Raw genomic sequence first — 144,179 nt, 5'->3', positions numbered from 1 at the left:
TTAGGGGCACATAGCAAACTTACTCTAGCATATTCCTTGATTGCATCATGCATCTCTTCATGGCATCGTAAATCATTCATGCATCATATTCGTGCATTGCATTTGCATAAATCACTGCATTATCATACGCCTTCATTTAGCATGCTTTTGTTCTGCCAACTGCATATATTCTACTTCCATCATTCGCATGTCATTTTCACTTATGCATAATCCTTGCATTTTCCTCTACAAAAAAAAAACAAAAAAAAACAGAAAACAAAAAAAGAAAACTAAAAGAAAGTCACACCACGTTCTTAGTTACATGTGTTGGGTACCATGATAATGGCTATAAACCAAACATGTTGGGATTATACACTCATTTCTAAAAAAAAAGATTGAAAATCATGTGAATGTGGTACCTAATGCATGGTTAACTTGGAAAATGATGATTCTTTAGGAATCTCGATCTCATAATTACATTTGCCATGCATACCATGAGTATACCCTAGTCATTCATCTCTATGATAGGTTGCTGAAGTATTTCCAATCAAAATTTCTTTTCCTTGGATTATGGGGTTGAACCAAGAACATGTTTTTAAGGAAAGGTTCATCAAGTCAAGGTCAAGTATGGAAGTAACCAACTTGCAAAAGTCAAGGCAGAAGATGGATCAAGTTACATAACTTTTTGTCTACTGGTAACACATGATTGAGCTAAATAATTTACAGAAAAATAAGGACTATTGACATCCATGTTTTATTTCCAGTTTCACTTTGACAAGATGTGATGGACCATGTTGTTTTGATGAAAATCTAAATTGATTCAACCCTATGTCCTGTGTAAAATTTACGATACTTCAACAATGCATCATTCACATACATCTATGCTTTTCATTGGTTGCATTGCTCATTGCATTCTTTCCTTGAAATCAGAACTGTAATCATTGTTATCAAAAGGAAAGAACATGCTTTACGGTGCCCTTACCGAACACGTGCTAGAGCTAGAGTAATGGGTGAAGTAGACGAGGTGCAAGAGCAGATGAAGGCCGACATGGAGGCCATGAAAGAGCAAATGGCCACAATGATGGAGGCCATGATGAGCATGAAGAAGATAATGGAGGTCAATGCGGCTGCAGTTGCCGCTACTAGTGCCATTGCTGAGGTGGACCCGACTCCCCCATCTGGCCTCAACCAAATAAATCATCCAACCTTGGATATGGTAGGTCAGGGGGCAAAGAATTGGGAAGTATGGGTGGCCCCCACTTTGTCCAAGTTCAGAACAAGCATGCCTTCCCACCATATGGCTTGCCTCCTAACTATACACCACCCAATGTGGCGCACACTCCCGATGTGAATAACTCCACTCCCATAGTCATTGGGAGCCAACAACCTCAATCTGATCATGCACATGTCTCTCAACTCATGGGGGAGACACATGAAATACCCCACCACAATCTCTCCGACTTCGAGCCTTGCATTGGATATGCCACTGAGGGGCAAGCAGTTAGTGATGTACCCTTGCCAAACACTTTGGAGAACCCTCAGATTCGCTCACAACCATAACCCTTGCATTTTGTGGCGGGGAAAGTCCCTCTTGCTATGGCGGAAAAAGGGAAATTGGATCATATAGAGGAAAGGCTGAGAGCCATTGAAGAAGGCGGAGATCATGCTTTCGCTGACATGGCAGAGTTGTGCCTAGTGCCTGACATCATCATCCCTCCGAAGTTCAAGGTGCCGGATTTCGATAAATACAAGGGGACTACTTGCCCCACGAGTCACTTGAAGATGTACTACAGGAAAATGGGGGCATACGCAAAAGATGAAAAACTGTTGATGCATTTCTTCTAGGAAAGTCTTACTGGGGCGGCCGTCACCCGATACACTAATCTGGAACCTTCTCGAGTCCATTCTTGGAAGGACCTAATGGTTGCTTTCATTAGGCAGTATCAGTACAATTCTGATATGGCTCCGGATAGGATGCAACTATAGAACATGTGCAAGAAGGAGCATGAATCTTTCAAAGAATACGCCTAAAGGTGGAGGGATCTGGCAACTTAAGTAGCGCCCCCAATGATAGAGAACGAAATGATAACAATGATAGTAGACACATTAACAATGTTCTACTATGAAAAGATGGTGGATTACACACCTTCAAGCTTTGCCGATTTAGTTTTTGCTGGCGAAAGGATCGAAGTGGGTTTGAAAAGAGGCAAATTTAATCATCTTGCTTTGATGAATAAGAAGCCTGGGGCAAATAGAGAAAATGAGAATGAGGGAGGAACCCATGTTGTGACTGTCGTTCCTACATGACCAAATTTCTCACCAGCCCAACAATGTCATTACTCAGTCAATATCAGCCCTTCTCATTACCCACCACCCTATCAACCAAGAACGCCCAATCAACCACAAAAGCCACCCCTAAATCAGCCACAAGGCTCGCCTGTTGCACATCTAATACCAAACACCACTCTTAACATAAACCAAAACACCAACCAGGGAAGGAATTTTCCAGCAAAGAAGCCTGTAGAATTCACCCTAATTCGGGTGTCGTATGCTAACTTACTCTCATATCTACTCAATAATGCAATGGTAGCCATAACCCCAGCCAAGGTTCCTCAACCTCCATTTTTCTGAGGATACGACTCGAATACAACATGTGCTTATCATGGAGTAGTTTTGGGGCATTCCATTGAGCATTGTATGACCCTGAAGCATAAGGTGCAAAGTCTAATTGATTCGGGCTGGCTGAAATTTGAGGAGAATCGCTTGTGAATTCTGACATTGGCAGGCGACACCATGCATGGGGCAATTTGAAGGTTGTTGTTAGATGTCTTCAGTGACTCATTAGGATTTTCAAGTTTGTGCCATTATTGTAAAGCACAGTTACAATGCTAATAATATGGATAAATTTGATGTCCTTATCTCATTCTCTCACAATTACATCTTTGCTTATTTAACTTCCACTGGAATGTGAATGTAAGTCGTTGGTTTGTTTGCTCAAGTGACTTGCGCTCTTGAGTTGATCCCCAAGTTTGGTCAATCAGAAATTGCTCGTTCTATGTATTTGGTGAGGGTGCTGTAAACAATGAGTAAAGTAAAAAAGAAAACACATTGATTGACTGTGTTTCAAATAAAAAATACATACATTCATGTGACCTCATTTTATCATTCTTAAAAGTTGTCTTTTGAGAGAATAGTGAGTTATCATGAATAGGAGTCGTTTGACTTAATCTGTCAAATTGAAAATCCTTTAAATGTTTCTCGTCCTTGAAAATTCATTTTCGAGAACCTACACAGTTTCCTTCATTTTTCCTTGCTACAAGGTCATGACAAAAGATAGCAATAGATTCCTTAGAGTCCTACACTAGGGCAATGAGAGGCACCGTGCATGAGCCTCAAGCGAACCAAGGGGCTGATCAAAATTTCTTACCCGATAGGTCAAAAACCTGAAAGGGCGGCCTAAGCAAAAATTAGGGTTGAAAAAAAATAATAAAAAGAAAAAAACAATCAGGGGCGTGATATTAAGGTTTTGTCCCAAAATCCAAACTACAAAAAGATCTAAGTCAAGATTTGAAATGACACATGACCATGTTTCAACATCCCAAACACTAATTTATCCCTTGCTACCACCTGAGCCAAAGCATATTTATTTTCTAAAAACAACAAAAGAAAACAACAAAAGCAAAATAGGAACCCTGAGTAGGAACCACCGCTAAACTAGCGGGAAGAGCAATGCAAACAACACAGGCATGAAGTTGGGCAAAAATGAAAAGAAAAGAAAAATAAAATCCGCCAAAGGTGAGTGAAAAAAAGAGAGAGACAAAGATCTCCAGATTTTACAAGAAAGGAACAAAAGTGCAACAAAAGGATTAATGTATAAGACAAAATGAGTAGAGCCCAACCCAAAAGGTACAAGCAACGCTCTTAAGGTTCTTACTCAATATAACCCTTAAACACTCTTTGAGCCTCTTTGATCTTTTTTTTCATAGCCCTCTTCCCCCTGACCACGTTACAAGCCCAATAAAGCCGATGCGGATCAAGGAATGACTAATTTCACTTTTAAGTTGGGATTCTGTAATGAAACCCACACACGCTTGTGATTGTTAAAAAAATATATAGAAAAAAAAGAATCCTTAAGGTTTCACAGTTGCACATTTGAGAAGAAAACTCATTCGACCAGGAGCTTGGGGAAAATTTCAAAGACAATTATGATAGTGGGATACACCTGATATTAATTGCTCATGCAAAATTCCTTAGGATTCCTTTTGAATCCAAGGGTAGCCTTGGCTATGATAAATTCTTTAGGATCAACCCATGCCATTGAGTTTTAGTGGGATCGACAAACCCTTTGCATCACTCTATGACCTTAAATCAAGAATGTTCCACTTAGTCATATACCAAAGTGTAACGGTCCATTGTCATCCTTCAAGGGAGCGCACTATCGATCCCAAAGCCTTATGTTTTTCTTGTTGTGCCGAATAATCGAAGTTTTTAAAAGGGGAAAACCCTAGGATCAATATTTCGGTTGATTGATTAAAATGTCAAACAACTCCATTGTAGTCACTCCAAAATTGTAAAGTGACTAAAGAAAAAAATAGGATGAGGTTGCATGAGTTATCACATCTTTAAAAAAACAGTCATTCTGTGTTTTCCACAAAAAGAAAAAAAATCAAATCAAAATCACAAAAATAGGAAAGAATGTTATGAGCATTACACAATTTCCATGGTTCAAAACCTTTTGCATTATTAGCATTTCAAGATGAAGGTTGCATGCATCTGCATCCCAAAAATCATGTTCATAAGTACATTAGACTTATTTGTATATATCAATTTCCCAGATCCATTGTCCTATCTTTTGAGTTTAGGATGAAAGACCCTCTCAAAGAGTCAACCTCTCGCTTTCTCATATGGTTGAGCCCTTTGGTACTAGTACCTATTGGCTTGTTTCATAGGACTCAAAGTCCTCACCTTTATCTTTCATAGGACTCAAAGTCCTCATCTTTATCTTTGACAGGACTCGAAGTCCTCGCTTTTGTCTTTCATAGGACTCAAAGTCCTCTGTCATTTACTTTTCGAAGACTATCATAGTCTTTTGTCTTGCGGAGACAATCAAGGTCGTCCGCTCCTTTACTTGTTAAAGACTATCATAGTCTTTTGTCTTGCGGAGACAATAAGGTCATCCGCTCCTTTACATTTCAAAGACTGTCATAGTCTTTTGTCTTGTAGAGACAATCAAGGTCATCCACTCCTTTACTTTTCAAAGACTATCATAGTCTTTTGTCTTGCAGAGACAATCATGGTCATCTTCTCCTTTACTTTTGAAAGACTATCATAGTCTTTTGTCTTGTGGAGATAATCAAGGTCATCCGCTCCTTTACTTTTTGAAGACTATCATAGTCTTTTGTCTTACGGAGACAATCAAGGTCATCCACTCCTTTACTTTTCAAAGACTATCATAGTTTTTTGTCTTGCGGAGACAATCAAGGTCATCTGCTCCTTTACATTTCAAAAGACAACAATGTTTTCTGTCATTTATGCTTTGAAAAGGCGACAATGCCTTCATTTACATTTTGAAGACGACAATGTCTTCAGTCATTTATGCTTTCAAAAGGCAACAATGCCTTCATTTACATTTCGAAGACGACAATGTCTTTAGTCATTTATGCTTTGAAAAGGCGACAATGTCTTCATTTACATTTCGAAGATGATAATGTCTTCAATTATTTATGCTTTCAAAAGGCGATAATGCCTTCATTTACATTTCGAAGATGATAATATCTTCAATCATTTACGCTTTCAAAAGGCGACAATGCCTTCATTTACATTTCAAAAGATGACAATGTCTTCAGTCATATACGCTTTCAAAAGGCGACAATGCCTTCATTTAAGTTTCAAAAGACGAAAATGTCTTTAGTCATTTATGCTTTCAAAAGGCAACAATGCCTTCATTTACATTTCAAAGACGACAATGTCTTCATCTCAAGGACTTCAATGTCTTTTGTCCTTGTTTGTGCTTCACAGGACTTGACGTCCTCTATTTCTATGTCAAAAAAAAAAAGAGAACTTCAATGTCCTCATGTTTCCTCAGTTTCACCTCCTTGGTTTTCACCAGTTTCCCAGTGTTCGCCTTCTGGCAAGTGCACCGGATCGCACAAGTAGTATAAAATGGTAAGAACCGAGTATCGAACTCTCGGGGAACTTGTGTTATTTGATAAGCTATTTCAGCAAATAGATGTCTGGTGTGTGAAGATAAGTGTGAATATGAACAGGTGTATAAACTATCTAAGCAAAAAGAAAGAAAATCACGCGATAGAAATGATGTGTAAAAACAAGTAGAAACACGTTGGTCTTCCTAATAGGTACCTGATGCTGAAAAGATATTCTCTATCTAACAATGCTCATATGTTCTTATGGTGTCTCCTGAGATACTAAACCCCGATTCCTCATGATAGTTTAGCCTAATCCCGATCAAGCATCATCCACAAATTCTTCTTGTAGGACTAAACTCAATCAAGTCCACATTAAGACACACATACACAACTAACTTATCGCATCCCGATTCCTCGTGATAGTACGACAACTTAGCCCTTTACTATCAAGGACTTTAGAGTCAGACCAGTTTCCACTGTTGAGTGACCCTAACAAATCATGCATCTACGTGATCAAGGTAAAGGCATACTGGAGTGAAAAGCAGATAGCACAGAGAATACACAAAACATCATTAAATAGATAGAAATATATTTACATCAGGTACCTACAGGGAAGATCCAACAGAGGATTTAGCTTTCCATACCAGGAAGCCTTCTTTACAACCAAGAGAAGAACAAGATGAAAGATTGCAAAAATACAAGTGGTGAGGATGTCTCCTTCACCTCTAGGATCTCACAATCACTCACAAACTCATCTCAAGCTCTCAAACCGGCTCCTGCTTCAAGCTCTGGTCTCTACAGATCTTCACACAGCAAAATCTCTCAAAACTCTCTGGAACTTAGACCTTCCTCTCTCTAGAAACTCTAGACATGCAAAGCTCTGAATCCTAGTCCAAACTACCTTTCTAAAATTTGATTTCAAGCTTAAATAGATGTCCTTGTTCATGCTCGTGCGCTTAGCGCAATTATGGACCGCTTAGCGCACATTAGTAAAGTTTTGCTTAGCGCGTGCCTTTCTCGCTTAGCGGATGAACTGAAGCGGTGCGCTTAGTGAGATGAAGTGGCGCACTTAGCGAACCTGTACAACTCATCTTCTTCCAGAGTCTTCCTCATGCTTAGCCCATGAGTGGTGCGCTTAGCGGATGCTCGCTAAGCCAGCAGATTGGCTTAACGAGAAGGTGAAAAACAACACTTTTCAAAGCTTACCTAATTAACCTGAAATTGAGAGAAAATGATTATTAAACACACAAAATCGAAGTACTAAGTATTTATTACTTATACTTAACAGAAAATGCTTATAACATTACAAAATAACCATAAATTGGAAGAGTTTGATATAATTTACACAAGTTTTATACACAAAAGTTAGTCGTATTCACCGACTAATAACTCTCCCAAATTTATAGTTCTACTTGTCTTCAAGCAAAAAAAGAACAACTCACTTGTCCTCAAGTGACAATGACATGCAGTGACTATTGTCATACCCTAATTTCGTCTGGGGATTATAATTTGATGATATACAACCATTGATTGGCCGCTTCGAGATATTTGGCACCCTTTGTTGCACAATATGTGAAGTCCCGAGACGTGCCGAAAATCAAAAGGAAGCAGGCTTACGCGATCCGTGAAAATTCCGTAATGTGACGGAAATCGAAAGGAGGTGTTTTTTGCAATCCGTGAGTTTTCGTAACTTCTTCGAAAGCTAAAAAAGAGTAAATACATAATCCGTGAAGATTCGTAACCTTGCGGAAGGAAAATAAGTATCGTTACGAAATTCGTAAAGTTTCGTAACGTTACGGAAAAAGAATTATCAAAAAAAGGTAAAGGGGATGTATTTAGTAAAATAGGGGGTGCAAATAGTAATTTTCGAATTTGGACCATTCTAGAGGTTTCTTGGCAATTTCTTGCTTAAGGTTAAAGCAACCTAGCTCGCCTGGACGAGCTAGGTGGCCACCACACCCCCGTTTTGTTGAAAAATGGGATTTCGGGGCTTCCGGGACACCCGTAATGCTTCCGTAAAATTCCCATAATCCTAAATAAGCATATTTAACTTAATTCGGGTGAGAGGGAAGAGAAAACAAGAAGAAAATAAAGTCCTATATGCTTCCGTAAGGCTTCCGTAACTTTTCCGTAAATTACGAAAGAAGGGGGGTGAACTTATCAACATTGGGGGGGTGCATATAGCAATTTCTAAATTTTGAATTGGGCCTTCCAGAATGTTTTTTGAAGCCTGGACGAGCTGAGCTCGCCTGGGCGAGCTAGGCGGCAACCTCCTCCCCTTTTTTCCTATAAATAGGCTGAAGGGGCTGTTCTAAGGATCTAGGAGGTCCCTGGTGAGGTATTTCAGCTGTTTTGGGTGAAAAAAATTGTTTCCGTGAAGAAAATCCAAGCCGAGGTGCTTCTGTAACGCTTCCGAGAGGTTTGCATAAGCAAATCCGTGAAGGTTTTCCTCCGTTATTCACCGTTCTTCATCCGTTCTTCGTTCTTCAACGGGTAAGTACCTCAAACCGAGTTTTTCAATTCGTTCTATGTACCCGTGGTGGTCCCCATTTGTTTTGTGTATTTTTATTCTCGTTTTCATTCGCTTTCTACCCCTTTTTGACGTGCTTCAATCATTTATTTAAGTTGTTTCTCGCCTAATCTAAAAATAAAATAAATTTCCACCGATCATTTGAATTGTATCATTCGTTAATTTCTGTTAAAATGAATTCTGACCGTTCCGTTATGCCGTAACCACGTTGGAAATAAAAAAAAAGGTAAAATAATAATATAATAATAAAAAATATCTTTTAGTAAAATGAAGCACAAAAATCAATCGGACGTTTTCTCTTTGGGATTTCTCATTCTTAATTGAATTGACTAATAACTAAAGCGAAACTAAGGCTAAAATCAATTCGCCAAGTCAAGCTCGTCCACCAAAAAATCACTAAAAAAGGATTTGAAAGTTTTATCTCAGCTTTTTCTTACCAAGTTAAATGGATCATTTTTAAAGGCCCAACACCTTTAAATGATCACCTTTCAAGTAAAAGAATCGCTTGATTCACCTTTAAAGAAAGAACTACGTAAGTCTGATTTCCTCTCCAAAGGAGGGTACGTAGGAGCAAAAGCCCCGCTTTTGTTGACCTCAAAAAATAAAAAGAAATAAAAGTTAAGATAACACAATTTCCACAATTCTGAAAAATAGGTTGTTGTCCTTTGAGACAAACGTAAGAGGTGCTAATACCTTCCTCAAACGTAAATACAACTCCCGAACTTAGAATTTTCATTTCGACCGGTTTCCTTCGGTTTTTCCGACGTTTTCCACAAATAAACGTCGGTGGCGACTCCGCGCATCTTTCCTCCTTTGGAAAGCGTACCCGTGAGCCTCGCCTCGCTCGCCCGCAAAAGGGCACGTTGCGACAGTTGGCGACTCCACTGGGGACCTTTTGTGAGTTAGGCCTATTTTAAGGAATTGTGGAATTGTGAAACTTTGTGTGTGCATTTGTTGAACTGTGTAAAATGTAAATAACTGTTGTCTATTTCACATTCTTTACACTGCATTCTAAGCACCCACGGGTTTGAGTAAAAAAGGGGCCCTATACCCGGGTTCATGGGAATTTAAGGAGTGGAGGTGAATCTATCATCATGCTAGGTCTCTGACTTGCTTGATAATAGTGAAACCTCGTCTAGAGCTTTCTCTCTTTATAATGTGTTGTCGCTGGTATTCCATACCGCCACAATATTATTATCTTGAGTGATGATACCTCTAGAAAACAGCCGTGTGAGTTATGAATTGTTGGGGAGTAGTTATTAGAGACCCCTAGATATTGTCCTATAGGTCCCTAAAATAGGGGCACGGAGCAAAAACGCTCCGTGCCATTCGTCCTCATGCATTTTTTTGGTAAATAGCACTAGTTTATAGTTTTGCTAGTGATGTTTGGTTTCTTTAGAGTAATGCGTAACCTTTTTAATACTACGTTGAGGCGCCATCATGCCCAAAACGTAGCATTAAAGTTGGATCTCTGCAGTCTCGTATGTGTGAATTACCCATTTGTGTTGTTTTCTTTCCGTTTCATGCATGCGCATCTGCATCATACCGTCACACATGCGTTGTATGTGGGTCTCGTCTTTTGTCGTGGGAAGTCGGAAGATCCATATCGTCTTCTTAACTGCACACATGGGGCACTGCGCCCCCAAATGCGCAAGTAAGGAGAGATGATTTTCCGGGCTCTCATGTCCATAAATGCATTCATATCATGCACCACATAAACATCTCTTCAACATCATAATGAACATATCGTTCCTGCATTTGTCCGTTATCATTTTCCAGCATCACATTTTGCATGAGTCATTGTATCATCATGCTTATGCGTTCAACATACTTTTTGTTCTACATGTTTGCTCATACATGATCCTTGTATTTTCCTCTACAAAACAAAAACAAAAAAATGGGGAAGCATGAAAATTCATGATGCATTCTTAGTTGCATGTGTTAGGTACCATGAGCCAACCATGTTGGGATCATAAACCCATTTCTAAAATTAAAAAAAAAACACAAACAACAAAACAAAATGATTGAGCATGGTACCTAATGCGTGGTTAATTAAGAAAGGATGTCTCTTCGGGCATCTCAATCTCATAATTACATTTTCCATGCATAGCATTCTCGAGTCTTTCATCCCTATGAAATGTTGTTGAAGTATTGGCGATCAAAATTGCCATTCTCTGGGTTATGGGGTTGAACCAAGCTCGTGCTTTTACGAAAAGGTTCATCGAGTCAAGTTGAAGTATGGAAGTAACCATCTTGCAAAAAATTGGGGCAAAAGATGGATCGTGTTACATCATTGCTTCATCTACTGCCAAACACATTTAGGGCTGTCGATGTCCTTGTTACTTCCAGTTTCACCTTGACGAAGATGTCATGGACCATGTTGAAAATCTAAATTGATTCAACCCCATATCCTGTGTAAAAATTCATAATACTTCAACTGTGCATCATTCGCATACATCCATGTTGTTCATTGGTTGCATTGCTCATTGCATTCTTTCCTTGAAAAAAAAAAGAACTTAATCATTGTTATAAAAAAGAAAAAAAAAACATGCTTTACGGTGCCCTTACCGAACCCGTGACGGAGCTAGAGTAATGGGTAAAGCGGAGGAGGTACAAGAGTAGATGGAGGCCGACATGGAGGCCATGAAAGAGCAAATGGCCGCAATGATGGAGGCCATGATGAGCATGAAGAAGATAATGGAAGCCAATGCGGTTACAATTGCCGCTACTAGCAATGTTGCTAAGGTGAACCTGATGCCCCCATCTAGCCTCAACCAAATGAATCATCCAACCTCATATATGGTAGGCAAAGATTTGGGAAATACGGGCGGCCCCCATGATGTGCAAATTCAAAACGAGCACGCCTTCCCGCCATATGGTTTGCCTCTCAACTATACGCCACCCAATGTGGCGTACACTCCCAATAAGAATGTCAATAACGCCACTCCTATACTCGTTGAGAGCCAACAACCCCAAACTGATCATGCACATGTCTCTTAAACCGTGGGGGAGGCACATGAAATTCCCCATCACAATCTAGCCGACTTCGAGCCTTGGCTCGGATATGCCACTGAAGGGCAAGCAGTTGTTGGTGTACCCCTACAAAACCCTTTGGAGGGCCCTCAGTATCATCCCCAAACTACACCTCTTGCATTCCACAACAAGTGAAAACCCTCATGCTATGGCAGAAATGGGAAAGTTGGATCATCTAGAGGAAAGGCTCAGGGTCATTGAAGGAGGTGAAGATTATGCCTTTGCTAACCTAGAAGAGTTGTTCCCAGTACCCAATATCATCACCCCTCCCAAGTTCAAGGTGCTGGACTTTGACAAGTACAAGGGGACTACTTGCCCCAAGAACCATCTAAAGATGCATTATCGGGAGATGGGGGCATACGCAAAAGATGAGGAATTGCTGATACATTCCTTCCAAGAAAGTCTTACTGGGGTAGCTGTTACCTGGTACACTAACTTGGAACCTTCCCGGGTCCATTCTTGGAAGGACCCAGTGGTTGCCTTCGTTAGGCAGTGTCAGTATAATGTTTTCGGATAGGATGCAACTACAGAACATGTGCAAAAAGGGGGCACGAATCTTTCAAAAGAATACGCCCAAGGGTGGAGAGACCTGACAGCTCAAGTGGCACCTCAATGATGAAAAAAATGATGACAATGATAGTAGACACATTACCAGTATTCTAGTATGAAAAGATGGTGAGTTACACACCTTCAAGCTTCGCTGATTTGGTTTTCATCGACGAAAGGATCAAAGCAAGTATGAAAAGAGGCAAATCTGATCATCATGCTTTGATAAATGCAAAAAAAAATCTAGGGCAAATGAAGAGGGTGAGGATGAAGGAGAAGCCCGTGCTGTGACTGCCATTCCAATACAGCCAAGTTTCCCACCAACCCAACAATGTCATTACTCAGCCAATAACAAACCTTCTCCTTACCCACCGCCCAGTTATCCACAAAGGCCATCCCTAAAATCAACCACAAAGCCTACCTACCGCATTTCCAATGACAAACACCACCTTTAGCGTAAACCAAAACACCAACCAAGAAATGAATTTTGCAGCGAGAAAGCCTTAGAATTCACCCCAATTCCAGTGTCCTATGCTGACTTGCTCCCATATCTACTTGATAATTCAATGGTAGCCATAACCCTAACCAAGGTTCATCAACCTCCATTTCTCCGAGAATACGACTCGAACGCAACGTGTGCTTCTCATGGAGAAGCCCCGGGGCATTCCATTGAGCATTGTAGGGGCCTGAAGTGTAAGGTGCAAGGTCTAATTGATGCGGGCTGGCTGAAATTTGAGGAGAATCGTGTGTAAATCCTGACATTGACAAGAGATGCCACACATGGGGCAATTTTGAAAGCTGTTGTTAGATGTCTCTAATGACTCATCAGGATTTTCAAGTTTGTACCATTATTGTAAACCACAGTTACAATGTTAAATGAAATGGATAAAGTTGATATCTTTGTCCCTCGTCCTCTCACAAACGCATCTTTGCTTATTCAACTTTCACCGGAATGTGGGTGCAAGCCATTGGTCTGTTTGCTCAAGCGACCTGTGCTCCTGAGTTTGGACTTCCAAGACCGTTCAATCAGAGATTACTCGTCTTGCACGTTGGTGGGGCTGCCGTAAAACAACAAGTAAAGTTCAAAATAAATAAATTTCAAAATTAAAATTAAAATTAAAATTAAAATTAAAAAAAAAGGTTTAAAAAGAAAAAGAAAAAAAAGCATTTGATTGGCTGTGTTTTCAAGACGTTTATGTGACCTCATTTTATCATTCCGGAAAGTTTGTCTTTTTAGAGAGAAGTGAGTTATCAAGAATAGGATGTTGGACAAATGGCCTCAGTTAACTTAAGAAAAATAGGGGTTGAATTAAGATACGAAGACTATTCCCCAATTAAACTTTCACTCTCTCTTTTCGGATTAACAATGCACCCTTAAACATGAATTACTCAAAAGACAATTCAAAATAAACTTCTTTAAAGAAAAAGATAAATAGCAATAAATAAAAGAAGTTTAAGGGAAGAGAGGAATGCAAACTTGATTTATATTGGTTCGGCCACTTCCCGTGCCTACATCCAGTCCTCAAGCAACCCACTTGAGATTTTCCACTCTCTTTGTAAAACTCCTTTTACAAAGTCTGAACCACACAGGGACAACCCTTCCCTTGTGTTCAGGAATCCTCTACAACAAGAGACCCACGGTCTCTTAATCCCTTTTCAGAAATAAGAAGAAGAGAAGAAGAGATCTCTCTTAAAAGAGATAGCTTGTACAATGAAGATCAATCAAAATTCCTTATTGAATATGCAAGTGGTTGACCAAGGAATCTTTTTGAGAGGATAAAACATTTCAGTTCAGAAAAACTCTTAATCTTTTAAGAGGATAAAACTTTTTGGGCAATGAAAACTCCCTTTAAGTTCGTGTTTCCAAGTCACCTTTGATGGTCATTCATAAAAAATTTGAATAGGTGTGACTCTTGGCAATTATTTTCTGAAAATCCCCTCTGGTAATCAATTACACATTATAAATTTTGAATTCAAATTTCTAGTGACTGTGATAAACATTTTCAACTGCCGGTAATCGATTACCATAGAGAAAATCTCAATTTGAAATGATAGAATTCTTTGGTCAAACCTTTTGTATTTTCAATTTGGAAACTTCTTCCTAAAGATTCTAGAGATCAACTTGATCATATATCTTGATTTTCTTGGATTCTTGTCTTGAGTAAAACTTAGAAGCACTTGATCCTTTAGCATCATCAAGACATCAAAACATCTTGCTTCTACATAGGAGTCATTTGACTTAATCCATCAATTGAAAGATCCTTCAACTATTTCTCGTCCTTGGAAAATTCTTTTTGCAAGAATCAACTGCATCTTTCGTTCTTCCTCACTGCGAGGTTGTGAAAACAAGACAACAATTGGTACCTCTAAGCCCTACACTGGGGCAATGAAAGGCCCCATGCATAAACCTCAAACGAACCTAGGGGCAGATTAGAAGTTCTCACCCAATAGGTTCCTTGCTACAAGGTCATGACGAAAGACAACGATTGTACCTCAAAGCCTTACACTGGGGCAACGAAAGGCACCATGCAAAAACCTCAAGCGAACCTAGGGGCAGATTAGAAGTTTTCACCCAATAGGTTCCCAGCTACAAGGTCATGACAAAAGATAACAATTGGTACCTCAAAGCCTTACACTGGGGCAATGAGGGGCATCGTGCATGAGCCTCAAGTGAACATAAGGGCAGATCAAAAGTTCTCACCCGTCGATGTTTTTAAACAAGAAAAAAAAAATGGAGACAAGCCCTGGAATTTCAATAGATTGATTAAACGTCAAACGGCTCCATTGCCGTCACTCCAAAATGGTCAAGTGACTAAATCAAACAGAACATACACTCTAAGGGAGTTCCCGGAGAGATTTGCAAAAAGATAGGATGAGGTTGCATGAATTATTACTTTTTTCAAAAGGACAATCAATCTGTGTTTTCCAAAAAGATTAAATCAAAATCAAAATCACAAAATAGGGAAAGAATGTCATAAACATTGTACAACTTTCCATTGCATTACATTGTTTCATATGAGGTCAGCATTACCAAATTTCACGACAAAGGTTGCATGCGTCTGCATCCCTAAAAATCATGTTAACTTCATAGATTTCCTACATCTCGTGTCCAATCTTGTTGGATGACCAGCCCTCTCGATGGGCCGACCTCTTGTTTCTCATAAAGGTGGACCCTTGGGTACTAGTACCTATCACCTTTAGAGGACCATATGCCCTCGCCATCAGAGGACTGCACATCCTCGCTTGCAGAGGGCTGCACGCCCTCGCCTTTAGAGGGCTACGCGTCCTCATTTTCAGTGTGCTCCATATCCACACCTTAGAAGAATATAAGGTCATTTGCCCTTAGATGCTTAACCGAGACTTGCGCTCTCGGTTAAGGGGCCAGTTAGTTTCCTTTTATCAGTTCCTGGGCCACCCCCTGATATTGGAGGGCGACCAACTGTGTGAGCACATCCAGAAAGGGAGGCTATCACGCATCTAGTATGCATACTGGGGCAAGATTTCACCCGTGCCACTGCAAAAAGACGAGTGCGGATCATGTGCACCAACATGACCACTTTTACATGGATATGGATGACATTATTTAGCAACATTCTGCCCAGCGACCACAATGCCAATCTCCCCCTGCAGATGTATCAGTTGGTCTATGCTGTCATGACATAGGTAAGTATGCACATGGCTCAATTGATTTCTGATGTCATCTATTGTTTGCAGGGATCGTGCCCACAAGACGCCCAATGGACCCGAAGAAGTCCAACAGGGCCCTGGGGTTTCCAGCTTTGGTTACGGGCCTCTGTCAATCCTATAGGGTGCCCGTTCCCCCAGCGAGGTCATGCCATCGTGACATAGGTAAGTATACATATGGCTCAATTGATTTCTGATGTCATCTATTGTTTGCAGGGATCACCCCCACAAGACGCCCAATGGACCCGAAGAAGTCCAACAGGGCCCTGGGGTTTCCAGCTCTGGTTACGGGCCTCTGTAGTCCTACAGGGTGCCCGTTCCCCCCGACAAGGTCACGTCATCATGACATAGGTAAGTATGCACGTCGCTCAACTGATTTCTGATTTCATCTATTGTTTATAGGGATCGTGCCCGCAAGACACCCAGTGGACCTGAAGAAGTCCAACAGGGTCTTGGAGTTTTCAAGCTCTAATTACGGGTCTATGTCAGTTCTACGGAGTACCTGTCACCTCCAGCAAGGGCATCAGGCCCCCTACTAATCGAGCTTTCATCAAGAAGTACTGCATCCCCAGGCAGGCGCAGAGCGAAACACCACAGCAGCCTGGGGATGGCCAGCAGCGGGCAACAGACACACCGCCATCACCTCTAGAGTTCACCTCAGCTCATCCACAAAAAGGTTAGAGCGTTGCTTACGACCCATGGCCGACCAATAGGCAACCAAGTCCAGAGCCAAAGGTAAGCAAAGTACTAGGTTCGTGACCGACAAGCCATCAAGCGTCCAGCTCAAGACGTTAAAGAAGCGCTACTAGGAGGCAACCTAGTACCTTTTAAATCTCTGCTTGTTATTTGATCACCTTTGTTTCTCAAGTCATAGCAGGACACACCTAGTTGCTCATGATCCTAGGAATTTAAATAAAACAAGCACAAGCTCGGAAGGTAGTCATACCTCACAAAAGAAATATGTATATATGTATGTTTAGGTAGAAAGATACCTTGAATACTTCACAAAATGTATATATGTATGTTTAGGTAGCAAGATACCTTGGATATGCATGTATATAGCAAAATACCTCACAAAAATATACGTATGTTTAGGTAGCAAAATACCTCATGAAAAAAGAGAGCAAAAAGAGAGCGAGCAAGAAAAGAATAATATATATATATATATATATATATATATATAGAAAATAAAAATAATAAAGGTTGTCTAGCTAAAAAACAACATGCTTGAGAAAAGAGATAACTTCCAGCTTTTCTTTGAAAAATTCACTGGTCATAACCAGTTTTTGAAAAAATGTGTATACACCTGAAGGGTGAGTGCTGTGAAAATTTTCCCGAACGCCCAAAATGGACTCGGATGAATGCATGAATTGAAAAAAAAACATATTTTGGAAACACTAGGTTGACTTAAGTAGGGAAAATGAATCCTGAGCCCTAGTGTCACATGACCATAAAAACTTGATGCTTGAGTGTCCACATGGGTGCATGCGTGACCAGTTTTGCATAAAATTTCCTAATCATCATTGTTGCATGTGTATCATGGAAATAATGTAGGACATCCCCTTTATCCCCGAACCGCTGGCCAAACCCTGACATATATCATGACCAGCCGTTCTACAAGCCTTGAGCCAAAATCCCAACTTACCATAAACCTTGACCCAGGGTGAGAATGTCAATCCTTGCCCTCGGAAGAAAATGCAAAGAGAAGGAAAATTCGCAATCCAAGAAAGGGAGAAGACACAAAAAGAAAAGAAAATTCCCAAACCAAGAAAGGGAGGAGACACAAAAAAGAAAGAAAATTCCCAATAAAAGAGTGGGAGAAAGCAAAAAAAGAAAGAAAAATTCTCGATCAAGGATCGGAAGAAAACAAAAGAAATATGCAGAAAGGTTTTTGGACCAGACAATATCTGAACAATACAGAATTGTCACCAAGTAAACAAAAAAGAAAGGAAACCATGACCCAAAGTGGCCCTCTCCCTTTGATTGCCAACCAAAATCATGTGCGCTAGCGACTTTCTCGCCCCGCACTAAACAAAAACAGAAAAGGAAAAGGCAGAAACACTCAAAGCCAAATTTCCCACCAAGAAAAACAAACCATTCCCAAGAAAAAGTCCTATTGACCCATGATCATGCATGTAATCTTTGATTTGATAGGAAATGATTTGCAAAGTCATGACATATCTATGGTTCGGAATTAGGATAAAACACTTACCTGTGTGAGATTGATACACTTTGAGTGATTTTTTCCTATCTTTGTTGGACCCAGTGTTTCCTCTAAATGGTCGTTTAGAAATGAAATGCTAACATCCAAAATCTCATTTACGGTTATGAGAAAATTTCATCAGCATACTCTCCTTCCCCGATAGACACATTGTTTTTCATCCAAAAAGCATATGTTGGTCTGATCAGTTGGAAGTTTTGTCTCTTTACCAAAGCATGTTCGCATTTTGGTGAAGAAAACACCGAGACTATTTTTAGTCTCACAGTTGTCAAGAAATACATAGGTCTGAGTTCCTCATCACAAATTGAGGATACGTAGGAGCAAAAGCCCTACTTTTATCGACCACCCCACTTTTTGTTACCGTGTCCCAAGAGACCGGTGGAATGCGGAGCCACATGACCGTGGGATCCCCAGATTCATGTTCTTTTATGTTTCATCCTTTATCATTTACATGACTTGAGGGACTGACGTTTGTTTTTTGATGTCGTGATTGTCATTTGTTTTGTGCATATATTTTGTTTGGACTATTGCGTTAGTGCTTACTTCGTTGTTGTCAATAGTGTTTGTTGAAATTCCGGAACCGTGTAGAGTTTTTCATTTAGGAACGTCGTCCTAAAAATAAAATGAACCAAAAATCCTAATAAAAAGAAAGAATCGTGGTGAATAAAATGTCTACATATATAAAGGAAAAGAAAAAATGTTTTTGTATATATACATATATGTAAAAGGAAAATGTGTATAGAAGGTTTTTGTGTGTGTAAGTGATGCGTGGAGAGAAATTCTTGTGTGTGTGAGCAACGAATGTATATAAAGAAACTTTTGTATGAGCCATAGGTGTGCGTTGGAGAAAAATGAAAAAGATCTTTGAATGTAAATAGGGTTTGATCATGTGACGTAAAGAGAGAGAGTTCCAATGCGTATATAGAAAAAGTTTGTCATGTATAAAAGTGTAGATATACAAAGAAAAATTTCTTCATAGAGGACCATAGGTGTATAATTTTGTGAATATATAAAAATGAAACAAAAAGGAAAAAGAAAGAAAGACCGCGAAGGTCGACATGTTATAGTTAAGAAGTATAAATCATTCGTAAAGAGCAAACGTATCTTCTGGAAACAAGGGACTGACGCTAAGAGTTTATTTTCCGGAATAACCGAGATAAGAATGGATGAATTCATTGAACTGATGAAAGAACATACCTTGGAAACGTTGGGTTTGTTCGTGTAAATTCCCAACCGTAGTATCACAATGCCATAAACGGGATGCTTGAGTGCCCACCTGGCTGTAGCCATGACTTATTTTGCACGTTGTTTTCAAATCATCATTGTCACGCGTGCCTTATGGAATAATATGGAAGTTCAGCCCGAAATCGACACCTTGACACCCAAATTTGATTCGCCCCAGATATCAAGATTGGGTTCCCACGATAAAAGACCCCATTGAGACACAACCTTTGACTTTTTGAACCTTGGCCTGTAAAAAAGGAATCCTCATTCTTTCCCTCGAAGCAAAGGACAGCGGAATCTCCTTAAGGGAGAGTGAATAGAATGCTAAAACCCGATTTCCCAAAGAAAGGGATGGGGGAAGGAGAAGTAAAAAAAAAAAGAAGGAAGAAATGGAAAGAAAGAAAAAAGAAAAAGATGAAAATAAAGAAAAGAACAAAAGAAAGAAAAGGAAGGATTCCCGATCAAAGATCGAAAGGAAGTGAAAAGGGAAAAGAAGCAATTCTCGATCAATGAAAGAAAGAGGACAAAAATTCTTCAAGCCAGATAAATTTTCGGCAAGGTAGGTGACTGCCGGCAAAGGAAAACCCATTTTTTGGTGTCTCTTCCCTTCAGATTGCCATTCAAGGTCGTTCTCGACTGGCGATATCCCATCCCACCTGAACAAAGAGGAAAAGATCGAAACACTCAGCTTCCTCTCCAAAAAAACACTACCCTCGAGAAAATCCTATTGGTCCGTGATCGTACGTTTGATCTTTGATTCGATAGGAAGTCGTGTGCAAAATAGAGTCATGGTGCAGTTATGGTTTGGGAATAGGATAAAACACTTGCCTTGTGAGTTTTATACACTATGAGTGATTTATTTTCAGCTTAGCCCGATGTTTCCCCTGCATGTTCATTTAAAAGCTAAAAGTTGACGTCCTGCCCTTCATTCTCGGTTACAAGGAAGGTTACCCTTGGCACGAGTATATTGTTTCTCTAAGATATGGTGCTCTCACGAATGATTTATTTTTCTTTACAAAAAGCATGTTTGCCTTTCAGGTGGAAAAACTCGGTGGACCGTTCGGTCCTGCCAACCACTTTTTTCGGAGCCCCATGAATGTTATTGCCTAGCGCTGTTCATGTGTCCTCCACCTTCGAGTTTGGAGCTATGTTTCATGATTGCCTAAGTGCGGACCCTCAAGGCAATCCTCCATTCTCCCCCTTTTTTTCAGAGCCCCATGAATGTTATTGCCTAGCGCTGTTCATGTGTCCTCCACATTCGAGTTTGGAGCTATGTTTCATGATTGCCTAAGTGCGGACCCTCAAGGCAATCCTCCATTCTCCCACCTTTTTCGGAGCCCCATGAATGTCATTGCCTAGCGCTGTTCATGTGTCCTCCACCTTCGAGTTTGGAGCTATGCTTCATGATTGCCTAAGTGCGGACCCTAAAGGCAATCCTCCATTCTCCCCCTTTTTTTCGAAGCCCCATGAATGTTATTGCCTAGCGCTGTTCATGTGTCCTCCACCTTCGAGTTTGGAGCTATGTTTCATGATTGCCTAAGTGCGGACCCTCAAGGCAATCCTCCATTCTCCCCCTTTTTCGGAGCCCCATGAATGTTATTGCCTAGCGCTGTTCATGTGTCCTCCACCTTCGAGTTTGGAGCTATGTTTCATGATTGCCTAAGTGCGGACCCTCAAGGCAATCCTCCATTCTCCACCTTTGTCGGAGCCCCATGAATGTCATTGCCTAGCGCTGTTCATGTGTCCTCCATTATCAAGCGCGGAGCCTCTGGTGATTGGGAAATATGTTCTTCTATTGTTTTCTGGATCGGTTCCTTCGCCAAACATGTGTATATGTGTATATGTATATTATATTCGTTGTTCTTGTTGTTGTTTGTATTTTGTTTTGTGTTGTACAGCAAAAAAGAAGGAGTAGAGACGAGAATCGTCATCACGGAAAGGGCAGGATGGACGAAATCAATGTCTTATCTTTGCTTTCCTCTTATCTCCGATGAGAGGTAAGTAAAGAGGGGCAACTGTCATACCCTAATTTCGTCTGGGGATTATAATTTGATGATATACAACCATTGATTGGCCGCTTCGAGATATTTGGCACCCTTTGTTGCACAATATGTGAAGTCCCGAGACGTGCCGAAAATCAAAAGGAAGCAGGCTTACGCGATCCGTGAAAATTCCGCAATGTGACGAAAATCGAAAGGAGGTGTTTTTCGCAATTCGTGAGTTTTCGTAACTTCTTCGAAAGCTAAAAAAGAGTAAATACATAATCCGTGAAGATTCGTAACCTTGCGGAAGGAAAATAAGTATCGTTACGAAATTCGTAAAGTTTCATAACATTACGGAAAAAGAATTACCAAAAAAAGGTAAAGGGGGTGTATTTAGTAAAATGGGGGTGCAAATAGTCATTTTCGAATTTGGCCTTCTAGAGGTTTCTGGGCAATTTCTTGCTTAAGGTTGAAGCAACCTAGCTCGCCTGGGCGAGCTAGGTGGCCACCACACCCCTGTTTTGTTGAAAAATGGGATTTCGGGGCTTCCGGGACACCCGTAATGCTTCCGTAAAATTCCCATAATCCTAAATAAGCATATTTAACTTAATTCGGGTGAGAGGGAAGAGAAAAAAAGAAGAAAATAAAGTCCTATATGCTTCCGTAACTTTTCCGTAAATTACGAAAGAAGGGGGGTGAACTTATCAACATTGGGGGGGTGCATATAGCAATTTCGAAATTTTGAATTGGGCCTTCCAGAATGTTTTTTGAAGCCTGGAAGAGCTGAGTTCGCCTGGGCGAGCTGGGCGGCAACCTCCTCCCCTTTTTCCTATAAATAGGCTGAAGGGGCTGTTCTAAGGATCCAGGAGGTCCCTGGTGAGGTATTTTAGCTGTTTTTGGTGAAAAAAATTGTTTCCGTGAAGAAAATCCAAGCCGAGGTGCTTCTGTAACGCTTCCGATAGGTTTCCATAAGCAAATCCGTGAAGGTTATCCTCCGTTATTCATCGTTCTTCATCCGTTCTTCGTTCTTCAACGGGTAAGTACCTCAAACCGAGCTTTTCAATTCGTTCTATGTACCCGTGGTAGTCCCCATTTGTTTTGTGTATTTTTATTCTCGTTTTCATTCGCTTTCTACCCCTTTTTGACGTGCTTCAGTCATTTATTTAAGTTGTTTCTCGCCTAATCTAAAAATAAAATAAATTTCCACCGATCATTTGAATTGTATCATTCGTTAATTTCTGTTAAAATGAATTCCAACCGTTTGGTTGTGCCGTAACCACATTGGAAATGAAAAAAAAGGTAAAATAATAATATAATAATAAAAATTATCTTTTAGTAAAATGAAGCAAAAAAATCAGTCGGACATTTTCTCTTTGGGATTTCTCATTCTTAATTGAATTGACTAATAACTAAAGCGAAACTAAGGCTAAAATCAATTCGCCAAGTCAAGCTCGTCCACCAAAAAATCACTAAAAAAATATTTGAAAGTTTTATCTCAGCTTTTTCTTACCAAGTTAAATGGATCATTTTTAAAGGCCCAACACCTTTAAATGATCACCTTTCAAGTAAAAGAATCGCTTGATTCACCTTTAAAGAAAGAACTACGTAGGTCTGATTTCCTCTCCAAAGGAGGGTACGTAGGAACAAAAGCCCCGCTTTTGTCGACCTCAAAAAATAAAAAGAAATAAAAGTTAAGATAACACAATTTCCACAATTCTGAAAAATAGGCTGTTATCCTTTGAGACAAACGTAAGAGGTGCTAATACCTTCCTCAAACGTAAATACAACTCCCGAACTTAGAATTTTCATTTCGACTGGTTTCCTTCGGTTTTTCCGACGATTTCCACAAATAAACGTTGGTGGCGACTCCGCGCATCTTTCCTCCTTTGGAAAGCGCACCCGTGAGCCTCGCCTCGCTCGCTCGCAAAAGGGCACGTTGCGACAACTATGTACAAAGGTGTATGCAACAAAAGTTATTGATTGCATGATAAGAGAATGGAGTAAAATGCCCTCATCACTTGTCTTTCACAAGGTATGCAGTTATCCAAAGAGAAAAATAAAATGTAACCTGAACAATTAGATGGAGCTAATCATAAGACAGATATTAAGGAAAGTAGCTTAAACCACAGTCTCACGGCTACTGTTTCACTCAAGCACGAGTGTTTAAGCTATTCATTAATAACAACTAGCAAGAAGTCCAATCTTTGAATTTCATCTCTTGCCATAAAGTCAGAAATGTATAAACAGAATCAGAAGGACTTTCTCAGGCTTGTAGTGAGGCTTGGCAACAAAAATTCATTGGTTTTTCTAGGATTCAAAGGTTTAGATTCTAAGAGAGCACAAATCCTAGACTTATCCCAATGGTCTTTTTATTACAATTGGCTTTCTCACTATTTTTTCCTCTTAATTTGCTTTTGACCCTATTGCATCAGCACACTTTTCCTTTTTTTTTCTTTTTTTTTAACAGACAACTTGTGTGTTGTGTGTGCTGATGTTTTATCTCTTTCTTTGCATCCCAATTAGTTCCGCTCCCCCAACTTTGTGGTAAATTTGCCTTGAATCATATGCTCTCCTAGAATCAAAGCAAGGTATTAGGAGATAATTATTTAAGTTTAGGGTTCAATTTATGACAAAATCATTTAGCTTATAAAAGGAGCAAAGGATACAGTTATTTTGCAAGGTAAGCTATTTGGTCAAAAGGCTTGTGTATACATAAATCATGGCCTTCATCATGTTCTCATTTATACATTTCATTCCAAAATTCAGAGATTCATGCAAAGATTATTACTCACAGCTAGTTGTTCACTCACAGTTTAAGTTCACACTCTCACCAGTTTTGGTTCAAGCTTTTCTTTCTCAATCAATTTGTCTACTGACTAACAATTCTAAATGCAAGTTCACATTCTTGTTCTTTCTTTTTCTAACATACACACTTTCTCAAACTCATGAAAAGAAACACAAACTCCATCAAAATCATGCACTCAACTCAAAATAAAAGCATACAACCATGTTTCACAAAAAGATAAAACTATTTCACTACCATGTCATCAAATTCAAGTCAAACTGTTCAAAATGCTTCAAGATAAGCAAACTAACTACCTATAAATAAAACTAATAGTGTATGTAGACATAAAGGAAATATTGTACTGAAACCATAATTATAATAATAAACCAAAGACCAAAAAGTGTCATCAGGAAACAAAAATCCTGTGACTGGTCATGGGTGTCCTGTGTCTGAACATCCTCCTCATCTGTCAGATGCAATACTAGAGTAGCTGGAGGAGAAATGTCCATAGCCAGGACTGATGTAGTCGGGCCCTCTGGCAACTCTAGAAGAGGAGTGGAGGGGTCTACTGCGTGATGAGGTGAGGGTATATCCTCCCTTTGTGCAGAAGGCTCTGAAGTAGCCTTAAGGGATCGCTCAGGTGTGGCAGCAGCTACCTGTCTCACCTATTTCTCCTCTGCCTCTTCTCTTATAACAAATGGCTCTGGGATGGTGGCCTCAGATGACTCATCCTCCACATGCTGAGGTACCTGGGCTGTGGGACCTTCATCTTCCCTGTGAAGAGAAGGTTGGGTCCCGGGCCATGCTACCATCTCATTAAATTGCTTTACTGAAGGAAGAGTTTAGAGGTGCCATCATCTGTAAACTTTGTAGTCAAATGATATGTCCCTGATGAATGCTCTGAAGCATGGCTTCCAAGTGCTGAGAATCTATCTGAACTGGGACAGAAGGGGCTACTGAAGTGGATGCTGGAGTAGGAGCTGCAGAAGTAGAAGGAAGCTCTGCTAGCCTTGCCCTCGCCCCCCTAGCCCCTCGGATAGAAACTGTTAGATCCTCGGGGTTCCAACAGTTCTTCCTGATGTAGGCCAAGTTAATGACCGGGCTCAAGCGCTCAAAAGTGAGGCTATCAGAGACAACCCCTCTGGCTCTACATAATGCGGTGATTAGAGCAGGGAATCCAAGTCTAGAAGTATTAGACTGGGCTATAGAGGTCATCTGGCCAGAGATCAGCGCCCCTATGTTCATATCCAAGCGAGAGACTAGGCCAAAGATCAGCCTAGCTCAATCCACTGTCAAGTCAGAAGTGTATGATGTGGGGGCCAAGTTGGAGTATGAGAAGACACTCCACACCTGAGCTAATGTAGTCAGATCCTTCCTGAGAATCTTCCCAGGATGGCCTTCTGAGTTCAAGATGAACCCTCGGCCAGGTATGCATAAGGCAGTCTCTATCTCTCTGTAGTCTATAGGCAACCTGCAGTATCTAGAGTAAGCGGGTAAGGTCTCCCCTTCAGCTAATACCACAGGTGTCTCTAAGAATGTGTTCAGACTGTCAGCATCAATTTTCACCAAATGACCTCTGACTCTGGACTGCTTTGGTAGATGCTCCTCACAACTGTATAAATTTGCATAGAATTCTTTCACCAAAGCTAGGTCTATGCTCCCATCGACTAAATTGGTAAGGCATTTATGGAAATTATGCCTCTCCAATTCAGCCTTAAATTCATCTAGCTTAGAATGATATATCTCTACTTTCCTCTCTGGTAAAATGTTTCTCCCCAGAACATTATCTGTGTATCTGGTCCAAGCATCTAAGGAAGAGAATCTCCTTGTGTCATATTGCGTTGTGGGTCTTAAGCCAATACTTTTACGTTTCCTAGAAGCCATCTGCAAATAAAGAAACCAAGCAGTTGATCAGGACTCAATTTATTAAAAATCAAAACTGAAAAATAAAACTGAAAAAGACACTGGCCGCTTAGCGAGACATGGTCCGCTTAGCTGGCCTTAAAAAAAACACTACCGCTTAGCGACATGAGGAGCCGCTTAGCGGAAGTTGCAGAAATTTAGCTTCTGCAGAATTGACTTAGCTAGACAGTGCCCGCTAAGCTGAATATCTGCCACAAGATATACGCTAAGCTCCTTAAAGGCTGCGCATAGCGGCATCAACTCTTCAAAAATTTCACTAAGTATTGGGAGCTTAGTGAGAGAAGCTTGCTTAGCTCAAAGGATGCTGCAACAAATCGCACTTGGCCCAGGAAAGCTCAGCTTAGTGTGCGACTATCAACAAAAAATTGTCTAAGTTACCTAGGCTTAGCGATTCAGCCTCGCTTAGCCACAGGCATCTCAACAAGAGGATGAATGTTCATCCTTAAAAGTTGAACTTGCTTAGCGCGGTAGGCGCACTTAGCGAGTTCTTCTAAGAACGCCTATATACACAATGAGTACTGATGAACTCGCTTAGCGCAGCATGCTCGCTTAGCGAGTTCATCGGGTTTTCTAGAAAATGCAGAAAACGCAGTTCATTTTCTTGCACTTTTTAAGCCTCTAAAAGGCATATCAGACATGCAATGTGTGCATCATACTCAATACAGTATACAAGCATATATAGTCCTAATCTTAAATTAATTCTGACAAAACATAAAAACCCTAAAAATCTAAAACTACAGTTGAAGGCTTCTACCCTAAAGTTTAGACAAGAAAAAGAGAAAAAGAATCAAGGAACTTACTTGGATTGTTAATGCTTTTGGATTGGAAGTAGACAACGCAAAGAGAAAGCACGTATGCAAAATGCACAAATTTTTGGAGAGAGAGAGTGCAAAGAAGGAGTTTCCGAAATCTAGCGAGTGTGAGTGTAACTGCTGTTACATTCACTTAAGCAGTTTTCGACACTTTCGCTTAGCGGAAAGCTGCGCTAAGCGAGCCAGAGAGACGTTTAGTTTCTCAACAAGGCTCGCTTAGCGGACCCGGGCGCATAGCCGACGTTTCAAATTCAAAATCAGTTTTTTTTTTATTTCTTGCACACAGGCTTGGCTTAGCGTGAGGATAAGATCGCTTAGTGAGATTTGCAGATCCGAAAAGTTGCAACTCTCGCAAAGCCAGGCTCTGGATGGCTTAGCTAAAATGATGCATCTTAAGTACAGAGGAGCATGCGCTTAGCTGATAAAGACTTGCTTAGTGCTCACATTGCCGCAAGGAATTCAGCTTAGCTGCCATGACTGGCGCTTAGCTTCATGGACCTCAGTTATGGACGAAAGGAATTTAGCTTGGCGACAATAAGTCACGCTTAGCGATCAGGCTGCAGCTTAGCCGAATTCAGATCGACTTAAAGTTGTCTTAGCTCATCCTTGGCCAGCTTAGCGGACCAAATCAGCCTTAGATGCAAGGGTTGGGTGTTAAGTGCTTGAGACTCACGGTTTAGCACATGACCAAATATGTGTTTAGCGCGAGGCTCGCACTTAGCGAAAGGACTATTTTTTCAGAAGAAATTTTTTTTTCTAAGTTATATATCAGTCCTTTTCTCAACAAATTGAAACCCTTATGTTAAACATTCAAAGATAAGCTGATATACTCCAAAGTACAGATTAAAAAGCAAGTTCCACATGATATATGCATGAAAAACAAAAATAGCAGAAATTAAAACTGGGTTGCCTCCCAGGAAGCGCTTTTTTAACGTCATTAGCTTGACGCTTTTACCTCACTGGGTGATCTTATGTTTTGGTTCTTACTTTCAGAACCTCTTGACCTCCTTCCATTACCTGTAAGCAGACATTGTGTTCTGGAGCAGGCTTGTTTTCAACAAATAAAGCAAAATCAATTTTCTGATCTTCAAAACCTAGCTCCAGCTTCCTCTTCCCCATATCAACTATGCAGCTTGCGGTCAACATGAATGGCCTTATCAATATTACAGGGATGTCAGTATCTTCAGAGATATCCATTACCACAAAGTCTGCCGGGAAGATAAAATGTTTTACTCTGACCAACACATCTTCAATTACTCCATATGGCCTGGTAATGGAGCGGTCAGCTAATTGTAAAGTCATTCGAGTGGGCATTATTTCCAACTCTCCCAATCTTCTGCACATAGAGAGTGGCATCAAATTGATACTGGATCCCAGGTCAATAAGAGCTTTTCCAACATTGACTTCTCCAATTGAACAAGGAATAGTTACACTCCCAGGATCTTTATTCTTGGGTGGAAGGATCTTTTGGATCACAGCACTGCAGTTTCTTTCCATTATGATGTTTTCCTGATGAATATATTTATGCTTCCTTGTTAACATATCTTTCAAGAATTTAGAGTAGAGTGGCATCTGCTGCAAAGCTTCTCCGAAGGGCATGGTTATTTCCAGTTTCTTGAAAATGTCTAAAAATCTCGCCAGATGACGATCTTTTTCCTTCTTGGAAGGTACCACAGGATATGGTACTTGATCGAGGCCATACCCAAATCAAATAAACATTAAAAATGCAGTATTTAGGAAGTGATCCTAGGTCGTCTCCCAACGAGCAATGGTCAACCAAACATTCATAACAGATAGTAATAAAACAGTAACGAATTGGGGGGGGGGGTTGTTTATTTTTGTAATTTAAACAGCAAGCAAATTTTAATTAGAAAATAACATAATTAAAACATGTTGTTTCCTCTTGATTCACAAGCAAGGTTACGAGAATTTATCCTTTATCAGTTCAACCACTTAATCCAACCCTAAATTAAATTACAAGCGAAATTTAACATAAGGTTGTCATTATGTGATTAAGCAACACATACACCAATTAATCATCAACGAAACTGATCATTAAGCATGAACGTAAATTAAGCGTAGAGACAATTAATCAAGCACTAAGCATGCATGGATTAATAGCAACAAATACAAAGTAATTGGTGAAGAGGAAAAACTGATCAGAATTCAATAGTAATAATAAAATCTCAAAGAGAGTTGTGCTTGATCCTCAAGAGAAAACAACGCTGGAGACTTAGCCTTCCATTAATCAGTAGAAAACGAAATTGCAGATTGAAGCAGAAAATGAAATTTTATTGCTATGTGAATAGTAAAAACTGAAATTGCAAAACCTAAAATGATTATTTCTCCTAAAAATGAAAAAAGACTCCAAAACTAAAACCTTGGTGTTGTTATATAGGTTCTCAGCCCCCAAAGCTTACAAATCTGTTTTAAGTCTAAACCCGTTAATAAAATAAAATCTGGACAAGATAAGATAAGATTTGATAAAATAAAATCTAGATAAGATAAGATAAGATAAAATCTAGATGAAATAATATCTAGATTAGATAAAATCTGGATAAGATAAGATTTGGTAGAATAAAATTGTCTGCTCTCTTCAAGTCCAAGCCCAATTCCGGATTCAAGCCCAATTGCTTATAATTCTCCTGAAATTAAATTAAAAACAAAAAATTAGTCCAGTAGGCCCAAATGATAAAACTGCATAATTAATTTGATGATTAAGGCTAATCAGTAATTAAAATGGTGACAAAAAGGGTTAAGAAATAGGAGAAAATGATGACACATTAGTACTTCCACACCTTCATCCAAAGCTTTTTCACTTCTACTCTTCTTTGCATTCTTATTATTTTTTTCTTCTTTTTCATTTTTTTCATTTTCTATTTCTTTTTCTACTTCTTTTTCTTTTTCTTGGTCCTTCAATTCTTTATTCTTGACCATTATTTGTTCCTCTTTTTCTTGATTACTTTCACCTCTCACCTCATTTTTCTTGCAATCAGTACCTTTCTTGTCAGCAGTTTCCTTCTTATGCACAACACTATCCTCATCCTCAGCCTCCACAAACCTTTTACTCCTTGTCATTACAGCTTTGCATTCCTCCTTGGGATTTTGTTCTGTATTTGCCACAAAATTGTTGGATGACTTGTCAGCTATCTGCTTGGCCAGTTGTTCCACCTGGACCTCAAGGTTCTTCAGTGCTGACTCAGTGCTTTTATGGTTTGACATTGTTACCTGCATAAATTGAGTCAAGGTCTCCTCTAGCTTAGTAGTCCTCTGGAATATGTTAGGTCCTTGTTGGATTGGCCTATTTGAAGGCTCACTCTGGTCCTTGTTGAACTGGTTACTAGGGTGTGTCCTCCACTGTCCTTGTTGATTATAGGGACCCTGCTGGAAGCCTGAAAATCTTCCTTGAGTATACCCTTGTCGCTGTTGATTTCCCATATAATGAATTTCTTGAGTGTTTTCTTCAGTGGGAATACATTGGCCTATTTCATGAGCCTCACCACAGATGGTACAACCCGTAACCTACAAAATAGAAGAATGCGTAGGTTGAGCCATAGAAAACTTAGTTGGCAGCTTACCGAGTGTTTCTATTAAAATCTCAAGTTGCTTAGAAAGTAACTTGTCCTGTGCCAATAAAGCGTCATGTGATGATAGCTCTATCAAGCTTTTCTTCGTGGGTTGATGGGTTTTGTCTCGTAGAATGGCATGATCACTACCTGACATGTTCTCAATTAGCTCAGTTACTTCTTTTGGGGTCTTCAATTTTATCTTTCCCCCTGTAGAAGCATCTAACAGTTGCTTGGTTTGTGGTCTCAGCCCATCTATAAACATATTCAATTGGATTGGCTCGGAAAACCCATGAGTGGGAGTTCTTCTCAACAAGCCTCTGAACCTCTCCAATGCTTCACTCAAAGATTCATCAGGAAATTGATGAAATGAGGAGATTGCAGCTTTCCCTTCCGCAGTCTTGGACTCAGGGAAGTATTTCTTTAGGAACTTTTCAACAACTTCTTCCCAGGTTTTTAGACTGTTACCTTTGAATGAGTGGAGCCACCTCTTGGCTTCTCTTGCCAATGAGAATGAGAAAAGGTTGAGCCTAATGGCTTCGTTTGGTATACCGGCAATCTTAACAGTGTTGCATATTTCAATGAACGTTGCCAAGTGTGCATAGGGGTCTTCATTAGGTAATCCTTGAAATAAGTTCCCCTGTATTAAATGAATTAAGGAATGTGGGTAGTTGATGTTGTTAGCTTGCACTTCAGGACGTGCAATGCTGGTGAAAAATTGTGGTACTGAACTACTTGAATGGATGCAACTGTTCTATATTGCAGAAGTTTCCTTCTCCTCTTGGCTCTGTTCCTTCGCAATGTAGCCTCAATTTCTAAATCTAGAGGAACTAAATTTCTTGTGGGAGATCTATGCATATACAATACTAACAGAACAACGATTATCCAATTTAACAAGAAAAGACAAATAGGAATTAAGAACAAATATTCACAAAAACAATCAAAGAATAAAAAATAAAGAATAGACACCTAAAGACGAACAAACTTCCCAAATAAAAAGAAGTTTCCTGGCAACAGCGCCAAAAACTTTTTCGGCTTCCGGCAAGTGCACCGGATCGCACAGGTAGTATAAAACAGTAAGAACCAAGTATTGAACTCTCGGGGAACTTGTGTTATTTGGTAAGCTATTTCAGCAAATAGATGTATAGTGTGTAAAGATAAGTGTGAATATGAACAGGTGTATAAACTATCTAAGCAAAAAGAAAGAAAATCACGCGAGAGAAATGATGTGTAAAAACAAGTAGAAAGACATTGGTCTTCCTAATAGGTGCCTGATGCTGAAAAGATATTCTCTATCTAACAATGCTCATGTGTTCTTATGGTGTCTCCTGAGATACTAAACCTCGATTCCTCATGATAGTTTAGCCTAATCTTGATCAAGCATCATCTGCAGATTCCTCTTGTAGGACTAAACTCAATCAGGACCGCATTAAGACACACATGCACAACTAACTTATCGCACCCCGATTCCTCGTGATAATACGACAACTTAGCCCTGTACTATCAAGGACATTAGAGTCAGACCCGTTTCCACTGTTGAATGACCCTAACAAATCATGCATCTATGTGATCAAGGTAAAGGCATACTGGAGTGAAAAGCAGATACCACAGAGAACACACAAAACATCATTAAATAGATAGAAATATATTTACATCAGGTACCTACAGGGAAGATCCAACAGAGGATTTAGCTTTCCATACCAGGAAGCCTTCTTTACAACCAAGAGAAGAACAAGATGAAAAGATTGCAAAAATACAAGTGGTGAGGAGGTCTCCTTCACCTCTACGATCTCATAATCACTCACAAACTCATCTCAAGCTCTCAAACCGGCTCCTGCTTCAAGCTCTGGTCTCTACAGATCTTCACACAGTAAAATCTCTCAAAACTCTCTGGAACTTGGACCTTCCTCTCTCTAGAAACTCTAGACATGCAAAGCTCTGAATCCCAGTCCAAACTCCCTTTCTAAAATCTGATTTCAAGCTTAAATAGGTGGCCTTGTTCGTGCTCGTGCACTTAGCGCAATTATGGACCACTTAGCGCACATTAGTAAATTTTGGCTTAGCGCGTGCCTTTCTAGCTTAGCGGATGAACTGAAGCGGTGCACTTAGTGAGATGAAGCGATGTGCTTAGCGAACCTATACAACTCATCTTCTTCTAGAGTCTTCCTTGCGCTTAGCCCATGAGTGGTGCGCTTAGCGGATGCTCGCTAAGCCAGCAGATTGGCTTAGCGAGAAGGTGAAAAACAACATTTTTCAAAGCTTGCCTAATTAACCTGAAATTGAGAGAAAATGATTATTAAACACACAAAATTGAAGTACTAAGTATTTATTACTTATACTTAACAGAAAATACTTATAACACTACAAAATAATCATTAATTGGATGAGTTTGATACAATTTACACAAGTTTTATACACAAAAGTTAGTCGTATTCACCGACTAACACCCAGTCGAATAGCAAGATCGCTCGGACGAAATTAGTGTCTTTATCTTTACTTCCCTCTTATTTATAATAAAAGATAAGTAAAGAAGGGCAACTATCATACCCTAATTTCATTCGGGGACCTTCATTTGCTAACATTTTGATTCTTGCTAGTCGAATTAAGCTGCTTGACACCAGTTGTCGCACAATCCAAAAGTTTTTTCGATGTTTCGGGAAAGAAGGCAGAAAATACTCAAAGGGAGGGCAAAAAGCTCATTTTTACACTTTTTATGACCCCTGGCTCGCCCAGGCTAGCCTCTGGCTCGCCTAGGCCACCAAAATAACCTCATGGTGAACTAACCAGCTCACCTGGGCGAGCTACCTTCATCCCAAATGCCTTGTTTTGCTATAAATAAGCATGAAAAAAGGCTGAGGAAGAGGTTCCAAGGTCCAGAGGTCTAGAATTGAGAAGAAAGAAGAGAAAAGAAGAAGGAAGAAGAGAAAAAGAAGCTAAATCGCCACCGAATCGTGATCGCAATCAATTTCTACATCGTTCTTCATTCATTCTTTGTTCTTCATCCGGTTAGTGTTTGCTTTTAAGAATTTTAACATGATTCATGGACCCTTAGGGGACCTCTTATTTTTTTTGTGCATCTTCATCTCCTTCTCCTATCATCGGTAATCGCTTTTCTTTTGTAAAATAAAGTTTTAACCAGCCATTTACTTTGCAAGTTATCTTTTAATAAGTTTGAAAGTAAATAAGTGGAACCAAAGTTAAAATTAACACATAAACAAACTTTTATCCATGAAAATCGCTTGAATCTGTTCAAGGTCCAATGCCTTAACGGTTCTCTTCGCTTTTCAAACTTGAGAAGATTGTTTCAAGGTCCAACGCCTTAACGACTCTCTCCTCTTGTCAAAAATCAAAAGATCGTTTCGAGGTCCAACGCCTTAAATGACTTTTGTTCGCAATTTAAATCAATCTTTTAAAAAAGATAAAATTAATGTAACCACAAAATTTCAAACTTAAAAAACTATGTAGGTCTAAATTCCTCATCGTACCTAATGATACATAGGAGCGAGGGAAACACCCTTGTCGACCCCAAAAACATAAAAAATATAAAAAGGGAAGATACATAATTTTGAAGTCATGATTTGCACACTCGATTAGAGCCTGTCGTCCCTTGTGACGAGCGTGTGGGGTGCTAGTATCTTCCCAGTGCGTAAACAACTCCCAAACCCTCATTTTCAAAATCCGCAAACCATCGCCTTTTTGGTTTTTCTAGCATTTTCTCAAATAAACGTTGGTGGCGACTCTGCTCATTTTCTCCATTGGAGACAAACACTTTGGCCCATTGTTTTGGCCTTTTCATGCCCCCGCCGAATGGTAGGTTACGACAGTAGTGATAGTGACTCCTCTTTTGGGCCGGAAGGATGCAACATGTCCCCTTCCCACGAACCAATATTCAAATGAAGTTGGTAATCTGGGGATGATACATGTGTTATTTCCGCTTTGAGGTTATCCAATGGTGTGCCATGTCGGTGTTCAGTGCTTTAACATTAAGTCATTGTGAGTTTACGTTGCCTACTTTGTTTCGTGTTTGTTATTTGTAGTACTTAATTTAGCTAATGAAATAAATCATTTGTTTCAGTTTATGTTGACAATTTGGAAAAAAAAATGACAACCCACTAAAACGCAAACACTTGTTTTTTTTATAAGTTTGTGCAAATTAATTAACTATCTATTATTTACAAAAAATTTGACACTGAATTGGCAACTCACAATTTAATTTTAAGTCTGAAAATAATAATAATGGACGTCTGGAGCACAATGTAGCAGAGTAAAATCAAATTCAAAATTGACAACACTTTACAATTTACACACGTCTCTAAAAAAATAATATATGCTTCACCAGCAAAACTGACTTTGAATTGTCAACTCACAATTTAAATTTAAGTATGAAAGTAATAATAATGGACATCTGATGCACCAGACAATAAGGTAAAATCACATTCGAAATTGACAACACTTTACAATTTATCCATGTCTTTGAAAAAATAATATATGTTTCACTAGCACAACTGACGTTGAATTGCCAACTCACAACTCACCATGTAGTAGGGTAAAATCACAGTCGAAATTAACAATACTTTGCAATTCACCTAAGTCTTTGAAAAAATAATATATGTTTCACCAGCACAACTGACATTGAATTGTCAACTCACAACTCAACATGTAGTAGGATAAAATCACAGTCGAAATTGACAATACTTTGCAATATACCAAGTCTCTGAAAAAATAATATATGTTTCACCAGCACAAACTGACATTGAATTGCCAACTCACAACTCACCATGTAGTAGGGTAAAATCACAGTTGAAATTGACAACACTTTACAATTTACCCAAGTCTCTGAAAAAACAATAGATGTTTCACCAACAAAACTGACATTGATTTGATAACTCACAATTTAAATTCAAGTCTCAAAGTGATAATGGGCGGTCTAGTGCACCAAATAGTATGGTAAAATCACAATCGAAATTGACAACACTTTCTAATTTACCCAAGTCTCTAAAAACATAAAATGATGTTTCACCAACAAAGCTGACATTGATTTGACAAATCACAATTTAAATTCAAGTCTCAAAGTGATAATGGGTGGTCTGGTGCACCAAGTAGTAGGGTAATATCACAGTTGAAGTCGACAACACTTTACAATTTACCCAAGTCTCTGAAAAAACAATAGATGTTTCACTAACAAAACTGACATTGATTTGACAACTCACAATCTGCATTCAATTCTCAAAGTGATAATAGACGGTTTGGTGCACCAAGTAGTAGGTAAATTCACAGTAGAAAATTCACAACACTATGCACTATATCGATAAAAGAGAAATTACAATAATGACATGTGTCAATAAACATCAACAGGGTGAAGCTTCAAACAACTATAAATAACACAAAACACCCTCAATATAGCCACACACTTTCGCACAACATACCTTCACAAATCATATTCAATCTCAATACTATGACATTTTTAGGAGAAACAAACACACAAACCATTTCTAACTCGAGATTAGCATTCATTTTGCCAAATGGATCAATCATTCACAACCAAACTGGTGTTTATTTTCAATGTCCTACTCCAATACCGATGCAAGTTCCTGAAAATTATTCTTTTGAGACACTGAACAGTAGAATTCACAACTCCCTTTGACTAACCAATGACCAATTTGTGGATGAAATCTACTACCGATAACCATTCATAGATGCAGGTCAACAATCTTTTTTTCATTCTCTGCAATTGAAAAATGATGATGATGTTTGCACAATGTTAATGTGTAATGAGCAATACTCATGTGTTGGTCCTATAAAGTTATTATGTACCAACAATAGAACACTTGATGTATACTCAACCTACTTCGATCCACCATCACTCCTACTCATGATGCAATCTAGTATTACAACAGCAAGTAGAAGATACCACGACAAGGCGATTTTTTGGGTTACTCCTTCACTAGAACAAACCCAATAAGATTTCAAATTCCTTTGGGATGTAGCATCGAAAAACTCAAGGATGTCATCACGAACGTTGCGCCTATAGGGGTTCTCCTTATGGAATTCATAAATCACAACTGGTTAGACAAATTGTTCTTTCGACAGCCGAGTCATACAAAATATTCAGAAAAATTAATCGAGTATCAAATAATAGAGTTGATAACCAATGAAGATGTGTTAAAAGTGTTAATAGAATTCAACTACTGGAAGTGTTTTTGTCTGATAGAAATTTTAGCTATTTTTAACAAACCAATAATCCAACTATTGGAAGAAGACATGTCCGCATTACAACACCTTTCAAACAAAGATTACTTTTGTTATTTTCATGTTGAAATTGTTATTGTTAGTACATTGCGTTATTTTCGTTTTATTATGTTTTGTTTATTATGTTTTAATTTCATTTTATTATTTTCAATTGTTATTTGAGAGTTTTAATTTCTTCATAAAATATAACCAAAATGCGATAACTATATATTCATTGTGTTCTTTGTAAAACATATTTAAAAAAAAATCAAAAGTTCAAAAGTCTTGTATAAATTAAATATTATCAAACAAAGTCTATTATCAACTAAGCCTTGTATAAATTAAATAATATAAGAAAAAAATATATTTAATAACATTATTTTCTTAAACAAATAAAAAAATATTTTTAAAATCAATTAAAAATATTTTTTATATAATATAATATTTAAAATAAAAGTGCGGAAGTTTAAATTTAAAATATTTTTAATAATTTAAACTAAAACATAAATTTAAAATTTAAAATAAAATTTAAATTATAAAAAAAACCACCATTTAGAAGTCAGGTTGACAAATCCTGACTTTTCAATGAAGCATATAAGTGGTGCACTTTGGGATATACCACAAACTGTTGCAAATTGGGAATTTTCATGAGAGAAAGTGCGTACATTGATTAAAAAAAAAAAATCCCCTTCAAACAACGGACAATATTACAAGACATGTCATTAAAGATTCTAAATAGGGGTAGCTCAACTATAAGGGGATCCTCAATACATCTGCCTCTGGATCTAGAACTAGGGGTAGCTCAACTATAAGGATCAACTATAAGGGGATCCTCAATACATCTGCCTCTGGATCTAGAACTAGGGGTAGCTCAACTATAAGGGGATCCTTAATAATCTGCTCCTCCACAAGCTTTACCTCTACCTTTGGACTAGGGGTGGCTCAACTATTGGGTCCACCTCAGGCACCGCAAAGTCCGGAACCACGAGAACATGCGCAAATTGCATAGGAGGTAACTGACAAAAGGTACCATGAAAGGGTGCTACATGGACAACTGGTAGTATGCGAAGCTCTTCATGACTTGGAAGGATAATTGGTGGGGGTGGAAACCTAATAGAGACAAAAATATCTTTGTTGGATTGATGGCATATACACATTTGACACTGAAGATAAGTAAGTAGTAGTGATGACGCTTGTGTACCGATGCATCTTGGCAGCATCCTCTCTAGTCCATACGTCGGGCATGACCATTCGATGATCACATTAGAGGAGAACGGAATGTCCTTCATCTTCAAGAGTCATCCACAAACATACGTATATACTTACAAAATAAACATACAATTGACTAGACTTTACGGGGGATCCTAGTGTTTATCTAGTTATAACATTTCAATCCTCTATATGCAATATGAATCCCCAATATATCTCTAATTTGTATATTATCTTAAGTGACAAATCATTTAAAATAAAAATACTAATTCATGACTTTAGGTGAAACAAATAATCTTGAATGAAGGTGAACTTCATTAAGCATGATAATTCAGTCCAAAGATTTTTATTACTATTGTTCATCCTTTCAAAAGACCATGTTTTCATTATATAAACATGCCCGGAATAGAAAAGTCAAAGAAAGAAATAAATGGATAGACTTCTCAATACAATATTAGGAAGGATTAACTCATTTGCGTGAACAACGTGTGAATTATTATAAATTTATTAAAATTTTATTCTTTTGAATAAAACAGAGTTATCAATAAAATACAATTTTGTAATAAAATATTTGTTTTTAATCATACATAAGAATTAGTGCAGGCTTAAATTGGTGGTAAAACCATGATGAGCTAAGCCTAATTTGATTTGATTGGATTAGTTATTAAGTTAAAGTAATAAATTGTTTTTTTTAATTGAAAATCAATATTGATTGTATGACCCTCATGTACTGGTGTCTTTTGAAATGTATTTGGTGCCAAAGGGGATGGCGTAGGCATGGAACCCACGCGGGGTTGGGGCGGGAAGTACTCCCCCGCTTCCCGTCCCCGCACCTTACCCTGCTCCCCGTCTCCGCTTCCCGTGGTGGGGGTATTTTTTGCCCCATCCTTGTTCTGCGGTTCCCCGTGGGGACCTGCGGGCATGGTTATCAAACTCTCGAGTTAACTCGCCAATTCTTACGAGTTTATGAGTCCACTTGTCCTATGCCAGTTGACTCTTGAATAACTCTTTTTTTACTAGACTTTGGGCAAACTCTATAAATTCTAAGTAAACTCAGTAAACTCTCGAGTTTACCATCGAGTCAACGAGTTAACAAGTTAAAAAAAATTAGACCAAAATGTAAGTAATTTTTTATTGTTTTCTCTTTGTATAGCATTCAACATATCTTCATTTAGTGTATTATTCTCAAATACAAAATTCCTACCTTTAATAATATCAAACTTTTGTTCTCTAATAACACCAAACCCTCAATGAGAATGATCTATCACTACTATAACCTCTGCAAGTTATTATCTAGTAGTGATGTATTATTACTAGACTTGGTTAATTAAATATTCTGAACTTTATGATTTACTATTTTACTTTATTATATTGTTGAAATGTTTAATTAGTATGTTAGTTATAGATATTTTATTATTATTTTTATATGAAGTAAACTCTTACGAGTCTACGAGTTGAATCACGAGTCAAGTTTATAAAACTCTCACGAGTCTGCGTAAACTCTCGAGTTTGATAACCTTGTCTACGGGGACCCCGTTTTACATTTAAAAATATAAAAAATTATAAAAAAATATACAAATTTTTTGTTTTATCTCAAATTTTCAACAATAATAAATTTAAGGTTTAATTCTAAGTTTAAAAAATAACTAAAAATACCAAAATAAATCAATAATAATGGTAATAAAATCACACAAGAATAAAAACATCCAAGAAATATCCAAGTACACATTAATGTTACAATATTACATAATAAAAACAATAAAACTACCATAACATTACAAGTCTCCATACAATAAATTAACATCATCATGCTGAATCAAACATACAACAAAGGAAGAACAATTTGAAGTTGCGACACCCAGAAATGCACGGTGCGACTCGAAGAAGAAAAAGGTGCAACGAAGGCTTCCTCGAGTTCATGGCTGAAACGAATAGTGAAGAAGGAACGGTGAAACGAACGATGAAGAAGCGAAGAAGTGAAGAGGGTGAAGACAGTGTGAAACGATGAAACGAACGGTGAAGAAGTGAAGAAGGAACGAAGGTAAAGCAGTGAAGAAAGAACAAAGGTGAAAAAGGAAGTCAAGGAACAAAGTCTGAATGTTTGATGCGACATTTTAGGGTTTGGGTAATGTTTGTGTCTTTGTGACTTGTGAGATATTACTTATATATATAATAATTTTATTTTATATTTTTTTACTAGTAAAATATTATATTAACTCTTATATTTATGTTATACATATTATAAGTTGAGAGTATATAAATAAAATTTTATATGCGCGGGGATATGGGGATCCTGCGGGGCGGGAAGCATAGTCCCCGTCCCCGAATTAACTGCGGGGGGATTTTTATCCCCACCCCCGCAAGGAATTTTTCCCCGACCACAGGGCTCCGAATGGGACAGTCCCGGTGGGGATCCCCGAATTCCGGGAAGAATTGTCATGCCTACAATGTGGGAAATAATTTAAGTCAATGTAATAAATTATTTTTTGTGTAATTGAAAATCGTTATTGATTGTATTACCCTCATATGTACTGGGGTCTTTTGAAATATATTTGGTGCCAAAGGGGATGTGGGAAATAATGTACCCGCTTAGTAGAATTCCGAATGTCAAAACTAGGTATACATCTAATGCATTGGCCTATTCAGGTTAGTCGTGATGCATAACCCTCTATATATAGCAAGTTGCTTCATATCGTTAATAGTTATTGCATAATCTCATGTGTTCAATTCAGCTTCGATTACTTTTTAATAATAAAATGATCATGGCTTTTATAAGAAACTTTAATGTCAACAAGAAATCCAACGAACATTTTCTTAAAAATAACTTCTTTAATATCTCTTATGCAAACAAAAGAAATACATTACTTCAGAATCAATTCTATATAATCACATTGATCTAAAATAAATTCTATCAACATAGATCCAAACACATACTCAGTCTCTCATAAGATTTTTGTTTATTTTGATGTATTAATACACAATTCCCATATAAACATCATACGATGAACGTGAGGAGAGTGTAATTTCAGACTTAGACATGGCCTCCATCTGTCTGTGGCTGATATGTTCGACGCCTAAGCTGAGAATCAGAAGTGGGTTGTTGCAGAAATATTTTTGTCGGATCATTAGGATCAACATATCTGCATAATGTTCTCAATCATAAATATTACAGCTTTTGGATTATATATCATACAATCTACTCTTCCGATCTCAAATATAAGCAATAAAAAATCCATACATTTTGGTCTTAAATATAACCAAATCTCCACTAATTATACTATATTTGATGAAACCATCTCCAAAATACCATTCATTTAAATATAAACTTCCAGGAAACTTATTTTCTATGTGGGATTAACAAAATTTAATGATGTCAACAACTTTTCTTAATTAGTGTGAAGTTTTTTTTTTCCTTATAATTGAGACCAGAGGGAGTACGGCTAAATAACATGCATGATGTTTTAAATCATAAATACTACAGTTTTGGGGTTATAAATCACATGGTCCACACTATACAAACTTGACTAAAGAATTTAAAGCACATTCACTTACGCGTGTCTCATCATCTCATCAACCGGAGTCTGAGATGCCTGCAAAGGATCCACATAAGTTTGTGTCTGCATATTAGCATGTTGATTATACTGCCTCACTGAAGTAATCAAATTGAAGAAGAGAGGGATGAAGGTTCCACAGCCTCCCTCTTTGAATAAGATCTTAAATGAGTGTGTAGAGTAAAGAGCTCTGTGTTCGTCATTTGGGACTACCTGTTGCAATTAAAAGTGTTCAGGTTTTAGGACCCATAATTTTGATATAGGATTGGAGTCAAGCCGGGTACCAAAGAATACATTATTTACTTACAGGCTCAACATGTCCAGAAAGATTGTTGCAGTGAAATATAGGCTGGTTAAATTTTTCACCATGGATGTAAAGCTGCATAATTAATGAACTATGGATCAGCACAGTATAAATGACAACATATATAGAGCATTTTTTATAATGAAAATATGTTTCTTAATCTAAAAAAAAAAAAAAAACAAAAGCAATGAATAATATATTCATTTTGCCCCAATTAAGTACAGATTTTTCTCATCTTATCCCCTTCAAAAATCAAATAGACTCTTAAGTTTGATTCTGAGTGAAAACATCACTTTTCCAATAAATCAAATTTCACAAAAGTGACTTAAAATTCAGCTTTGGGTGGTTAACCAATAAAGGAAAAGAAAGAGAGTAACCAGTCTAGGGGTGTTTAAACTTTTTTAATGCAGATGATCAAAATAAGGTCATTTTAAATTATTTCAATAAATTTCAGAGTCTAATTTATGGTACCAGTCCTTACATGATAAGAACTTATTAAATAAGTACCTAATTAAATTGTTCAAGTGGCCCCTTTATCCAAAATACAATGGCAAGAAAGACACAAAGGAACAAGCTCACAACTAAAACACTTAGCAGATAGTTAATAACATCATAATCATGTTGCCATTTTGAAGGAAGATAGATACAATACAATTCATGATCCCATGTCGCCTATACTAATACACATTAACTTGGAAAAAGAAAGAGTTAAACAACAAGCACATACAAGTTATTTACAAACTTAATAACTATCATATGTCATGTCCTGACCAATCTTGCAAACTAACATAAAATCTACATTCTTAGTTTTCAGCAAGGTACTGAAGTTAGCACTTAGCACAAAACCAAGCAATGATAATATTTGCCAAGAGCCAACAGACCTAAAACTCCACCCTCACGGCATCCACACAAGTCAAACCAAAGATATAACGAAAATACAACACAGAAAATACAAACCCAATGATTTGGTGCAGTGGTTCTGCTAGACAAAGATCGATATAGAATTATAGATTCAACCACAAAGTGAACACAGAAAGGGGCCATTAAATCATCTTAGCATGACAAGAAGGACATTAGAAGATGTAACCAAAAAACTCTTCATGTATAAGTAAAACAGAAAAAACAGGCAAACTCAAAACCTACCAGCACAACATTAGCAATTTGAAAGAGTGAAAGAAGGTGAAACACATACCAAAGGCATATCAAAAGCAGTGAAGTGTCCAACTGAACTTTTAGCAACGAAGACCATCCGAATATTTGACAAATACACGATTCCCTTTGTTTTGAGATGACCCCCATGATTTCTGAACAAAATTAACAACAAAATCATCATTATATCAAACATAGTATACAACTGACTGAAATAAATAGAGGAATTAAACACTGACACAAAATATTTATATTTATATATTTCTTGAATTGAATAGCTCTGCCTCAAAAAAGCTAAGAAATACTCCAGGTAGTTTACAATGACATCGAAATTCTGAACCTAATGCTAAAAAAATATATAATTCAGATAAAGGGAATAGCTTCAACATTGATTTAAACTAGAAAATACCAAACAAAAGAGTTGCTTGATGCCAAATGAAATAAAAATATTTCATATGGACCTCAATCAACTTCAAAATAAACAAGCATATGTTCCTAATACAGAGATAGCAGACCCCCTAACTTGATCTAGCATAAAAAACTAGAGTCTCAAGTCATTGTCAGGTTTATATCAATCTTTATAATCACATGTTTGTTTGTTGCACTAATAATTTTTCATCTTTTCGCAATCTTGAAATTAACCAACAATTGTTCTGCTATCGTATGAATAATAACCCCAAATGTTCGTTTTTCCTTTTTTTTTTCGATAAAAAGATTGAACAGAATCAATCCTATAGAAAGAAGAAGAATTGGTAACTGACCCAGAGGCAGGAATCTTATCGACCTCGAATTCGACGCCGTCTCTGGCCAACACAAACATCTCGTTCACGAAAGGAACGGGCATTCCATTAGGAAACAATTGAGGATTCAACGCCATCTCTCTCTCTCTCTCCGATCCAAATTTCAATCTTTAACTTTCTCTCTCTAGAAGATTGAAGAACCTGCACGCTGGTCTTTCCAGACTTCACCTCACCTCCACCCCGCGTCGATCTTCTTTATATATACTGCCATTCTTTTTAATTCATTTATATTTACCATTTTGTATTTTATTTTCTGTTTTCGTAAGTTAGCCTGATTCTGTTTATATTTATTAGAGAAATGCTAGCGGTTACTTTTTCTCTAATATTTTCATTTCAAGACTTTTTGTATGACTAGTTATAATTTGGGAGTTGCTGGGTGCACCCAGAAAATTTTGAAAAATCCAAAACTGCCCTTGCATGTTTACAAAAACTTTTTTACGTTTTTAAAAAACGACAGTTTGCGTAGTGCTTCTCTCCTTCCTTATTCTCTCCATCAGTTTCTCTCTTCGGTGCATAGTGCTTTGTCGTTGTTCTTCATTTCCTTGCGCTCGGTTAGGTTCGGCGAAGGTGAAGGTATCGGTGTTCAGCGTTGCGGTGGTCGTCGGTGGCATACGAGGTACGCATTTGCGTTGGTTGTGCGTTCCGGTGTACACGAGGTATGCATTTGCAAAGCATACGAGGTATGCATTTGCAATCTAATTACGAATCAACTTGATATGCGTGTTAATTTTAAAGATACGGATCAACTTGAGTATTGCGGATCAAGTTGATCCGTAAGTAACTTGCGGATCAACTTGTTCCACAAGTATCAATTTGATCCGTAGGCAAACAATCTACATGCGGATCAACTTGATCCGCAACTTACTTGCGGATCAACTTGATCCACAAAAGACTTACGGATCAAGTTGATCTGTAATAGGTTATATTTTTAAAATTTTAAAGCTTCATTTTGTTTTTAAAGTATTACTTTGTTTGTATTGTCATTTTTATTTTAATTGTTTATACGTGTAGAATGATATAGGTTATTAAGTATAGTTTTGTATGTTATCTATAGTTCGGGGAGGTGTTGTATGCCTGTGTTGAAATTTTTTATTTATTGTTAAGATGGACGGAGACGAAGATCAGTGGATGTATAAAAGTATAATGTCTGAAGTAGTGAATATGGATTATGAAAATAAAGAAGAATGTGGTGTGAATGAACCACATGTCGATTGTTCGGAAGCGTTCAATACTTCTCAGGTAATAATGTTGATGATTGTGAGTGATTTAATAAAATGAATATGTTGTAGAAAACTGAAATAATGTGGATTGCTTTGTACATGTTTGATAGCCGAGAGGATGTTTTGCGGTGGGATCAATCCATTGCTTATGAAAACCGATTTGTGGCGGTGATTATAAGGTTTGACACAAACACTGGTAGTAGAGGAAGGACTTCGTTTGTGTTAATTGGTTGTGAAAGGAGTGGCGAGTATAGGTGTAGGAAGAAAGAATTTGTTAGAAGAGACACTAGGACTAGGAAATGTGGATGTCCCTTCAAGCTTCGTGGCAAGCCAGTGGATAGAGGACAAGGCTGGATGGTGAAATTGATTTGTGGCATTCATAATCATGAATTGGCCAAGTCATTAGTTGGACATCCATATGTCAAGCAATTGACTAAAGCTGAAAAAACACTTATTGCTGACATGATGAAGTCAATGGTTAAACCAAGAAACATTCTACTAACTCTGAAAGAGCACAATGCCAATAGTTGTACGACCATCAAATAAATATACAATGCAAGAAGTGCATATCGTTCTTCCATAAGAGGAAGTGATACCAAAATGCAACATCTAATGAAACTTCTTGAATGGGATCAATATATTCATTGGCACGGATTAAAGGACGAAGACGTGGTTCGTGATATCTTTTGGTGTCACCCTGATGCAATGAAGTTAGTCAACGCATGTAATTTGGTGTTTTTGATAGACAATACCTACAAAACAAATAGGTACAAACTCCCACTACATGATTTTGTTGGGGTGACACCAACTAGGATGACATTCTCTGCCAGTTTTGCATATCTAGAGGGTGAACGTCTTAATAATGTGTGATATGCCATCATTTTCTTCTATTTTCTAAACCCTTTTTGCACCATTTTAATTACTGATTGGTCTTAATTGTCAATTAATTAGGCAGTTTTATTATTTGGGCCCATTTAGCTAATTTGATGTTTTTAATCTAATTTCAGGAATTAATGAAACATTGGGCTTAATCCGGGTTTTGGTTGTGGACTTGAAGAGGGCAAATAAAGCAGCGCTTAGCTTAGTTAATTTCTAATTAGGAAATTTCGCAATTTTATTTTATGTTGTTCAGTGTTTATTTCGTTTTGGGCCAGAGTATTGTAATAGGGCCCAGTGACTTTGAGTGACTCTTTTTAAATAGCAGCCTTGGGATTCGTGCAAGGCATTCTGTTATGCTATTCATTATTCAGAGCTTTGGTTTTAGGGTTTTACTTTTTCTGCTTTGATGCTACTGTTCACGTAATGCAATTTTACGTTTTCTACTTCTAATTACAATTTCGTTCTTGCTTCTTCTTCTACTCTCATTTACGTTTCTGTTCATTTACGTTTCTGCTTCATGTTTCATTTGTGTTTTCTATTTGAATCCATGGAAGGCTAGATTTTCTGGTGTTGTTTCCTTTTGAGGACGAAGCCCAACTCTCATTGAGGTTTCGCTTGTAATGTGGTTTCCTGGCAGTTTTCCCTTCACCAGTTATCCCAAATTCGTGAATATTAATCAGTGCATGCTTCGTGTTCGATTAATTGCCTCTGAGCCTAACTTGTGTTCATGCTTAATGGACGAAGGGCTAACTGGTGTATGTGGTGCCTAATCACGTATTGAAAACCTTAAGTTGATTTTCGCTTAGTAAATTGAAATAGAGTTGGATTAAGTGGTTGACTGTTAGGGACGAATTCTCCATAACCCAGGATAAGAGAATCGCTTCTGAATCAGAGGAAACAACCCGTTTTTAATATGAGCATTTTCATGTTTATTTGATTCGGGTATGGCCTCGATCAAATTTGGCGCCGTACCCGAATCAAATAAACATGAAAATGCAGTAACTAGGAAGTGATCCTAGGTCGTTTCCCAACGAGCAGTGTCCAAAGGTTCATAATAGCTAGCGTTGTGTGTTTAATTCTTTCGTGTTTTATGTTTAATTGTTAGTATTGTGTTAGTATGTGTGTTAGTGTCGTTTAGTATCTTGATATTTTGTTTAGTGTGTGTTCTGTTTCAGTTTTCCTATTGAGCGCTTCCCCTGTTTCAGTTTTGGGTGTTTTGCTGTGAATAGTGTTTTGCGACGGACTTAGCGACCATTTCTGCTTGCGACAAAACAGAGTAGTAGTAGAAATCCCTTAGCGACGGATTTTAGCGACCCCCCATGCTGAATTATTTGTGATTTTTTGTTTCAGTAGCTAGGGTTGTTATTTTTGGCTGAATTTTTTTGTGGTAACTTCTTTTAATCCATATTTTGTGGGAAAAATAGCTAGAGCCTTTAGTTTGGTCAGATTTCAAAGTTTCAAAAAAGTAGCAAATTTTGTGTTTGTCAAAACTTCAAACGGCCATAACTTTTGCTCCGGTTATCAGAATCGCAATTACTATATATGCATTTGGGTTGAAAAAATTTCCTACGCCGTGTATGCTGGCCATAGGCCGGCTGAGGTCTCCATCGTCCAAAAAAAGTGATTCTGTCAAAAGTTTTTTATTTTTCAAGTTTTATTCACTTATTTTTCTTAACCTACCAATTTTAGCTTTCATAGTTAGACTTTGAATTTTTGTCTGAAATTTTTTGTGCTATCTTCTCATCATTTTAAAAGATTGCTCACAAAATTTCAAGTTATTTGGATATCATTTGAGGGTAGCTGTAGTTCAAACCTACACCTTTATTTACATGACAAGGCAACTAGTTGTGCATGCTGAATGTAGTGTATGACTAGAGGCAATCCATCTGACTTACAACCCTTTGACCCTGAGATAGATAGGACATTTCATAGATTAGTTAGGCATCATTTTATACCTTTTGATCATCCTGAGCATTCCATTACTGGTGAATCTGTGCATTCTGTTATTGGTGATTTTGAACGTCCTGATTTGGAGCATTATAATTTTGAGCATTCTGATTGTGAGCATTCTAATTTTGCACATTCTGAGAACATGGCACAACCTCCACCCCGTGAGAGGACTCTAAGGGAAATGGTTGCACCTGATTTCACCTACGAAAGCTTGTGCATCCAATACCCTGATGAGGATGTCCCATATGTTCTTAAAACTGGACTGATTCATTTGCTTCCAAAGTTTCATGGCCTTGCAGGTGAAGACCCGCACAAATATTTGAAGGAATTTCATATTGTCTGCTCCACCATGAAACCCCCAGATGTCCAAGAGGATCACATATTTCTAAAGGCTTTTCCTCATTCATTAGAGGGAGTGGCAAAGGACTGGCTGTATTACCTTGCTCCAAGGTCCATCACGAGCTGGGATGACCTTAAGAGAGTATTCTTAGAAAAAAATTTCCCTGCTTCCAGGACCACAACCATCAGGAAGGATATCTCAGGTATTAGACAACTCAGTGGAGAGAGCCTGTATGAGTACTGGGAGAGATTTAAGAAACTATGTGCCAGTTGCCCCCACCATCAGATTTCAGAGCAGCTTCTTCTCCAATATTTTTATAAAGGACTCAGTAATATGGAGAGAAGTATGATAGATGCTGCTAGTGGTGGAGCCCTTGGAGACATGACTCCTGCTGAAGCCAGAAATTTAATTGAGAAGATGGCTTTGAACTCCCAGCAGTTTAGCGCCAGAAATGATGCCATAGTCATTGGAGGAGTGCATGAGGTAGCTACAAACCCATCTGCATCATCTGAAACTAAGAAGCTTGAAGGCAAACTGGATGCATTGGTTAACTTGGTAACCCAGCTGGCCTTGAATTAGAAATCTGTTCCTGTCGCAAGGGTTTGTGGTTTGTGCTCCTCTGCTGACCACCATACAGACCTTTGCCCTTCAATGCAGCAACCTGGAGCAATTGAGCAACCTGAAGCTTATGCTGCAAACATTTACAATAGACCTCCTCAACCTCAGCAGCAAAATCAACCACAGCAGAACAATTATGACCTCTCCAGCAACAGATACAACCATGGATGGAGGAATCACCCTAACCTCAGATGGTCCAGCCCTCAGCAACAACAACAACAGCCTGCTTCTTCCTTCCAAAATGTTGTTGGCCCAAGCAGACCATACATTCCTCCACCAATCCAACAACAGCAACAACCCCAGAAACAACCAACAGTTGAGGCCCCTCCACAAACTTCCCTCGAAGAACTTGTGAGGCAAATGACTATGCAGAACATGCAGTTTCAGCAAGAGACCAGAGCCTCCATTCAGAGCTTAACCAATCAGATGGGACAAATGGCTACCCAATTGAATCAACAAAAGTCCCAGAATTTTGACAAGTTGCCTTCTCAAGCTGTCCAAAATCCCAAAAATATCAGTGCCATTTCATTGAGGTCGAGAAAGCAGTGTCAAGGACCTCAACCCGTAGCACCTTCCTCATCTGCAAATGAACCTGCCAAACTTCACTCTACTCCAGAAAAAGGTGATGACAAAAATTTACCTAACAATTTCTGTGCAGGTGAATCTTCTTCCACAGGTAATTCTGATTTGCAGAAGCAGCACATTTCCCCTCTTCCATTCCCTCCAAGAGCAGTTTCCAACAAAAAAATGGAAGAGGCAGAGAAAGAGATCTTGGAAATGTTTAGAAAAGTAGAGGTAAACATACCTCTGTTGGATGCAATAAAGCAAATTCCAAGATATGCCAAATTCTTGAAGGAGCTGTGCACTAATAAGCGGAAGCTTAAAGGAAGTGAATGGATTAGCATGGGCAGAAATGTCTCCGCATTGATTGGTAAATCTGTTCCTCAAATTCCTGAAAAATGCAAAGATCCAGGTACATTCAGCATACCTTGTATTATAGAGAATAGTAAGTTTGACAATGCCATGCTAGATTTAGGAGCTTCTGTTAGTGTTATGCCTCTGTCTATTTTTAATTCTCTATCTCTAGGCCCCTTGCAGTCAACTCATGTGGTAATTCATTTAGCTAATAGAAGTGTTGCCTGCCCTGTTGGTTTCATAGAAAATGTCTTAGTTAGAGTTGGTGAACTGATTTTCCCTGTTGATTTTTATATTTTGAATATGGAAGATGGATTTTCACAAGGATCAGTTCCCATCATTCTAGGCAGACCCTTTATGAAAACTGCTAGAACTAAGATAGATGTTTATGCAGGCACACTATCCATGGAGTTTGGTGATATAACTGTTCATTTTAATATTCTGGATGCTATGAAATACCCATCTGAAGATCTTTCTGTATTTCGTGTTGAAATAATTGACCATGTTGTTGATGAATACATGACTGATCTTTATTCTAATCTGCATGCCTCTCACTCTTCATGCATTGAGTCTGAAATTGTACTTGATCATATGTCTAAATTTGATGCTGAGAGTGAATCTGAGATTGATATTGATTGCATGCCTGGTGGTGGCGTTTTACCTCTTGAGATTGATTTTATAGAGTCAGATAGGACTAACCATGTTTCAGGAAGTACACATACCTCTGACTTTCTTTATGAGGTAAAGGCTGAGAAACCATCTCCTTCTACCACTGTCCAGCCGACCACACCAGAATTGAAGCCTCTGCCATCAAATTTAAAATACGCTTACTTGGATGATAGCAAGAGTTTTCCAGTGATTATATCTGTCTCTCTTGCTGATGAGCAAGAGGAGAAGTTGTTGTCAGTTCTCAAGAAGCATAAGAAGGCTATAGGCTGGACCTTGGCGGACATTCCTGGTATTAGCCCATCCACATGTATGCATCGAATAAATTTAAAGGATGGAGCTAAACCAGTAAGACAGCCACAGACAAGACTTAACCCGGTGATTCTTGACGTAGTGAAGAAGGAGATAACCAAGCTTTTGCAAGTTGGAATCATTTATCCTATCTCCGACAGCCAATGGGTGAGTCCCGTCCAAGTAGTCCCGAAGAAGACCGGCCTCACAGTGATAAAAAATGAGAAGGAGGAGCTAATTCCTACTCGGGTGCAGAACAGTTGGAGAGTCTGCATTGACTATAGGACGCTGAACTAGGTTACCATAAAGGACCATTTTCTCCTGCCATTCATTGACCAGATGCTTGAACGCCTGGCAGGTAAATCCCATTACTGTTTCCTTGATGGTTTTTCTGGTTATATGCAAATTACTATTGCTCCTGAGGATTAGGAAAAAACCACATTCACCTGCCCCTTCGGCACTTTTACTTATAGGAGGATGCCTTTCGGCCTGTGCAATGCCCCTGGCACCTTCCAGCAGTGCATGATTAGTATTTTCAGTGATTTTTTAGAAAATTGCATAGAGGTGTTTATGGATGATTTCACTGTATATGTGATGTGCCATCATTTTCTTCTATTTTCTAAACCCTTTTTGCACCATTTTAATTACTGATTGGTCTTAATTGTCAATTAATTAGGCAGTTTTATTATTTGGGCCCATTTAGCTAATTTGATGTTTTTAATCTAATTTCAGGAATTAATGAAACATTGGGCTTAATCCGGATTTTGGTTGTGGACTTGAAGAGGGCAAATAAAGCAGCGCTTACCTTAGTTAATTTCTAATTAGGAAATTTTGCAATTTTATTTTATGTTGTTCAGTGTTTATTTCGTTTTGGGCCAGAGTATTGTAATAGGGCCCAGCGACTTTGAGTGACTCTTTTTAAATAGTAGCCTTGGGATTCGTGCAAGGCATTCTGTTATGCTATTTTCATTATTTAGAGCTTTGGTTTTAGGTTTTCACATTTTTCTGTTCTCTTGTTACGGTTTTCGTTCTTAATGCAAATTTCCGTTTTCTGCTTCTAATTACGAGTTCATTCTTGCTTCTTCTTCTACTTTCATTTACGTTTCTGTTCATTTACGTTTCTGCTTCATGTTTCATTTGCGTTTTCTGTTTGAATCCATGGAAGGCTAGATTTTCTGGTGTTGTTTCCTTTTGAGAACGAAGCCCAACTCTCTTTGAGGTTTCGCTTGTAATGTGGTTTCCTGGCAGTTTTCCCTTCACCAGTTATCCCAAATTCGTGTATATTAATCAGTGCACGCTTCGTGTTCGATTAATTGCCTCTGAGCCTAACTTGCGTTCATGCTTAATGGACGAAGGGCTAACTGGTGTATGTGGTGCCTAATCACGTATTGACAACCCTAAGTTGATTTTCGCTTAGTAAATTGAAATAGGGTTGGATTAAGTGGTTGACTGTTAGGGACGAATTCTCCATAAGCCAGGATAAGAGAATGGCTTCTGACTCAGAGGAAACAACCCGTTTTTAACATTAGTAGTTTCGTATTCCAGTTTACTTGTTATGCTCTTTAATCACAAAACAAACAAACTCCTCCCAATCGTTACTGTTACTGCAAGTATATTATGAACATTTGGTTTGTCACTGCTCGTTGGGAAACGACCTAGGATCACTTCCTAGTTACTGCATTTTCATGTTTATTTGATTCGTGTACGGCCTCGATCAAATTTGGCGCCGTTGCCGGGGAGCACTGTCCAAAGGTTCATAATAGCTAGCTAGTGCTGTGTGTTTAATCCTTTCGTGTTTTATGTTTAATTGTTAGTATTGTGTTAGTATGTGTGTTAGTGTTGTTTAGTGTCCTGGTATTTTGTTTAGTGTGTGTTCTGTTTCAGTTTTCCCATTAAGCGTTTCCCCTGTTTCAGTCTTGGTTGTTTTGCTGTGAATAGTGTTTTGCGACGGACTTAGCGACCACTTTTGCTTGCGGCAAAACAAAGTAGTAGTAGAAATCAATTAGAGACGGATTTTAGCGACCACCCATGCTGAATTATTTGAGATTTTTTGTTTTAGTAGCTAGGGTTGTTATTTTTGGCTGAATTTTTTTTTGGTAACTTCTTTTAATCCATATTTTGTGGGAAAAATAGCTAGAGCCTTTAGTTTGGTCAGATTTGAAAGTTCCAAAATAACTAGCAAATTTTGTGTTTGCCAAAACTTCAAACGGCCATAACTTTTGCTCCGGTTATCAGAATCGCAATTATTATATATGCATTTGGGGTAGAAAAAATTTCCTACGCCGTGTAAGCCGGCCATAGGCCGGCTGAGGTCTCCATCGTCCAAAAAAAGCGATTCTGTCAAAAGTTTTTTATTTTTCAAGTTTTATTCACTTATTTTTCTTAACCCACCAATTTTAGCTTTCATAGTTAGACTTTGAATTTTTGTTTGAAATTTTTTTGTGCTATCTTCTCATCATTTTATAAGGTTGCTCACAAAATTTCAAGTCATTTGGATATCATTTGAGGGTAGCTGTAGTTCAAACCTGCACCTTTATTTACATGACAAGGCAACTAGTTGTGCATGCTGAATGTAGTGTATGACTAGAGGCAATCCATCTGACTTACAACCCTTTGACCCGGAGATAGATAGGACATTTCATAGATTAGTTAGGCATCATTTTATACCTTTTGATCATCCTGAGCATTCCATTACTGGTGAATCTGTGCATTCTGTTATTGGTGATTTTGAACATCCTGATTTGGAGCATTATAATTTTGAGCATTCTGATTCTGAGCATTCTGATTTTGCACATTCTGAGAACATGGCACAACCTCCACCCCGTGAGAGGACTCTAAGGGAAATGGTTGCACCTGATTTCACTTACGAAAGCTTGTGCATCCAATACCCTGATGAGGATGTCCCATATGTTCTTAAAACTGGACTGATTCATTTGCTTCCAAAGTTTCATGGCCTTGCAGGTGAAGACCCGCACAAATATTTGAAGGAATTTCATATTGTCTGCTCCACCATGAAACCCCCAGATGTCCAGGAGAATCACATATTTCTGAAGGCTTTTCCTCATTCATTAAAGGGAGTGGCAAAGGACTGGCTGTATTACCTTGCTCCAAGGTCCATCACGAGCTGGGATGACCTTAAGAGAGTATTCTTAGAAAAAAATTTCCCTGCTTCCAGGACCACAGCAATCAGGAAGGATATCTCAGGTATTAGACAACTCAGTGGAGAGAGCCTGTATGAGTACTGGGAGAGATTTAAGAAACTATGTGACAGTTGCCCCCACCATCAGATTTCGGAGCAGCTTCTTCTCCAATATTTTTATGAAGGACTCAGTAATATGGAGAGAAGTATGATAGATCCTGCCAGTGGTGGAGCCCTTGGAGACATGACTCCTGCTAAAGCCAGAAATTTAATTGAGAAGATGGCTTCCAACTCCCAACAGTTTAGCGCCAGAAATGATGCCATAGTCATTAGAGGAGTGCATGAGGTAGCTACAAACCCATCTGCATCATCTGAAACTAAGAAGCTTGAAGGCAAACTGGATGCATTGGTTAACTTGGTAACCCAGCTGGCCTTGAATTAGAAATCTGTTCCTATCGCAAGGGTTTGTGGTTTGTGCTCCTCTGCTGACCACCATACAGACCTTTGCCCTTCCATGCAGCAACCTGGAGCAATTGAGCAGCCTGAAGCTTATGCTGCAAACATTTACAATAGACCTCCTCAACCTCAGCAGCAAAATCAACCACAGCAGAACAATTATGACCTCTCCAGCAACAGATACAACCCTGGATGGAGGAATCACCCTAACCTCAGATGGTCCAGCCCTCAGCAACAACAACAGCAGCCTGCTCCTTCCTTCCAAAATGCTGCTGGCCCAAGCAGACCATACATTCCTCCACCAATCCAACAACAGCAACAACCCCATAAACAGCCAACAGTTGAGGCCCCTCCACAACCTTCCCTCGAAGAACTTGTGAGGCAAATGACTATGCAGAACATGCAGTTTCAGCAAGAGACCAGAGCCTCCATTCAGAGCTTAACCAATCAGATGGGACAATTGGCTACCCAATGGAATCAACAACAGTCCCAAAATTCTGACAAGTTGCCTTCTCAAGCTGTCCAAAATCCCAAAAATATCAGTGCCATTTCATTGAGGTCGGGAAAGCAGTGTCAAGGACCTCAACCCGTAGCACCTTCCTCATCTGCAAATGAACCTGCCAAACTTCACTCTACTCCAGAAAAAGGTGATGACAAAAATTTACCTAACAATTTCTGTGCAGGTGAATCTTCTTCCACAGGTAATTCTGATTTGCAGAAGCAGCACATTCCCCCTCTTCCATTCCCTCCAAGAGCAGTTTCCAACAAAAAAATGGAAGAGGCAGAGAAAGAGATCTTGGACATGTTTAGAAAAGTAGAGGTAAACATACCTCTGTTGGATGCAATAAAGCAAATTCCAAGATATGCCAAATTCTTGAAGGAGCTGTGCACTAATAAGCGGAAGCTTAAAGGAAGTGAACGGATTAGCATAGGCAGAAATGTCTCCGCATTGATTGGTAAATCTGTTCCTCAAATTCCTGAAAAATGCAAAGATCCAGGTACATTCAGCATACCTTGTATTATAGGGAATAGTAAGTTTGACAATGCCATGCTAGATTTAGGAGCTTCTGTTAGTGTTATGCCTCTGTCTATTTTTAATTCTCTATCTCTAGGTCCCTTGCAGTCAACTGATGTGGTAATTCATTTAGCTAATAGAAGTGTTGCCTACCCTGTTGGTTTCATAGAAGATGTCTTAGTTAGAGTTGGTGAACTGATTTTCCCTGTTGATTTTTATATTTTGAATATGGAAGATGGATTTTCACAAGGATCAGTTCCCATCATTCTAGGTGGACCCTTTATGAAAACTGCTAGAACTAAGATAGATGTTTATGCAGGCACACTATCCATGGAGTTTGGTGATATAACTGTTCATTTTAATATTCTGGATGCTATGAAATACCCATCTGAAGATCTTTCTGTATTTCGTGCTAAAATAATTGACCATGTTGTTGATGAATACATGACTGATCTTTATTCTAATCTGCATGCCTCTCACTCTTCATGCATTGAGTCTGAAATTGTACTTGATCATATGTCTGAATTTGATGCTGAGAGTGAATCTGAGAGTGAATTTGAGAGTGATATTGATTGCATGTCTGGTGGTGGTGTTTTACCTCTTGAGATTGATTTTATAGAGTCAGATTGGACTAACCATGTTTCAGGAAGTACACATACCTCTGACTTTCTTTATGAGGTAAAGGCTGAGAAACCATCTCCTTCTACCACTGTCCAGTCGACCACACCAGAATTGAAGCCTCTGCCATCAAATTTAAAATACGCTTGCTTGGATGATAGCAAGAGTTTTCCAGTGATTATATCTTCCTCCCTTGCTGATCAGCAAGAGGAGAAGTTGTTGTCAGTTCTCAAGAAGCATAAGAAGGCTATAGGCTGGACCCTGGCGGACATTCCTGGTATTAGCCCATCCACATGTATGCATCAAATAAATTTAGAGGATGGAGCTAAACCAGTAAAACAGCCATAGAGAAGACTCAACCCGGTGATTGTTGATGTAGTGAAGAAGGAGATAACCAAGCTTTTGCAAGCTGGAATCATTTATCCTATCTCCGACAGCCAATGGGTGAGTCCCGTCCAGGTAGTCCCGAAGAAGACCGGCCTCACAGTGATAAAAAATGAGAAGGAGGAGCTAATTCCTACTCGGGTGCAGAACAGTTGGAGAGTCTGCATTGACTATAGGAGGCTGAACCAGGTTACCAAAAAGGACCATTTTCCCCTGCCATTCATTGACCAGATGCTTGAACGCCTGGCAGGTAAATCCCACTACTGTTTCCTTGATGGTTTTTCTGGTTATATGCAAATTACTATTGCTCCTGAGGATCAGGAAAAGACCACATTCACCTGCCCCTTCGGCACTTTTGCCTATAGGAGGATGCCTTTCGGCCTGTGCAATGCCCCTGGTACCTTCCAGCGGTGCATGATTAGTATTTTCAGTGATTTTTTAGAAAATTGCATAGAGGTGTTTATGGATGATTTCACTGTATATGGATCCTCTTTTGATGGTTGTTTGGATAGTTTAGAAAAAGTTTTAAATAGATGCATTGAAACTAACCTTGTTCTAAATTTTGAAAAATATCATTTTATGGTTGAGCAAGGTATAGTTTTAGGGCACATTATTTCCAATAAAGGTATTGAAGTAGATCCTGCAAAAAATTTTGTTATTTCACAATTGCCTTACCCCTCTTGTGTGCGAGAGGTGCGATCTTTTCTTGGTCATGTAGGGTTCTACAGGCGCTTTATAAGGGATTTTAGCAAAGTGGCCCTTCCGCTGTCCAACTTGTTGCAAAAGGAGGTGGAGTTTGACTTTAATGACAGATGCAAAGAGGCTTTTGATTGCCTCAAAAGAGCGCTGACTACCACCCCCATCATCCAGGCACCCGATTGGACAGCCCCTTTTGAGCTTATGTGTGATGCATCAAATTATGCATTGAGGGCTGTCCTTGCTCAGAGAATTGACAAATTGCCCAGGGTGATATATTATGCTTCTAGGACTTTAGATGCTGCCCAAGCGAATTATACTACTACTGAGAAAGAGCTTCTAGCCATAGTTTTTTCTCTTGAAAAATTTCGATCTTATTTTCTTGGTACCCGCATTATTGTTTACACTAACCATGTAGCTCTAAAGTACTTGTTGAAGAAGGCTGATTCTAAGCCTAGGTTGATTCGATGGATGCTCTGGCTCCAAGAGTTTGACTTGGAGATCCGTGATAGGAGCGGAGCACAAAATCTAGTTGCTGATCATTTGAGTCGGATCGAACGTGTATCAGATGCGGATTCACCCATTCAGGATGATTTCCCGGATGATCATTTGTATATACTGTATAGTATTTCTGACTCTCTTTCTACTCCCTGGTTTGCTAACATTGTCAATTATTTAGTTGCCTCTATTTTTCCTCCCTTAGCATCTAAGGCCCAAAAAGATAAAATTAAAAGTGATGCTAAGCATTTTATTTGGGATGACCCCTACTTGTGGAAATTGTGTAGTGATCAGGTCATTAGACGGTGAATTCCAGATCATGAGACTGACTCAGTCCTGCAGTTCTGTCATTCTTCCGCACCGGGAGGTTATCTGGGTGTTCAAAGGGCAGCTCGCAAAGTGCTTGATTGTGGTTTTTATTGGCCCACCATCTTTAAATATGCGTGGAAGATCTGCAGCACTTGTGAGCAGTGTCAGAGAGCAAGAAATACACTTACATGGCGACAACAAATGCCTCAGCAACCTATCCTATTCTGTGAGGTGTTTGATGTCTGGGGTATAGATTTCATGGGTCCTTTTCCTGTCTCTTTTGGTTATGTTTACATTCTCCTTGCAGTTGACTATGTTTCAAAATGGGTGGAAGCCAAGCCTACTAGAACTAATGATGGTAAAGTTGTCGCAAACTTTGTCAGGTCTAATCTGTTTTGCAGGTTTGGAGTACCTAAAGCAATTGTTAGTGATCAAGGAACCCATTTTTGCAACAGGACAATGCATGCCCTGCTTAAAAAGTACGGGGTGGTACACAGGGTATCCACACCATACCACCCCCAGACCAATGGACAGGCAGAAATTTCTAACCGAGAAATCAAGCGAATTTTAGAGAAGATTGTGCAGCCAAGCAGGAAAGATTGGAGTACCAGGCTTGATGATGCTCTCTGGGCACATCGGACTGCCTACAAAGCACCCATAGGAATGTCTCCTTATCGGGTTGTCTTTGGAAAGGCATGTCATCTTCCAGTGGAAATTGAGCACAAAGCTTACTGGGCAGTGAAGACTTGCAACTTCTCTATGGATCAAGCTGGTGAGGAAAGAAAGTTGCAACTGAGTGAGTTAGATGAAATCCGCCTAGAAGCCTACGAGAATGCCAAGTTCTACAAAGAAAAGACCAAGAAGTTCCATGATAGCATGATAGTTAAAAAGGACTTCATGGTTGGGCAAAAAGTGTTATTGTATAATTCTAGGCTTGGACTCATGAGTGGTAAGTTGAGGTCTAAGTGGATTGGTCCTTTTGTTGTTACTAATGTTTTTCCTTATGGTACAGTTGAGATCAAAAGCGACTCCACAAACAAGAGCTTCAAGGTCAACGGACATTGACTTAAGCCATTCCTCACGAACCCTTCTTTAGTGGACGTAGTGGTGGAAGAGACTTCCTTACTCCACCCTACTCTTCCTCCACCATGACTTAGGGAGTTTTTCTTTTCCTATCTCCTTCTTTGCTTTTATTACACTTGTCCGATTCTCTTTGATGATTTAATTGTTTTTAATCTTTTAATTGTGCTACATTGAGGACAATGTGTTGTTTAAGTATGGGGGGGGGGGGGGGGAGTGTTCTTTGGTTTTGCTAGTTTTGTTGGTTTTGTTAATTTGTTAGTTGTGTTAATTTGTTAATGTTGTTAGTTTCGTCAGATTTTTAGTTTAATATTTTGGGTCAATTTTGTGTGCATGTACAACTTTGCATGTTTTTCTTTGAATTATAGGATATGTTCAAGAAATGGGTAATTGTTTTGAAAATAAAAGTTCTTGACATTTTGTGACTTGAAATCCTTGATTCTTCTCTACATGTCATGATAGTTTTGAAAGCTCAATTTGAAAGTGATGAGTTTACCTTTGTGATAATTTGAGCCATCCATCAGCATAATCATTTGGTGTGTTTTGCCCCATTGATTGCTTGCACAATAGCCTTGGCTTGATTCTTGTTGATGCGTCCTAATTCACATGCATATTTGGAAATGATTGAGGCAATTTTGTTCTTATAAGCTTCTAGCCAAATGGGCTTACCTTGAATTAATTCCTTTGATAGCCCTTTTGAGCCTTGTTTCCCTTTCCTTGTTTTGAAGCTCACTACAAGCCTCAAGTGAAAAACCATGATATCACCATATCCTTAAGGAATTTTGGAGCTTTGGAATTGTTTTGGGAATAAGTGTGGGGGGGTTTTTGTTTCATTGGATAACTTGTTTTGTTGGCTATACTTCATGATGTATTTTGGGCCATACTTGATGTACATTGTATATTGGTTAAATGTTGGACATGCTAAATGAAATGTTGTTTCTCAAAGGATATAGAGTAAAAAAAATGAAAAAAAAAAGCAATAAAGTTGAGTGAATAAGATCTTAAATGGCAAAAGAATGATGAGACTCTTGGTTCTACTCTTTATGTTTAAATTTTATCTTCTTTTTATTTTCTTATTTTTTTTTCTTATTATGCACTTATTCCCCATTGCTCCTCTATTCCTTTGGGATTTAGTCACTTATTCCATATTTTTCCATACCTTGTCCTTGGCCCCATTACAACCTTAAAAGACCTTTTGATCCTCATGTGCTTGTGTTTATGGGTTGATTGTCAATTTTAGAATCTTGCCAAGTTTATGTGGTGTTTGTTTTCTTGGGTGCTTTGAGGGTAAATAGTAGCCTAGACACTTGAGAGATAGAGTGTATATCTTGTGAGGCTTTATCACTTTTCATTCTTGAGCTGATTAACTATTTTGCCATGATTGGGTTGCTTGGATGATTTTCATGAATGTCTTGACTTTTCAGATCTCCTTATGTTAGATGTTACCCATTACTTTCATTCCTTGATGTTCATTGAGAAATATGTGAATGTTTTCATTTGTCTCTCTTTGATATCCTTGGATATTGTTCTTTGTTTCATTTTGCCCAGGAGTGCAAAGGCTAAGTATAGGGGGTTTTGATATGCCATCATTTTCTTCTATTTTCTAAACCCTTCTTGCACCATTTTAATTACTGATTGGTCTTAATTGTCAATTAATTAGGCAGTTTTATTATTTGGGCCCATTTAGCTAATTTGATGTTTTTAATCTAATTTCAGGAATTAATGAAACATTGGGCTTAATCCGGATTTTGGTTGTGGACTTGAAGAGGGCAAATAAAGCAGCGCTTAGCTTAGTTAATTTCTAATTAGGAAATTTCGCAATTTTATTTTATGTTGTTCAGTGTTTATTTCGTTTTGGGCCAGAGTATTGTAATAGGGCCCAGCGACTTTGAGTGACTCTTTTTAAATAGCAGCCTTGGGATTCATGCAAGGCATTCTGTTATGCTATTTTCATTATTCAGAGCTTTGGTTTTAGGTTTTCACGTTTTTCTGTTCCCTTGTTACGGTTTTCGTTCTTAATGCAAATTTCCGTTTTCTGCTTCTAATTATGAGTTCATTCTTGCTTCTTCTTCTACTTTCATTTACGTTTCTGTTCATTTACGTTTCTGCTTCATGTTTCATTTGCATTTTCTGTTTGAATCCATGGAAGGCTAGATTTTCTGGTGTTGTTTCCTTTTGAGGACGAAGCGCAACTCTCTTTGAGGTTTCGCTTGTAATGTGGTTTCCTGGCAGTTTTCCCTTCACCAGTTATCCCAAATTCGTGTATATTAATCAGTGCACGCTTCGTGTTCGATTAATTGCCTCTGAGCCTAACTTGCGTTCATGCTTAATGGACGAAGGGCTAACTGGTGTATGTGGTGCCTAATCACGTATTGAAAACCCTAAGTTGATTTTCGCTTAGTAAATTGAAATAAGGTTGGATTAAGTGGTTGACTGTTAGGGACGAATTCTCCATAACCCAGGATAAGAGAATGGTTTCTGACTCAGAGGAAACAACCCGTTTTTAACATTAGTAGTTTCGTATTTTAGTTTACTTGTTCTGCTCTTTAATCACAAAACAAACAAACTCCCCCCAATCGTTACTGTTACTGCAAGTATATTATGAACATTTGGTTTGTCACTGCTCGTTGGGAAACGACCTAGGATCACTTCCTAGTTACTGCATTTTCATGTTTATTTGATTCGGGTACGGCCTCGATCAGTGAAGCTCCTTCTTCCATGGCTTATTCCTTAGTGGATGGCGCCTCCTCTCACCTCTTCTCCTTTGTCTTCCGCTGCATCTCCATGGTGGAAAATCATCATTAAAGGACCTCATTGAAGTTCAAAGATCCAGCCTCCATAGAAGCCCCACAAGCAAGCTTCCATCACAAGTGGTTCCCTCAATGACGGAGAAAGAAATGATAACAATGATAGTAGACACATTACCAGTGTTCTATTATGAAAAATGGTGGGTTACACACCTTTAAGCTTTGCGGATTTGGTCTTCACCGGCGAAAGGATCAAAGTGGGCCTGGAAAGAGGTAAATCTGATCATCCTGCTTTGATGAATGTGAAAACTGGGGCAAATGAAGAGGGTGAGAATGAAGGAGAAACCCATCTTGAGGCTGTCATTCCTATACAACTAAGTTTCCCACCAACCCAACAATGTCATTACTCAGCCAATAACAACCCTTCTCCTTATCCACAAAGGCCATCCCTAAATCAACCACAAAACCCACCTACCACACAACCAATGCTAAACACCACCTTTAGCGCGAACCAAAATACCAACCAAAAAGGAATTTTGCAGCAAAAAGCCCGTAGGATTCACCCCAAATTCCAGTGTCATATGCTAACTTGCTCCCATATCTACTCGAAAATTCAATGGTAGCCATAACCCCAGCCAAGGTTCCTCAACCTCCATTTCTCTGAGGATACAACTCGAACGCAATGTGTGCTTATCATGGAGGAGTTCCGGGGCATTCCATTAAGCATTGTATGGCCCTGAAGCATAAGGTGCAAAGTCTAATTGATGCGGGATGGCTAAAATTTGAGGAGAATCGCTTGTGAATCCTAACATTGACAAGCGACACCACACATGGGGCAGTTTTGAAAGCTGTTGTTAGACGTCTCTAATGACTCATCAGGATTTTCAAGTTTATGCCATTATTATAAACCACAGTTACAATGCTAAATAAAATGGATAAATTAGACCTCTTTGTCCTTCATCCTCTCGTAATTACATCTTTGCTTCCACTGGAATGTGGGTGCAAGCCATTGGTTTGTTTGCTCAAGCGACATGCACTCCTGAGTTTGGACTTCCAAGACCGTTCAATCAGAAATTACTCATGCTACACATTTGGTGAGGATGCCATAAACAACGTGTAAAGCAGAAAAGTTCAAGGAAAAAAAAGCATTTGATTGATTGTGTTTTCAAGTAAAATATAGACGTTCATGTGACCTCATTTTATCATTCTGGAAAGTTTGTCTTTTTTAAAGAGAAGTGAGTTATCAAGAATAGGAGTCATTTGACTTAATCCGTCAACTGAAAAAAATCATTCAACTATTTCTCGTCCTTGGAAAATTATTTTTGCAATAATCAACCGTTTCTTTCATTCTTCCTTGCTACAAGGTTCTGAAAACAAAACAACGATGGTTACCTCAAAGCCTTACACTGGGGCAATGAAAGGCACCATGCATAAACCTCAAGTGAACCTAGGGGCAGATTAGAAGTTCTCACCCAATAGGTTCCCTGCTACAAGGTCATGACAAAAGACAACGATTGGTACCTCAAAGCCTTACACTAGGGCAATGAGGGGCATCGTGCATGAGCCTCAAGTGAACATAGGGGCAGATCAAAAGTTCTCACTCGTCGATGTTTTTAAACAAAAAAAAAGGGGGAGAAAACCTAGGATTTCAATGGATTGATTAAACGTCAAGCGGCTCCATTGTCGTCACTCCAAAATGGTCAAGTGACTAAATCAAACATAACATACACTCTAAGGGAGTTCCAGGAGAGATTTGCAAAAGATAGGATAAGGTTGCATGAATTATCACCTCTTTCAAAAGGACATTCAATTTTTGTTTTCCGAAACAATCAAATCAAAATCAAAATCATAAAATAAGGAAAGAATGTCATGAACATTGTACAACTTTCCATTACATTGCATTGTTGCATACGAAATCTGCATTTACCGCATTTCAAAGGTTGCATGCATCTGCATCCCTAAAAATCATGTTAACTGCATAGATTTCCTACCTCTAATGTCCAATCTTGTGAATTTGGGATGACCGACCCTCTCGATGAGTCGATCTCTTGCTTTCTCATAAGGGTGGACCCTTGGGTACTAGTATCTATCGCCTTCAGAGGACTACATGTCCTCGCCTTTCGAGGACAGCACGTCCTCAACTTCAGAGGACTACGCGTCCTCGCCTTCAGAGGACTTCACGTGCTCGCCTTTAGAGGGTTACACACCCTCGCCTTTAGAGGACTACAAGTCCTCGCATTCAGAGTACTGCACGTCATCGCCTTCAGAGGACTCCACGTCCTCGCCTTCAGAGGACTGCACGTCCTCACCTTTAGAGGACCACACGTCCTCGCCTTCAGAGGACTTCACGTCCTCGCCTTCAGAGGACTTCACGTCCTCGCCTTCAGAGGACTTCACGTCCTCGCCTTCAGAGGACTTCACGTCCTCACCTTTAGAGGGCTACACGCCCTCGCCTTCAGAGGACTATACGTCCTCACCTTTAGAGGGTTGCACGTCCTCACCTTCAGAGGACTACACGTCCTCACCTTTAGAGGACTACACGTCCTTGCCTTCAGAGGGCTACACGCCCTCGCCATCAAAGAACTGCACGTCCTCGCCTTTAGAGGGCTACACGCCCTCACCTTCCGAGGACTATATGTCCTCCTCTTCAGAGGGCTACACACCCCCACCTTCAAAGGACTACACGTCCTCACCTTTAGAGGACTACACGTCCTCGCCTTTACAGGGCTACACGCCCTCGCCTTCAGAGGGCTGAACGCCCTCGCCCATCCTCGCCTTTAGAGGACTACATGTCCTCGCTTTCTGAGGACTGCACATCCTCACTTTCAGAGGACTACCTATCCTCGACTTCAAAGGACTACATGTCCTCACCTTTAGAGGACTGCACGTCCTCGCCTTGCACGTCCTCGCCTTCAAAGGACTTCACGTCCTCGCCTTTAGAGGGCTACACGCCCTCGCCTTTAGAGGACTACACGCCCTCGCTTTAAGAGGACTGTACATCCTCGCCTTCAGAGGACTACATGTCCTTGCCTTCAGAGGACTGCACGTCCTCACCTTCATAGGACTACACGTCCTCGCCTTCAGAGGACTTCACGTCCTTGCCTTTCGAGGGCTACACGCCCTCGCCTTCAGAGGACTATACGTCCTCCCCTTCAGAGGGCTGCACGTCCTCACCTTTAGAGGACTACACGTCCTCACCTTCAGAGGACTACACATCCTCGCCTTCAGAGGGCTACACGCCCTCGTCTTCAGAGGACTGCACGTCCTCGCCTTTAGAGGGCTACATGCCCTTACCTTCAGAGGACTATATGTCCTCCTCTTTAGAGGGCTACACGCCCTCACCTTCTGAGGACTACATGTCCTCGCTATCAGAGGACTACAAGTCCTCACCTTTAAAGAACTACACACCCTCACCTTCAGAGGACTACACGTCCTCGCCTTTAGAGGACTACACGTTCTCACCTTCAAAAGACTACACGCCCTCGCCTTCAGAGGACTACGCGTCCTCACCTTCAGAGGGTTGCACACCCTCACTTTCATAGGGCTGCACGCCCCCTCGCCTTTAGAGGGCTACGCGTCCTCACTTCCAGTGGGCTCCACATCTGCGCCTTAGGAGAATTTAAGGTCCTTTGCCCTTAATGCTTAACCGAGACTTGCGCTCTCGATTAAGGGGCCAGTAGTTTCCTTTTATCAGCTCCTGGGCCACCCCCTGATCCTAGAGGAGGGCCAACTATGCGAGCACAACCAAAGGAGGAGGCTATCATGCAGCTACTGTGCATACCGGGGCAAGATTTCACCCGCGCTGCTGTAAGGAGACGAATGGGCATCATGCACACCACCGTAACTCTGATCTCCCCTTGCCAAAGTGTCAGTTGGTCTGTGCCGTCATGACATAGGTAAGTATGCATGTGGCTCAATTGATTTCTGATGCCATCCACTATTTCCAGGGATCGCGCCCACAAGACAACCAGTGGACCCGGAGAAGTCCAACAGGGTCCTGGGGATTCCAGCTCTGGTTATGGGCCTCTGTCAGTCCTACAGGGTGCCCGTCCCTCCCAGCAAGGTCATGCCATCGTGGCATTGGTAAGTATGCACATCGCTCAATTGATTTCTGATGTCATCTATTTTTTGCAGGGATCGCGCCCGCAAGACACCCAGTGGACCCGGAGAAGTCCAACAGGGTCCTGGGGTTCCAGCTCTGATTACGGGCCTCTGTCAGTTCTACGGAGTGCCCATAGCCCCCAGCAGGGTCATCAGGCCCCTATTAACAGGACTTTCATCGAGAAGTACTGCGCCCCCAGGTAGGCGCAGGGTGAGGCATCACAGTAGCGGGCAACAGGCGCACCACCACCACCTCTAGAGTTCATCTCAGCTCATTCACAAAAAGGTTAGAGTGTTGCCTACGATACATGACCGACCAGTAGGCGACCAAGTCCAAAGCCAAAGGTAAGCAAAGTACTAGGTCCGTGACCGACAAGTCATCACGCGTCCAGCTCAAGACGTTAAAGAAGCACTACTGGGAGGCAACCTAGTACCTTTTAAATTTCTACTTGTTATTTGATCACCTTTTGTTTCTCAAGTCATAGTAGGACACCTAGTTGCTCATGATCCTAGGAATTTAAATAAAACAAGCACAAGCTCGAAAGGTAGTCATACCTCACAAAATATATGTATGTGTGTTTAGGTAGAAAGATACCTTGGATATGCATGTATATAGCAAAAATACCTCACAAAATATATATATGTATGTTTAGGTAGCAAGATACATTGGATACACATGTATATAGCAAAAATACCTCACAAAAATATACATATGTTTAGGTAGCAAAATACCTCATGAAAAAAAAAACAAAAACAAACAAGAACAAAAAATATATCTTTCGGCTGAAAAGCCAGCATGCTTTTGAAAAGAATTAACTTCCAGCTTTTCTTTAAAAAAGATTCACCGATCAAAAGAAAGGGTTTTGTTGAAAAAATGTCTATACACCTGAAAGGTGAATGCTATGAAAATTTTCCCAAACGCCCAAAATGGGCTCAAATAGATGCATGAATTGATAAAAGAGTACTTTTTGGAAACACTGGGTTGACTTAAATAGGAAAAATGAATCCTAAGCCCTAGTGTCACATGACCATAAAAACTTGATGCTTGAGTGTCCACATGGGTGCATGCATGACCAGTTTTGCATAAAATTTCCTAATCATCATTGTTGCATGTGTCATGGAAATAATGTGAGACATCCCCTTTATCCCTGAACCGCTGGCCAAACCAACATCCTGACATATATCATGTCCAGCCGTTCTACAAGCCTTCAGCCAAAATCCCAACTCACCATAAACCTTGACCCAGGGTGAGAATGCCCATCCTTGCCCTCAAAAGAAAGCAGAAAAGAAAGTTCCCGGTCAAAGATTGGAAGAAAGCAAAAGAAGAAAATTCCCAATCAAAGATTGGAAGAAAGCAAAAAGAAAAAGAAAAGGAAAGAAAATTCCCGATCAAAGATCGGAAGGAAACAAAGAAATATGCAGAAAGGTCTCTGGACCAGACAATATCTGAACAATACAGAATTGTCACCACCAAATAAGGAAAGAAAGGAAACCACGACCCGAAGTGGTCCTCTCCCTTTGATCGCCAACCAAAATCCCGTGCGCTAGCGACTTTCTCGCCTCGCACTAAACAAAAGCAGAAAAGGAAAAGGCCCAAACACTCAGAGCCAAATTCCTCACCAAAACACTATTCCCGAAAAAGTCCTATTGATCCATGATCACGCACGTAATCTTTGATTTGATAGGAAATGATTTGCAAAATTAAGTCATGACATATCTATGGTTCGGAAGTAGGATAAAACACTTACCTGGGTGAGATTGATACACTTCGAATGATTTTCTTCTATTTTGTTGGACCTAGTGTTTCCTCTAAATGGTTGTTTGGAAACGAAACGCTAACATCCAAAATCTCATTTATGGTTATGAGAAAATTTCATCAGCATACTCTCCTTCCCCAATAGACGCATTTTTTTCATCAAAAATCATATGTTGCTCTGATCAGTTGGAGGTTTTGTTTCTTTACTAAAGCATGTTCGCATTTTAGTGAAAGAACACCAAGACTATTTTAGTCTCACAAGAAAGAACTACGTAGGTCTGAGTTCCTCATCACAAATTGAGGATACGTAGGAGCAAAAGCCTCACTTTTGTCGACCACCCCACCTTTTGCTATCATGACTCAAGAGTCAAGTATCACGCGGAGACACCTTACGGTTATCCGTACCTCATCATTTGGAGACCCCAAGTTCGATTGACAAATAGAGGCCAATGTGGTCATCTGCACCCTTTCTGGAGATGTCAGCATCTCCCGGTAGAGACTATTTTAGTCTCACACCGCAAGAAAGAACTACGTTGGTCTGAGTTCCTCATCACAACTTGAGGATGCTTAGGAGCAAGAGCCTCGCTTTTGTCGATCGCCCCACACTTTTTGTTATCCTGACCCATGAAGTCAGGTGACATGCAGAGATACATAAGTAATTCTCTGCATAGACAATTTCGGTCAATACTAACCCGTGAAGTTAGGGGGCAGGCGGAGATACCCAAGTGGTTATCCGTATAAACACTCTTTCGCTATCCGTAAGGTTCAAAGCACGATAGCATGCAGAGACTAACATCATCTTCTGCACCCTTTGTCAATCGCGGCCAACGAGCCCGTTGACACGCGGAGATTTACGTCGTCTTCCGCGCTTTCTGTCATACTGACCCGTGAAGTCAAGTGACATTCGGAGATAGACAAGTAATTCTCCGCACAGACAATTTCTGTCAATACTAACCTGTGAAGTTAGGGGGCAGGCGGAGATACCCAAGTGGTTATCCGTATAAACACTCTTTCGCTATCCGTAAGACTCAAAGCACGATAGCATGCAGAGACTAGCGTCGTCTTCTGCACCCTTTGTCAATCGCGGTCAACGAGCCTGTTGACACGCAGAGATTTACGTCGTCTTCCGTGCTTTCTGTCATACTGACCCGTGAAATCAGGTGACATGCAGAGATACACAAGTATTTCTCTGCACAGACAATTTCTGTCAATACTAACCCGTGAAGTTAGGGGGCAGGCGGAGATACCCTAGTGGTTATCCGTATAAACACTCTTTCGCTATCCGTAAGACTCAAAGCATGATAGCATGCAGAGACTAACGTCATCTTCAGCACCCTTTGTCAATCGCGGCCAACGAGCCTATTGATACGCGGAGATTTACGTCGTCTTCTGTGCTTTCTGTCATACTGACCGGTGAAATCAGGTAACATGCAGAGATACACAAGTATTTCTCTGCACAAACAATTTCTGTCAATGCTAACCCGTGAAGTTAGGGGGCTGGCGGAGATACCCAAGTGTTTATCCGTATAGACATTCTTTCACTATCTGTAAGACTCAAAGCACGATAGCAAGTAGAGACTAACATCGTCTTATGCACCTTTTGTCATCCTGACCTGTGAAGTCAGGTGACATGCGGGGCTACCGTATGGTTACCCGCACCTTTCGTCAACCAAGGGCAAACAAGCCCGTTGACACCCAAAGACTAACATCGTCAACTGCACCTTTTGTCGTCCTGACCCGTGAAGTCAGGTGACATGCGGGGTTACCGTAGGGTTACCCGCACCTTTCGTCAACCAGGGGCAAACGAGCCCGTTGACACGCAGAGACTAACATCATCTTCTACACCTTTTGTCGTCCTGACCCGTGAAGTCAGGTGACATACGGGGTTACCGTATAGTTACCCGCACCTTTCCTTAACCAGGGGCAAACGAGCCCGTTGACGCGCGGAGACTAACATCATCTTCTGCACCTTTTGTCATCCTGACCCATGAAGTTAGGTGACATTCGGGGTTACCATATGGTTACCCGCACCTTTCGTCAACCAGGGGAAAACAAGCCCGTTGATGCACAGAGACTAACATCGTCTTCTGCACCTTTTGCCATCCAGGGACAGCGAGTTATGTGGCAAGCGGAGATACCTTATGGTCATCCGCACCTTTCGTCAACCGAGGGGAACGAATTTGATGGCATCAGGATGATGTTTGGTCGTTCGGTTCTGATTATTTTCAAAATTTTTGCAGGTTTTACTCTCGTCGTCCGAAAAGATTCAAGTCCGGCGACGCACGAGATTCTTCTCTACTGGGCAGGGACAATCGAGTGTAATGGCGAAGAGAAGTGTCGTGGTTGTCCAACTTTGTCGCTTTCAAAACACTGAAGTTTGTTGACGCTTCTGCTACCTTTTTCTTTTCTTTCTGAATGACAGGTTTCGCTGGTGGGGATATTGACCGGCCGAATGAAGTTCCGCTCAAACGAAATTAGTGTCTTATCTTTACTTCACTTTTATCTCCAATAAAAGATAAGTAAAGAGGGGCAATTGTCATACCCTAATTTCGTCCAGGGACCATTGTTTGGTGGCATGCAACCTTCGCTTGACCGCTTCGAGGTACTTAACACCCATCGTTAGGTAATCCGTGAAGTTCCACGACATGCCGGAAGTCGAAAGGAAGCATTGTTGCGCAATCCGTAAAGTTCCGCAACATTCCAGAAGTCAAAAAGGGCATTGTTGCATCATACGTAAAGTTTTGCGACATTCCGGAAAGAAAATAATTGTTGTTACGTATTTCGTAAAGTTCCGTAACGTTACAGAAAAGGAATTAGCAAAAAAAGCAAAAGGGGGTGTATTTAGTAAAAAAAAAAGGGTGTGCAAATAGCAACCAGGCCCACTTGGGCCTTCCAGGGGGTTCCAACAGAAGGCGGTGCCTTCTGGTGGAAGCAACCCAGCTCGCTTGGGCGAGCTGGGCGGCAACCACCTCCCTTTTTTTTCCCTATAAATAGGGGAAAGAGGGTAGAGTAATGTTGTTCAGCCCTTCTGGTATTTAGGATTCTCTTGAAATTAGTGAGAAAAATTGTTTCCGTGAAGAAAATCCAAGTCGCGGCGCTTTCGTAACGCTTCTGAGACGTTTCTGTGAGCGATTTCGTGATGATTCTTCATCGTTTTTTATCGTTCTTCGTTCGTTCTTCGTCTTTCTTCGGTCTTCAACTGGTAAGTTCCCTAATCGAATCTTTCAATTCATTCTATGCACCCTTAGTGGTCCCCACTTGTTTTGCGTGCTTTTATTTTTATTTTCGTTTGTTTTCCGTACCCCCTTTTGACGTGCTTTAACCATTTATTTAAACTGTTTTCTCGCCTAATAAACAATAAAATGAATTTCCACCAATCATTTGAGTTGTAATATCGTTTAATCTCTGTTAAAATAAAATCCAACCGATCTTTCACGCCGTAACCACGTTTAAAACCAAAAGAGGCAAAATAATAAAAAAAAAAATCAATTGGACATTTTTCTTTGGTATTTTCCTTAATTGAATTAACTAATAACCAAAGTGAAACTAAGGCTAAAATCAACTCACAAATCAAGCTTTGTCCATAAAAATCACTTAAAAGAAATGTTTTAAGGTTGTTGCAACCTACCTTTTTACGGGCGAGTGAGGCGAGGCTCACAGGTGTGTCTTCCATAGGAGGAAAAATGCGCAGAGTCGACACCAACGTTTATTGAAAGGAAAACGTTAGAAAAACCAAAGGAAACCGGTCATGAAGAATATTCCAGATTCGGGAGTTATCTTTACGTTTGAGGAAGGTATTAGCACCTCTCACGTTTGTCCCAAAGGACAACAGCCTTTGATTAGAATTGTGTAAAATTATGTATCTAAACTTTTATTTCTTTTTTATTTTTGAGGTCGACAAAAGCGGGGCTCTTGCTTCTACGTACCCTCCATCGAAGAGGAAATCAGGCCTACGTAGTTCTTTCAAAAGGGGCGAATCAAGTGATTCTTTTTACTTGGAAGGGGGTCATTTAAGGCATTGGATCTTAAAATGATCCATTTTACTTGGTGAGAAAGCTAAGGCGTTGGACTTCTAACCATCTCACGAGGTCGACAAAAGCGAGGATTTTGCTCCTACGTATCCTCCATCGAAGAGGAAATCAGACCTACGTAGTTCTCGCGAAAGCGGTAAAGTTACATGTTGATTTTATGCTTTTGAATGGTCCATGTTAACTGATAAAAGCAAAGAGGACCGTTTAAGGCGTTGGACCTTAAAACGTTTTTTAGTGATTTTTCGGACAAAACTTGATTTGTGAGTTGATTTTAGCCTTAATTTCACTTTGGTTATTAATCAATTCATTCAAGGAAACTTCCAAAAAAAAAAACGTCCGATTGATTTTTTTTTTTGTTTTATTTTACAAAAAGATATTTTTTTATTATTATATTATTATTTTACCTCTTTTTGGTTTCCAACATGGTTACGGCATGACCGAACGGTTAAATTTCATTTTAACAGAAATTAACAAATATTACAATTCAAATGATCGGTGGGAATTTATTTTATTTTTTGATTAGGCGAAAAAATGACTTAAATAAATGACTAAAGCACGTCAAAAGGGCGTACGGAAAGTAAATGAAATGAAAATAAAAGTACGCGAAACAAGTGGGGACCACCAAGGGTACATAGAATGAATTAAAAAGTTCGATTTCGAGAACTTACCGGTTGAAGACCGAAGAACGACGAAGAACGAATGAAAGATGGCGGAAAATCTTCACGGAATCACCCACGGAAACGTTTCGGACGCATTACGGAAGCGCCTCGGCTTGGATTTTCTTCACGGAAACAATTTTTTTCACTAATTTCAAGTGATCCTCAGATACCAGGAGGGTTGAACGTTTTTCTTCTTCCCTCCTCCCCCTATTTATAGGAAAATGAGGGAGGAGCTTGCCACCCAGCTCGCCCAGGCCCAAGTGGGCCTGGTTTCTATTTGCACCCCCCTGTTTACTAAATACACCCCTTGCCTTTTTTGCTGATTCTTTTTCTGTAATGTTACGGAAATTTACGAATTCCGTAATGATACTTGTTTTCCTTCCGTAATGTTACGAAACCTTACGGATTACGTAATCATCCCTTTTTTGGCTTTCGGAATGTTACGAAACCTCACGGATTGTGTAACAATGCTTCCTTTTGATTTCCGGCATGTTACAGAACTTCACGGATCGTGCAACAATGCTCTCTTTTGACTTCTGGCACGTTATGGAACTTTACGTATTGTGCAACAATGGGTGCCAAGTACCTTGAAGCGGTCAAGCAAAGGTTGCATGCCATCAAACAAACAAAAATAACATAATATGTATATGTATACACATGTTTGGTGAAGGAACCGATTGGGAAAATAACAAAAAAAACTGTATTTTCCCCTCACCGGAGGCTCCGTACTTCATAACGGAGGACGCATGAACAGCGCTAGGCAATCAATTCGTGGGACTCCGGACTCGATGATGGAGGATGCATGAATGGCAATCAATTCATGGGGCTCCGAATAAGATTTGATGGTGGAGGATGCATGAACAGCGCTAGGCAATCAATTCGTGGGGCTCCGGACTCAATGGTGGAGGATGCATGAATGGCAATCAATTCATGGGGCTCTGAATAAGATTTGATGGTGGAGGATGCACGAACAGTGCTAGGCAATCAATTCATGGGGCTCCGGACTCGATGGTGGAGGATGCATGAATGGCAATCAATTCATGGGGCTCCGAATAAGATTTGATGGTGGAGGATGCACGAACAGCGCTAGGCAATCAATTCGTGGGGCTCCAGACTCGATGGTGGAGGATGCATGAATGACAATCAATTCATGGGGCTCCGAATAAGATTTGATGGTGGAGGATGCACGAATAGCGCTAGGCAATCAATTCGTGGGGCTCTGGACTCGATGGCGGAGGATGCATGAATGGCAATCAATTCATGGGGCTCCGAACAAGATTTGATTTTTGGACCGAATGGTCTACCGGGTTCTTTCACCTAAAAGGCGAACATGCTTTAGCAGGGAAAATAAATCATTCACGAGGGCACCATATTTTAGAGAAACAATATGCTTATGCCAAAATAGTTTTCCTTGTAACCAAAAATGAAGGGTAGGATGTCAACGTTTAGCTTTTAAATGAACATTTAATGGAAACGTCGGGTCAAACTGAAACTGGGAATAGAATCACTCATGGTGTATAAAAACTCACACAGGTAAGTGTTTTACCCTAATTCCAAACCATAGCTGCACCATGACTTTATTTTGCACATGATTTCCTATCGAACCAAAAGATTACACGCGCGATCACGGACCGATAGGATTTTCTCAAGGGTGGTGTTTTTGGAGAGGAAGCTGGGTGTTTCGGTCTTTTCCTCTTTGTTTATGTGGGGCGGGACATCACCAGTCGGGAGCGACCTTGTATGGCAATCCCAAAGGAAGAACCACTTCAAAATGGGTTTTCCCTTTGCCGGTGGTCATTTACCTTGCCGAAAATTTATCTGGTCTGAAGATCTTCTGTTCTCTTTCTTGGTTTCCTTTATTGATCGAGAATTATTCTGTTTTCCTTCGATCTTTTCCTTTTTACTTTCTTCCGATCTTCGATCGGGAATCCTTCTTTTCCTTTTCTTTTCTTTCTTTTCATTTCTTCCTTTTCATTTCTTTCTCTCCCTTTTTTTTCGATCTTTGATTGGGAATTCGGGTTTTAGCATTCGTTATTCGCTCTCCCTTGAGGAGATTCTGCTGTCCTCTTCTTCGGGGGGAAGGATGAGGATTCTCTTCATGGGCCAAGGTTCAAGGTAGCTTATGGTTGTGTCTCAACATGGTCTTTTCATCGTGCGTGCCCGATTTTGATATTTGGGGCAAAACAAATTCATGTGTCAGGGTGTCGGTTTGGGTTAAACTCCCATATTATTTCCACGAGGCACGCGTAACAATGATGATTTGGAAACAACGTGCAAAATTAGTCATGCATACAACTAGGTGGGTACTCAAGCATCCAGTTTATGGCATTGTGATACTAAGGCTTGGGATTTATGCAAGTAGACCCAACGTTTCCAAATTATGTTCTTTCATTGGTTCAACGAATCCATCCATTCTTATCTCGGTTATTTTGGAAAATAAACTCTTAGCGTCAGTTTCTTGTTTCCAAAAGATATGTTTGCTCTCTACGAATGATTTGTGCTTCCTATGACCATAACATGCTGACCTTCGAGGTCTTTCTTTCTCTTTCCTTTTTGTTTCATTTTTCTTATGCATGTTTGCAAAAACTATACATGCATCGTTATCTATGAGAAAAGCTTTTTTTTTCCTCTGTACACCTACGTTCCTATACATGGAAAAAACTTTTTTTTCTATATACACACGCATTGAAAAACTCTTTCTCTTTATACCGACATGGTCTATATAAAATCTCTATTCCTTTTCAAAGATTTCTTTTTCCTTTTTCAATATACACTCGTTGTTTATACAAAAAATTCCTTTATACACACTCATTGCTCATATACAAGAATTTCTTTTCACACATTGTTTATATACAAAAACTCTTTTCACACATTGTTTATATACAAAAACTCTTTTCACACATTGTTTATACAAAAACTCTTTTCACACATTGTTTATATACAAAAAAAAAAATCTTTTCACACATTGTTTATATACAAAAAATTTCTTTTCTTTTCTTTATATACAGATATGAGATTTTGTCCACAACGTCTCTTTCTTTCTCTATTCTTGGCGTTATCATGACGTTTGTTCGTTTTATTTTAGGATGACGTTCCTAAATGAAAACTCTACACGATTCCGGAATTTCAACAAATATTATCAACAATAACGAAATAAGCACTAATGCAACAATCCAAACAAAATGTATGCACAAAACAAATGACAATCGAAACAACAAAAACAAACGTTAGTCCCTCAAGTCATAGAAATAACATACAAATGATAAATGATGAAACATAAAACTGAAAAGAATACGAATCTGGGGATCCCACGGTCATGTGGCTCCGCATGCCACCGGACTCTTGGGACATGGTAACAAAAGGTGGGGTGGTCAACAAAAGCAGGGCTTTTGCTCCTACGTATCCTCAATTTGTGATGAGGAACTCAGACCTACGTAGTTCTTGATAACTGTGAGACTAAAATAGTCTCGGTGTTTTCTTCACTAAAATGTGAACATGCTCTAGTAAAGAGACAAAACTTCCAACTGATCAGAGCAACATATGTTTTTTGGATGAAAAACATTGTGTCTATCAGGGAAGGAGAGTATGCTGATGAAATTTTCTCATAACCATAAATGAGATTTTGGATGTTAGCATTTCGTTTCTAAACGACCATTTAGAGGAAACATTGGGTCCAACAAAAATAGAAGAAAATCACTCAAAGTGTATCAATCTCACACAAGTAAGTGTTTTATCCTAATTTCGAACCATAGATATGTCATGACTTGATTTTGCAAATCATTTCCCAACAAATCAACGATTACATGCGTGATCATGGATCAATAGGACTTTTTCTCGGGAATGGTTTGTTTTCTTGGTGGGAAATTTGGCTCTGAGTGTTCTTGGCCTTTTCCTTTTCTGTTTTTGTTTAGTGTGAGGTGAACAAGCCACCGACGCACAGGATTTTGGTTGGCAATCAAAGGGAGAGGACCAGTTTAGGTCGTGGTTTCCTTTCTTTTTTTGTTTACTTGGTGACAATTCTGTATTGTTCAGATATTGTCTGGTCCAGAGACCTTTCTGGATGTTTCTTCTGTTTTCTTCCGATCCTTGATCGGGAATTTTCTTTCCTTTTTTTGCTTTCTCCCACTCTTTAATTGGGAATTTTCTTTCTTTTTTGCTTTCTCCCACTCTTTTGATTGGGAATTTTCTTTCTTTTTTGCTTTCTCCCACTCTTTGATTGGGAATTTTCCTTTTTATTTTGTTTTCTTTCAAGGGCAAGGATTGACATTCTCACCCTGGGTCAAGATTTATGGTAAGTTGGGATTTTGGCTCAAGGCTTGTAGAACAGCAGGACATGATATATGTCAGGGTTTGGCCAGTGGTTCGGGGATAAAGGGGATGTCCCACATTATTTCCACGATACACATGCAACAATGATGATTAGGAAATTTTATGAAAAACTGGTCATGCATGCACCCATGTGGACACTCAAGCATCAAGTTTTTATGGTCATGTGACACTAGGGCTCAGGATTCATTTTCCCTATTTTAAGTCAAACCAGTGTTTCCAAAATATGTTCCTTTATCAATTTATGCATTCATCCAAGTCCATTTTGGGCGTTCGGGAAAATTTTCACAGCATTCACCCTTTAGGTGTATACACATTTTTTTTCAAAAAATTGGTTATGATCAGTGAATCTTTTTTTCAAAGAAAAGCTGGAAGTTATTTCTCTTCAAAAGCATGTTGGCTTTTCAGCCGGAAGATATATTTTTTGTTCTCTTTTTGTTTTTGTTTTTTTTATTTTCCATGAGGTATTTTGCTACCTAAACATGTGTATATTTTTGTGAGGTATTTTTGCTATATACATGCATATCCAAGGTATCTTGCTACCTAAACATACATATATATATTGTGAGGTATTTTCTGCCACATACATGCATATCCAAGGTATATTGCTACCTAAACATACATATATATTTTGTGAGGTATTTTTGCTATATACATGCATATCCAAGCTATCTTGCTACCTAAACATACATATATATATTTTGTGAGGTATGACTACCTTCCGAGCTTGTGCTTGTTTTATTTAAATTCCTAGGATCATGAACAACTAGGTGTGTCCTACTATGAATGGAGAAACAAAGGTGATCAAATAACAAGTAGAGATTTAAAAGGTACTAGGTTGCCTCCTAGTAGCGCTTCTTTAACGTCTTGAGTTGGACGCCTTATGACTTATCTGTCATGGACCTAGTACTTTGCTTACCTTTGGCTTTGGACTTGGTCGCCTATTGGTCGGCCATGTATCGTAGGCAACACTCTAACCTTTTGTGGATGAGCTGAGGTGAACTCTAGAGGTGGTGGCGGTGCGTCTGTTGCCCGCTATCGGCCATCCCCAGGCTGCTGTGGTGTTTTGCCCTGCGCCTGCCTGGGGGCGCAGTACTTCTTGATGAAAGCTCGATTAGTAGGGGGCCTGATGACCTTGCTAGGGGTGACAAGCACTCTGTAGAACTGACAGAGGCCTGTAATCAGAGCTGGCAACTCCAAGACCCTGTTGGACTTCTTCGGGTCCACTGGGTGTCTTGCGGGCGCGATCCCTGCAAACAATATATGACATCAGAAATCAGTTGAGTGATGTGCATACTTACCTATGTCATGATGGCGTGACCTTGCTGGGGGGAACAGGCACCCTGTAGGACTAACAGAGGCCCGTAACCAGAGCCGGAAACCCCAGGGCCCTGTTGGGCTCCTCCGGGTCCACTGGGTGTCTTGCAGGCGCGATCCCTACAAATAATAGATGGCATCAGAAATCGGTTGGACATAATGCATACCTACCTATGTCGGGACGGCACAGACCAACTGATACTTCCGCAGGGGGAGATCGGCATTACAGTCGCTGGGCAGAATGATGCTAAGTAGCAATGTCATACATATCTGTGTAAGAGTGGTCATGTTGGTGCGCATGATCCGCACTCGTCACTTTGCAGCGGCACGGGTGAAATCTTGCCCCGGTATGCATAGTAGTCGGGCGATAGCCTCCGTCTCTGGTTGTGTTCGCACAGTTGGTCACCTTCAAATATCAGGGGGTGGCCCAGAAACTGATAAAAGGAAATTACTGGCCCCTTAACTGGGAGCTCAAGTCTTGGTTAAGCATTTAAGGGCAGAGGACCTTAAATTCTCTTGAGGTGTGGATATGGAGCCCACTAAAAGTGAGGACGCGTAGCCCTCTAAAGGCGAGGGTGTGCAGTCCTCTGAAGTTTAGGACGTGTCACCCTTTGAAGGCGAGGGTGTGCAGCCCTCTGAAGGCGAGGGCGTGCAGCCCTCTGAAGTTCAGGACGTGTCGCCCTTTGAAGGCGAGGGCGTGCAGCCCTCTGAAGGTGAGGACATGCAATCCTCTGAAGATGAGGTCGTGCAGCCCTCTGATGGCATGGGCGTGCAGCCCTTTGAAGGCGAGGACATGTAGACCTCTAAAGGCGAGGGCGTGTAGCCCTCTGAAAGGGAGGACGTGTAGTCCTCTGAAGGTAAGGGCATGTAGCCCTCCGAAGGCGAGGACGTGTAGTCCTCTCAAGGGGAGGATGTATAGTCCTCTGAAGGTGAGGGCGTGTAGCCCTCTGAAGGTGAGGACGTCCAGTCCTCTAAAGGCAAGGGCGTGCAGCCCTTTGAAGGCGAGGACATGTAGTCTTCTAAAGGTGAGGGCGTGTAGCCCTCTGAAAGGGAGGACGTGTAGTCCTCTGAAGGTGAGAGCATGTAGCCCTCTGAAGGTGAGGACGTCCAGTCCTCTGAAGGTGAGGGCGTGCAGCCCTCTTAAGGCGAGGACGTGGAGTCCTCTTAAGGTGAGGACGTGTAGCCCTCTGAAGGTGAGGACGTGTAGTCCTCTGATTGCGAGGACGCGTAGTTCTTTGAAGGCGAGGGCAAGCAGCCCTTTGAAGACGAGGATGTGTAGTCCTCTAAGGTGAGGACGTGTAGTCCTCTGAAGGTGAGGGCGCGTAGTCCTCTGAAGGAGTGGACGTGTAGCCCTCTGAAGGCAAGGACGTGTAGTCCTCTGAAGGCGAGGACGTGTAGTCCTCTGATGGCGAGGACGTGTAGTTCTCTGAAGGCGAGGACGTGTAGTCCTCTGATGGCGAGGACGTGTAGTCCTCTGAAGGCGAGGACGTGTAGTCCTCTGATGGCAAGGGCGTGTAGCCCTCTAAGGGTGAGGGTACTAGTACCCAAGGGTCCACCCTTTTGAGAAAGCAAGAGATTGACTCATTGAGAGGGCCGATCATCCCAAATTCCAAAAGATGGGACATTAGGTGTAGGAAATCTATGCAGTTAACATGATTTTCAGGGATGCATATGTATGCAATCTTTGAAATTTGGTAAATGTGGACTTCATATGAAACAATGCAATGCAACGGAAAGTTGTACAATGTCCATGACATTCTTTCCCTATTTTGTGATTTTGATTTTGATTTAATTTTTTTTTTGGAAAACACAGATCGACTGTCCTTTTGAAAGAGGCGATAATTCATGCAACCTTATCCTATCTTTGCAAATCTCTCTGGGAACTCCCTTAGAGTGTTTGTTCTATTTGATTTAGTCACTTGACCATTTTGGAGTGACGGCAATGGAGCCGTTTGACGTTTAATCAATCCATTGAAATTCCAGGGTGTGTCCCCCTTTTTTGTTTAAAAACATCGACGGGTGAGAACTTTTGATCTGCCCCTATGTTCACTTGAGGCTCATGCACGATGCCCCTCATTGCCCCAGTGTAAGGCTTTGAGGTACCAATTGTTATCTTTCGTCATGACCTTGTAGCTGGGAACCTATTGGGTGAGAACTTCTAATCTGCCCCTAGGTTCGCTTGAGGTTTTTGCATGGTGCCTTTCATTGCCCCAGTGTAAGGCTTTGAGGTACCAATCGTTGTCTTTCGTCATGACCTTGTAGCAAGGAACCTATTGGGTGAGAACTTCTAATCTGCCCCTAGGTTCGTTTGAGGTTTATGCATGGTGCCTTTCATTGCCCCAGTGTAGGGCTTTGAGGTATCCATTTTTATCTTTTGTCATGACCTTGTAGCTGGGAACCCATTGGGTGAGAACTTCTAATCTGCCCTTAGGTTCGCTTGAGGTTTATGCATGGTGCCTTTCATTGCCTCAGTGTAGGGCTCTGAGGTAACCATCGTTGTTTTGTTTTCACAACCTTGTAGCAAGGAAGAATGAAATAAGCGGTTGATTCTTGCAAAAAGAATTTTCCAAGGACGAGAAATAGTTGAAGGATTTTTTTAGTTGATGGGCTAAGTCAAATGACTCCTATTCTTGATAACTCACTTCTTTAGGAATGATAAAATAAGGTCACATGAATGTCTATATTTTTACTTGAAAACACAGTCAATCAAATGCTTTTTTCTTTTAGTTTGAAACTTATTTGTTTAGAACTTTACTCGTTGTTTTACGACACCCTCACCAACGTGCAGGACGAGTAATCTCTGATTGAACAGTCTTGGAAGTCTACACTTAGGAGCGCAGGTCGCTTAAACAAACCAATGGCTTGCACTCACATTCCGGTGAAAGTTGAATAAGCAAAGATGTGTTTGTGAGAGGATGAGAGAGACAAAGATGTCCAATTTATCCATTTTATTTAGCATTGTAACTGTGGTTTACAATAATGGCATAAACTTGAAAATCCTGATGAGTCATTAGAGACATCTAACAACAGCTTTCAAAATTGCCCCATGTGTGGTGTCGCTTGTCAATGTTAGGATTCACAAGCGATTCTCCTCAAATTTTAGCTAGCCTGCATCAATTAGACTTTGCACCTTATGCTTCAAGGCCCTACAATGCTCAATGGAATGCCCTGGGGCTTCTCCATGACAAGCACACGTTGTGTTCGAGTCGTATCCTCAGAGAAATGGAGGTTGATGAACCTTGGCTGGGGTTATGGCTACCATTGAATTATCAAGTAGATATGGGAGCAAGTCAGCATAGGACACCGGAATTGGGGTGAATTCTACAGGTTTTTTCGCTGCAAAATTCATTTCTTGGTTGGTGTTTTGGTTTGTGCTAAAGGTGGTGTTCGTCATTGGAAGTGTGGTAGACAGGCTTTGTGGTTGATTTAGGGATGACCTTTGTGGATAACTAGGTGGTGAGTAAGGAGAAGGTTGTTATTGGCTGAGTAATGACATTGTTGGGTTGGTGGGAAACTTGGCCGTATAGGAATGGCAGTCACAGCATGGGTTTCTCCCTCCTTCTCATCCACTTTATTTGCCCCAATTTTCTCATTCATCCAAGCAGGATGATCAAATTTGCCTCTTTTCAGACCCGCTTCGATCCTTTCCCGGGCGATGACCAAATCCGCAAAGCTTGAAGGTGCGTACCCCACCATCTTTTCATATTATAATACTGGTAATGTGTCTACCATCACGATTATCATCTTTTTTTCTCCGTCATTGAGGTGCCACTTGAGCTGCCAGGTCTCTCCACCTTTGGGCGTATTCTTTGAAAGATCCGTGCCCCTTTTTGCACATGTTCTGTAGTTGCATCCTATCCAGAACCATATCAAAAATGTACTGATACTGCCTAACGAAGGCAACCATTGGGTCCTTCCAAGAATGGACTCGGGAAGGTTCCAAGTTAGTGTACCAGGTAACAGCTACCCCAGTAAAACTTTCTTGGAAGAAATGTATCAGCAGTTCCTCATCTTTTGCGTATGCCCCCATCTTCCGACAATACATCTTTAGATGGTTCTTGGGGCAAGTAATCCCCTTGTACTTGTCAAAGTCCAACACCTTGAACTTGGGAGGGGTGATGATATTGGGTACTAGGAACAACTCTTCTAGGTTAGCAAAGACATAATATTCACCTCCTTCAATGGCCCTGAGCCTCTCCTCTAGATGATCCAACTTTCCCATTTTTGCCATAGCACGAGGGTTTTTACTTGTTGTGGAATGCAAGAGGTGTAGTTGTGGGTGATACTGAGGGCCCTCCAAAGTGTTTTGCAGGGGTATACCACAACCTGCTTGCCCTTCAGTGGCATATCCGAGGCAAGGCTCAAAGTTGGCTAGATTGTGGTGGGAATTTCATGTGTCTCCCCCACGGTTTAAGAGACATGTGCATGATCAAATTGAGGTTGTTGGCTCTCAATGGGTATAGGAGTGGAGTTATTGACATTCTCATTGGGAGTGTACGCCACATTGGGTGGTGTATAGTTGGGAGGCAAGCCATATGGCGGGAAGGCATGCTCATTTTGAATTTGCACATCATGGGGCCATCCGTACTTCCCAAATCTTTGCCTACCGTATCTGAGGTTGGATGATTCATTTGGTTGAGGTCAGATGGGGGCATCAGGTTCACCTTAGCAACAGCGCTGGTAGCGGCAACTGCAACCGCATTGGCTTCCATTATCTTCTTCATGCTCATCATGGCCTCCATCATTGTGGCCATTTGCTCTTTCATGGCCTCCATGTCGGCCTTCATCTTCTCTTGCACCTCCTCTACTTTACCCATTACTCTAGCTCTAACAGAGGTTCGGTAAGGGTGTCGTAAAGCGTGTTCTTTTCTTTTTTATAACAATGATTAAGTTCTTTTTTTTTCAAGGAAAGAATGCAATGAGCAATGCAACCAATGAACAACATGGATGTATGCGAATGATGCACAGTTGAAGTATTGCGAATTTTTACGTAGGATATGGGGTTGAATCAATTTAGATTTTCAACATGGTCCATGACATCTTCGTCAAGGTGAAACTGGAAGTAACAGGGACATCGACAGTCCTAAATGTGTTTGGCAGTAGACGAAGCAGCGATGTAACTCGATCCATCTTTTGCCCCAATTTTTTGCAAGATGGTTACTTCCATACTTCTTGACTTGATGAACCTTTTCGTAAAAGCACGAGCTTGGTTCAACCCCATAACCCAGGGAATGGCAATTTTGATCGCCAATACTTCAACAACATTTCATAGGGATGAAAGACTCGGGAATACGCATGCTATGCATGGAAAATGTAATTATGAGATTGAGATGCCCGAAGAGACATCATTTCCTAGTTAACCATGCATTAGGTACCATGCTCAATCATTTTTTTTTTGTTGTTATTTTTTTTATATAGAAATGGGTTTATGATCCCAACATGGTTGGCTCATGGTACCTAACACATGCAACTAAGAATGCATCATGAATTCTCATGCTTCTTTTTTGTTTTTGTTTTGTAGAGGAAAATGAAAGGATCACGCATAAGCAAACATGAAAACAAAGGGTATGCAGTTTGTAGAACAAAAAGTATGTTGAACGCATATACATGATGATGCAATGCACATGCATGAAACGAAAAGAAGAAAAACAAGTGGTAATTTACATATACAAGACCGAAAAAGATCCATCTTTTTAATACTACGCTCTAGGCATTGCCGCCCCAACGTATGCATTAAAAAGTGATGCATTACTCTAAAGAGACAAGATATCACTAGATATACAGCAAAACTATAATTTATGTGCTATTCGCAGAAGAATGCATGAGAACAAATGGTACAGAGCGTGCTTGCTCCATGCCCCTATTTGGGGACCTATAGGATAATATCTAGGGGTCTCTAATAACTACTCCCAACGATCCATATCTCACATGGCTATTTTCTAGAGGTATCATCACTCAAGATAATAATATTGCGGCGGTATGGAATACCAGCGACAACACATTATAAAGAGAGAAAGCTCTAGACGAGGTTTCACTATTATCAAGCAAGTCGAAGACCTGGCATGACCATAGATCCACCTCCACTCCTTAGATTTCCATGAACCCGGGTATAGGGCCCCCTTTTTTTCTCAAACCCGTGGGTGCTTAGAATGCGGTGTAAAAATGTGGAAAAGATAGCATTTATTATTTTTACACAGTTCAAGAAAAATCGCACACACAAAGTTTCATAATTCCACACTTTCCTAAAATAGGCCTAACTCACAAAAACAGACCCCAGTGGATTCGCCAACTGTCGCAACCTACCCTTCGGCGGGAGGGCGACGCGAGGGCTCACGGGTGCGTCTTCCATAGGAGGAAAAATGCACGGAGTCGCCACCAACGTTTATTGAAAGGAAAACGTTAGAAAAACCAAAGGAAACCGGTCATGAAGAATATTCCAGATTCGGGAGTTATCTTTACGTTTGAGGAAGGTATTAGTACCTCTCACATTTGTCCCAAAGGACAATAGCCTTAGATTAGAATTGGGTGAAATTATGTATCTAAACTTTTATTTCTTTTTTTATTTTTGAGGTCGACAAAAGTGGGGCTCTTGCTCCTACGTACCCTCCATCGAAAAGGAAATCAGGCCTACGTAGTTCTTTCAAAAGGGGCGAATCAAGTGATTCTTTTTACTTGGAAGGGGGTCATTTAAGGCGTTGGACCTTTAAATGATCCATTTTACTTGGTGAGAAAGCTAAGGCGTTGGACTTCTAACCATCTCACGAGGTCGACAAAAGCGAGGCTTTTGCTCCTATGTATCCTCCATCGAAGAGGCAATCAGACCTATGTAGTTCTCGCGAAAGCGTTAAAGTTACATGTTTATTTTATGCTTTTGAACGGTCCATGTTAACCGATAAAAGCAAAGAAGATCATTTAAGGTGTTGGACCTTAAAACGTTTTTTAGTGATTTTTCGAACAAAACTTGATTTGTGAGTTGATTTTAGCCTTAATTTCACTTTGGTTATTAATCAATTCATTCAAGGAAACTTCCAAAGAAAAACGTCTGATTGATTTTTTTTTGTTTTATTTTACTAAAAGATATTTTTTGATTATTATATTATTATTTTACCTCTTTTTGGCTTCCAACGTGGTTACGGCATGACCGAACGGTCAAATTTCATTTTAACAAAAATTAACAAATATTGCAATTCAAATGATCAGTGGGAATTTATTTTATTTTTTGATTAGGTGAAAAAATGACTTAAATAAATTACTAAAGCACGTCAAAAGGGCGTACGGAAAGTAAATGAAATGAAAATAAAAGTACGCGAAACAAGTGGGGACCACCAAGGGTACATAGAATGAATTAAAAAGTTCGATTTCGAGAACTTACCGGTTGAAGACCGAAGAACAACGAAGAACGAACGAAAGACGGCAGAAAATCTTCACGGAATCACCCACGGAAACGTTTCGGACGCATTACGGAAGCGCCTCGGCTTGGATTTTCTTCACGGAAACGATTTTTTTCACTAATTTCAAGTGATCCTTAGATACCAGGAGGGTTGAACGTTTTTCTTCTTCCCTTCTCCCCCTATTTATAGGAAAATGAGGGAGGAGCTTGGCACCCAGCTCGCCCAGGCGAGCTAGGTCTCTGGTGCCTTCTGGAGGAACATCCTGGAAGGCCCAAGTGGGCCTAGTTTCTATTTGCACCCCCCTGTTTACTAAATACACCCCTTGCCTTTTTTGCTGATTCTTTTTCCGTAACGTTACGAAAATTTACGAATTCCGTAATGATACTTGTTTTCCTTCCGTAATGTTACGGAACCTTACGGATTACGTAATCATCCCTTTTTTGGCTTTCGGAATGTTACGGAACCTCACGGATTGCATAACAATGCTTCCTTTTTTATTTCCAGCATGTTACGGAACTTCACGGATCGTGCAACAATGCTCTCTTTTGACTTCTGGCACGTTATGAAACTTTACGTATTGTGCAACAATGGGTGCCAAGTACCTCGAAGCGGTCAAGCAAAGGTTGCATGCCATCAAACAATGGTCCCCGGACGAAATTAGGGTATGACAAAGGTCCAACGCCTTACATGGTCCTCTTTGCTTTTATCGGTTAACATGGACCGTTCAAAAGCATAAAATCAACATGTAACTTTACCGCTTTTGTCGACCACCCCAAGAGATCATTAATGGTCCAACGCCTTAACGTTTCTCTCTTTTCAAAAGAATCAAAAGATCGTTTAAATGGTCCAACGCCTTAAACGACTTTTGTTCGGTCAAAATATATCTTGCAAAAAAAGATAAAAACAACTTAACCAATGTCCAGTTCTCAAAGAACTACGTAGGTCTGATTTCCTTATCGCAATTGAGGAATACGTAGGAGCAAGGGAAACATCCTTGTCGACCACAAAAAGATAAAAAAAATGAGTGAATAGGCAATTTAGTCCCTGAGATTGTACCCATTTTGCATATTAGTCCCTAACTTAATATTAAATTCAAAATAATTCCTATCTTTGCATAAGTGTTGCAAAATAGTCTTTCCGTTAAATTTTAAAGTAACACCGTTAGTGAGGTCAATTTTAGTGCCATGTGGACTATCCAACGTGGCACTAAAGAATGACGTGGCATTAGGGGTTGACGGCTACAGAGATAAATTATGTAGACCTCGCCCATTGGTGTTGACGGCTACAGAGATAAGGTTGTTGCTGTGAATTTTTGGTTCTTTTTATTTGTACAAGTGTGTGTGGATTCTTTTTCGTATATATGTCTCAATTGGTTCAAAATCATCAAATTTGAAGAAGCCACTTATTCTATCATCATCAAATGACGTGGCACTAAAATTGACCTCACTAACAGCGTTACTTTAAAATTTAACAGAAGGACTATTTTGCAATACTTATGCAAAAGATAGGGACTATTTTGAATTTTTCATTAAGTTAGGGACTAATATGCAATAAGGATACAAAGTCAGGGACTAAATTGCCTATTTACTCATTTTGTTATCATCAAATGACGTGGCATCTTTTAAGAGGCACATCCATGTGTCATGTCACGTCATCCTTTAGTGCCACGTTGGATAGTCCACGTGGCACTAAAATTGACCTCACTAACGGCGTTACTTTAAAATTTAACGGAATGACTATTTTGCAACACTTATGCAAAGATAGGGACTATTTTGAATTTAATATTAAGTTAGGGACTAATATGCAAAATGGGTACAATCTCATGGACTACATTGCCTATTCACTCATAAAAAAAAAATACAAAAGGCGTAAAAAGACATAAAAACGTAAGAAAGGGAAAATAAAACAATTTGAAGTCATATCTGCACACTCGATTAAAGGTTGTCGTCCCTTGTGACGGACGCGTGGGGTGCTAATATCTTCCCCGTGCGTAAAAACAACTCCCGAATCTTTCACACTTAAAGTTCGTAGACCACACCTTTCCGGTTTTTCCGACGTTTTCCTTGAATAAACGTTGGTGGCGACTCCGCGCATTTTCCTCCCATGGAAGACGCACCCGCAAGCCCCGTGTCGCCCTCCCGCCGAAGGGTAGGTTGTGACAACAGCGTTAAAGGTGCACACACAAGATTGAAGAGGTTGCTTTGTGATAGCATGAGTGATATGTATTGTTGTTGGGATGTAATAAATAATATGCTTATATTCCAATAAGTTGAAATTAAGGGTTCATTTTAGAAAAATCATCAATGTAGTGGAACACATGTTCAATCAATATTTTAAAAATTAGACCGACCTTGAAGGACTGCAAATCAGTATGTTTGTCAATTCGATTGTAGCATTTGATCAGATATGTCATTAACCTACTCTAACGTTATCAAATTGGTCTCTAAACCAAGTTCAACCAGTGTGAACTGCCACCCAAACAAATTGGATTTTCTACTTTTTAAAATGGGTTCACTTGTTCCTTAACATGCACGTGGTTCCAGATACATGTTTCCATGTTATCTGCTCCATGTGCCTGCATATTCCATTATGTGTCACACCTGTTGCACTGCCACGCTACCTATTGTTGCATTGCTCTATGTTTTTCACAACTAGAATTGATTAAAATTTTAAAAATGTTAAACAAAAAGTGCCCATGCTAACTTGAACCATAAACCTTAGGATGGATAATAGCAAAATTAGAACCAGGCTAACTCAATGTATTAGTATTGTAAGGCAAACAAATATATTAGTAACTATAAGCTAGTGTGTGTGTGTGTGTGTGTGTGTGTGTATTATTTTAATTTATATTGATTCATCTAGTTTGACCATTAACCCATTAATCTAGTACCTTGACCGATTCAATAATTGGTCCAATTTTTAAAATTGAGTTTAATACTTTTTTTTTACAAGATATGGGACTTTGTATCAACACAAGCACAAAACATGATCTTGAATGGGTATAAACGTGTCGACAACATTGGTATTGATAGTTTTACTTGCTTTTGCAGACACAAAACTACTCAGGTCTGTTGTGTACATGTGAACCTTTTAGATATAGCAATATGTTTGGCTCAATACCCTTGAGGTCCAATCATGTGCGTTGGAAATGTTATTGAGTACTAGAGACAAAATGAGTAATTCTTGGGGGGACTTAACTTTGATACATGAGGTCGATGCATTGTTAAAGAGATTTTCTGAACTTGATGAATGCTAAAAAATCACAATGAAGACTAAAGTATGTGAACTTACATTTACGAATATCACTTCATTGTGTCCCAACCATGAAGTCCTTCTTAATTATCATGCTATCATGGAACTTCTTGGACTTTTCTTTGTAGAACTTGGCATTCTCGTAGGCTTCTAGGTAGATCTCATCTAACTCTCGCAGTTGCAACTTTCTTTCCTCACTAGCTTGATCCATAGAGAAGTTACAGGTCTTCACTGCCTAGTATGCTTTGTGCTCAATCTCCACTGGAAGATGACATGCCTTTCCAAAGACAACCCGATAAGGAGACATTCCTATGGGTGCTTTGTAGGCAGTCCGATGTGCCCAAAGAGCATCATCAAGCCTGGTACTCCAATTTTTCCTGCTTGGCTGCACAATCTTCTCTAAAATTCTCTTGATCTCCCTGTTAGCAATTTCTGCCTGTCCATTGGTTTGGGGGTGGTATGGTGTGGATACCCTGTGTACAACCCCGTACTTTTTAAGCAAGGCATGCATTGATTTGTTGCAAAAATGGGTTCCTTGATCACTAATGATTGCTTTAGGTACTCCAAACCTACAAAACATATTAGATCTGACAAAATCTGCAACAACCTTAGCATCATTAGTTCTAGTGGGCTTGGCTTCCACCCATTTTCAAACATAATCAACTGCAAGGAGAATGTAAACATAACCAAAAGAGATAGGAAAAGGGCCCATGAAATATATGCCCCAGACATCAAACACCTCACATAATAGCATAGGTTGCTGAGGCATTTGTTGTCGCCATGTAAGTGCACTTCCTGCTCTCTGACACTGCTCACAAGTACTACAAATCTTCCACGCATCTTTAAAGATGGTAGGCCAATAAAAGCTACAGTCAAGCACTTTGCGAGCTGTCCTTTGAACACCTAGATGACCTCCCAGTGCGGAAGAATGACAGAATTACAGGACTGAGTCAGTCTCATGATCTGGAATGCATCGTCTAATGACCTTATCACTACACAATTTCCACAAGTAGGGGTCATCCCAAATAAAATGCTTAGCATCACTTTTAATTTTATCTTTTTGAGCCTTAGATGCTAAGGGAGGAAAAACAGAAGCAACTAAATAATTGACAATGTTAGCAAACCAGGGAGTAGAAAGAGAATCAGAAATACTATATAGTATATACAAATGATCATCCAGGAAATCATCCTGAATGGGTGAATCCTCATCAGACACACGTTCGATCCGACTCAAATGATCAGCAACTAAATTTTGTGCTCCGCTCCTATCACGGATCTGCAAGTCAAACTCTTGGAGCCAGAGCATCCATAGGATCAACCTAGGCTTTGAATCAGCCTTCTTCAACAAGTACTTTAGAGTTGCATGGTCAGTATAAACAATAATGCGAGTACCAAGCAAATAAGAACGAAATTTTTCAAGAGCAAAAACTATGGCTAGTAGCTCTTTCTCAGTAGTAGTATAATTCGCTTGGGCAGCATCTAAAGTCTTAGAAGCATAATATATCACCCTGGGCAATTTATCAATTTTCTGAGCAAGGACAGCCCCCAATGCATAATTTGATGTATCACACATAAGCTCAAAAGGGACTGTCCAGTCGGGTGCTTGGATGATGGTGGTGGTAGTCAATGTTCTTTTGAGGCAATCAAAAGCCTCTTTGCATTTATCATTAAAGTCAAACTCCACCTCCTTTTGCAACAAGTTGGATAATGGAAGGGCTACTTTGCTAAAATCTCTTATAAAGCGCCTGTAGAATCCTGCATGACCAAGAAAAGATCGTACCTCTCGCACGCAAGATGGGTAAGGCAATTGTGAAATAACAGAAATTTTTGCAAGATCTACTTCAATGCCCTTATTGGAAATAATGTGGCCTAAAACTATACCTTGCTCAACCATAAAATGACATTTTTCAAAATTTACAACAAGGTTAGTTTCAGTGCATCTATTCAAAAACTTTTCCGAACTATCCAAACAAATATCAATAGAGGTTCCATATACAATGAAATCATCCATAAACACATCTATGCAATTTTCTAAAAAATCACTAAAAATATTGATCATGCACCGCTGGAAGGTACCAGGGGCATTGCACAGGCCGAAAGGCATCCTCCTATAGGCAAAAGTGCCGAAGGGGCAGGTGAATGTGGTCTTTTCCTGATCCTCGGGAGCAATAGTGATTTGCATATAACCAGAAAAACCATCAAGGAAACAGTAGTGAGATTTACCTGCCAGGCGTTCAAGCATCTGTTCAATGAATGGCAGGGGAAAATGGTCCTTTTTGGTAACCTAGTTCAGCCTCCTATAGTCGATGCAGACTCTTCAATTGTTCTGCACACTAGTAGGAATTAGCTCCTTCTTCTCATTTTTTATCACGGTGAGGCCGGTTTTCTTCGGGACTACTTGGACGGGACTCACCCATTGGTTGTCAGAGATAGGATAAATGATTTCAGCTTGCAAAAGCTTGGTTACCTCCTTCTTCACTACATCAAGAATCACCGGGTTGAGTCTTCTCTGTGGCTGTCTTACTGGTTTAGCCTCATCCTCTAAATTTATCTAATGCATACATGTGGATGGGCTAATACCAGGAATGTCCACCAAGGTCCAGCCTATAGCCTTCTTATGCTTCTTGAGAACTGATAACAGCTTCTCCTCTTGCTCATCAGCAAGGGAGGCAAATATAATCACTGGAAAACTTTTGTTATCATCCAAGTAAGCATATTTTAAATTTGATGGCAGAGACTTCAATTCAGGTGGGGGCGGCTGGATAATGGTAGAAAGAAAGTCAGAGGTATATGTACTTCTTGAAACATGGTTAGTTCTATCTGACTCTAGAAAATCAATCTCAAGAGGTAAAACATCACCAGACGTGTAATCAATATCAAATTCATATTCACTCTCAGCATCAAATTCATACATATGATCAAGTACAAATTCAGATTCAATGCATGAAGAGTGACAGGCATGCAGATTAGAATGAAGATCAGTCAGGTATTCATCAATAATATGGTCAATTATTTCAGCACGAAATACAGAAAGATCTTCAGGTGGGTGTTTCATAGCATCAAGAATATTAAAATGAACAGTTATATCACCAAACTCCATAGATAGTGTGCCTGCATATACATCTATCTTAGTTCTAGCAGTTTTCATAAAAGGTCTGCCTAGAATGATGGGAACTGATCCTTGAGAAAATCCCTCCTCCATATTCAAAATATAAAAATCAACAGGGAAAATCAGTTCACCAACTCTAACTAAGACATCCTCTATGAAACCAAAAGGATAGGCAACACTTCTATTAGCTAAATGAATTACCACATCAGTTGACTGTAAAAGACCAAGAGATAGAGAATTAAAAATAGACAGAAGCATAACACTAACAAAAGCTCCTAAATCTAGCATGGCCTTGTCAAACTTATTGTTCCCTATAATACAAGGTATGCTGAATGTACTTGGATCTTTACATTTTTCAGGGATTTGGGGAACAGATTTACCAATCAATGTGGAGACATTTCTGCCCATGCTAATTCTTTCACTTCCTTTAAGCTTCCGCTTATGAGTGCACAGCTTTTTCAAGAATTTAGCATATCTTGGAATTTGCTTTATTGCATCCAGCAGAGGTATGTTTACCTCTACTTTTCTAAATGTTTCCAAGATCTCCTTCTCTGCCTCTTCCATTTTTTTGTTGGAAATTGCTCTTGGAGGGAATGGAAGAGGGATATGTTGCTTCTATAAATCAGAATTACTAGTGGAAGATTCACCTGCATAGAAATTTTTAGGTAACTTACTCTTTAAATTTTTGTCATCATCTTTTTCTGGAGTAGAGTGAAGTTGGGCAGGTTCATTTGCGGATGAGGAAGATGTTGCTGGTTGAGGTCCTTGACACTACTTTCTCGACCTCAATGTAATGGCACTCACATTTTTGGGATTCTGGACAGATTGAGAAGGTAATCTGTCAAAATTCTGGGACAGTTGTTGATTTAACTGTGTAGCCAATTGTCCCATCTGATTAGTTAAGCTCTGAATGGAGGCTCTGGTCTCTTGTTGAAACTGCATGTTTTGCCTAGTCATTTTCCTCACAGGTTCTTCAAGGGAAGGTTGCGGAGGGGCCTCAACTATTTGCTATTTCTGGGGCTGTTGTTGTTGTTGTTGTTGTTGCTGCTGGATTGGTGGAGGAACATATGGTTTGCTTGGGCCAGCAACATTCTAAAAATAAGGTTGTTGTTGTTGTTGTTGTTGTTGTGAAGGATTCGACCATCTAAGGTTGGGATGATTCCTCCACCAGGGATTGTACATGTTGCTGGAGAAGTCATAATTGTTCTGTTGTGGCTGATTTTGCTGCTGAGGTTGAGGAGGTCTATTGTAGTTGTTTGCAGCATAAGATTCAGGCTGTTCAATTGCTGCACAGAAGGGCAAAGGTTTATGAGGTGGTCAGCAGAGGAGCATAAACCACGGAGTCTGGCGACAGGTGTAGATTTTTGATTCATGGCCAGTTGGATTACCAGGTTAACCAAGGCATCTAGTTTACCTTCAAGCTTCTTAGTTTCAGATGATGCAGATGAGTTTGTGGCTACTTCATGCACTCCTCTAATGACTATAGCATCATTTCTAGCGCTAAACTATTGGGAGTTGGAAGCCATCTTCTCAATTAAATTTCTGGCTTCAGCAGGGGTCATGTCTCCAAGGGCTCCACCACTGGCAGCATCTATCATACTTCTCTCCAGGTTACTGAGTTCTTCATAAAAATATTGGAGAAGAAGCTACTCAGAAATCTGGTGGTGAGGGCAACTAGCACATAGTTTTTTAAATCTCTCCCAGTATTCATATAGGCTTTCTCCACTAACTTGCCTAATGCCTGAAATATCCTTTCTGATGGTTGTGGTCCTAGAAACAGGGAAATTTTTTTCTAAGAATACTCTCTTGAGGTCATCCCAGCTCGTGATGGACCTTGGAGCAAGGTAATATAGCCAGTCCTTTGCCACTCCCTCTAAAGAATGAGGAAAAGCCTTCAGAAATATATGATCCTCCTGGACATCAGGGGGTTTCATGTTGGAGCAGACAATATGGAATTCTTTCAGATGTTTGTGCGGGTCTTCACCTGCAAGGCCATGAAACTTTGGAAGCAAATGGATCAGTCCAGTTTTAAGAACATATGGGACATCCTCATTAGGGTATTGGATGCTCAAGCTTTCGTAGGTGAAATCAAGTGCAGCCATTTCCCTTAGAGTCCTCTCACAGGTTGGAGGTTGTGTCATGTTCTCAGAATGTTCAAAATTATAATATTCAAAATCAGGATGTTCAAAATCACCAATAACAGAATGCACAAACTCACTAGTAACAGATGCTCAGGATGCTCAAAAGGTATAAAATGATGCCTAACTAATCTATGAAATGTCCTATTTATCTCAGGATCAAAGGGTTGTAAGTCAGATGGATTACCTATAGTCATACACTACATTCAGCATGCACAACTAGTTGCCTTCTTATGCAAGTAACAATGTAGGTTTGAACTACAACTACCATCAAATGATATCCAAATGACTTGAAATTTTGTGAGCAACACCTTAAAATCATGAAAAGATAGCACAAAAATTTTCAGGCAAAAATTTAAAGTCTAACTATGGAAACTACCTAAGGAAAGTTTAGAAAAAAAAACAATAAAACTTGAAAAAAAAAATAATAAACAGGCGATTTTGGCTAGCTAGAGACCTCCTATGGCAGGCTGCCACAGTATGGGAAATTTTTTTCTACCGCAAATACATATATAATAATAGTCATTCTGATACTCGGAGGAAAAGTTATGGCCGTTTGAAGTTTTGCTAAACACAAGTTCTCAAATTTTTTTGAATCTCTCAAATCTAGCCACAACAAGTGTTCCTGGTATTTTTCACACAAAATATGAGTCAAAAGAACCTACCACACCAAAATTCAGCCAAAAATAACAACCCTAACTATCAAAACAAAAATCGTCAATTAAATTGTCAGCAGTAGTAACTAATTCAGTCACTAATGGATTTGCACTACTACTCTATTTTCCAAGTCAGTAATAGTGGTCGCTAAATCCGTCGCAAAACACTATTCACAACAAAACACAAAAACTGAAACAGGAGAAGCGCTAAACAGAAAAACTAAAACAAAACACCACACTAAACAACACTAACACAACACTAACATCACACTATCACAACACGAAAGCATAAAACAACTAAACATAAAACACGAATCACTAGCTATTATGAACCTTTGGACACTGCTCCCCAGCAACGGCGCCAAATTTGATCGAGGTCGTACCCGAATCAAATAAACATTAAAATTCAGTAACTAGGAAGTGATCATAGGTCGTTTCCCAACGAACAATGATAAACCAAATGTTCATAATATACTTGCAGTAACAGTAACAATTGGGGGGGGGGTTGTTTGTTTTGTGAATTAAAGAACAAACGAACTGGAATACGAAATTAATAGTATTAAAAACGTGTTGTTTCCTCTTATTCAGAAGTCATTCTCTTGTCCTAGGTTATGAACAATTCGTCCCTAACAGTTAACCACTTAATCCAACCCTATGTTAATTGACTAAGCGAAAATCAACTTAGGGTTGTCAATACGTGATTAGGCAACACATACACCAATTAACCCTTCGTTCATTAAGCATGAACGTAAGTTAAGCTCAGAGGCAATTAATCAAACACGAAGTATGCATAGATTAACATTAACGAATGTGGGTTAATTGGTGAAGGGAAAACTGCTAGGAAGCTACATTATAAACAGAACCTCGAAGAGAGTTAAGCTTCGTCCTCAGAAGGAAACAACATCAGAAATTTAGTCTTCCATAATTTCAACAAAAGCAGAAAATGTAAATGAAACTAGAAGCAGAAGCATAAATGAAGCTAAAGGCATAAAACGTAAATGAAAGCAAAAGGCGGAAGAAGGAATAAAAACGAAATTGAAATTAGAAGCAGAGAATGGAAAATTGCATTCACGTGAACAGTAATATCAAGCTCAAAACGTAAAACCCTAAAACTCCTGAATAATAGAATAACAGAATAGCCCCCTTACATGAATCCCAAGGCTGCTATTTATAAAGGTCACTCAAAGTCACTGGGCCCCATTATATTATTCTGGCCCAAAACGAAATAAACACTGAACAACATAAAATAAAATTACAATCTCCTAATTAAAAATTAACTAAGGTAAACGTTGCTTTATTTGCCCTCTTTATGTCCACGACCAAAATCCGGATTAAGCTCAATGCTTCATTAATTCCTGAAATTAGATTAAAAACATCAAATTAGCTGAATGAGCCCAAATAATAAAACTGTCTAATTAATTTGACAATTAAGACTAATCAGTAATTAAAATGGTGCATAAAGGTTTAAGAAGTAGGAGAAAATAATGGCACATCAAATGCACATGATGGTAGATAGTTCGGGAACTCCTAATATGGTTGCAAAGTTATCTGTGATAATAAGTCAAACAAAATGAAGCCTTATGTTGATGAATTTCTTGTTGACTTGGAATAATTCATTCTTTGTATTATTGGTGTGAAAGTAGATGGAAATTGGTTAAATGGCAATTATAGCTTTGCTAGGTATGAGTGAGGAATCTAGGGCTCTTATTTGTCAAGAGTTTATTCGGAAACTTCAAACATGGTACCTTCATTATGTTGACCTCTTCTACACAGAAGAAGGACTCTTTGTCAATAGTGACCCAATAGCACCCATGAGAAGTGGATGTCCGTTCCTGACATGGGTTATGTAATTTCTAGTTAGTATAATGTTGTATTGATCCACTTGTATAGCTTGCAAAGTTGGACTTTCTTTTTGCCTTAAGAGTTGAGAACCATTTGTTGCACATCAACGAGTTATTGCTATTGGATTTTTTAATATATGTCACTTTGTGCATGTATACATAATCTACTTAAGAGACCATTTAGTATTATAAGCATGTAAATTTGTTCACTAACTAAACTCTACTCTTTTCTATCATCAATTAGTTTTTTTTAAAGGATAATTGTCGCCCCCTCCTACTCCACCACAATGAAGAAGATATAGCACCAAAAAAGCTCGTTCATGGCAAAGGTCGTATTTAGAACGCACACAAGAATTCAATTCAATATCATTCCATTCAACTAGAGGATCTCAATATGTGGTAGATATTACCAATGTCTCATTATAATGTATCACTCTTGTATTAAATGTTGTTATTGCTATCTATATTCATGTTATGTGTATTGATTTTTAGTCCTCTAATATATTGATTATGTGCTGCACAATTTGGCCTCGTTATATATTGATTATGCATTGATAATATATGCTATTGTCTTAAAATATGCATTTTGTTTGTCAAGAATTACAATGAAAATATGATTGAGTTGCTCAATTATGCAACAAAATCATATTTTCGCTGAAAAAACAATAATGGTTGAAAAAAAAATTAACAATAAAAATATGTTTTTTTTTAAAAATAAATACCAACAAAATAATATGATTTGATAGTATAATTGTGCAACAAAATCTTATTTTCCTTGTGATTTTTTTTCATGCCACCAAACTTTACAACAGATTGTATGATTCTGCTGCACATTTATGTAAGGGATCATATTTCCGTCAAGAGTAATTTAGGAAGTTAGAAAAAAAAAATCACTCACATGGAGGGTACGAATAGTAATTTTAGAGTTTGAACAACAACTTCCGTGGCCTAGGCCCAAGACCAGACCAGAATTGGTAAACCATTTCTGAAACGAGGGGGGCAGACAGACACTGCAAGTGCGTTTCCAATTTCAATGGCGAAATCTCTGTAGCAACAAGCGGACACATACACACAGTGACAGTGAAGTCGCTGCAAATTTCCTAAGGCAGCGAAAGCGACCCCAATTAATGGCTCTTCCTCGGAACCCTACTTTCCCTCTTTCTCTTCTTCTTCTCCTCGTCTTTCTGTTATCAGCAACATCAGCGCAACAACAACAAGAAGAAGAGTTCACAGAGGAGTTGCTGATGAAGCCCTTGCCCGATCGCAAGGTCCTCGCGCATTTCCACTTCCAAAGTGAAGCTCCTCTCGCCGCCGATGAGTCCTCCTTCGCTCGTCACCACCACCTCTTCCCCAAATCTATTTCTCAGCTGGTCCGTGCCTTTTTTTTTCTCTTTCTTTTTGTGATTTTGTGAATGAAAGAATATAAGTGTGTGTTTGGTTTCATGTTAGAGAATTTGATTCCGAGTCCAGAGTTGATTTTAGATAAATTCAGATGTTCGAGAAGATTTCAGAATTGATTCTGAGTTTAAGCAACTTGAACTTGGAGTAGCTTGTACGTTGGATTAAATAGGTTTATTTGTTTACGTGCCTCGGATTTTGGTGCTCTTCTTTTCTTAATTTTTCAGTGGATTTGGATGTGAGTGACTGGAGTTTTTTTTCTCTTAATAATGTAGATGCAGCCATTTTTATACTGTTTTATTTTTTGAATTTGAGGCTTGATATGAAGATTGCTAACCTTTGGTTTTAGTAAATGAGATGTGTGTGGATACTTTCGTTTGTGCTAAATTTGGTGAAATGAGCACTTTTAGTTGTTTCCTGCTGAAGTAAAAACGATTGTTTTGGGTTCTAAGCAATTTGCTTTTTAAGTAAAAAAGGGTTTTTGATAGAATGCCGAAAAGTGGGTGCTGATTTTGGAAGAATGCATTTGGCTGTCGTTCATATATTCTTGTCCAGTAAAAATTATTGTTTTGGCTTCTAAGAAATTTTGCATTTTAAGTAAAGAGGGTTTTTTATAGAATGCAGAAAGTGGGTGCACAGTTTGGAAGAATGCATTTAGTTTTTTTTTTCATTCTTTTCCAGCAGTAAAATATGGGTTGCATGTGTGCTGAAGTGATGATGTTTTGAACATGATTGGGAATGAGAGTTAAATTTTTGGTTCCTTTGACTTCATTTTCCTTGTTTAGTTGTGACTTGCAATGTGCAATATGAACTTTTCTATGAGCATTAGTATTCTTGTAAGATCATTTCATTGTGGATAAAAGATGGAATTGGGTAAAGCATGGAGTGATTATTCTAAACCGAAAAAACAGACCATCTATGTGCGGTATTCTCAGTTCAGGGATGAATAGTGACTATTTCTTCAATAATTGGTGTGTTTTTTGTGGCCTTGCACATACACATTATGCAGGGCAATATAAAATGTGACTTTGAGTAGATCTGATACATGTGCAGGATGTTGTGGTAATGTGGAAATTGTTGAATTTTGATTTATAAACTTTGCTAGATATAATAAGAGTAGATTAATTAAGGTACAAGAGGTTTGTCATAGTTTTCTTGCATGTGCAACATCACATTTGCTCCTTTGTAATTTATCCTAAAACTTGTGTTTAGGGAAGCATATATGGCTTCTCCACAGCTGCAAGTTGTTTTTGTTGGTATTGTTTTATTTTATTTTCAAAGAAGAAATATTAATCGGAAGGGAGGTAGACAAGTGAGAGAGTGAATGAGGGACTTTTGCCATGAAGTAACAGTAGCATTCTTTGTGCTAGTGCAACTTGAAATTTTTCTGTGAATTGACTTTTTTGTTGATATAAAACACACTGCATTGCTTCAATAATTAGTTTTAACATTTTTTTTTATATAAAACACACATTTCAGTATTTGACTTTTTTTTTTCATTTCACTGCATTGTTCTCTATCCAGTACCCACCAATTTGATCAAATCAGAAAAAAGTTTAAGTTTGTAGGTTTAATCATTATTTTTTCCATGTTTGATAGTTCTATGGAAGTTAAACTAAACATTAATGTTTTAGTTCTTTGTGCTTTTCAATTTTCATGTATGTCATTCAGATTTTTGTCAGGGATATTTTCTTCTAACATCTTATATATTATTATTCTCAATAAGAACAAAAGCCTATACCCACAATAAAGTTTGTAAGGAAGTCCTTTTTGTGACATTGAATACTTGTTGTCAGGTTTTAATTGCTTACACTTTAGTTTTTGCTACATTTTTGTGCTTCTACTCTGGATTGTAGCAGCAACGATATATAATTTTGTCGCATTCTGATTGCTTATAAAATTTTTGCCTGAATATACTTAGTAACTTGTGGGTCAGTGTTTAATGGACAGGTTCAGAAGTATCATATTAAAGCAATGGAGTTATCTTTTACACAAGGTCGATGGAACTATGAAAGATGGGGTGGATTTGATTCAATATCAAGCCACAATGCAAAGCCTCCAGGTGTTGAATTGTGGGCAGTTTTTGATGTCCCTCTACATCAGGTTGATGCTTCTTGGAAAAATTTAACCCATTCACTATCAGGCCTCTTTTGTGCTTCAATCAACTTCCTGGAGTCTTCTACCTCTTATTCTGATCCTGAATGGGCATTTCAATCAGCTTTGGGCAGTTTAAGATATGGTACACTGCCACGTGAAGCTGTGTGCACTGAGAATCTTACCCCCTGGTTGAAGCTCCTTCCTTGTCGAGATAAAGCTGGACTCTCTTCCTTAATGGATAGACCATCTATTTACAAAAGCTTTTACCACTCTCAGCAGTTGCACTTGACAATGTCCACAGATCCTTCAGATGGGTCAAGATCAGGAATTATTCTAGAACAAACACTTACAGTTGTACTCCAGCCTAATGATCAGAAAGCTGGTATGAGCCATCTCAGTAAAACAAAGATACAACCAAGCTGGTCCCTGAGTTCAATATTTGGAAGAAAAATCAGTGGAAGATGTGTTCTTGCCAAGTTGAGTAATGTCTACCTTCATGCTGAGAGAAGTCTAGTCAATCAACTTGAGAATCTCCAGAAGAATACTGTTAAATTTGCTGCTAATGACACAGGTCTTGAAGATTTTAGAAGGAATGCTGGGTTTGAATTGTCTGTTACTCCTGAAAGGGTGCATGCAGAACTGGAAAAGAGCTCCTCAATTCTGTATGAATATCCAATCAAAGAATACACTGACACTGAACAATTTGATTTAGGCTTAACATGGGTGCATCCAATTGTTTGGTCCAGCCCACATGCACCTTTATATGCCAGTAGATTTTTGATGGGAAGTGGAAATGAAAGGGGTGCTATTGCAATATCCTTGAAATCGACAGAAATGACCCAGGGACTAGTTGCAGCCTATAATGTTGAAGAGAGGTGTAAGTTGCAAGTTAATGTTCTCCAAATTGTGCCTTGGTATGTTAAGGTATATTATCATACTTTGCAATTATTAGTTGATGAAAGGCCTCAAGCACTCACAGATTTTGTTGAGATAATGCGTGTTTCGCCTTCTGAAGACAAAGTATCACCTGGGGTGATGGAGCTGGTCCTCCAATTTCCTTGTGAAATGAAGTCAGCTGTATTGAGTATAGAGTTTGATAAGGTCTGCTCCATTCTTACTTCCATTTGTAGTTCTTTTTCCTCACTATATTTACCTCACTTTTTTTGTTGACATTGAACTGTTTAAGTTAATGTCGGTATACAACCTCAGAAATCCTAATAAGGAACTCATTATATTATATGAAAGTAAGACTGCTGTTTATACTATATGAAAGTAGGAGGAATCATAATCAATTTGGTTTATGTTTATAACCTTTTAAAATTAGTGATGGAAGTGAGCTGAGCCAGGACTCTGGCCATGCTTGAGTAAAGGTGAACTGCCTATTTAGCTGATGGGCTTCCCTTAAATAGGCCAGGGATGGTAAAATGTAAGCCCACTAACCCTTTCTCTTTTTGGAATCTATGCCCTATGGGCCTGGTTGACCTGTTTATGACATACAGATAAGTATATGTCACCACAGCATAAAAAGTGATAGATGTTTTTTTATAAATGTGCCATTGGAAGCTACCTTATGTGATATGTTCACTTTAGATTGTTTAGGATGGATGTATATGAAATTGGTTTCTTCTTATCAAATTGGATTTTGATCTGCTTTTGTTGGTCTGCATAGGGCTTTTTGCACATTGATGAATACCCTCCAGATGCTAATCAAGGATTTGACATTCCATCAGCAATAATAAGCTTTCCTGACTTCCATGCTGGTTTGCAATTTTCTGATAAATCTCAAAGCAAGTCACCACTATTGTCTAAATTACAGGTTATTTGAACCTGCCCTCGTTCTGTTCATAACCCTTATAATATTCCTTGGTCATACATCTAACTATCTGGATAAATAATGCAGGAAAGGAGCCCTGTTCTCTCTTACACAGAAGTTTTACTTGTACCCTTGACGACTCCTGATTTCAGTATGCCATACAATGTCATCACAATTACATGCACAGTTTTTGCCTTGTATTTTGGATCTTTGCTAAATGTTCTCCGAAGACGAGTTGGAGAGGAGGAAAGACTTTTGAAAAACAAAGGTAAACCCTCTTGAAGTGTCTGCATCTTGGGACACAAGTAATGAAGTAATTCAATTTTGTACTACAATGAGTAATCCCCAAGCATGGTGCTTTTGTAATTAACAAAGCATACTTACCTTAATAGCTATTAAAAAAAAAAGCATCCTCACAACATGGTATCTTATCAGAAAGAATAAGAGATTTAAATCTGTAGAACTTCGCAAGTCTGTACTTCCCAATGCCCAAAGGCCCCAATTCTCTTACAAATGACAAGATTAATATGCAATATGCCTTATATGTTAAGCCAACTTAACTCTAACTAATGGGTATCCATCATGTGTAGACTTAAGTTTGGTGTGGAGGATTTAATCTAAATTTTGATCTGTAAGAGTAACATGTACTTTTATATCATAAATTTTTTTGTTTACAGGTCTAGTGTTATGTATTTTGGCCACTGCCTTCCCGCTCATTCATTTGTTTAATTATTCTTATTCTTATTCAGTTGCTAACGTCTTGTATTCTTCTACCTGTAGATGCAAACAAAACAGTGTTTTTTCGTCGAGAACTAGCTAAACTATCTGCCAAGCTTAGAGGCAGACCATTGGAATTGACTCTGCCCTGTCCATCATCATCTTCGTCATCATCATCCTTTGTTAGTCCTAAATTGATTCTTAGAGTACTACTGGTTGCAGGAATTGCCGTTGTATGGCAATACTATTCACAATGATATCTTCCAACTTGGTAGTTTTACTTGTACTAAATTCTAATTGCATATATTTTTTGTACAATACAAACCTTCCACTGCCCGATATGCCTGCGTGCGTTCATGACTGTTTTTAATTGATCATAACAATACATGTACAAGAAACAAATTGATTGATTATAAAAACAATTTTGTCCATCTGATTTTATATTTTTATCAAGTGTTAAAAATTGCAATACCATCAGGTAAGTTTGTTTAAAATTAAAAAAAAACTTTAAAATAAGTGTTTTTTATATAAGATTTTTTTAAGAAACATATAAGATTTGCTTCTTAAAATAAGTATATTATTTTTTAAAACAGAAGAAGCAGTTTAAACAAACACTAAAAAAAATAGCAAGTTATTTATTTTATTAAAATAAACACTTATTTTAATAAATAAATTTAATCAAATTCACTTATCCATTTAAACAACCTCGAAAAGTGAGCATGTTTTCCTGATTTAGCAAGTCAATTAAAATATATAGATTTAAAATATATTTTTAATCCCTCAAATTTAAAAATTTATTTTTTATAATTTTTCAAATTAAAATTTATATTTTTTGGTCTGATTTGTGAAATGTTTTTAGTCCTACATGTTGTAAAAAGTTATCACAAATTCAAATTGTACATTTAAACCGTAAAAAAATAGTCAAGAAGACTTAAAAAAAGCATTTTGTGAATTTGAAGACAAATGATTTTTTTTTTATAAATTTGGGGACTAAAAAAAAAGAAGTTAAATTTGAGTTACAAAATATATTTAAGCCAAAAATATATATAGTTTATTAGTCTTATAATGAAAAAGAAGTTCAAAATAACCGAGACTTCATAGGCCAAAAATTGATTCTTTTGTATTTTTTTTCTCGAGTAAACAAACACGAGAGCCCTTCATGCTTTCCATTGAGCTCCTATCTCAATTAATTCCACCTCACAAAATTATGGTGATATGTTGAAAAGTATAATCAATTATTTTGTTGTTTTGTCTTTACCATGAAAAAAATAATTATTTCTAATTATGAAGTTAATCCAAATACACTATCGATTCCTTTGCTCAATTCTTCAAAATAGTTGAACCAGGAGTTATATTTTCCAATGCCCAAATGCATCAAAACGCTAGACTATATAGATTTAGGAGCAGCTGACTTCAAAGTTTGAGGCAACTAGCTTACTCTGACTAAATTTTAAATTTTGTTTCTCCATGTCACAAATATTAAATTTTTGGTTCATGGAACAGTTGAAGGAGATCAGGGTGCCAAGTGCCAATCATTTATTCCCAACTCTTCAACAAGAAATTTGATTTTCCTAGCAACATAAAAGTGTAATGGTATACTCCTTCCTTCCTCTGAAACACTGGCTCATTAAAATCTATTATCTCTTTCCTTTTTTTACAGCATATCACACAGATCAACGAATTTACAGTTACTATTTACCAAAAAGAACAAAAAATGAGAGAATTTATCTAATCCTTTTGTAATTAGCTGCTGTTGTCTCGTCTTCTCTTATCCGCTTCAGGTTCTTACTTGCGTAGCTGCATGTAAACTGGCTGCGTGCAATGCTGCCAGAGAGGTCATCAACTTTATCGTGAATATCTGTGAAGAGTTCATTAAATGTGTTAATGTTGAGGCAGATGCAGACAGATAAGAAAAGAATTTTCTTAGAAAGGGGAGGGAGAAGGCTTGAAAAGTTCATCTTTGGTCAAGAGACCACACATTGCAATAAAAGTTAATGAGAAAACTAAAGAAAACAAAGCCAAATGTGAAGGGTAGAATTAAGGGTGAGAAATGCCGAACTTGCCTGACTTGTCCTCGTTTATTTTTAACTTCTTGAATAGGTTGACATCATCCAATAGGTGGTTTCTCTTGCAGCTTTGGCCATTCAGAATCTCCCCTTTTGAAAAGTGTATAGAAAAATAAGAGTTAAAAAATACAAATATTCCTTCACACAAAAAATGCAACAAAATGACTGCTGCAAAATTGCAAAATGTTTCCTGAACTTTTCATCAAATAACTTCAAATGTTTACAAATTTTGAATACCACAAGCTTGAAGATATATAAATAGCATGATAACATATAATCTTATGTTATTTATAATCATCAAACTGAATTATGTTTGCTTTATATCTTGTCCATGCTTATAGAAGTAAACATTGATTCAAATAACAGTTAATATATACAGTCATCACAATTAACTAAGCCAAGAGTGGGACTGCATGTATACAATTGAATACCTCTACTGTTACCAGCATTCTCACCTTCCAGCATTTTGCCAACCCCATTTTGAAAATGTTGTGAGTCGTGTCCTCCTGCATGATCACAACTATATTTAGATAAGGAGAAAATATGTAACTAGCAAAATACATCCTTCTTAATACCAAACAAAGTACACATCCTATTTAGAAGAAAGAGATATGAGACAAAAGAAGAATATGAGCCTACCATTATTTTACTACCAATGAAAATGATAATTGACTAAGCCAAGAGTGGGACTGCATGGAATCCATGTCCAGACAGATATAAAGACATGGCAGTATCCTATGTAAGAAACTCCAATTACAATACCTTGAATGATCACATTGTTCATCTTTCTACATATCCAACATTCTCTTTGGAAAGAAGTAATTTAAACACAAGAAAATAAAGACTCATGAAATAGGAGGTGATGTTAGAGTAGAATGATTCTGGAAAACTAAACAGTTATGACATTTCTGAGAAGTTAGGCATGGCTCAACAAAAGTCATCTTAGGAAAATACAATTCACTTATATTCATCCTTCTTCAGTGTACTCTCCCCCTTTTCTTTCCCTGTTTCCACCTAAGGTTTTAAATACCAGAAACAGTTATGGCATTGCAATTGCTCTCAAAGATATCTAAGCCAAGAAACGGGAAAGTTGTGGAATATCTCAAGATTACATTGGAAAGCAAAGCAATAACTGCTGATGAAATTCTATGTCGTCCTCCCATTTAAATTTTCTCAGCAGCCAGGCAACAACACTATTTGAAAAACTGAACATTGGAAATGGACTTCAATATGCCAAAACAATGCAGCAACCAAAATAACAAAAAAACATACCGCAGATAATACAAAACTTCCCAACAAACATATCATTTCTTACATGTATTTTGTTTCATGGATGGAGAAGAATAAAAGATTTATATGAAACTGGAACCATCACATTTTTCTGCCCGGTCAGTGTCATGTTTAACCAATTACAGTTCGAGGCAAATCTGAAGTGTCTCGAATTCTAATGAAACCAAGACGAAATCCATCTCTTATTCACTCCAAACAAACACATGCCAATCTAATCATCATTTCTATCCTCAATATTTCTCAGCAACAAACAGGAAAATGGATTGTCATACAACAAATAATATTAAAAACATAGTCACCAATCAAACATGCATTTTTCTTTAACCCTCCGAAAACAATGTGTACACAATTATAATACATACACAGAAGTGAGAGCTTGAGAGAAGAGCTAATATTACATAACGATCAAAATAGATGGATCAAAATTAAATTTACATAAAATAATCTTGATCATCCGTATATCTTTTTACTGCTAATGTATATAAAGTAAAAAACCAATCTTGTCCATATAATATTATATAAAGAGAAAATATGATTAGTACCAAGAAGTTACTTAGGAAATGTAGGAATTTTGATGTTGAGGAACTTAATAGAAATTTAATTTTTACTTCAACCACCCATGTGCAGATATGAGTTCCCTGGTCGATAAATATATTAACTCTCACTTTTCATGTTATTTTTTCACCTAAATACCCTTTAGTCCCTCATTTTTGTTTCATCTTTGTTCTTCTGAGTTTAAAAAGTTTCACTTTAATCCATTTTTATCCTCTCTATGTCAATTTACCACACTAATAGTTTATTAACTTTGGTTGATGTGGCATAAGCTTATTTGAAGTGACATCTCTTTTAATTTGCTAGGTGTTATTAAGTTGATTAAGTTAATGTGAATCAAATTGATCTAACAAAACATTCTTAATTAAGGGAAGGGAAACAGAGTGAAAAATTTTAAACTTGAGGGGAAAAAACAAAAAATAAAACAAGGAAACGAAAGAGCAATGTTTCTATTGTAGTTTTTTTTTTTTTAACAAATAGCATCTTGGATAATTAAATGACCAACATTCAAATCAAAATATATTATAAAAATTTTCTCTTAATATATATATATATATATATATATATATATATATATATATATATATATATATATAATCAAAATTAAATTAAATTAAATAATCTTTATCATCCAATGCCAACGTATATAAAAAATAACCAATTACCTATTCGCATGTGAAATAAACATTCCCTCCCAACAACTCCAATTGCTTCACTAACAAACATCCATCAACGGTAAAACTTTCAATTTTCAAAAAAAAAAAAGAAAGAAAGAAAAAGATGAAAGCAAAGAGACATACGCTTGAGTCCAACTTTGCATAGCTTGCCAGTGACAACAAGAGCGTCACGTTGGTCTTTGCCAGTGGGCAACCCTTTGGAAGAGAAGAAAGAAAGAAGACTCTTCCAAGTAACAGAAGAGGCAACAAGGTCGACCCCTCTGCCGATGAAGTGACTGTTGAGCCTCAGCGACGACGGGTCTAGCCCAAAGGCTCGCGCAACGAAGCCCAAGTCGATTCTCTGGTCGTCCCACGCCACCACTTGAGTAACCTTCGAGAGGGAGGGGCATATCAGCTTTATGTTTATCTCTCTAGGTTTGTTTCCTGACATTTCTTGTTGGAGATTGAACATCGAGTACTAATATAATCAAAATAATATATATGTGAAAAGTAATTCTTACTTTACAAATCGATTTTGAAAGATTGACTTAAGTCTAAAATCTAAAATTTTAAGACCTGCGTTTGTGAATGAGCACGAGAGAGAATCAGAGGGCACTGTTTTGAAGTTTGGTTTAGGGTGGCTGATAATACTATATTCACTGACCAATTGTGTTTCCGTGATTTTCTGGCGTTTCTAGTAGCTACGATGCCTGTGCTTGTGTTTTCTCGAAGTGTCTATAGACAACAAAAGGGTGTGCATGGATGATTTGGGTCAGGTGACATGGACCGGCCTACTGTACTTTAATTTTTAATAATTGGGCCTCAATGATGAATAATTAAAAGCAAAATAGGTTAAATTATAATTTTAGTTTTGATTCTTTTTTAAATCTTTTATTTTGATTAAATCCTTAATTATAATTTTAGTTTCTCAGGGTTTGTTTTTTCTTTTACATTTTAAATTGTTAAATTATTTTCAACCTCTTCACAATAGGAATACACATTAATCAACCATGAAGTTAAACGGACGCGGACAATGTATGCGAAATTAATAATTGAACTAAAGTTGTTAATTTTTAAAATTTGAGACTAAAATGATTGGAAAATAATATATACGGGAAACAAAAATAACAGTAAAGGAGAATCAAAATTGTAATTTTGTGAAGAAAATTATAATTTTCTAAGTATTAACCAATCAAAAATTATTTTTATCCTAAAAATATTTGATTTTTAATTAGTTGATAGTGTGAGAATCTTTTTTATTGTTAGTATATAGAAATTAAAATTATAATTAAATAGAAATGAAATTATACAGGAGACTATCCGCTAGTGGAGTTTATGATTCTATGGTTTTGGTGTACAATGGCAATCGAATCTAAGTTCGGATGCATTTGCCCCAATCACTAGGTCGACTCTAGTAGGTTGTCCGAGTCAATGGTTTGTTATTATTATAAAATCGTTTAATTAAGAAATTATGTTATAAAATTATTTTTAAAGCCTTTGAGTCAAACAATTAAATTTATTTACTAATAAAAATATTAAGCTTTAAAATTATTTAGATAACAAAGTCTCTTAAATATATCTTTAGAAGTTTGATTTCTGATTATCTATATGAAAAAAAAACTTTATTAATAGAGACAATACCCTCGATAATTTCTAAATATTGAATATATTAGTCTCTAACCGGGAAATATTCTTAATGTAAAATAAGAATCACCATTTAAAAGGAATTCTTTTATTAAAAAAATTATTAATACACTTTTGTTAGAAATTTTCAATACACTTTTAGAACAATTTCTTAAGTTTTACTAAAAAATTATATTATTAATTTTTCAATCAGTATCTTAAATAATATGATATTAGTATTATATTAAATTTTTAATTTAATATATTAAAAATATAATTTTTTGACTTATTTGAAGTCTTTAGTTCATTGACCTAAATAAAAATTTAGACTCGCTAGCCATTGAAAGTAAAAACTATTTAAAAAAATCCATACAAAAAGGAACCTCCTAAAAAAGCAAACCATAATGGAAGGGGAGAAGGAGAAACACTTTAATTTTATTTTTTTTATCTCTTCGATAACACTTTAATTCTTCTTTGATACTACCATTCAATTATATATGCAATTCATAAATTCATACAATTCAATGCAGCAACACAAGTAAAACCAGAAGCAAATATTAATTAACAACCGGCTGTAACACATGCATATAGATTCCTTTCGGACCTTTACAGGTAATGTGGGCTTAGTCCATAACATTTTCTTTCCCTTGTCCTTGTCTCAGGGTGACTATGTTATTGGGGTGATGCTAGGTGCACCCAGTATTATTGATAGTGCACTCAGCATTTTATGTGAATGGGTGAAAATACCCTTCATTTAAATTTAAAACTTATACATCCATCAACCCTTATTCACACGTTCCGTATGAGCATCTTCTTCCCTTTTCTTCCATGTGCCGCCGTTTCATTACCTTCGTTGTGCCGTTGGAGCTTCTTCTTTGTAGTGCCTTTTGAGCTTCTTCCCCTCTGTTCGTTGTCGGCATTGAGGACCTGTAGCTTCGTTGTGTTGTTCCACTATCGAGGTAAGTTTTTTCTCTCCATTAATGGCTGCCTTTTGCATTTTTGGTATTGTGTTTTCGTAGGTATAACTCATACGGATCAAGTTGATCCGTATGACTCATACAGATCAACTTAATTAGTATGACTCATATGAATCAACTTGATCTCTGTATAACCTTTTTTAATTTAAATAAAAAAATAAAAAATAGGTATTTATGTTTTGAAAAATATTTTTAAATAGGTAGTTTATTTGTTAATTTTGTTTTAAAAATAGGTATTGTTTGTGTTTTAAAAAATAATATGTATGATTGCATGCTGATATGAAATAGTTATAAATTTTAATAGTAAATATAAGAATTTTGTAGTTGTTTATGTTTATTATATTTCAATGAAAAATAGTCATATATTATTTAATTATGTAGTTGTTATTTTATTTATGAATTTTGTGTTTTAATTATGTAGTCATATATGCTGTTATGAAATAGTTATAAATGGTGTTATTTTATTTCAATGAAAAATAGTCATATATTATTTAATTATGTAGTTGTTATTTTATTTATGAATTTCGTGTTTTAATTATGTAGTCATATATGCTGTTATGAAATAGTTTTAAATGGTGTTATTTTATTTCAATGAAAAATAGTAATATATTTTTTGTAGTTATAAATTTTATAGTTTTTTATGTTTATTTTAATAGTAAATATTGAATTTGACCAAAAAATGCATGTGTGTCAGAATTTGTAGATTATGGTTAGAACTAGAGGGTTAGGTCGTGTCTTAGGCAGTGTTATAGGTAGAGCCCTGGGAAGACAGGATAATCATCATTCAGATGATGTTCTCCAACGACAAAGGCCTATAGCATCCGCACATAGGCAACGGGAAGCTGCCCCTATTCCTGAGGATGATCCTATCGTGACTGAAGACTTACGTGCACATGCTGAAGAAGAAGCTGTTGATGATGCTGAGGGATTTCCAGGTGGGCCGCATGACCCATCAGTGCTGACTGACTTTTATGGTGACCATGTTGCAGTCATCGTATGCAATGGAGAAGTATTTAAAATTTTTAATTAAATTTATTTGTTAAGTATTTTTTATTATTTAAATTTGTCATAATTTTAATTGTTATTTTGATAAGTTGTCGAATCATTTAATTTTTTTTGCAGGAATGTCCTGAATTGAAGCTATCCTCCCATGGAAGGAAGGCTCAGAAATTTGGGAGGCCTGCTCCTGAAATTGAAAGGCTAGTCGTTGCCACAGGATTAAGTCCTTTGATCGCATGTTCAGTGGACACTGGCGATCAGGGACTTATATCTTCTTTTTGTGGAGAGATGGCATAAGAAAACTAGTAGTTTCCATCTTCCTGTTGGAGAGTTGACCATCACCCTGGATGATGTGGCCTCTCTACTTCATCTTCCTATTATAGGTGCATTCCGCAGCTTCGAGACTCTGCATGTCGATGAAGTGGTCTTGATGTTGGTGGAGTTACTTGAAGTCTTTTGGAGATGAAGCTAGAGCTGAGACAACACAATGTCATGGGGCGTACGTATGCCTATCGTTACTACGAGATATTTATCAGAGTAAATGTGAGGCCATACATTGGACTGTTGCAACTCGTGCTTATCTGTTGCATTTGTTAGGTTGCACTCTTTTTGCTAACAAGAGTGCAACACATGTTTATGTTATTTTTTTAGATGCTTTCCGAGACATGAGTTAGAGTGGAAGCTACGCATGGGGAGCTGTCGCCCTAGTTCATATGTATGATCATTTGAATGATGCTTGTAAGAGCAGCGATTGACAACTTGCTGGTTACATCATCCTATTACAGGTAATTATTGTCAATTATTGTAATTTAATTATTTTTAAAATGTTATTAATATGTGTTTAATATGTTAATTTGACATTTGTTTTACTTTGATCTAATCTTTGTAGTGTTGGATATATGAGCATTTTCCTTCTGTTGTTGAGTCTTTGAGTAATCCAGACTATGATGAAGTGTCACCACGTGCTTGTCAGTGGATTGCTACGAAGGCTTCTTTGAAGTCATTACCAGCATCGACATACTGGAAATGTCTAGATGGACTGACGATTCTTGATGTTTGTTGGATGCCTTACGGTGACCACTGTGTAGTGCGGGATTTTGATTTGATTTCATGCTTTTCAGGTCATATAAGATGGGGTTCCGTTGTCGTCAAACACTGACCAGAGAGGGTGGTGCGGCAATTTGGATATGTTCAGACCATTCCTCCACATACTACAGGTTCAATGCTATCATTTGAAGATATTAACAACATTTAGAACAAGACATGTGAGGAGATACATGGAGAAAAATGAAGAAACAACAATGGAAGAGAAGGTAAAGAAAAAAAATTAATGGAGGTTTAAGGAGCACCTACTTGAAGCTCTTGTGCTTTGATTACCACTTGATGGAAGCTTGCTTGTGGAGCTTAAACAATTAAATTAATGGAGGTTTAAGGAACACCTACGTAACCGTTAAATGTATTAGGTAACCCTAGTAATGACTTAACAATAAATTCATAAGTTCTACACCTTAAACAATTAAATTTAACGTAACAAAGCAACTGACAATTATGTGAATATGCAGCCTAACAATTATATATTAATGTAGGACATTACAAAGTCATTAGAAGCTACATGTTCAGTTTTAGTTATATCAACATAGTCTCTTTTCAACATCATCAAGTTTTTGTACTAATACATTCTACTAATATATGAAGTTAGCCACTGCTTTTCCTGAGGATGACAATTCCTAGACCATAACAATGCTAGAGGTGGTAAAGGACAACGGTCTTTGATGGAAGCTTGCTTGTGGAGCTTCTATGGAGGCTGGATCTTTGATCTTCAATGAGGTCCTTTAATGGTGATTTTCCACCATGGAGATGCAGCGGAAGACAAAGGAGAAGAGGTAAGAGGCGGCGCCATCCACTAGGGAATAAGCCTTGGAAGAAGGAGCTTCACCACCAAGATGAGCCTTGGATAAGAAGCTTGGAGAGGATGCTTCAATGGAGAGAAAGAGAGGGGGGGGGGGAGCACGAAATTGAAGGAAGAAAAAGGGAGAGAAGTTGAACTTTGAGTTGTGTCTCACAAGACTCTCATTCATCAAAGTTACAACAAGTGTTACACATGCTTCTATTTATAGACTAGGTAGCTTCCTTGAGAAGCTTTCTTGAGAAAACTTCCTTGAGAAGCTTCTTTGAGAAAACTTCCTTGAGAAGCTAGAGCTTAGCTACACACACCCCTCTAATAACTAAGCTCACCTCCTTGATAAGATTCCTAAAGAAGCCAGAGCTTAGCTACACACACCCCTATAATAGCTAAGCTCACCCCCATGCCAAAATACATGAAAATATAAAAAAAGTCCCTATTACAAAGACTACTCAAAATGCCCTGAAATACAAGGCTAAAACCCTATACTACTAGAATGACCAAAATACAAGGCCCAAAAGAAGGAAAAAACCTATTCTTATATTTACAAAGAAGAGTGGATCAAACCTTGACCCATGGGCTAAAAAATCTACCCTAAGGTTCATGAGAACCCTAGGGCCTTCTTTAGTAGCTCTAGCCCAAGCCTCTTGGAGTCTTCTATCCAATACCCTTGGGGGGTAGGATTGCATCAGTCTTTTAAATAAACCTATTGTATAGAAACAAACAATTTTATGTTATTATAACACAAATGATTGCATAAATTTAAAAGTATGACTATCTTGAATCTACCTGAACAAAATGATTGTCATAGACGTGACTGATACATATTATGCGATGCGCAAAAGAATCTGTTGGTGGTTGACTTCTAAGAGGAAAAAACGTCATGCTTTGTTGTAGCGACAACGATACAAGGATTACATTATACCTTGATGCAATGACATATCCCATCTCGGTTATATCTATCCACTTATCCATAGTCACGTGAATCAAACAAATATACACATCAAATTTATTTAAAGTTAATTCTTCAAAAGCAAAACATAAATTACTTACCATGGATAACCCATCAACAAGTAGGGACCTCCTTAATTCCTCGAATTTGTCTGTACCACCAAAGAGCTTGATATAGTCATCTGACCATTTGCCAAGTTCTTTAAGCAAATGGTTGCACACCAAGGACCAAGAATTTTTACCCATACCTAATAAAGCAGCAATCACACAATATCCACAATTACCGTCAGCTTTGACATCCACAATGTTGTTAATGAAATCGTGTATAAACGGATAAAATTGATCTAACATCGGCATGGTCCTTCTTGAAATAGGCTGGTCAAAAGATGATGCACTATGCTTCACTGAAGAATTACTATTTTGCACAGAATGTAAAACATCAATATACTCCTAGTAAGATGGATCACACTTTGTTGATATTTGGTTTCTGTTCATGGGTTTCTTTTGTGCACCTTTAGTGTTGACCTTTTCTGGAGGAGGACACATAGAGTTTTGATCAGGGTATGCAATTTTCCGAAGTTTACTCTTTAGATTTACTTTACCACAAACATCAAATTCCTCAAATCGCTAAGATATGGTTTCCATCTCTTCCTTTATGGTCACTTGGGGCTCAAATAACCCTTGGTCTGAAAAATTTAGTCTCCTCCAAAATATATGGATTGAATCTAGTGGGATGCTACCAAGAACATATTTAGATAGCTCACATGCACAAGGAAGATCGTGCATAGTTCTCATGACACAACCATAACGAGAAGGATTCTTGCCAGCATAATGTACACCCTCATACTCTACATCAATCTGATTTAAAGCATACCTTGAAACCATGCCAAGAAGCCTCTTGTATAAGGTAACTTTAAAAACATGTCCAATCACATGTGTACTTGTTTCAAAGGATGCTTTAATTTCAGTGTGTTGCAACGTGATCATGTTGTTCATAACATCCCAAACACTACATAAGTCTCCAAGGCTATTCTGTAATACTCTTTTTAAAGTCCAATGAGCATATTTAACCCTACATTTGAAATACACAAAAAACAATAAACAAATACAATTATTAAAATTCATCAATTCATCAACCCTAATAGAAAAACTTGAACATTTTCATACCTGTTTGTTGTTGTGTTTCCTAAGTGCATCACCTTATTCGTCCAGGCTGTAACAAATTTTTCCTTGTGGGGGATTATCCATGTTTCGTTAACATAGTCAACAAACATTGGCCAGGGTGAACAAATAATTTCAAACTTCTTAAGGCAATCATTAAACTGATGTTCTGAATAACAATCAACCAAACTTCCCCAGGCATCCATCACATACTCCCAAACATTTTTTTGACCAATTAGGGATTTACATTTTGCCTTGACATTCTAGTCGATGTGAAACCTGCACAACAAGTTTGTACACTCAGGGAATACACTTTTCACTGCATTCATCAATGCTAGGTCTTTGTCAGTCACAATAACTCCAGGGATACCATCACGTCTTAGAAAAAAACCTCGAAACCGTTCTAAAGCCCATACCACATTATTAACACGTTCACCCTCCAGATATGCAAAACCATAAGAGAATGTCATCCCCGTTGGTGTCACACCAACAAAGTCAAGTAGTGGGAGTCTATACCTGTTTGTTTTGTAGGTACTATCTATCAAAAACACCAAATTACATACATTGCATAACTTCACTGCATCAGGGTGACACCAAAAGATATCACGTACCACATCTTCATCCTTTAATCTATGCCAATGAATATATTGATCCCGTTCAAGAAGCTTCATTAGATGTTGCATTTCAGTATCACTTCCTCTAATGGAAGAACGATATGCACTTCTTGCATTGTATATTTGTTTGATTGTTGTACAACTATTGACATTGTGTTCCTTCAACGTTAGCAAAATGTTTCTTGGTTTAACCATTGACTTTGTCATATCAGCAATAATTGTCTTTTCATCCTTAGTCAATCGCCCAGCGTATGGATGTTCAACTAATGACTTCGTCAATTCATGATTATGACTCCCACACATCAACTTCACCATTCAACCTTGCCCTCCAACCATTGGTTTCCCACGAAGCTTGAAAGGACACCCACATTTCCTACTCCCAGTATTTCTGCTAACAAAATCTTTTTTCCTAGACCTATACTGACCACTCTTCTTACAACCAATTAACACAAATGAAGTCCTTCCTCTAATACCAGTGTTTGTGTCTGACCTTATAATGACCACCACAAATCCGTTTTCATGAGCAACTGATCGAGCCCACTGCAAAAAATCATCTCGAGTAGCAAACACCTACAACGAAACCTACAAAATTTTAGTCTTCAAAGGGGCATTCATTTTATCAATTTAATAACAATAATGAAGATTATTACCTGAGAAGTATTGAACACATCCAAACAATCAACATATTATTCATTCACACCACATTCTTGTTCATTTTCATCATCCATGTCAACTTCTTCAGTCATTATACTGTCATACATCCATTGATCTTCATTCATCTTAACAATAAATCAAAAATTTCCACATCACAAACATACAACACCTAACCGCATTATACATATAATATCATACAAAACTCTACATAATCTTTTACTGCATACCATTTTATAAACACTACAATTCATAACCATATATATTAAAAACCAAAAATCCTATATCAATCTACATGCGAATTATTTCAAATACACATATAAACAAATAATTTTTTTTTATAAATTTACATACAAACATATTTATAATTAAAAAAATAAAACTTTAAACAATTTTTACAAATTTCAAAATTTGTATACCATATGGATCAAGTTGATCCATATAAACCTTATGGATCAATTTGGTCTGTATGTTGAAATTAAACATACGGATCAACTCACTCAGGGAAACCAGCAACACTCACGTATCTGGTGTACCTTCAACAATGAACCAACCACGACAACAACCACCACCCACCGGTAACACTTTCACCTCCACCCAAGCGGCACCTCACTCAACGAAAAAAAACCAACAGAGCAGAAAGTGCAATGCAAATGCCACAAACTAGTAAAAACAATTTAAAAAAAGAAGAAGAAGACGTAGCAATAATTTTGGAATTACCAAAAAATGTTGGGTGCACAAGCAATAATATTGGTGCACCTAGCATCACCCATGTTGTTGTCCTGAGGGCTTAGTCCATAACAAAAATTGAATGTTGATTATTATGGACTATTAATTAAATAATTAAATGGATAAATTGTAAATGGGTTAAAATGGAGTAACTTTTGAAAGTAACTAGTTGGTGACCTGTGCGTACGCACGGGTCAGTTAATTTTTTATTTTTTATTACATAATAGGAATAAAATGAAATATAGTGTGGAATAGTAAAGAAACTTACTATTTATTTATAATAAGATTGTGCTTGAAATCACAAAATATTGATGATAAATGATTATCATTTTCTTTCCCTTCCATTTCACAATACGTCTTGCAAGGGAAATAATTTTTTTTTTGGAAATAATGATAGATTTAATATACATATTATATTTAGTGTTCAAAGTCAAATATCTAGATTTTTGTGAAAATTTAAAAAGATATATAAGTTAAAGTACATGAACTTAGGCAAATGATCTGCAGAAAAATGAAGGTTTTGTAACCCTAAACAAACACAGTTGCAGCCACATTTGCAAAGATAAAAGAGAAGTACATGGAAAACCCTGAAATACCCCAGCTTAAAAATTTGACACATGGACGCATGTAGTTGACAAAGTTGGAATTTTGAAAAAAATTTAACAACGATGTGTGTTTTGCTTTGTTCTGCTTTGCCCATTCTCCTTCTTCAATTCTTCTTCCTTTTCACTCTCTTTAAATAAATAAAAACAGTGACACGTGTTTTGTTTTATTTCCCAACAGCGGCATGTGATCCTTTCACGCTCCCTAGCTTTTGTTTGTGTTTCTGCTTTGCCCCTTCTCCTTCTTCAGTTCTTCTTCCTTTTCACTTTTCTCTCTCTGAATGCTAATAGGAAGGTAGGCATCAAGTGATGGTGTTACCCAAATGGGTGTTAGTGCTTTCTAAAGCCTTTTGCATGTATATTTATTTGTTCTGTAAAATAGATATAAATGAAAACCAATGTGCAAATAATAATAGATTTAATATGGATAATATATTTAGTGTTCAAAGTCAAATATTCAAATTGTTTAGAAAAGTAAAAAAGATACATAAGTTCAAATATATGAACTGAATTTAATAATCCCAATTTTTCTTGGGGCGATTTTATCTCTTGTCCTGTAATAGAAAGTTCAAATGTATGAGGATAGTTTCTGAAGTTTAGCTATTACTATCTCCTAGCCATGGATATAACCTGCAGTTTCATATGTTGGATCGAGTGGCCTCAGAATAATTAAGAAGGGGGGGTTGAATTAATTATTCCTAAACCTTTACTAATTAAAAAATTACTCTTTTAAGGCTTTTACTTTTGTTGTTAAGAGAATATGGAGTAGAAGAGAAACTTAACAGAAAGTAAAAGCGAAAATTAAATGCACAGCGGAAAGTAAAAGTGTAGGGAAGAAGGAAACAAACACATAAGAGTTTTTATACTGGTTCGGCAACAACCCGTGCCTACATCCAGTCCCCAAGCGACCTGCGGTCCTTGAGATTTCTTTCAACCTTGTAAAAATCCTTTTACAAGAAAAGATCCACAAGGGATGCACCCTCCCTTGTTCTCTTTGAACCTAGTGGATGCACCCTCCACTGGAACTGATCCACAAGAGATATACCCTCTCTTGTTCTCATTCAAACCCAAGTAGATGTACCCTCTACTTGTACCACAAAGGATGTACCCTCCAATGTGTTGAGACAAAGATCTCAGGCTGTTAAACCTTTGATACTTTGTGAATGGGGATACAAAAGAATTCTCAGGCGGTTAGTCCTTTGAACACTTTTGTATTAGGGAATGGGAAGAATCAAAAGAATTCTTAGACTGTGTCGTTTTGAATTCTTTGACAAGGGAGAAGGGAGACACAAAAGAATTCAGGCGGTTAGTCCTTTGTTCTTTTGGAAAAGGGAGAAGAGAAACACAAAAAGAATTCAGGCGGTTAGTCCTTGGCGAATTCTTTTTGGCAAAGGGAGAAGAGAATGAAAAGATGAATAGCACAAGTTTTCAAGGTTTGGAAAACCAGAAAACTTTAGAAAGCTTTTGGTACAAAGAAGAAGAAGACGTTCAAAGAGATTCAAGGCTTGTAAAGGTTTGTATGAATAAGTGTTCAAGATTATTGAAATGAAAAACAAAGCCTTGCTTTTATAGACTCTTCATGTCTGGTCAAGAAGACCATTTAGAAGAGTTATAACTTTTAGAAAAACTTAAAAAACCAATTTGAAAAAGTCAAAACCTTTTTGAAGAGTTACATCTTTTGATTTATCAGAAACAGTCACTGTTAATCAATTACCAAATAAGTGTAATCAATTACACAAAGCTTTTGAGTGAAAGGATGTGACTCTTCACATTTAAATTTGAATTTCAACGTTCAAGGGCAATGGTAATCGATTACCAAAATATTGTAATCGATTACAGCCTTTTGAAAATAATTGGAACGTTGTAAATTCAATTTGAAAACTTTTTCAAACTCATTTTGCTACTGGTAATCGATTACAACAATATGGTAATCGATTACCAGAGAGTAAAAACTCTTTGGTAAAGGTTTTGTCAAAAACTCATGTGTTATTCAAAGTTTTGAAAAAACTTTTTAATACTTATCTTGATTGAGTCTTTTCTTCATTCTTGAATCTTGAGTCTTGAATCTTGATCTTGATTCTTGAGATCTTGAATCTTGATTCTTGATTCTAGGCTTTCTTCTTGAGTCTTGAATTCTTCTTGATTCTTGAACTCTTGACTTGTTCTTGATTCATTTGAGATGTTCTTTGATTCACTTGAGTTGTTCTTTGATCTTTGAGTTTTTTGTTCATCACCTTTGTCATCATCTTTTGTTGTCATTATTGTTATCATCAAAACATCTTTGAATCACATTCACCATGAAGCCTTGCTTCTACATCATATGCCTCTCAAAACCAAAGAATTGAACAAATAATATAAATAATTTTAATATTTATTTATAATATAATTGTTTACAACATAGGTACCATATAGTGAAAAAACCTAAGCCATTGATGCAATTTATATATATATTCATCTTTTATTTGCTACTTTGTTTTAAATATGTTATATATATATATATATATATATATATATATATATATATATAACATATTTAAAACAAAGTAGCAAATAAAAGATGAATGGTTGCAACCTCATCGTCTTGTTTGCTGTTACTTTCATCCTTGTGGTGATCCATATTCTTGAAGCTGAAAGTTCAAGTGAGGTATTGAATGAACTTTGCTGAATAGTAGGATTTGTGGCAAGGCCAGCCAAATCATGCACCATGTATTCAAACACAAGATATAAACTGCATGACATTCTAGAAGTCACTAAGCCTTCCAGTTTGATGACATTGGGATGATCCAAACGCTGGAGAATCAAAATCTCTCTGGCCATGAACTTGACACTCTCAGGCTCTAAATTTTCAAAACGGACCTTCCTTAGAGCAACAATTTTCCCAGTTAAAGTATCCCTAGCTTTGTAAACATTGTTGTATGTACCTTGCCCGATCTGATTGAAAGATAATAGAAGCATCAATAAGAGATTTAAGCACAAAGTAGCCAGACCTATTATATTAGCTGGATCTTTGGATTACTCCACATAATATCTCATACATGCTATGCCCCATTTATATCCTAACTCTGCCCTCATGTCTCCACCCCACCATTCTGCCCGTGATTGTCTTTTTTGTGTGTCAAATTTTCCAACAGAGTGAATGCTTAATCCCAAAGACTCGGTAATGATCATGTCCTTTAATTTGTCTTGTCTCTCGCTATCTTGCACATTCAGCATATCAAAATAAACTATCTATCTAGTCTAGCTAAAAATGATGCGAAGCTTTTAGAGGTTTAAGTTATAATTTTTATTTTCAAATCATCAATAGTTATATCAAATTTGTCCTAATACTGGACACGTGTCAAACTAACATTCAATGTTGAGTCTCTTTTCTTTTTCCTTCATTCTCCCTCTCTGTTGCTAAGTGTTGTTCTCCGTGAGTGAATGAATGTGTAATACTAAATAACTTTTAGACATTTTGATGGAAGGATTTTCAATTTTAATCACAAACCCCACCAAATAAAATAAAAAGTCTAAAATCCACATTACTACTTTTAGGTGTTGCCATAGCTTGCACTCAAAAAACCATACAACATCAACAAAAAGTCATTTTTTAGAGCCAAACCCCTCATACTATGTTAAAACTCCAAAGAGAAACACAATAACATCAACATCCTCCATTCAAGGAAAGGAGCAATGAAGAATGTAAGAGCAACTCAACATTGTCAAAAAATTGAATCTAGACATCAAGACCATATCAGAATTCAGCAACATCACCAAACCAAAATTGGAAACAAAATTAAGTGTACTATTCATCGAGTTCTAGATGGAAGGCTTTTCAATTTTAATCACAAACCCCACCAAATAAAATAAAAAGTCTAAAATCCACATTACTACTTTTAGGTGTTGCCATAGCTTGCACTCAAAAAACCATACAACATCAACAAAAAGTCATTTTTTAGAGTCAAACCCCTCATACTATGTTAAAACTCCAAAGAGAAACACAATAACATCAACATCCTCCATTCAAGGAAAGGAGCAATGAAGAACATAAGAACAACTCAACATTGTCAAAAAATCGAATCTAGACATCAAGACCATATTAGAATTCAACAACATCACCAAACCAAAATTGGAAACAAAATTAAGTGTACTATTCATCGAGTTCTAGATGGAAGGCTTTTCAATTTTAATCACAAGCCCCAACAAATAAAATAAAAAGTCTAAAATCCACATTACTACTTTTAGGTGTTTCCATAGCTTGCACTCAGAAAACAATACAACATCAACAAAAAGTCATTTTTTTAGAGCCAAACCCCTCATACTATGTAAAAACTCCAAAGAGAAACATAATAACATCAACATCCTCCATTCAAGGAAAGGAGCAATGAAGAACATAAGAATAGCTCAACATTGTCAAAAAATCAAATCCAGACATCAAGACCATATCAGAATTCAGCAACATCACCAAACCAAAATTGGAAACAAAATTAAGTGTATTATTCATCGAGTTCAAGATGCTCTTTACCTTATCAATCTGCTCAAAAGTGTCGGCCCTCCGAGGGGTCAATCCATTGATGGCCTCACCAGCAACCTTAGAGAGCCAAGAGGGCCACCCTGCTGCAACCTATGACTTTAGCATGTATGAAAAAAGTCCATCACAATGGTCAAGCCAATCTCAACAATATGGATATGCTAGTCAATTAGCAAAGCATAATGCAACTTGTGCCATCCAATATGGATATGCATGTCAATCAGGCGCAATGTCAAGAAGCTCAACGTAATGGTCAAGTGCAATGCAAAAATAGGGGCCTGGTCTTAACCTGAACACGTGTAATTGATTATTATATCTTTATATTTTGTTTTTCATTTAAACAAAATTGTTTTGTATTGGGAAAATATATTGAATGAAGTTGTTTCTAGAGTCTGGAGAAGTTTGTTGGACGATAGAAAATTGTTAAAAGACACTTTTTGGCGATAATAAATGGCTACAAAAAATTGTAGAGACTAAAGAGGTGATATACTAAAACATTAGTTTTTGGAACTCTATAAATTAGTTCAATAATTAAAGGGGTGAGCCAAGAGAAAACAATGATTCTCCACCTTCAGCTTAATCTTTAGTTTCATTGAAACAAACACTCAAAATATTATGAATTCATTGATCCAATATAACAATGTTAACAAACCTCCCCGATTGCAGAAAGGGTCTGCTCCTAATCTGGTGCCTGGCTTAGCAAGTGGTCCAGGAAAAACTGCACAGATCTCCTCACCTGGAAAATAAATTTATCATTTATGAGGTCAATCAAGTGTCAAGACACAAATCATAATATTTGAAAAGCAGATAGTTGACATTCTTACTGATGACAGGTCCCCAGTAGGTTGGAGGGCTCCGAGCTCTATAAGGCGTTGCATAACCTGCATCATTGTTTCTTTTATAGTTGTATGTTTGTAAAAGTGTGAAACAGGGACAGTGAAGTTGATCAATTCAAGTTATGAGCAACGTCAAATTCTTTTTTGCTAGATTAAAATTTACAATTGTAATTGTGCTTAGGCAAAAGCCGTTTTATGTAATTGTGCTTGTTTAAGTTAATTGAGGCAAACTGAGAAACAATTAAACGCTTATCGAAATAGCATATCATGATATCAAATATTGATTTCTTATTAGTAAGAAAAACAATGTGGATTTAAATAATCTAAGCGTAGTACAAATCAAGACCTTTTTGGCATCTTTTTCATACATAGCATAGAAAAGTTCAAGCAGTCTCTCTTGGGTAAAAGATTTGATCTCTCCCATCATGCCAAAGTCATAATATATAATTGCTTCGTCCACATCAATAGCAAGATTTCCAGGATGAGGATCGGCATGAAATAAATCTGTTTTCAATATCTATAAGATAAAAAAAATGATTATTTATCAACTCAACTTTTTTAGCTACAAAAGTGATGGCAACACCTATCTTCAAGTGACAATTCACTCTTCAATTTTTTTTTAATATAGATAGAGGCATTTTACTTATTCTGAGTAACAAAACGAAAACCATATTCAACATCAGATATTACTATTAGATCGTGATTAGGGAGAACCAAGGTGGTGCACCTGAATCAGGTATGCCTCAGTAGCACGTGATGAGATACGTAATCAATCATAACCACACGAAGTTAAGGTGTCGACGTAGTCTATTTTGATACCTGTCCCAGGAGTAAAACCAGAGATAGGAGCAGTTGAAAAAATATGTTCTATACCATAATGTCATACACAATATATCACTTTCAAGAGAGAAGAATACTTATTCACATATAATAATCCCCCTTATCATTTCATTCTCCCAATATGCATTCTGCCCAAATTCAGTTATTTTATTTTTCACATTTAACATGGGGCTCATTCTGATTTTAGTTTGATTTATTCATTGATATTGAAAACAAACCTGAATAGTAGATATACTGATGGCCCCATCCATAACTCCAGGACGAATTCCTAGACCCTGAAACCAAATGACAAAGTGACAGAAAAATAGTAAGCCAATGTGTAGAGCATGGATGTCATTTTTATTTTGTCAATAATAACTCATTCATTGCACACAAACATTATGACCAAAACACACACACACAGAAGAGTATTATAAGTTTATAACATAAATTAGAACACGATAACATTGAGCAGGAACAACAATTGCAACAACAATAATACTGATTAAGCAGAAATAAGGTAAATTGTATAGATATACCTGACCCATGTCACCAAGTAAAAGGTCAAAATAAATAGAATTATCAAAAAAAATATAAAAGTTCAAAATAAATAGGAATAACAAACAATATTTCAAAACATAACATACTAAGCATTGTTGCTGAAATATCAAGCCCAATCCAATGGTGTCCATTCTCCGAGATTGTCTCACCTCTAATTCCCGATCCACAACCTACGTCGATTATTCGTAAGCCATTAAAATTCGACAAAAGCCACATAGAATAGCTAAATTGAATTAAAATTTAAATTACCGATATCAAGGAGTAATTTAGGAACACCGTCATCAGGCAAAGCAAGTAGTTCAAGATTAATGCCCTTGCTATATCCCCTCTAACCTGAAGGAGGTAACATCCCAAACGTGGTTCGAACAAAAAATAATTTAATTTTCCAGGTGAAGAAACATCAGAACCAATTATAAATAGATGAAGTATAGCATTGAGACTTTCACCATCCATCTAGGTTCCTTTAATTGTTGTTATTGGTTTGTAGTCAGCAAGGGTAAAATTAAAAATAGATGGGAGTCAGCTTGCAGGAAGCCTATATTTAATTTGGCACATACCGGGATTCACAGCAAGAGACAAAAAGCAACGCAGATTAAACCTTGTCTTGGTGATGCAATTGCTATTAATTCTCTGGCTGCTAAATCCACAGCTTTTGCCACAAAATCAGAGGCCTATATTGATGCATAAGAAAAAGCTCTCAATTTTGATACATAAAGCAGTAACTATTATTGTAAAAAATTCTAAAGAGCTTAAAAAGGAGGAAAAAGAAAGAGAAAGTTGTCATGATTACACGTTCATCTACCGACACATCCCTGTATCCATATAGCAAGGGTCGAGCAATTATGATATAGCTGTAATTCTTCCCTAATTCAGGCAAACCATTTGAGTCATCAACATTAAACCACATCTAAGAAGAGCCTACAGATGCAATTTTTACCTCTCCTTTGCTAATCACAACTGATTCCTTTGCTCATTTTTGTAAGAATTCTTGGCAACCTCAGCCGACAAATCATGCGAATCCCCACCCGGCTTTGTATGTTAACACTAGCTGCTCAAGGCAACGAATTTGACATATTAAAGCCTGCAACAATACATTAATATCAGCCAATATGTGTGCATGATTTAGGGAAAAAAATGGAAAAATAGAGCAAGGCAAAGAACGTGTTCGGAAGAATTGAGAAATATCAGTAAAGTACTAAGCAATTTCATTAAGGTTTCGTCGATTAGCTTTAATGCCCGTATAAAAATGTAGAATATAGGGAAGTCACTGGAAACTCAGAGGAAGAAAACAAGGTAGATCCAAAACCACGGCTGAGGCATTAATATATATAGCATGTTTCGCGCCTCCAATGTTTTAATCTTTTCAATAGTAAATCTGACATTTAGTCTCTGTTTAATTTACCATTGTTGCTGCTCTTATTTTTACAGGATTGCATATTGTAAATAGTTTCATTAACCTGTTGCTTTACTTTCATCAACCAGAAGAACTAACTCGGCAAAAGAAAAACCAAAATAAAAAGGAGACAGACATGAGCGATTATCTCAAAGGTATAATAACAGTATATGTTGAGATTCTTAGAACTTTGTTAATGTTTTGCCTGATTTCTATGCCAATCAGATACTTTTTGGAACTTAAAATTTGAAAAGGAAAGATTTTCATTGTATCATTGATTCTGTCATGTGAGACTCTTTGTATCTATTCTCTAATAGAAAAATAAGGAACTCTCTCTGCCTGCATGTTAAATCTATGTATCTATTGTTCTTTCGCTTTTTGTTTTTTTTAATACAAATTTTTAACCACAATCTCTTCCAAGACTTTCTAAAACATAGAAGAAAACATTTATGCATGTTCCATAAAAATGAATAGAGCCCCCTAAGCAGGAAGAAAGAAAAGAGTATTGTAATTGTGTCAATAGTGAAGGAAATCCAAACATGCATAAACTAAAGGGAAAGTTTAAGGGTTACCTATATAATTGAGAAAAAATAAAAGGAAATCCAAACATGCATTCACAAACAAAATGATTATTCAAACCCGTGGTAACGTGGAATAACAATTCCATCAGCTAAGCACCTTTTGCTTGCACCAACCCCATTCGTTAATAGTTCCATCAAGTTGTTGAACCATTAAGTTGTCAATAGCAGTCTACTGAGTTGGGTCCTGCTCATCGTCACAAAAAGCAACATAAAAGTTAGACAGAGCCAAATAACCTTTAGCAAGTCCTAACTTGAGTCAGTAAAAAAATTCTTTAGTTAACAACATTATTGTAGAATAAATTGAACCAACCTTGCCAACCAAAGTAGGAGCAATAATGGTGTTCACATTGTCCACAGCCTTCATATGCAACAAAAAACCATGTAAAAAAAAAAACTGCTGGACCAAGAAATCGCATACCCATGACCAAGTTCTCGGAAAACAGGTGCCAGCCACCATGCTTACCATGACCTTCAGAAAATATTCAAACCAAAAAAGAAAAATATAAAAAAAATCAACACAAGCAAAGGATATGTTCGCGCATCCAGGAAAAAAAATAATAGAGAACAAAAAATAAGGCACACAAAAAACTTGCAAAAAGAAAAAGAAACGTCGAGAAAGAAACGTCTCTGCGCAGCAGCAACAATAACACGAATATCCAAACCCTAACAAAAATCCACCAATGCTTTCAAGAAAACCCCAACCCTATTTATACTATCCCCCACCTCCAAAACCAATACCCAACAACAGAGTAACGCGTAGAAACTTTGAAACCCTAAAAATTCAAACCCATAAACACAAAAAAGAAAGGGAAAAAAAAGTCAAAATCGAAGGGGAGAAAAAAATCACAATCGTCGCTTAAAGCTATGGAGAGCTTCAAGTACAACGATTGTGAAATGAATCGAAAGGGAATCGAGCACTTACACATTGAATGTCCATTCGGGGTAGGAAAACGTGAACGGGTTCGGAGCTGGACTCTACTCGGGTCGGTGCCTGTGAGAAAATCAGAGGAAAAAATACTATGGGAAGTGAAGAAAAGAAAATAATAATCCATAATAATACATACAGAAAGAATACTCAAAGAAAGCGGCAATCAAATCGGTGAAACTTAGTAGCATTAACAAATCAAAAGATGGAATAGAGGGGAGAATGGAAGATTCGAGAGTGGTGAGATCGAGGGGAGAAAAGAGGAAAGCACCCGTCTGAGATGAAGGTAGAGGAAAGTGGCACGTGTTCAACTAATGAAGCAAACCCAAAATGCACCTGTCAACCAACGAAGCAAGACCAAAATGACATGGAGCAACCAAATACTGAAGCAGAAATGCCCAAAAAACCAACAAATTGGACACGTGTCAGCAGCTGGAACATAGGCACAATAGACATTTCCATATACATCTCTTTTATAAGACTTAGTATAGACTTTTATTTTATGGGAGTAGTAGTTTAAAGGATTAATTCTTATTAACGTGAAATATTAGTATATTTTCTCAACCCCTTACCATCACAAAAGAAGAATTAAGAAAGCAAAACTTTATTTTCTTTATCTATCAAACAAATCATGCACACTATCAAATATTTTGTTGAACCCTCTTAGGAAGAAAGATATAAATTATTTTCTAATAATAGTCATTTAATTTATTCGTTTTCTATCATAAGAACTCTAAAACAAACTACAACTTACATGTGCAGCATGAAAAATATATACTGCTAATATGGCTGGCTTCCTATTCATTCGCTGATATATGCTTCTTTCTCAATTAAACAAATAGAAATTAAGCACAGTTGAGGACTAAAGAGGACTTGATATAATCTTTTTTATTCAATCACAATTTCATTCCAAAGAATCGATAATATCCGCTTATGGATTTCAATTGGCAAAACTTTGTAAAGATTCCCTTCAAAAAAGACAATGGAGCACACCCAAAGAAATTCAAAACCCTTCTTACAAAAGCAGTATCTAAAAAGAAAATAACAGTGGCAAAGCAATTTATATAGTTGTTCAAAATTCGTCATTGAAACTATAATGATGCCAGTGTTAGTGACAAAAATCGACATTAGTGGCAAAATTTTTGTTATCGGCCACTAACTTGGCATTTGTTTGTTCAGATAAATTCTTTCTCCATATTTTAACATATAATTAGGATTTGTTGAATAATTTTTTCTATAAGTATAAGAAAATAAAATAATTTTTTTATCATAAGATAATTTTTTTTAAAAGCTATCATAAGAGATAAATTTAACTTATATAATTTTACCTTTTGTAAAAATTCTTTCATTTCATTTCGCTGAACGCCCAAATCCAAGCAGGGCAAACCCAAACTGAAATAATTGAAATGAGAGGGGCCAACCTCATATATAAATATAATATATTACTCTAAGAGAATTAATTCTCATCCTCACATTTCCTATACTTCAAATTCAATAATTAACTATGTTTATGTTATAGTTACTCTTAAAGTAACTTATATCTTCTCTCTTTTATATATATATATATATATATATATATATATTTTGTAATATGTAAATATAGAATACTAAATCTCAAATATCAAATATGGAAAATTTGAAATATCTTTATTTACATAGTGCGATGTATTTTAACCTATATTAAACTGAACCACCAACATCCTAAAAATAAAATATAACTAAAACAAAGCTTAAATATATTTTAAGTCCATGATAAATGACCAATTTTTGTTTTAGATTCCTAATATATTAAAACTTTTGAGTCTCTTACATCAACAACTGAGATATGTTAGGGATCTAAAATAAAAATATCATTTATCATAAATCAAATTAAAAACTTATTTAACCCTTAAAACAACACAACTAGTTGTTACAATTGAAATAAAAAATGATTATACAAATGAATATGAAGTTAAAGGATACAGGTAATGTAAAACCCAAGTTGAAATGTCCCACAAGTACAAGTAATTCTGCATAGTACTTTTTATAAATATTTATTCTCTGTTTTATAAGATTGAAAAACCGTCAACCAAATTATTATTTGGAACTTGAGACAAAAGGGTCCATGGCAAATCTTTATTAACCCAAAGGAATAAAATTCATTATAACAAAATAAATTATCCTAACTTCAGCTGAATTGATTAGTTGCTTTGATTGGATTGGAGTTTCTACCAAGTACTTTTCTGCTCCAAAAACTTGACCAGTTTATTCCAGTTACCTTCTAGAAGGGGCGCTTCGATAGAATGCATGGCACAACGTTCTTTTCTTAGTAAACAAGCAAAGAAAAAGGAAAAGAATAAAAATGAGAATGTTGATGGCAAAAGAAACAAATAAAAAGACATTTCAGAAAATCCCAGAATTTTGTTGCAGCTGTGAAAGAATCTTCTTCCATAGTATTGCAAGTTGCAGTTGCTTGCACGGTGGGTTTTTCTTGAAGTCGCTGGAAGAGTTGTGAACAGATTTATACCATTTCAGATCTTCCTCATCATCACCAAACACCCTGCCACTTGAAAACGGTATTTTAAGCCTGAAACTTCTATGTCACATTTTATTTTCATTTAAAATGCTTAATGTCACAAAGCACTGTTCAGTTGGCAAGAATTTTCCCCAACGTTTTTGGATCCTTCTTTCATCTACCATTTTTCTTTCATGCATTGTAGTTCATGAAAATGATTTTACATTGAAAATTTGATTTTTGATAAGTTGGATACCAACCTTAGCATGACGAGGATTTGTTGGTGCTATACTGTGGCTCCATAAAGTTGTTAATGTCCATCTAGGCATCGTTTTAAATCGTGGTCCGCAGCCACAATTCCAGACTCAATGCTGTATTTGAAAGGTCTTTTCAATCCTATGGAAATTATAATTGCAGTTGCATTAGTCACAATTGTCTGCAATTTTCTGTTATTATCACTACGCAGCCATGACAATAACGACAAATTAAATCAGGCACCCATAAATTAATATGTGGGTTGAGGGTGGTTTTCATTTTCTTTATCTAGAATAAATTTATTCTGAGAAGTTATCATGTTATGTTCTTGTTCATTCAACACACTTGTATTCTAAGTTGTATTACTTATAATATAGAAACAACCTATGCATTATTAGATTTTGCAAGAAGGAATAACTTTTCTTTTTCCTTTGTTTTGTTTGCAGTCTATTAATTTATTTTATAAAAATGGCTGCTCCAAAAGTGAACGAAAAGTTGCTTGAAGACCTTGAAGTAATGGGATTTCCAAAGGCACGAGCAACCAGAGCACTTCATTATTCTGGTTCGTTGATTTATCATATAGATAAATTAGTAGACATGAAAATCATGTGCACTGTGCAAGGTAGTTTGGTTGTTTTAACATAGTTTCGAGTGTGCCTTGTTTAATCAACTAGAAATTAGTCAATATTTTACAGATTATTTTATTCTAACTTCACTTAAGGCTTGCTCTTCTAACTAAGGAAACACTAATGCTTTGACTGAAGATGACGAAATTTTCAATTCTCTATTGACCATAATACATGTCTGTCCTGGCCCAAATAAATAGAAAAAATAAGCAAACTGTGTTACACAAAATAAATCTTTTACTTTTGCATACAGCAGTCAAACTTAAACAATAGCATGTGATAGGCAAGAATCAATACTTTATTAGGACTCTAGCAGATTGTTTTAAGGCTTCTTAAGGGAGAGTTGCAATAGAACAAAGGGTTGGTCAATAAAGAAGTCCTTTTAAATGGCAACTCATTAAATTTTCTGTAATCTGACTTGGATCTTATAGTGCTTTTGAACCCTTACCTTGACATGTTTAAAACAGATGCAATTACGGAAACTGAAATAACATGAACTCCAACTCCCATGTGTGTACACATTTCTGTTCAATGCATTTGTCTGTATAAATGTGTGGATATAGAAAGAGAGACTGTAAAGGAGAAAATCTAAGTTAGTTTTATAGTCTTAAATTCAAAGTTCAAATATTCACATGTATTATTGCAGAACACTAAACATTTTTATAATGTAACATGACTTCATTTCAGTGCAACACGGATAGTTTTCACCCTTTGGTAACATTATTTCTATCATAGAGAAATTTTGTATTATAGTTTTCAATCAAGTTCTTTAGAATTTTGTTGCCATTCATGTATATATTTTGCTTTACCAGGCAATACCAGCTTAGAGGATGCTATAAATTGGATCATTGATCATGAGAATGACATTGATATTGATGAGATGCCATTGGTATGATATCATACCACAGTTTCTTTTAGTTTTTTAGGACCAATTATTATTTAATTTTTCATCAGATGCATATTGGTCTCCTGATCCTCACATGCATGATGCATTCATAAATGATTAGGGTGAGTTATCATGCCTGGCTGTGCAATAAAATTTACATAGAGAAAGGAAGACGCATGTTATGTTCCTAATAAGCACATATATAGACATATATGTGCTGGGAGGAACTGAAGTTTCTTATTGAATGTAAACCTGGTTTAAGCATAGAAATATTTCTACAATGTCCTAGCTTTGTTAGCTAAATTAGCTTTCCCAGTCAAGGACTGATTATTAACCTCAAACAATTTGCAGCCACAATTGTGACTTCAATATTTTGGTTTGAATAGTATACAAAACTGTATTGCCACCACAATATTGTGGTTTGGGAGATATTCATGATGACCGTAATTGTGATTGAAGCTGCAATTTAAAACCATGGTTTAACATTATTCAATTGTTTACATTTCAACAGGTAGATGTAGACATTGATATAGAGTCCACTGAATCATTCCCTATCACAGAAGAAATGAGAATGAAAGCACAGAGTTTAAGGTTTTATGACCTTGCTCACTATTTTCATAGAAGTTGTTAGATATTGTTCTGTATTATGTGAGAAGTTGTTTCTTTTTGACATGTTGAAACTGTCTAACAAATTTTGAAACTAAAGACAATATTTAATATGATCCTTTTGTTTGAAGCTTCAAGCAAAGATTTCTCTGTTTCTTCTGGCTGCTTCCTTTTTCACTATTATTTCGCTGTTTCAGGGTACAAGAGCGCAAAAGGAAAGAGGAGGAAGAGAAAAGATTGGAGAGAGAACGGGAGAAGGTAAATTAATTTAATATGTTTTCACATATAGTTGCTGCTTATCTCTAGCTTTCGCTTTCTACCCCCTACATTGCAATCGAGAGAAATTACAAATAAGTTAAACAAATGTAAACCAAATTGTGTGCAATTTCCAAAGTCTGGGATTATGCAACATCAGTGTATGATAGGAACTGATTTTTACTGATAAACAATGGAGACTAGCTCCTTTCAAGGGCAGAAAATTGCAGAAATCAAGCTATGGTTGACCCTTTTGGTTTCATAAAGTTTCCATATATGAGTGAAGATGAAGGTAATTTTTCAGCACTAGTTCTATCCAATTGGAGGATGTTGTTATAAAAGTTATAAATAATGGTTAGCCATAAAAGATGCTATAAGAAATAAAATAGGCTTGTATTGGCCAATGCATGCAATGGATTGAGTTTGAGAATATTTTGCCACCGCTAAAGCATGCAATGGGCTTAAGAGTATTTTGAGCTTGCAGCATTACCTGGATTTTGTAAGAGCTTCAGAGAGTTTACCAAGGCTCTCATAGAGGCATCTCGCACCAACACTCAGATGAATATATCATTTTTGGACTGTATAAATTCATTAAGAGATATATACTCTTCCTCTAACACTTTAGTCTTGATTCAGTTTCTAAAACATTCAACAAAGTAACCACTATTATAATACCCTTCACTTACTAATACCCAACATTTATCATATTCAAACCTTTAACACCTACATTGCCAAAATAAAGACACTAAATTTGTAACAAATATTAGACACAGATTAAAAGGGAGGATTTTCCTATAGGTGAGTTCTAAGTTAACCTTTCCTTTACCAAAACACTAGCTATTCTAGAGTTGCTTGAGAACATGTCCCTCTCCTTCCTCGAAAACTTTTCGGACGTAAAGGCATTTCTGTTGGCACATATATCTTTGGTAGTCCTAGAGTAGGGCCTTAGATTTCTACTCCGTCACAAGATAGGTCTTGGCAACAATTGCCACAATTACATCATCTGTCATGACCAGGTAAGCATTGGCAGCAACAAGTTGTTTTGTTTTTTCCCTGTATCTGAATTGAGCATCACGGTGTCCTGGTTTTCCATAAACATAATAGTTACTGGTCCTTTCGTTGTATGTTTTAGAGGATGTAGTGCTCTGTAGTAATGCTTAGACCTTGGACCATTTTGAAAATTCTTGTTTCCATGACAACATTTCAACCGCAAGGATGAATTCCATCAATAGTGACAAGTCAATCTATCCTCACACTATTGGATATTAGTACAGCTATACATGTTAAATTCTAGTGTTGATTAATATAAATTTTTCAATAATGTATCTTTGGTTAACTAACAATAGATATTTTCTGCATCTATTATAATTGTGAGCTAATTGTATCTTCAAGAGTTTCTAGCCACTGAAGTGGTTGATTTTTTGCAATCAATAAAGCTAGTTGAGATTTTATTCGTTTAGGATTTAACTCTAGCAGTTAAACATTCAACCTGCCAGCATTGATTTTTATAACCTTTATATTGTTTGAATTGCAGGAGAGGATTCAAGCTGGTAAGAGACTCCTTGAGGCTAAGCGAATTGCGGAAGAAAATGAAAGAAAACGGTATCTTAATGTGTTCAGTAGTTGCTTCATTTATTTTTCTATAATGAGATTAGTTATTCCGACTTACGTATGTCCTATCCTATAATCAGGAATCTAGCATTGAAAAAAGCAGAAAAAGAAGAAGAGAAAAGAGCTAGAGAAAAAGTTCTCAAGAAACTAGAGCAGGATAAGGTATAGAGCTAATTGTCTAGTAATATCTATAAGCGGCAACCGAAACAAAAGGGGGTCTTTTTTTTTTTTTTTTTTTTCAAATTTATCAAATGGGATAAAATTTAAATTAATATGTCAAAAGGATAAGTCTTCTGGAGTGAAAGTTGTAAATAGTGTTATTGATTTTTTTTTATTTCCATTGAAATCATAAATAATTTTACGTCTTTAATTTTTTTAACACAACTCTAAAATTGTCAGAGTTTTTTTTTTTTTTTTTTTCTTTTCACAAGACTTTAACGTTGTAACGGATTTTTTTCGTTGAAGTCATAAATTATTTTATGACTTCAATTTTTTTTGCACATATTTTTTTAAATCTTAAATATTTTTTATTTTTTAATTTTATTTAATATTTTTGTATATTATTTTATTTAATATATTTTCTATATTTTTTTACTAATATTAAGGATTGTTATTTGTTTTATAAATTAAAAAATAATATAAAAGATTTAAATTTAAATAAAAATATTAAAATGAACTACATATTTGTTTAACAAAAATATTAAAATATTATGTTACTAATATTAAAAAATAATATTAACTTATAATTTATCAAATAATAATATATTTGATAAATTATAAATTAATATTATAAAAAAATATAAAAAATATTAAATAAAAGAATATAAAAAAATATAGGAAATATTAAAATAAAACTAAAAAATAAAATATACATTAATTCATTAAATAATTAAAATAAAAACTATTTACAATTTTAAAAAATATGCAAAAAAAAATTGAAGTTGTAAAATAATTTACGACTTTAATAAAAATAATTTGTTACGACTTTCAAGTCGTGTGAAAAAAAAGAAAAAAAATTAAAAAATTAAAGTCGTAAAGTTTTTTACGACTTAATGAAAAAAAAAAAGTCGTAACACAGTCGGCGACTTTCAGTTCAAAAGGTTACCCTACAACTTACTTCTTCTTAGGTATTAATTTAAATTTTATCCCATTTGATAATTTTTTTAAAAAAAGACTCCCTTTTGATCGTTTCCCTATGGATCAACACTTGATATTACTGTGTTGGGTTTGACAAATTTCTTTTTCACAATGATCTATATATAGTCTCTGATGCAGTCCCTGAATGGTACTGTATCAAAATGTATGTTTGAGTTGTGTTAATATTAGATACTAATGCAGAATGTTGGTTAACAGACACAACATGAACGGTAGTACCTTATATTTGCATTGATTTCAGGGAGTTTTGTATAATATCAATTCCAAGTGACTATAAAATTAATAACAAATGGACAATTTAGTGAATCTTCTTTGTCTATTGTTGTCATTTTCTAATAATATATTCAAATGAAAATATGATGCCCCCTTTTGTAAAAATAAATTTTGTTATTTTTAAGTACAAAAAAAAGAAACAGGAATGAGGGGTCACCCAGTTTAAAAAATCGTGTGTAGTGCTTATGAGTCACTGACAAATTTAAGAAATGGAATTTCTTTAATTAATGAGAAAAAATATAGCAGTTTGGTGGTTGATAAGGAATATAACAGGAAGATATGTGGCTCAAGCTCACTGAACAGTTTATTTTTTTGGTTTATTGATTTACCAAACATCACCCTAGTGGCATAACGCTTTTGTTGTTGTTCTTGTAATTTTTACCAAACAAATTTTTAAGACTACGTTGCTGCAAAGCAGTTGGTTGAGTTTCTCCCAATTTTTTTTTTGACAATTAGTAAACTTCCTATTATAAATTGAAATTAATATAAAAATATGTGTGATGTTGGTTTGAATAGGAACTAAATAGGAAAGTCCTCATAGTGAGAAAGTTTGCATGCTAAGCAAGTTTTTGTTGGTTGTAAACGCACAATCAAAGGACTTGTTTATGTTATTACTTAAGAGAAGTGAGGGAGAAGAAAATGTGAGCAATATTCGAGAGGGTTTACAACTTCACCCGTTCCAAATTGTTCACGTGGGAGTGTTTGCAACTTTATCCACTCAAAATGTTGTATTTTAATGTTTTTTATAGTGTGTTTAAGCTTTACTAGTATTCATCAAAGCAAGTGAAGAAGAGGATGTGGTAGTATTTTCAGTATGTTTGCAAAGAAATTAAACAGGCATATATAATATGATAAACCCTTTATTGTTTGACATTTTCACATAAAGGAACTTCAAATATGGTTCATCCACCAGTAGAAAGTAGCACGTTCAGTGTCTAAGTTGAGTTTTGCTTGAAGGAATATGATTTCTCATTGGAATATTCTTCTAAGGTTTTTTATCTGCAGTAAAAGAACTAACCTCTTGAAAGCCTCCCAAAGTATTTTATTATAAGTTCTGAATAATCTCTTATGAAATAATCCCTTCTATCTAAATCCTGTTACAGGATGAACAAGTTCTGAACACATCCATGATATTATGTTATACTTTCAGAATTGTTTTTCTGAACATCTGGCTAGGGAGGTTATAAACATAGCAGTCACCTTAAATACTTTGCAGTAATAGTTTTCCAAGTATTGGCACTACTCAATGTTAAAATGGCTCTACATTTGTATATATCTTTACAGTTAAATAGAAGGTATAAACAAGGATTGCCTTTAGAAGGCCAAGCAGCTGTGAGATCTTCTGCTATTGAAATAGAACAAGAAAAGGTACGATTAAGATCGATTTTATTATACACTGAATTCATAGATCCTAGGTTTTATTTGTCAATATGATAACTAATTTTTTTTTCCTGTAACTCGTTTTACCCTGTTATTGTGGAGCACAAGTTATCTACGTTTAGATGATTTTTACTTGATTCAAATTGCAGAAGTCAAAGTCTGTTTATAATACAACAGCAAAAGCTGAACAGTTAAGAGAATGTCTGAGGAATCTCAAGCGTAACCATCAGGTGAAACAATATCCTCTTTCTCATAACACATTCACTAATCTTTGATCTAAAAGCTCAATTAGGGGCTCATTCCATTAGATGGATCTAGGCTTATATGCATGATTACACTCAACCTAACTCTTGGCTTGATGCATGGTCTTCGAGTAAGCTTTATAAATCAGTACATCTGAAATCATAACACATGAGAACATCACTAAAAGTAATGGCAGGAAGTCTAAGAATGAATGTATTATATTTTCCTTTCCAAACTTAATAGAATTACTACCTTACTTTTCTGATAGAGATAATAATTACAATCAATGGCTTTACTTTTTTCCTTCAAATGTTTATCATATCAAGTTTAAAATTCTGTATAGGGTGAGGATGCCAGAGTCAGAAGGGCCTTTCAAACAATTTTAGTCTATGTTGGAAATGTTGCCAAGAATCCCAAGGAGGACAAGTACAGGAAAATTCGACTGAATAACCCATTATTCCAGGTAAGGCATATTGTTCTAAACAAAACAATTTTGTTGGCAACAGTTTTAGTTAGAAAAGTTAAAGCTTCAGGGTAGACACATTCTTGAAGATTCATTCAGAACTTTATCTGATAGAGTCAAGTCCTTCACTCAGCGAACATGAACTTTGTACGATTTGTTCTCCTGCATTGGATTCATTTTGAATTGGTGCTTGAAAATTTTATTTTCATATTTTATTCACTATGATCCTTTGAGAAATGAACCAATCTCATTAAGGTGAGGACATAAAAAAATTGTTGGATACTATACAAGCCAGTTTTATTCTACATCTAATGCTAAAATTAGTCTAGGATTTCCAAATTTTTGTAGCCAAAAAGGAAACATGTTTTGAAAGTTTTAATCAGTAGTGCAAAAATTGAGAGCTACCAAAACTTATAAGTGAGTTTTTGTTGGCCGTACTTTTTCTAGAGTCTTTGTTATCGCTGGAATTGTATTAGCCTTTTCAACAACGTCCAATGTAAAATCTTTATCTACAGAACAAAATGTGCTTAAAGAAGAGTTCGATAAGTATTAAATAACATCAAGGATTCAGGAGTTTTACATAGCCCTGAATATATTTTTAGAATTTAATTAAAAAGCTCTGATAATATAAAATTTTTTATACTATTATTCAATTATAAATTGTCATATATGATAAAAAAATATTTTTTATAATAATTATTTTAAAATTTATATCTAAGCTAATTTCTAATTCAATAACGGCGTAACAATATTTACATTAAACTCATTTTTATCGGTACATTTTTTTCTACATGTATGTTTTTTTAACAGGATAGAGTTGGAAGTTTAAATGGAGGTGTAGAGTTTCTTGAGCTGTGTGGTTTTGAGAGAACGGGTGACTTCTTGTATCTTCCTGATGAAAAGGTTGACATGGCACTGTTAAATTCAGCTGGTTTGGTCCTAAATTCTGCAATGACAAATCCTTTCTTTGGAGTTTTAAGTTCTACTCACAATTGAGTTTCAGCAACCATAGTCTACAATTAGTTTGGAAAGTGGATAGGCCAAGGCAAAAACATTTATATATTGTTAAATTAAATGTTAAGCATGGGAAGGAATGTAACTTATATTATAGATTTAACATAACAATTTTTTTTTATTGTTGTAGGTCTCGAATATTTAAAATATACTCTCTTTTTTTTTTTATTAAGGTCTAAAATACACTTAGTCATTTCCGTTTTAAGTTTTATTCAGTTTGATCTTTTATATTTTAAAAATAATTCAAATTGATTCTTTCAAAATAATGATATTTATTTATTTATTTTGAGACTAAATTAAATATATTTTAAAACTTAAAGGACTAAAAATTTATTTTAGCTATCTCAAATATAGGTTTTGTCTTTGAAAATTATTGATCATTGACCTTCTTCCTTTTGTTTCTTCTTGTATGTCCAAATCTTTGCTAATTATTGAAGTTTTTATGTTTGTTATTATTTATATATTTCAGCATTTCGTTTGTGTGTGTGGCGTATGTGTGTGTAAGGCGTGTAACATATTGAGCCCATGAATCTATAACGTACTCAGCAGTTAAATATGTTGGTTAAATTAATTTGCTGGTGGTGAACTGTTTCAATGATTTTAATTAAGTTCTTGAACTGTTTTTCCCATTAGGTCTATGAAATTGTATTTGTTTTTTGGTTAAATTAATCTGCTGGTGGTGAACTATTTCAATAATTTTAATTAGGTTCGTGAACTTTTTTTTCGGTTAGGTCTATCAAATTGTATTTGCCTTTTTTAATTAGATCTCTAATGTAGGAACCTAATTAATAAATAAATACAAATTTATGGACCTAATTAAAAATAAATAAATATTTATTTAGAGATCCAATTGAAAAAAAAAAAAAAGTTCAGCTACCCTAATAGCAATATTGGATTGTCATCAAAAGCTTTTAGGATCCCCAAATAATTTTGCAATACAGGGCAGGACCCAAGGTCATTTCTCATAGACACAATTCATCAAGAATATTGATTCTAATTCAATTAACAGGGCGGACTTTTGTTTCAGAATTTGCATAAATTAATAGGAAACACAGAATAAAACAGAATTAATAAAAAAATCAGATAAAAATCAACTCCAGGATCCAACGCTAATGTCAATCATCATAGTTCCATAAATCAATCACGAATCCATGAACATACAAAACGAATTCATAAGATCGTCATATCACATATTCATGAAAACCGAAATACAATGCATTCCTTAATTATCATGAATTAAGGCACAAATTTGTATTTGTAGGCAACCAATCTATCGATCACTTATTCCCAATCCAAATTTAATTTCCTAAATCTAAACATAATCATGCATTAAATTCAAAATCTGAAAAACAAAAAAGGGGAAGAACATGAATTCGAAAATAAGGACGGGGGAACTCAAATTTATCATAAACCTTGGAACCCTTGGATTGAAAACGAGATTAACTCTATGATTTCATTGAGAGCTTAAATATAAAAATGTGTAACATTCTGATTTTTGTACCATGAAAAGTTTCTAGTAAAAAAATAGATAACATTTAAATAATAGTTAATGTTATAGCATTTTTAGTAGTGAAATAATTGTTTTATGTGTGTGATATTCTTGATGTTAGGTTTGAATGACCATTCATACATTAAATTTTGATATTCACAAAAAGTAAAAATTGTTGATGATCATCTTTGTTAAAGGACTAAATCATGACATCCAATGTAGTACGAAAATGTTATGTTAGCCGAAAAGGAAAGTACACATATTCTTGCTCATAAAAATTCATTTTATCTTTCTATATTTGAATTGCTAACATTTAAATTTAAGAAAATGAGAAAATAAAAGAGAATTTAAGATCTATACAAAATATTCCTCAAGGATCATTTTTGTCAAGGACAAAGAGTACATGTTGTTGTACTTTTATTTCTTTTCACTTCAATAGGAGCATGCCACGTCAGCTCACCTCCCAATGTGAGGCAATGGTCATTTCAAAGACTTAGCGCTAATCATGTAACGAATCCTTCACTGAAGTCTATAAAAAATAATTCCTACCCAAAAAGCGATGCAAGGAAAATATTAAATGAAAACGAGAATATCTCTAAAACAAAAATCTCTAGAAATCGTTGGACGATACATTTAATCTTTCATTGTTCATCCTTTGCTTGGTAAAGTTACTTGAATCTTTGAGTTCATTCAAACTATATTTTGTGAAACCAGGAGTAACTTAGTGTTAAAAAAGACTTGTGTACTTTTAGATACAAAGGGAGTCTAAGATAGTGTCTCTAACACCCCGTTTTTTAAAAAATAAATTAAAAAGAGTTTTATTTAAAAAATAAATAGAGTTTTAAAAAGATAATGGAGTTTTTGTAATTAAATAAATAAGGAGAAATAGTTTTATTAATTAAAATATTTTTAAGGTAAATAAAATAAATATGTGTTTTTAGAAAATAAAAAGATGTTTTATTTATTCATTTGATAAAGAGTAAAGTAAAGTTCCTTTTTATAAAATAATAAAATAAGGAAAAATAGAGTAAATAATAGACTAAGAGTACCCTAACTATAAATAAAGACATATTAGGTCAGTTTTTACATTTTACGATACATCTCTACGCTCTTTCTTTCTCTCAAATTTGTTTTTCCTTCTTCCCCTCCTAAAACCCTCTCTCTTATCCGCACACTCAAATTTGTCCTAGTAAAAATACGATCTCAAACTTGTTAACCGTTGGATCATCGTAAAATTTGAACACCAATTTTAGAAATCATTTTTGCATATTCTTATCGTTGGAATTTGAAAAATAATGTTTGTAGAGAGAAATGTGCCTTGCATGGAGACAGTAAAATTGAGGCTCCAATCCCTTCTTCCTCTCTCTAATGCTTGGAAGTCCTAGCAGAGAAACTAGAAGAAAAGCTTGAGGAATCTTAGAAAATCTCTAGAGACGCCGCTATCACTGTTGGACTATAGATGTGAGCACGCTTAGAGGTAAGGGATGAGTTACTCATGCTTGAGGATTGGAATGAACATGTGTAGGAATTCCTAGAGGATCAATTTTGGGTTGCTTAATGAAATTCAATGTTCTCATGTTTTTTTTATTATCATGAATTGACTGTGTTTAACAAACCAATTGACGTCCCAATGCAAAATTATTGTGAAATTGATGTGTTATTGTGTTGAGTGTGAACCCTAAAAATTGAGACTTTTTCTAATTAACGTAATTTCTAAAATGGCCCAAGTATTTTATTATATGAGATATTTGAGTGTTGCAGCAATTTGTTTCTAATCATCCACAAATTCTTAGGATTGCATATTTGTTATCCTTGTGTGTAAATTAGATATGCCAAAGGTAGACATTGATTGAATATTGTTTTGTTGATTTTATACGCAAATAGATAGTAACAAGGAAATTAAGGACAATGACTAATCTTGGATTTGTGTTAGTATCTTTGCCATATTATTTATATATTATAAAGGCTTGAAATTGATTCACGTAAGGACTAGAGAATCTATATTAGTATTTTATCTATAGGTAGTAAGTATATATTCTTGTTTGTTTTATTCATGTTTGGGAATGTACTTATATTATTTTATATTATATATATTTGTATAGTGACATGTTATATATATATATTCTAATTAGTTAATTGAGACTTAGGGGTGCATATTAGTGTTTTATATTTATTGTTTTGATTTGGTTAGTACGTGTATACTACATAGATTTTATATTGCTATTAATTAATTGATACAAAAGATGTTATAGTGTTGTTATGATATGATTTTGAAAATTATTTGAGTCGATGTATATGATTCATGATGCATGATAAATTGTTATATTGAGATCATGAAATTGTGATTGAGATTGAGTATCAGTAGGAAGTTGAGCATGTGTTAATTTGTAAGATACACGTGAACATGTAATGGTGGATTGTGACGTTGTGGGATGTTAAATTATGGACATGGAATATGGCTGTGAATAAGTGTGTGGTTAATACTTGATGTGATATTACTTGTGTTGTGAGTTGTGAATTATACAAGTGTAGGGTTTACGTTGAGAAAAGTGTCAATGCGCGAGGTGTTAAAAGGAAAGCGTAGGGTTTCAAGTTAGGAACCTAAGGTGTTAAATTGTTGCGTAATGTGTTAAACATGTTTCAAAACAAGTGTGAGGTCGTGGGTATTGTATAATCCATGAGCAATGTCTGCATGCAAAAGTTGTTTTAGGGGTTGGACTTGAATCAGGAAGGTGAGACCCTAACAGATTTTTTAGAGTTTAGGCCTTCGGGGTAAATACACTTGATTTGAGTTCTCCTTTAAGCCTATGTTGATTCCATATGGTTGGAGCATTCTCGTAAAATAGAGTGACCCTGATTGGTCACCTTATGATTTTACTTAGTGAGAGTGACCTAACATACCCATTGTGTGACATGTCTTGTTATGTACTCCTAAGTGCCCTAGTATTGTTTTTCACTGACATGGTACCACATTACATATAGGCTCAAGTCTTAGTATAATTGTTGCATAACGCCTGTGAATTGCTTATTATGAAATTGGTGAGTATTATTATGTCTTGAGTCGAGTGTGTGATTCATGTGTAATGTGATTGGTGATTGAAAAATGAATTTTAAATGATAAAGTGGTGAAGTGACATGGATTGTGTTAAGTTGAGCTATGTGATAAATATTTCTATAATGTATTTTGCTTATGTCTTTATTTATCCGTATTTTATTTAGAAATGTGATAACTCACTCCCTATGTGCTATTTGTGTTTGGATCCTGTGATGATCTCAAATCTTGTGTTCGTAGGAGCAAATAACTAGGTGGGTGAATTTAAAGAACCTCGTACTAGAGGACGCTGGGACACAATGCTTTGATAAGATGTGACATTGGAGCATGAGTTTTTGTTTTAGTTGCATGATGTTCCAAACATGTTATTTTACTTTATTTTATTTTGCTGCTTAACTTGAGTTCTTTTGTAAACTTGGACGACCTTGTTTTGAACCATAGATGTTTTTAATAAGTTTTATTTGGTAATAGTGAAGTGAATGTGACCCTTTTACCCACGTGAATTTGTTTAAGTGATTTGAATAAAATGGATTTAATTAAATTCTAGACTTTTATATGTTATTCTTAATTATATGTATGATGGGGTAGAGGGTGTCACAGTGTCGAAAGTGATTAGAAGAATACTTGTAAAACTAGGAGTGGTAGGACAAAATACTTGTTTTGTAATCAAAGTTTTTGGTGGAACCCTTTACTATTGCGTAAAGGAGAACTAGACGTAGCTCTGTTTGAGTGAACCAATATAAATCCAGTGTTCCTACATCTCTCCTTAACAGTTTTATGAAGCATTTTCTTAGTGTTTTCTGTCACCTTTTCATACCAACTGTCGACTTCAAAATTGTCATAAAACTCGATTTCATATATTTTCTAGACGATCAAACTTGGCTTTACCAAAACCCATTTCTTATAAGTGGGCGACTCCATTATATATGTAACGCCCTGAAATTTCGATAACTGAAAATAAATGTTTGATGTTTTTCTTGTGTTATTTGATTACTTGATTAATTTGGATGAGTTGAGGTATTGTGTGAATTATCCATGTGTGATTTGTTTGATATGGATGTTGAGTTATGTGGATTTTTATTGACATAGGTTGAAATTGTGAGATTTCAAGTTTTACCTAAACTTGTTCTGGTAAAACCATGATTTTTTTCTCGTTAACCGTTGGATTACCTTTAGATTTGGAATGTAGGCTTGTTACCCAAGGCCTCACTTTTTGACCGTTGGGATTTTCCAAATAACAGATAGAGTATGGTATATGATATTTTCATCGAAGTAGTATAACTTGTTGGAGCAAAATTTGCCCATGCGAGCAAAATGTCGCCTAGGAGAGTCTGAGTTGGATCAACTCTCCCAGACAAGCCAAATTTTGCTTGGGTGAGTCTTGCATGCTACAAATACGTCCAACAACGTAAAACAACCATTTTGCTTCCATCTTCTTCCCCAAACCATCACTCAACACCCCCAACCTCCTCATTCACTACCACCGACCACCGGTGACTGCCACGAGCTTCTGTTGCTTGCCGCAAGACCACTGCATCAAAATGAACACATTAATTGAAGCGGAATCTTCAAAACTCAACTAGAGGATTCGGTAGAGAATGAAGCCTCCAATCCTCCCTTCGCAGTTTCTTCGAGGTAATTGCGATTTCTAAGTCTTCTCCTAGTTAGTTTGAGCCTATCTTTACCTCTCTTGTGACTTGGGTACCATTATTGGATGTTTTTACACTTTCTTTGAAAAACCCTTGTAAATGAGACATTATAAAAGTTTTCCTTTTATAAAATAGACTTCATTTTTGTAACCTTCGTTGAACCCTGATCATAGTGGTGTGATTAGAATTTCATAATGCAGTCTCTTTGATGTGGATCTCAAAACACTCCTTTAG

The 144,179-nt window shown here is 37.3% G+C and overlaps 4 protein-coding genes, 2 long non-coding RNA genes and 3 other non-coding genes across 14 annotated transcripts; 3 read left to right on the top strand and 6 right to left on the bottom strand.

Annotated features, from left to right (window-relative positions):
- Positions 1 to 40,677: 40,677 nt before the first annotated feature.
- Positions 40,678 to 43,920, bottom strand: LOC114389361 (UPF0664 stress-induced protein C29B12.11c-like). Its single transcript, XM_028350017.1, has 5 exons — positions 43,634 to 43,920; positions 42,916 to 43,027; positions 41,727 to 41,798; positions 41,421 to 41,632; positions 40,678 to 41,008 (listed from the first exon to the last, which is right to left on the bottom strand). The coding sequence occupies exons 1-5, from the start codon at positions 43,747 to 43,749 to the stop codon at positions 40,900 to 40,902; spliced, it is 621 nt and encodes a 206-aa protein (XP_028205818.1). The 5' UTR covers positions 43,750 to 43,920; the 3' UTR covers positions 40,678 to 40,899.
- Positions 43,921 to 48,241: 4,321 nt separating this feature from the next.
- On the bottom strand, positions 48,242 to 48,348 carry LOC114391328. The gene has a single exon (XR_003662120.1). It is a non-coding gene; the product is annotated as a small nucleolar RNA R71 (small nucleolar RNA).
- Positions 48,349 to 53,735: 5,387 nt separating this feature from the next.
- Positions 53,736 to 53,841, bottom strand: LOC114391336. The gene has a single exon (XR_003662127.1). It is a non-coding gene; the product is annotated as a small nucleolar RNA R71 (small nucleolar RNA).
- Positions 53,842 to 93,091: 39,250 nt separating this feature from the next.
- LOC114391364 lies at positions 93,092 to 93,198 on the top strand. Its single transcript, XR_003662154.1, has one exon. It is a non-coding gene; the product is annotated as a small nucleolar RNA R71 (small nucleolar RNA).
- Positions 93,199 to 97,043: 3,845 nt separating this feature from the next.
- LOC114390832 (GPI transamidase component PIG-T) lies at positions 97,044 to 102,526 on the top strand. Its single transcript, XM_028351727.1, has 5 exons — positions 97,044 to 97,440; positions 99,419 to 100,666; positions 101,235 to 101,381; positions 101,466 to 101,646; positions 102,159 to 102,526. The coding sequence occupies exons 1-5, from the start codon at positions 97,198 to 97,200 to the stop codon at positions 102,350 to 102,352; spliced, it is 2,013 nt and encodes a 670-aa protein (XP_028207528.1). The 5' UTR covers positions 97,044 to 97,197; the 3' UTR covers positions 102,353 to 102,526.
- A 1,082-nt stretch (positions 102,527 to 103,608) lies between these two features.
- LOC114389683 lies at positions 103,609 to 107,391 on the bottom strand. Of its 4 annotated transcripts, XM_028350417.1 has the most exons (6): positions 107,236 to 107,391; positions 106,804 to 107,137; positions 106,669 to 106,713; positions 104,593 to 104,667; positions 104,159 to 104,251; positions 103,609 to 103,953 (listed from the first exon to the last, which is right to left on the bottom strand). In XM_028350417.1, exons 2-6 carry the CDS (start codon positions 107,129 to 107,131, stop codon positions 103,820 to 103,822), a joined length of 675 nt encoding a protein of 224 aa, XP_028206218.1. In that variant the 5' UTR covers positions 107,132 to 107,137; positions 107,236 to 107,391; the 3' UTR covers positions 103,609 to 103,819. The 4 variants fall into 4 exon arrangements, with proteins under 4 accessions (XP_028206218.1, XP_028206219.1, XP_028206221.1 ...); XM_028350418.1 differs by having other exon boundaries at positions 104,617 to 104,667; positions 106,804 to 107,389; XM_028350420.1 differs by lacking the exon at positions 106,669 to 106,713 and having other exon boundaries at positions 106,804 to 107,389.
- Positions 107,392 to 119,540: 12,149 nt separating this feature from the next.
- LOC114389309 lies at positions 119,541 to 121,751 on the bottom strand. Its single transcript, XR_003661743.1, has 2 exons — positions 121,374 to 121,751; positions 119,541 to 119,800 (listed from the first exon to the last, which is right to left on the bottom strand). It is a non-coding gene; the product is annotated as an uncharacterized LOC114389309 (long non-coding RNA).
- A 182-nt stretch (positions 121,752 to 121,933) lies between these two features.
- Positions 121,934 to 126,820, bottom strand: LOC114389110. Of its 2 annotated transcripts, XR_003661699.1 has the most exons (9): positions 125,880 to 126,820; positions 125,667 to 125,753; positions 124,533 to 124,676; positions 123,845 to 124,459; positions 123,682 to 123,765; positions 123,274 to 123,330; positions 122,943 to 123,034; positions 122,204 to 122,260; positions 121,934 to 122,115 (listed from the first exon to the last, which is right to left on the bottom strand). It is a non-coding gene; the product is annotated as an uncharacterized LOC114389110 (long non-coding RNA). The 2 variants fall into 2 exon arrangements; XR_003661698.1 differs by lacking the exons at positions 122,943 to 123,034; positions 123,274 to 123,330; positions 123,682 to 123,765; ... (2 more) ...; positions 125,667 to 125,753; positions 125,880 to 126,820 and adding an exon at positions 122,562 to 122,810.
- Positions 126,821 to 128,884: 2,064 nt separating this feature from the next.
- Positions 128,885 to 137,923, top strand: LOC114390347 (UBX domain-containing protein 1-like). Of its 2 annotated transcripts, none has more exons than XM_028351052.1 (11): positions 128,885 to 129,049; positions 129,690 to 129,805; positions 130,682 to 130,758; positions 131,267 to 131,346; positions 131,559 to 131,619; positions 133,151 to 133,218; positions 133,308 to 133,389; positions 135,940 to 136,023; positions 136,185 to 136,265; positions 136,622 to 136,741; positions 137,552 to 137,923. In XM_028351052.1, exons 2-11 carry the CDS (start codon positions 129,712 to 129,714, stop codon positions 137,735 to 137,737), a joined length of 933 nt encoding a protein of 310 aa, XP_028206853.1. In that variant the 5' UTR covers positions 128,885 to 129,049; positions 129,690 to 129,711; the 3' UTR covers positions 137,738 to 137,923. The 2 variants fall into 2 exon arrangements, with proteins under 2 accessions (XP_028206853.1, XP_028206855.1); XM_028351054.1 differs by lacking the exon at positions 128,885 to 129,049 and adding an exon at positions 129,123 to 129,372.
- Positions 137,924 to 144,179: the final 6,256 nt, after the last annotated feature.

Source organism: Glycine soja, chromosome 16 (assembly GCF_004193775.1).
Source record: "Glycine soja cultivar W05 chromosome 16, ASM419377v2, whole genome shotgun sequence".
In the NCBI taxonomy this organism is placed as follows: domain Eukaryota; kingdom Viridiplantae; phylum Streptophyta; class Magnoliopsida; order Fabales; family Fabaceae; genus Glycine; species Glycine soja.
The sequence above is the reverse complement of the archived record's forward strand: the minus strand, read 5'-3'. Positions and strand labels throughout refer to the sequence as shown.

Coding starts and splice junctions, on each gene's coding strand:
- LOC114390347 (XM_028351052.1), top strand. CDS start 129,712: ATGGCTGCTCCAAAAGTGAACGAAAAGTTGCTTGAAGACCTTGAAGTA. Junction 131,347..131,558: donor ATGAAAGCACAGAGTTTAAG/GTTTTATGACCT, acceptor TCGCTGTTTCAG/GGTACAAGAGCGCAAAAGGA. Junction 131,620..133,150: donor TGGAGAGAGAACGGGAGAAG/GTAAATTAATTT, acceptor TTTGAATTGCAG/GAGAGGATTCAAGCTGGTAA.
- LOC114389361 (XM_028350017.1), bottom strand. CDS start 43,749: ATGGCGTTGAATCCTCAATTGTTTCCTAATGGAATGCCCGTTCCTTTC. Junction 43,028..43,633: donor GATAAGATTCCTGCCTCTGG/GTCAGTTACCAA, acceptor AATTTTGTTCAG/AAATCATGGGGGTCATCTCA. Junction 41,633..41,726: donor TTTCTGGACATGTTGAGCCT/GTAAGTAAATAA, acceptor TAATTGCAACAG/GTAGTCCCAAATGACGAACA.
- LOC114389683 (XM_028350417.1), bottom strand. CDS start 107,131: ATGTTCAATCTCCAACAAGAAATGTCAGGAAACAAACCTAGAGAGATA. Junction 106,714..106,803: donor ATGCAAAGTTGGACTCAAGC/GTATGTCTCTTT, acceptor TTGTTAGTGAAG/CAATTGGAGTTGTTGGGAGG. Junction 104,668..106,668: donor TTTATTTCACATGCGAATAG/GTAATTGGTTAT, acceptor GTGATCATGCAG/GAGGACACGACTCACAACAT.
- LOC114390832 (XM_028351727.1), top strand. CDS start 97,198: ATGGCTCTTCCTCGGAACCCTACTTTCCCTCTTTCTCTTCTTCTTCTC. Junction 97,441..99,418: donor CCAAATCTATTTCTCAGCTG/GTCCGTGCCTTT, acceptor TTTAATGGACAG/GTTCAGAAGTATCATATTAA. Junction 100,667..101,234: donor TGAGTATAGAGTTTGATAAG/GTCTGCTCCATT, acceptor TGGTCTGCATAG/GGCTTTTTGCACATTGATGA.